Source organism: Papio anubis, chromosome 2 (assembly GCF_008728515.1).
Source record: "Papio anubis isolate 15944 chromosome 2, Panubis1.0, whole genome shotgun sequence".
In the NCBI taxonomy this organism is placed as follows: Eukaryota; Metazoa; Chordata; class Mammalia; order Primates; family Cercopithecidae; genus Papio; species Papio anubis.
The window spans coordinates 187,532,547-187,676,725 of NC_044977.1; the positions used below are offsets into that span (position 1 = coordinate 187,532,547).

A 144,179-nucleotide genomic window follows, 5' to 3' on the forward strand; every position below is an offset into this window, starting at 1 on the left:
TAATTTATGTAAAAATGCCTGACATGGTGTGTGACACTTATTATGAACCATTTTAGTTTTCTTCCTCTTTAGTAATGTCAAGCAATTGTGGAACTTCCCCCTCCATCACCCCCGCAGGTTCCAGCAATTCTGCCTCAGTCTCCGGAGTAGCTGGGACTACAGGGACACGCCACCACACCTGGCTAATTTTTGCTTTTTTCTTTTCAGTAGAGACGAGGTTTCACCATATTGGCCAGGCTGATCTCATACTCTTGACCTTGTGATCCACCTGCCTCGGCCTCCCAAAGTGCTGGGATTACAGGCATGAGCCACTGCGCCCGGCTGCGATTGTGGAACTTTTATTATGTCCCAGGTAACACTTGCCCTTCACAGGAATATGTTTGTGTGATATTTATAAAAACTGCATGAAGAGGGTACTGTCATTCCCATTTATCTCATGAGGAAATTAGAGTATAGAAAGTTTAAGTACTTGCCTATAGCCACTTAACTAACAGATGCTCAGACTCAAGTCCAGGCAGTTCATCTTCAGAGTCCAGTGTGATCTTCAGGGTCCACTGCTGTTCAGTAAAAAAACTGTTCTTACTGTCTGATTCAAAGCTCTTTTATAATTTGATATTCAGTTAAAAATAAGAAATAATAGTTGTGCCTGGAATTGACTGAACAAAGAGAAATATGATATACCATTAATTAGACAGCCTGTTTACCATGACCCATATGTCACCGTCTCTTTAATGAACTTCTTTGATAAGCATCTACTGTCTCAAAAACACACTTGTAGGCCATAGAGTCACCGCCTCTTAGAATTATCACTCATATGTATTTCCCTGTGTATTCAGACATCCCACTCTTTGTCCCCTGGCCCCCAGATTTCACTAATGGTGAAAATGAGGTCCACAGAAAGAAATGTGCTAAACCATGACTTAAACTGACCTATGGGTGCTTCTATCAGCTACAAGAATTATAGTTTTTTCCAGGGTCAAGAGTCATTTGCTGCAGGATCAAGTCCATATTCTGTGCTCTAATGAATTGTATCTGAAATCTCATACTCTTAGCTGTTTGGCCTGCTGAGAACATCAAATCTTGGGTAGCTCAAAAGGTTCTTAGAGTCGTCCTTTTGATAGCATCTTTTCAATTCCTTACGCATTTGGGTTTTTCTAAATTTCTTGTATCTAAGAAACGATGCATCCTTGGCTTCTTTCTTGACTAGCATTTGGCATCACTTGTTGGCTTCTGACTTTACTATCTCTATTCTACAAATTTCGTCAAATATTTACTGAGCTACTACTTGGGCGGTTTTAGTGCTAGTTTACTGGGGATGAGTGAACAAGGATGTCATAGCCCATAATCTCATAGAACTTGTGGTATAAAAGGTTACATAGACATGTAAATAGGAGGTTACAGCCTATAGAGGTAAGCCTATGTCGGTAGACGTAGATCAAGGTGAGGTGAACTCAGGGAGGTCTTCACAAGGGAGTAGACCTCTGAGCTGAAACATAAAGAAGGAGTAGCAATTATCCAAGCTCCAAAAGTACAGGGACAGACCTGTATAACTGATCTCAGGATACTGAACACAGTGCTTGTCATATAATTAGAACTCAATAAATATTTTTAAGACATGAATGCAAAGTAAAGAGGGTAACAAAGGCTCCCTCCAAACTTTAGTCAAGCTTCTCTGAGCCATCTCTTTTTGACTATGCCTCATATTTGGGACCTGCTGTTGACCTGCTGTATCCAGTTTTAGCTAAGAGTCTTGTTATTAAGAATCCTCCCACTCTAGATATTTGATTACATTGTCCTGCCTTAACAAGAATACCCCCTGCCCTTGGTATTTGATCAAGTTTTTCTTAGTAACTTTTTATCCTTAACTTTTCATTATGCTTGTCTTGCCATCCTGGGATTTAGGTAAGGTAAATGGGGCCCACATACTTTCTGAAAATATGTACAAAATTATGTAAATGTCAGTATAAACATTTATTTTACTTTGGGAGAAGATTTATAATTTTTGTTGTATTCTCCAAATGTCTGCAACTTTAAAAGTATTACAAACCACCATTATATTTATTTTCAGACAGAATATATCTACTTTCATGGTTCCACGTTGATAGTTTCCAAATACATTCATCATATCCAAATTTAGTTCTATACCCCATTTCTATATTTGCTGCATTAAGATTCAAACTTCCAGCTTATAATTCTTTAATTTCTTCTATCTCAACATCTATCCCAATTTGGTTCTTTTTCCTAAAGGCTTTATTTCTCTTTATAATGCTTCTTTTCCCTCAGTCATGAGGCACATGCCTTGGAACACAGGTATGTACCTTTGTATGTAAACTGCTCCTTTACTCCGTGTAGCAATTCTGCATTTAAATGCTATGTTTTGCCAATTTTCTCTAGACTCATTTTGGACCCTCTCCACTTTGTGCTGCAATTTTTTTAAGAGGCTCCTAACTGATCTCCTGGCCCCTACCTGTTTTTCGGGGTTAGTTCATCTTTCATGGCATTACTATATTTTATCTTTAACACTTTAGAAACAATTTTCCTGATGATTCCTCTCTTTCTAACTCCTTATGAGGGCTGGTCCCCAGATGGTCAAAGCATAGCCTCCTTGTATTTCCTGAGAATTTCCTTCCACTCTCTTTTCTGCCTTTCCAAATCCTAGCCATCTTTCATGTTCTAGTTCAAGTCCTACCAGTTTCAAAGGAGATTTCCTTGGCGACTATCTTTCAATATTTTCCTTTTCTAACTTCTTACTACATGGATAATTTCATACAGCTGAGCACTTTGTAGTTCTGTGTGTGTGTAAATGTGTACGTGTGTGACAGCTGAGCACTTTGTAGTTCTGTGTGTGTGTAAATGTGTATGTGTGTGACAGCTGAGCACTTTGTAGTTCTGTGTGTGTGTAAATGTGTATGTGTGTGAGTACACTTGCATGTGCAATGCTGTGTCTTCCCAGGCACGTGAAGGGGACGGGACTTGTCTTACATTTCATACTCCTCCTCCTATCAGACTCTTTTAAAAAGGTAAAATATATTCAATCAATCATTGTAGCTTATAAGCAATCTTAACCATCTCGTAGGAAGGATTTTAAACTTAATTTCTTAACTATTTTTGAAAGGTATAGAACAATGTGGCTATAAATTTTAGTTTTATAGAGTAATAATGTATTATGAAGTTGTTTGACAAGCTGTCTATTCTCCTCCATATGGAAATACATACATAAACAAATGACATGGTTTTTTGTTTGTTTGTTTTGTTTTGTTTTTTTGAGACAAGAGTTTCGCTCTTGTCGTCCAGGCTGGAGTGCAGTGGCACGATGTCGGCTCACTGTGACCTCTGCCTCCTGGGTTCAAGTGATTCTCCGGCCTCAGTCTCCCAAAGTAGCTGGGATTACAGGTGGCCGTCACCGTGCCTAGCCCAAAGTGCTGGGATTACAGGTATGAGCCACTGTGCCTGGCTGGGTGTTTGTTATTTTTAAATAATGCCTTCCTCTAAGACATTATTTATGAAGAAGTTCCACATTAAATAAAAAATCACATCACTTCAGTTGATTGTCATAAGCTATTACCTGACTCTGCAGTTTTTGGTATTGTTAAGCCAGTCCAAGTTTATCCATTTCTGTGTGGGCATTGCAAGGATCTTTGCCATGTACCTAACTCTGACACACACTTGATATCAACTTTTGTTCTTCAATTCCAAATGGAATTATTTAATAAACCACATAAATCGTAGGATGTTATAATTTGATAGAGACTTAGAGATCACCTAGTCTAACTTCCTAATTTTATAGATAAGGAAACTAAAGTGAGGAGTTAGATTGTCCAAGCTCACATGACAGTTTAAAGATAGTCTTAATGGAATTAAATATCCAGTTTTCTTGACATTCCCCAACTGGTAATTCCGTTTTAATCCTTGTTGTTGTGAAAGCATGAAATTTACAAATACAGAGGTCTGATCCTATATCAGTAATGGTTAGTTATACAGCTGTGGATAAAATTTTAAGTGTTATTATGGTGTCCCACCCAATGAATTGTGAGAGGTGGAGGGACAAGTTCCCATGATGCCCAAGGCTAATGGAGCTTTCTCTCTGTTGTGACTATATTCTGGAGATGGCCGACCATAGAGTTGACACCACTGAATAATGAGTATCATATAAATTCATGCTGAGTTTCTCCTTAAAGCTGTGCTTTTAGAAGGAGGTTATTCAACTAGGATAATTATGTAATATTGCATCACTGCAGGCTGTATTTTATGTTTAAGAATCCCACATAAAGGATAGCTGATTTGCAGGATGTTCTTTCGGAATCACGTAAGACAAAACTGTTCCAAGCTCCTATCAGTGAGTTCTTTTAGTTGCTTTCTTTCAGTAAGCAAATGATACTGATATATATTGCGAGTAAACACAGCCAGTTAACTTTCACATCGACAAGTTGGTAAGGTTAGGTTGTATAGCAATGTCCTGTCTGCTGTGGTTTGTTGCTATAAGGCTGATTAGTTTTGCCAGCTATTATAGGTCTTATATTTCCACTTTTTTCAAGAATAAATTATTTGAATAATAAAAAGTGACTTTTCTAAATGTTGAGGCTTATTTAGAACATTATGATATCTGATGAAACACTTTAATCAGTAGTATAACTGGATCCTTATTGCAGTAATGATTTAAAAAGTGAAATAACTTGGATTCCATGGTCGTTCAATGTGTAATTGTTACTCCATTACAGGCATTCTAACTTTTGATTTAATGCTCCTAATAACAGATACACTACACACACACATATATGTATACACACATGATTTAGTTCTATTATGAGCTTTAATGCTGGCTGTATTCACACATAAATAATGATATAATTTATTTCTGTGTTCATATGTATAAAACCACTATGAACATCTTTCCACATATAAAAAAAGTCCTTCAAAATAAGTGTTATGAATTGACTTAATCTGATGCACCCAATTAATTGGACACAATGTTATCTGCCAGTCAGTCCAAATGCTGGAAATTTTTCAAGAATTTTCCTGAGTTGTCTTTATGTTAACCTGCACAGCTCATGTTAGCTGTCAGTTCACAGTTATGCAGAGCTTTGCAATTCAGTTGTTTTCATATGACTTTAACTCAGAAGTCAAAAACATAGTCAGATATGACCATCAGGTCCATTTCAATTTGGCTACCTAATATTTTAAATTGATTTGAATTAAATGTCAACATTATAAAAATTGGGAGTTTTTAAATAAACCTTAGTTTTCTGACTTCTTTCGCCCTGTCTCTGAATGGAACCATCAGCTGAAGGTTTTGATGAGATATGTGTTCACCAGGCCACGCTCATGATACATGTGGCCTTCCTGCTCCTAGTAGTACCTTCAGTTTCTGATGCTTTTTCTAAAACTTTTTATCTACGTGTCCCCAAGGTTTTTCAGTCTTACTTTTTTCTTTTCCTTCATGTTTGCCTTTGTTCAGGGCTTTGGCATTTGTTTCTTGAACTAGTTAGAAACTGATTTCCCTCCTTCTTATAACATTTGATAGCTTTCAAGGCCCATAACTTGATCTCCTGCTTTCAGAAGTAACTTTTAGTGTAGGTACAGAGGTGATAGAGAAAAATTCTTCATTTTTCCATAAAATGAACACTTAAAATTATATTTCAATGTAATATGATGCCATGACGATTATTTTTTAATGAAAATAATTTATTTACCCACTTTATTGAGGTATGATTGACAGGTAAAAAGCTGTACATCTTGAATGTATACAACTCAATGAGCTTGGGGATGTGTATACATACATAAAACCATCATCACCCTCAAGGCCTTAGACATACCCATAATCTCCCAAAGTTCCTTCTCACCCTTTCTATTATTATTTGTGTGTGTGTGTGTGTGTGTGTTAAGAACACATAACATAAGATCTACCTTTTCAGAAACTTGTAAGTATATTATTAACATAACATTAGCTACAGGCATTATGCTGTAGAATAGATCTTCAGAACTTATCTTGCATTAAGTGAAACTTTGTACCCTTTAACTGTCACCTGCCCATATTTCTCTTTCTCCCAGCCCCTGGCAATCACTATTCCAGTCTCTGCTTCTATGAGTTTAACTATTTTAGATTCCTCATGTAAGTAAGATCATACAGTATTTTACTGTAGTTTTAAAAAGTTTAGCTTATTTTTCTTAGTGTAATGTCCTCAGGGTCTATCCATGTTGTTGCCCATGGCCGAATCTCCTTCTTTTGTGAGGCTAACATTACATCTTACTTATACCATATTTTCCATTATCCACTTATGTATTTGTCTGTTTTCATACTACTGATAAAGACATACCCAAGGTTGGGAAGAAAAAGAAGTTTAATGGACTTACAATTCCACATGACTGGGGAGGCCTCACAATCATGGCGGAAGGCAAGGAGGAGCAAGTCATATCTTACATGGATGGCAGCAGGCAAAGGGAGAGCTTGTGCAGGGAAAACTCTCATTTTTAAAAACCTCAGATCTCATGAGACTCATTCACTATCACAAGAATAGCATGGAAAAGAACTGCCCCCGTGATTCAATCACCTCCCACCAGGTTTCTCCCACAACATATGGGAATTGTGGGAGGTACAATTCAAGATGAAATATGGGCAGGGACACGGCCAAATCATATCATTCTGGCCCTGGTCCCTCCCAAATCTCATGTCCTCAAATTTCAAAACCATTCATGCCTTCCCAACAGTCCCCCAAAATCTTAACTCATGTCAACATTAACTCAAAAGTCTACAGTTCAGTGTCTCATCTGAGATAAGGCAAGTCCCTTCTGCCTATGAGCCCGTAAAATTAAAAGCAAGTTAGTTACTTCCTAGATACAATGGCAGTACAGGCATTGGGTAAATACAGCCATTCCAAATGGGAGATATTGGCCACAGAAAGGGACTACAGGCCCCATCCAAGTCTGAAATCCAGCAGGGCAGTCAAATCTTAAAGCTCTAAAATGATCTCCTTTGACTTCATGTCTCACATCCAGGTCACACTAATGCAAGAGGTGGGATCCCATGGTCCTGGGCAGCTCCACCCCTGTTGCTTTGCAGGGTACAGGCTCCCTCCCAGCTGCTTTGATGGGATGGCATTGAGTGTCCGCGGCTTTTCCAGGTGCACGGTGCAAGCTGTTGGTGGATCCACCATTCTGGAGTCTGGAGGACGGTGGCCCTCTTCTCACAGCTCCACTAGACGGTGCCCCAGTAGGGATTCTGTATGGAGGGGCTCCAATCCCACATTTTCATTGCACACTGCCTAGCAGAGATTCTCCATGAGAGCCCCACCCCTGCAGGAAACTCCTGCCTGGACATCCAAGTGTTTCTATAGATCCTCTGAAATCTAGGAGAAGGTTCCCAAACCTCAATTCTTCACTTCTGTGCGCCGGCAGGCTTGACACCACGTGGAAGCTGCCAAGGCTTGGGGCTTGCACTCTTTGAAGCCATAGCCTGAGCTGCACTTTGGTCTACTCTTCTCATAGCTGGAGTAGCTGAGATGCAGGCACCAAGTCCCTAGACTGCACACAGCACAGGGACACTGGGCCTGGCCCACAAAACCATTTTTTCTTCCTAAGGCTCCAGGCCTCTGATGGGAGGGGCTGCCATGCCCTGGAGACATTTTCCCCATTGTTTTGGGGTTTCACATTCAGCTCCTCGTTACTTCAGCGAATTTCTGCAGCCAGAAAAATGGCTTGAATTTCTTCTCAGAAAATAGGATTTTCTTTTCTACCACATTGTCAGGCTGCAAATTTTCCAGACTTTTATGCCGTTTCCCTTTTAAAACTAATGCTTTTAACAGCACCCAAGTCATGTCTTGAATGCTTTGCAGATTAGAAATTTCTCCCACCACATACCCTTAATCATCTCTCTCAAGTTCAAAGTTCCACAAATCTCTAGGGCAGGGGCAAAATGCCACCAGTCACTTTGCTAAAACATAACAAGAGTCACCTTTGCTCCAGTTCCCAACAAGTTCCTCATCTCCATCTGAGACCACCTCAGCCTGGACCTCATTGTTCATATCATTATCAGCATATTGGTCAAACCTCATTCAAGTCTCCGAGGAGTTCCAAACTGTCCCACATTTTCCTGTCTTCTTCTGAACCCTCCTAACTGTTCCACCCTCTGCCTGTTACCCAGTTCTAAAGTTGTTTCCACATTTTCGGATATCTTCTCAGCAGTGCCCCACTGTGCTGGCACCAATTTACTGTATTAGTCTGTTTTCATGCTGCTGATAAAGACATACCTGAGACTGGAAAAAAAAAAAGAGGTTTAATGGATTTACATTGTCACGTGGCTGGGGAGGCCTCACAATCATGGCGGAAGGCAAGGAGGAGCAAATCATGTCTTATGTGGATGGCAGTAGGCAAAGAGAGAGCTTATGCAGGGAAAACTCTCATTTTTAAAAACATCAGATCTCATGAGACTCATTCACTATCGCAAGAATAGCATGGGAAAGACCCACCCCCGTGATTCAATCACCTCCCACCAGGTTTCTCCCACAACATATGGGAATTGTGGGAGGTACAATTCAAGATGTGATTTGGGTGGGGACACAGCCAAACCATGTCAATTGATTTGACCGTGGCATTATTAAGTTGGTAAGACCTATACAGAAGGCTCACAGCGTTCAAAAGGACAGCAGCCCCTGCTGCCTGCCTCTTGCGCACTCTGGCCTCCTCACTCACTTCCTCTTCCCTTGAAGCTGAGCTGTGCCTGCCAGGACTCTCTTCTCACTGTCCTCTGTACTCACTGGGCATTCAGCAAGGTTTTCCCTCTGGCTCAAAATCTTTTTCCTTTCCTATCTCTCTTATTATTTATATCTGTATCTGGAGCCTAGGAAAGATCGATAAAAAGATGTTTCAAGCTTTTAAATGTTTTTCTTATCAATGCATTTGTCCTGGGTGTAATATTTCAATTTACAAATGGTCTAGAAGTCTTTCTCCATTGAAATGATCTCAGGCATTGGACTAAAAGAATAAAATAGATGCTAATATGAAATAAAGGACAAAAGAGACATTACAGGAGGAAATATTTTATGGCCAATATAATAGCGTATCAAACCACTTTTAGAATAACTAAGCATTTCTGTGAAAAACATAAAAGGTCAAACAGCATATCTTATAGTGCAGAAAGAAATCCATTCAATTTTAATATTGTTCTTGCACTATCCAATGTTACTTAGAGGACAAAATAACTGAGGTTAATAGATTTTATTATGTCACTGACCTAAGTGGTTGATAAAAATATGAATTTAAAGGAATAAGATGGATATTTCAAGCTTGTAACGACATGTCATCAATCTCTGAAATGATTTTGGTTCCAGTTTGTCCTAATATGGTGGCAGTTGTATTTTTTTTAAGTTGCAATTCTGCATATTTTTCCATTAAGCAAGCAACTTTGAATTTCTCCATTACTTTAACCTCACAGTCATCATCACAAACAATAAATCCTTTTTCAGCACTGACCCCTTTAGAATCAGCTGTTACAGATGAGGCTCGCCAGACTCTGGAGGCAGGCAGAGGGGCTTGATTCTGACGTAGAACTCATAGTCTGACTTCCACTCACTGGTTTCACTTCTCATTTAAACACTTGCTCATTCAAAACTTTCAGTAATCAGTGCTTGGGGCCAACACTAACTTTTTCGTCATATTGCATTTGATTCTTTCATACTTTTTATGTCATTCTATTTACACTTTTACTTTCGCCTGTTTTCTCATTGAAAATGATGCCAACTGACTAAGTAAACAAGATGTCGAAAAAGAAGCATTTACTCTCTTCAAATCTCATACAATATAAAATTACTGATCTCAACAACCATCTCATTGGGGACTTTTAATTTAACAGAAACAGTAACAGCTACAACAAACTAGTAAAAAGCAGGAATTTCTTTCAGGAGCATTGAGATTCTCACAAGCTGAGGAGGCTATCTGTATTGTCAACCACCTCTTGACGATTTTTGCCATTCAACTGAGTTGAGATAGATTGCAGAGAATCTTTGGTCCAGCATTGTAAAAGTGCCCTTTCCATTGCCAGGAAAGCCTGCCTCCCAGATGTTCCCCTTCTCCTGTGTTACCTCTTCAGGGAGATCTCTTTTTCTTGGCCAACAAATCTACAGCAGCACAACAGCTCACTCCATTCCCTTGCACTAATTTATTCTTTATCATATCATTGTTACATATCTATTACTTGTTCATTTGTAGATTACCAACTTCACTAGACTATTAAACAGTTACTTTATTTTAACTGTTATTACTAAAGTTATTTTATTTTAAAGCTATGTACAATGTGACTAAACCATTATGAATATCTAATCTACCACCTTTCTTAAAGTTCCCATGCACATTTGTACAGGTATATACTGTTTAGTCCATCAAATACATTTGCACAAGGAGCCAGTTATAAAAAACTAATAAAACCTAGTTAAGCCAAGTAGTCAGTTAAAAAAAATTATACTTTATCTAACTTCAGTGTTCTATGTATTTCAATGCAAAGAAATTTAGTTTTTTTCCCCTCTCTTTTAGTGAAGCCATGAGATTAGCAGGATGCAGGTAAGTGATTAAAGCAGGAGGCAGTCAGTTTAGATTAACACAAAATGACTCTGACAGTTTTTTTTTACCCGTTGTCTTTAGCATGTAGATCTATAATAGACTTGTTATATAGAATGCCTAAAGTTGGTCTGTAGATGCCACCGAGAAAGACACTTGAAAAAAAAATTCTTACTAATCCACATAACAAGAATAACCTTTTATTCACATTTTAAAGCATGCACATTTTCTTTCAGCAAAAGTATCAGTTATGATGGAAATGCTAATTCACTTGTTTAAAAGTATGAAGAAGTAGCTCTCAACAAGTTACCGTTTGCTTCTTTAACCAAACTCCAGTGAGCACTTGTTGAATGCCATTTATTCTGCCACCTTCAGAAACATCAAAGGTCACCCCAAAGGCAATGGATGCCTCAAGGATTGAACAGGCCAGTAAGCGAGGAGAGATTATTGTTTTGTTTATTCACACATTTATGCATTTATATATACCTCATCTTGCACCAAATATGACTTAGATAATCTATAAAACCCCGTATACTATACAATAATATAAGCTAGAAGTAGGTAAGAAAGTTATGGGGAAGGATAATCAAGAACAGGGCAATAAAATAAGGCTAGATATAGGTTATTGCATAAAATTCAGGCTACGGAACTGTATATACATGCTGAGGGATATACTATATATGAACTGATATAATTCAGTGTGTGATTAAATGTAACACTAGAGGCATGCACATGGTACAATTTTAACAGATAAGAGAGTGAATAACTAAATATTTCTCAAAACTTTTAGTGTTAGAGAGATAAAGTGATATTTTTTCTTGAATTTCTGAGTAAGAAAATATTCACCCTGTTCAGACAGGGTGAATGAAGGATTACAGTACTCGAGGCAAAGAGAAAAGCATGTGGCATGTGCAAAATTATGGAAGCATGCATAATTAATATAGCATGGATGTTTGCAAAATTAAAAAGATAAACATGTGATGGAAGAAGCAAGTGATGGGGGTAAAATGGGAGCTGGCCTTTGGCCAGCTGTGCTGCATTCACCTGATGCTAGAAAAGTTGATGATGCGCATCAGTGAGTACATCTTTGTATGTTGTGTTTTGGGGAAGGAATGTGAATTATTCCACTTTCAATTAAGCCACCAGGTTTACTGTTGACTGTAGAGGTGAGCTGACGGCCCAGCTCGCCCGTGGAGAATCTGAAGCCATTCCCTGAGCACAGCTGCATTCAATTATTACCTCTGTATCCCAAAGCGATCCTCCAAATCTTTTAGAGCTGAAATGATGGGGAGAAGGGTCATAGGGGAATTTGAAGAATCCTAATTCTCTCATGATTGTCTATAAGATTTTTTCCAGTAGTGTTATTTCAAAATATGTTGTTGTGTTAGATAATCCTGTCACCATAACTTTTTGTGTGTGAAGAAAGAATGTCTTACTTCACAGGAGAGAAGGTAATAATTTTAAGTGACAGAGATTTGATACAACACAATGTCTTTATTTTTTTTTTGTCTGCATTTCATATCCTTTCTTTTTTTCAACCAAATCTCTATCCTCATTGAATCTTTTCCCCATACAGGCACTAATACAAAAATAAGCCAAATATTTTCCAAGACTTCGACTCTGGGTCCAGATTTATGTTTTCATAGGTGGAAAAGCAGAGCAACCCTCTAAGCACTTCTCTGATTGTATCACGAGCCCATTCACACGGCTTACTTTTGCTCCTGGGGTAAGTTCTAACTGATTAGGTGGCCTTTGCTATCTGAGACATGGACAAATCATTTTCTTATGTTATTCAACTTTATACTCACCAGGCTCATGATAACTTTTTCTTACAGACGTAATCATTTCTCTCTAGTTTTCCCTCTGCCATACCTCCGAAAAGCACATACCCCTCTCTAAGTAAGGAAATCTGGAGTATTGTTTGAGGCCTGGTTCCAATGAATCTTCAAGATATTATTCTAATTGTCCTCAATTGAAACAAACTCCCATTCTTTTGACTCCAATAGAAATTTCTCTCTCTCATCTTATTTGTGGTCTTTCTTTTAGAGTAGGTGGAGATTTTTATAGGTAGAAAAATGATTTGTGGCCAGGTGCGGTGGCATGTGTAATCCCAGCACTTTGGGAGGCCGAGGCAGGTGGATCACCTGAGGTCAGGAGTTCAAGATCAGTGTGGCCAACATGGAGAAACCTCATCTCCACTAAAAAAAAAAAAAAAAAAAAAAAAAAAACAAAAAAACAAAAACGTGGTGAACGTGGTGACATACACCTGTAATCCCAGCTACTTGGGAGGCTGAGGCAGGAGAATTGCTTGAACCCGGGAGATGGAGGTTACAGTGAGCCGAGATCATGCCATTGCACTCCCGCCTGGTGACAGAGTGAGACTCCGTCTCAAGAAAAAAAAAAAAAAGAAAATCACCCCCTCCCCAAACTTCATCTCCAGTGCTTGGCCAAATATCCTGTATATAATAATGTGTTTGTCATTAAAGTAAAAAAGGATACTAATCCATAAAATAAAAGCAAATAGCATCTTTGAAAACAGCTGCTTTGATGACAAGTAACATGGAAGATTCGCACTGCATTGCACCAGGGAGATCATTAGGAAGATACTGAAGATCTAGCTAAATGACAATTCAAACAAATTAACCACCTACATGGGGCTGTAATGGATTTCATTTCCTGCTGCTGGCCACATGGAAGGAAAATGCCTCACATATAAAGCAGGCAGCTTGTTGAAATGTTGAAAAAACTGTCATAAGGACCTGGGCTGAGGCCACATAAGGAATCGAGATCAATTATATTCTCCGTAGTTGATGACATCATTTGTCTTTGTTGTTCACAAAAGCAGAAACAAATTCAATAATTCTGTTAGTAGTCTGTATATTACTTTTTGTAAGCTACAGAACATTTCAACATCCATTATTTCCTTTGTTTATATCAACGAATAGGTGAATAAGAAGAGGCTGGGTTATTTGTTCCAGTTATAGGTGGGGAGGCAAAGCCTTAGTTTAGAAAAGTAAATTCCTGAATGTCACAAACTTACTGAGTTACAAAACCAAGTCTGGAATGTAGAACATTAACTTCTAGGAGAGTGTTTCTCATTTTTAACATAAGAACTTAATCTCTGATTTTGAAAAAAGCAAAACAAAACAAACAAAAGTACCACTGGGGATGAGTTCTAGAAGATTAGAAACCTCTTGCGTTTTGATACAGAGTGTTTGTTTGTTTGCTTGCCTGACTTGGAATATATTGTGGTACCCTGTTGCACCAATTTAGGTAGGCTAAAAGTGTGTTTTTCAGAATGCCTTCCATGCATAATTCCTAGTTAATGTAGCTCATCTGAAACCTCATTTGACTTATCTGACTTCCAGGGAGGCACATTTTTAGCTCTTTGTTGAAAGGCATCAGCATGTCTTGCAGAACACTTGCAGCATCAAAGTTGGAGGCTTAGAGGTGGTAATGACTGATGGGGGTTCCTCTCTGTCCTCAGGGGTTCCACCGTGTGGTTGTGAGTTCCAGTCTGTCTTAGCTCTTACCAACTTCATACCCATCTTCCCTTTTATACTTACTGGTCTGTGGAATTCAGGCTGTGTATAACAGCTTCACAGAGACTAAACAAACAGCTCACACAATGGCATTAGGTCAAACGTCTATACTAAATACCCTGTTTGATATATATGTAAATATAAATACATATGTATGCATTTAATATCATACATATAGAAAAGACAATACAAAATCATGGGAAAAATGTTTCTGTAATAATCTAGGGAGATCCCGTGGAATGCCTCCCACTACTCACATATCCCAATATTAAAATCAATTAAAAAAATTACAATGGCCTGAAGTAAGCAGACCTGATAATGGTCCAGATCCTTCAAGAATGATGATGTGGGACATTCTATACAACAAGAAACCATAACCAGCTGAGGTATTTGCTGAGGGTAAAGGGGTTATAGAATGGGCGGTGGAAAAAGGTAGTAATAAATCCTAATTAAGTTGACACAACCAGTTGTAGAAATGAACACTGCATTGATCATGCAAAACCTTCCTTACTTTGATCTGAATAGATTTGTGTATATAGTAGCATTTTTTTTATCGTTACTTCTCCCAGTTCCTTACTGTCTACAATACAGTGTATTAATAGCAGTCAATTTCATATTTTAGTACTTACATTTCAGAATATCAAAAGGGGAATGTGACTCAACTAGAAGATAAATGAACATCAGTTTGAAATAGATGAAGAAAATTCATATAGTCTTTTGGGGAGAGGGCTAGCAAGTTTTTGGTTTTGTGAGGGATAATTGCCTTATGTTAGGTGAAAGTATGGGTTTGCTACTGTCTTTATTTAGAAATTCAGTATGGCTCAAAGAGGTGTAATTGGAAGCCAGCTAAAAAAGGGGTTGACTGTGATGGGTTTGTATTCTCTCAATAGCAAATCTGCAGCTACATTTCTAAGAAACCCCTTCACTGAAGAGTTCCAAGTTACTGGAAGAAACTTGGAACAAAAGGAGTTTGGCATGAATTTTGAAAGGTCTACTGAGTCAAAAGGCAGTCAGATATGTAAGTGGTGAGAGTGAGGACAAACCCATAATCAATGTCTGGATCCCTGATGAACTGAGACTCACAATGATCTTTCAATATGTTCAAGTCTCCAACTTGAATGATTTGGTTGTCCTGCAGGCAATGCTGGAGTCCTTCATCAGAGCTGTAAATGGCACTTGTGACAAAAATCAAAGTAACTAAAAAAGAATCTGGTTGGAACCTCAGTAACAACTGGCCTGTCTACTGCCTCACACTAACAAGGTAAGTCAGCTACCAGTGACAATGTGAGCAAGTTGCAACAGTGCATAGGACCCCTGGCTAACCCCCCGGCCCCCTGTATGTAACAAGCATATTATTGCTGCTTCATTTCCCTTTCTGAGCTCAGCCTCAGTACCAGACACAAGGACAGCAGCCTTACATGTATTTTTAATCAGCTCCCACACTTGTATACCGTCAAATACTTATAGTCAAAGAGTGAGTGTTGGTGTGTGACTCCTAGTGCTGCAGTTTCTTCTCTTAATACTCATTGATTCATAATTCAAAAACCATTAGACTCCTTATGAGCAGAATTTGATGTCCTAATGAGAAACAAACTTTGCTTTCAAGCTGTACTACTAATGATGATCATAACAATAGCTAAAATTTACTGTGCTCTTACCATGTGACAGAAACTGTTCTAAATGTTCTATATTAACTCTTAAAAAAAATACCCTTGGAGGTAGGTACTATTACTATCGTCATTTTTATTTTACAAGTCAGGCAACTAATGTGCATGGGATTTAAGTCACCTCTCCAAGGTCACATAGTTGATGTGGGGAGTCCGCATCAATTACCAGCTGTGATTTAAAGCCAGGGAGTCTGGCACCTTGAGAGCATATTCCAACCATCGTGTTTTTCCACTCCCAGACCAACTCTCTAAATGACGTTCATCATGAACAATCTGGTCTCAGATTTACTCCCATGTCAGCTAGTCCTCTGGAGGAAGTGGAAATGAGATAATGGGAATATCTGTGTAGTTATCTGTGGCTTAGGAATTGTAAACTGGTAAATTGATGTTAAAAGGAAAGGGAAAGAATTAAAAGAAGAGAAAATGGGAATAATTTTTGCCCCTTGAACATGCAGCCATCAGAGAACGAATAAGTCAGTTTGATAAATCTCAGTGAAAGTCAAAAACATTTTCTGCAAAATGTTGTGTGCAAAATATTGTTTCAAGCAACACCTTGGCTTACTGTGCTAGACATCTGGCAAAGAGGATGTGTTCTAACTTTTCTTTGTCCTTCATATTGTCAGGAATTTAGAATCATAACTTTTTATTCCATATTTAGTACATTACAATAACCACATTCTATATTTAAATATATCAAATTGTTCTCTGTTTAATGGTATAATTTAATTTAAGAGAACCATAATAACTTAATTTTAAGTTCTGTGATCAAATTAACAAGATTCCTTTTACCTAATGTCTTTGATTTTATTAAGGTAAAAGTTATATAACAAAAATTAATCGTTTTAAAGTTAACAGTTCAGTGGCATTTAGTACACTGACAATATTGTCCAACAACCACCTCTATCTAGTTCTAACATGTTTTTGTTACCCCAGAAGGAAATTAAACAGAGTAACTGCTTATCATCTTTGAATTTTAAAGAATATTGTATAATTTTGAGACAAGGTCTCACTCCGTTGCCCAGGCTGGAGTGCAGTGGCATGATCATGGCTTACTGCAGCCTCAATCTTCTGAGCTCAGGCGATTCTCTCACCTCAGCCTCCCAAGCAGCCGGGACTATGGGCGTGCACTACCATGCCTGGCTATTTTTTTTTTCTTGAAGAGATGTGGTTTCACCATGTTGCCCAGGCTGGTCTCAAACTCCTGTGCTCAAGTGATCCTCCTGCCTCAGCCTTCCAAAGTGGAAACAATGTTTCCATGCTAGGAATTTGTAGGCATGAGCCAATGTGCCTGACCTGAAATAATTTTCATGTGGAAAATTCTAGTTGTCTTTTAAAGTCTACCAAAAATCTCCCATTCTGCATTCATTTTTTTTGTCTTTAACTTACTGATACTAGTATATTTATATTCTGCTCATCACAGACATTGTTTCCACTTTGTTGTGTATATATCTATATAATTTATATATATGTTATGGATAACTATTAGTAAATTTATGTGTTAACATTTTATATATTTTAATTATACTTTAATGTTTATATATTGATATTTTAGTATTTCATAGATGTAATTTTAAGATAGTCAATTCTAATTCTATTTTTCTTTAAGTTTTATACCTTCCAATTCCTGTTTTTAAATTTATTTTTCTGTACTAAGGTAATACAAAATATTTTCCTCTAAAATTTTAAGACTTTATTTTTCAAGATTTTACTTTGAAATTTATGTTGTATACAGTGTAAAATAGCAAATATTATTTGTTTTTTCTTAGGGGTAGTCAGTTGATTCAGAATCAGTGTTTGATTAGAAAACTCTTTTCTTTCTGACTAGTTATTCTACCTCTTTCATTTATCAATTGCTATCTACATGTTGTTTTAGAAAGATCCATAAATTATCTACTTCATCCCCTTTATTTTACAGGAGAAGCTAATAAAACACAGGCCAGAGCACACTATGTGGAAATGAAAACCTTATTCTTGTCAATGGATGGAGGGTGGGTAAGTGCCTGGGTAACAGCCCGTTTCTTCCTATCTGCTCCTATTGTGGCAGGCAAGAGAGCTTGTGCAGGGGAACTCCCACTGATAAAACCATCAGATCTTGTGAGACTTATTCACTATCAGGAGAACATTATGGGGAAAACTGCCCCCATGATTCAATTATCTCCATCTGGCCCTGCCCTTGACCTGTGGGGATTATTACAATTCAAGTTGAGATTTGGGTGGGGACACAGCCAAACCATATCACTTGGATTTGCATTTTAGGTGGCTTGGCTCTAGTCTACTCTCTTTAATCACTATGCTATAGAGCTACTCTACCAATTTAAAAACAAATGTTATTACTAAAACTGATATGTTAATTGTGTTTCATTTAAAGGTAGGAATAGATAAAAATTTCTTAATATTCTTAATACCAGAGCTTCTATTAACATTATATCATGTTCTTAACGAGTCTGGAAGTAAAAGATAAAGAAATAAGAGGTACTAGGATTAGTGGAGTGGTTAAACAAATAACAGCGTAGAACGATACCCCTCAGTTTCAAACCTGACATTTTTCATTTCTGACTAGGTGAATTTGAGCCCGTTGATGGACTTTTCCAGGTCTAAGTCAATGAAATGTCATATTATTATTCTTAACTTTTAGGGTTTTATGAAAATTGAATGATGCTTCTGCTCACTAAACAGGATATAATTTCCTTTAGATTAAGTAAAAGATAAAAATTTAATAGTAATATATGTAATCAGGAATAAACCCAAACAGACACTCATACCAAATACCAAGAAGATGGGTTTTATATCCTGGAACATTCTTTAGAATGAACAGTTTTTGACATGTTACTTGACTATTTAATTATCTTTCTCTGTGATGTGATTATTCATATCCTTAACTAAAACATCTTTAAGATTTAAAAACAATCTCAAATAAAATGGGTAAGGTTCATATCAGAGGATAAATGGTGCTATGGTTTGAATGTGTCCCCCAAAGTTTATGTGCTAGAAGCTTGATCCCCAATGTAGCTCTGTTGGGAGATGGGACATTTAAGCAGTGATAAGGCTATGAAGGCTCTTGTGTATTAGTCTGTTTTCACACTGTTATAAAGAAATACCCAAAACTGGGTAATTTGTAAAGAAAAGAGGTTTAATTGACTCACAGCTCCGCATGGCTGGGTGGGGAGGCCTCAGGAAACTTACAGTCGTGGTGCAAGGGGAAGCAGGAACATTGTTAGGAAAGAGAGAAGAGTGTGTATAAGAGGAACTGTCAAACACTTATAAAACCATCAAATCTTATGAGAACTCACTCACTATCATGAGAACAGCATGGGGGAAACTGCTCCCATGATCCAATCACCTCCCACTGGGTCTCTCCCTTCACACAAGGGGATTATGGGGATTACGATTCAAGATGAGATTTGGGTGGGGACACAGCCAAACCTTATCAGCTCTGCCCTTATAAATGGATTGTCATTATCATGAGAATGGGCTAGTTATCTTGGTATTGGGTTTTTCATAAAAAGACAGATTCGGCACCCTTTTGTCTCTCTCTCTCTCTTGCCCTTTCTTTGCTCTTTTGCTATGGGATGATGCAGCAAGAAGACCCTCACCAAATTCCAGCCCCTTGATGTTTGACTTTTCAGCCTCAAAAAACCATAAGCCAGTAAATTTCTGTTTGTTTGTTATAAATTACCCAGTCTGTGGTGTTCTGTCATAGCAGCACAAAATGGAGATAAATGATCAGGTAACACTGAAAGATGCTCATGCCTCCTAGGAAATAGGATCATTTATATTTTATAAAATAATACATCACCAATATGATACAAAAATTAAACCCCTGGCAATAATATGTATAGTTATGAATGAAACCACTAATGATTGCTCTTTGATGGAGCAGATAATAGTAAATACAATTAGATCAATTTGATAATATCTAGTAAAATTAAAGATGTGAAAATAATTTTCAGAGAAACATGCATGTGATTAAAAAGACATAGGCTGGGCGCAGTGGCTCATGCTTGTAATCCCAGCACTTTGGGAGGCTGAGGTGTGTGGATCACGAGGTCAGGAGTTCCAGACCAGTCTGGCCAACATAGTGAAACCCCGTCTTTACTAAAAATACAAAAAAATTAGCCGGGCGTGGTGGTGTACACCTGTAATCCCAGCTACTTGGGGGGCTGAAGCAGGAGAATCACGTGAACCTGGGAGGCGGAGGTTGCAGTGAGCAGAGATCGTGCCACTGCACTCCAGGCTGGGCTACAGAATAAGACTCAGTCTCAAAAAAAAAAAAAAAAAAAAAAAAAAAAGACGTAAACAGAAGAGAACATTGCTATATTATGATAGAAGAAAATCTGAATGTTCATTAACAGGTGAATAGATGATTAAATTATAATATATCCATAATGTGATATACTACAGGGTACTTTAAATGAATCGGCTATATTTATGCATATCAACAAAGATAAATATTAAAGAATGTAAGATCATGGCAAAAAGCAAGTTGCAGAAAAATATATATAGGACATAGCACTTATATAAAGCCTAAAGCATACAAAATAATAATGTTCCTACTCCATAAAGACAAATATAGGAGGTAAATATATGCAACCATGAATGGTTTTGAAAAAATGCAAAATTAAGCATATTTAGTACCTTTTCAGATGGGTCATGGAATGCAAGATGAGCATGAGGGGCTTCAACCCCACCTATATATTTTGTAACACTTAAAAATTAGTTTTTGATAACATAATGATAAAGTGGCTGAATTTTAACAGAGACAGTGTCTACATAGGTGTTTGTTGTAATATTCCTTCTACAATTAAGATTAATTGGGATCAAACATCCCCAGGTTTCTAGCCAGTACCAATAATTACTAAGTTTTGAGTCATTTTTTAGTCTTTCTTCCGCAGGTAATTCTGATTTTCATTAAAAATAAGGAAGGCATGGTTTGTGCTTAAGCTGAGACAGGTTTAAGCGACATTATTTTTCAATCCAATTAGGTGCCCTGATTCCATTTATTCAGAAGGAGATTTACATCTATATATGCAACTTGGAAATATGACTGCCATTTTCTAATTAAGAAGACATTTTATCTTGACTTGCCTATTTCACCTATAGATGAATGCTTGATTTAACATTTACACAATTAATTGGGTGGGTCTGCTTGCTACTACATTCTCATGAACCTTTGCAGCTTCTCAACTATATCCAAACCTATTACCTTTTAAGAACCTAAATATTTTCCTAGTATAAATAGTTTTCCATTGTATGAACTTTAAATAATATTTTAACATAAAATATACAGTTTACACAGGGATATCTAAAGGGATGTCTATACAAATCCTAATGTGAATGTTTTTGTAATGTGAAGTATCCTTTTGTTGTGGGAATTAATCTTTGTAAATATAAATTATCTCTCTATTATCTTTCTAAAACTTTTCAATTCCTTAAATTCAGGTGACTGTTAACTCATTTTATCAGCAGAATATTTTTCAGAGTTATTTATTATCTATAAAAAATATTTGCTTAAGGTTTAGTATTTTGGGGAAATTACATAACAGCTATCAAACGAGGGTCTTCTGTAAGTGCTTATAAAATAAATAATCTAATGATATAAGTAGATCTATAAAGAGATTATAAAATTAAAGAACAATTACTAACATTCTAACTAGTCTAACATTTTATGCCAAACAATCAGAACATATACCTATTTAAGATATTCAGAGTAGGCTTTATGCTTTATTATTCAACAGTACAAATAGTATTTCAGAATATTTTAGAATACTGAGTATATTGTATATGAATATAGCATCAAATTTAGTTTCATGGGAAACAATCTTTAGCTATAATTATATAGTACTGGTGCAATCCATAATTTGTTTTAGTGTGACAGACTCCCCAGGTCTTCCGTAAGCTCCAAACTGCCAGGGAAAACAGATGAGTAAGAAACTAGACAGAGATGCTCAATTTTTAAAATGAAGAACTTGATCTAAATATTTAGAGTGTTTCCCATTAAAAAAACAGAAATTGATTTTATATATATATATATTTGGGTATAAATGAGCACGGAGTTTATGTCACTGAATTTATATATATAATAATCTTATATATAATATATTAATATATACATATATGTATATAGCTTATATATCTTATATAATATATCTTATATATATCTTATATATAATATATATCTTATCTATATAATATATATCTTATATAATATATAATTATATATAATTGTGTCAGTTCTCCCGATTGTTTCACATGGAATTTACATCTTTGCAACCCTGAAACCCTGTTTCAGTCCTTTCTTTTTCATCAAATGTTCCAAAATCTTTCCCATAGTTGCTACATAATTTCTTAAATAGCTTAGAAGCTTTGAAGGAGAAAGGAGCTAAGTGAATAGATTAATGAGGGGCTGTTTGTGAAATTCTTAGAGTTCCGTCAATGGCAGGTGTGATAAATGACAACACATTGTTAGTATGATGATCATGCAGCAAACCATTATTAGTGCTTAAGGTAGACTATCTCATTATACAAACACTACTTGAGTTTGAACATATTTTAGCAGAAAATGTAAACTGTTCACACAATTCCAACCAAATAGGCATTTCTCTAGTTGAAATTAGGCTTGGAAGTATTGGCCATGTTTACTATTAAATGATTCAGTTATATTTTACTAGTGTACAGAAAAACCAAAGTCTCATGTACACTGAAAATGAACTCTTATACATTTCTTTGCATAATTACCTATTTTTCTTGAAATTTTTGTATATGACAGCTTCCTTAAATAAAACCTCTGCTATAATAACATAATTCAACAAGTTTAAGAGCAGACAAATGACACAGTAAGATATTCAGAAGTTTTATAAAAAATAAATCATGTGAATAAACAATTGTGTTTGTTATAAATGGTATATTGTCAGTGTCCTTTTATGAATTAAAATGGCTTTATTCCAGCCTGGGCAACATGACAAAACCCTAACCCTACAAATAATATAAAAATTAGCTGGATGTGGTGGCACATGCATGTAGTCCCAGCTACTTGGGGCTGAGGTGGGAGAATCACCTGAGCCTGGGAAGTCAAGGCTACAGTGAGCCGTGATTGTGCCACTGCACTCTAGCCTGGGTGACAGAGTAAGACCCTGTATCAAAAAATTAAATTAAATTAAATTAAATTAAATTAAATGGCTTAATAGCCTGATTCTAAAAACCATGTGTACCAAATAGAGAAATTCCAATTTTTAGCTTTATTCATTTAATCATTGTTAAAAATATCATCGATTATTCTTTGTGATTTTAAAAATAAATTCTACACAACATACACTAATTGAATATAAATTCAGTGACATAAACTCCGTGCTCATTTATACCCAAATCTGTTATTCTTCTACTCTGTATCCCAACTATGAACACTTCCTATCATCTCCAATGCTCCAGCCCAAGACTTCAATTATTTCTTATCTGGATTTGTTAAAGTTGCTTAACTGGTGTCCTTGCTTCAGTCCCTGCACTCCCACTTTCATTATCTAGAGACATCAGTGTAAACTTTTAAAAATGTAAATTGGATCTGTTACTCTTTTAATTAAAACACTCCAATGAATTCCCATTGTAAATAGAAAGAATATTTTCTTCGTGGCCTCCAAAGCAAGGCTGATCTTGTTTCTGCCTTCTTTTCAAGCTCCTCTTTCACTGTTTCTTTCATCTCCTCTGGCTTCAGACATACTGGACTTTTTTCTATTCATTGAAAATTCCCGGCTTGTTTTGGTTTCAGAATCTTCTCCCTTATTGTTAACTTTGTCTGGAATAGTCTCTTCTCTATCTTAAGTACGGCTTGTCTCTTTTATTTATTTCTCAAGTCAAATGTATCATCTTCTTTGCCAGACAGTACCTTGCTAAGATTCATTGTTGTGCTAGATTATAATTAATTCAGACGTGCTTAAGGTCATTGCAGTTCCAAAATAAAAGATGTCAGGAGTTTTAGCTGTATTCTAAGATAATGGAATGTATTCTCTAGATATCCAAATCTTAGTAAATTAACACCATGAAATACCCAGAATAACCACATCTGTAAAACCATATGAAAATAAGCGATGCACTAATGACATTAACAAATAAGGGAGTGCCAGGAATCCAAAGTATAACGGGGGAGATTCCCATATTCATACCTAATCAATCATGTGCAGTTTAGTTTTAAAGATATATTCTAAAAATCAAAAACAAACAAACAAACAAAAACTAAATAAACTAACAAAGAAGTTTTTTCTCTTCACCATATGTTGTTACTAGTTGGCCTTTTGTTTTTTTCTGGTCTCTATTTTATAGGAAAACAGATGTTTCTGAACAGGTGTAAGTGGGTGGATTTGAAAACCTAAAAATATTGAAAGCTTTTATTTCTTGTTTGTTTTCAGAAAAGAAAGAAGAAATGATATTATAGTATCCATTCTTTTAAAAGGCCTTATTGGCGCTTGGTTTTATATTCTACTGCTATTTTAATTTTTCTTCCCTTAAGCTAGTTGATCATATAAATAAATAATAATAAAATGCAATTTAGTTTTTATTTTCTTCTTCAATATTAAACTAGCCCAGAGGGAAAATACCCAGTTGTCCAGTGGTCTGTGTAATAACTTCACACAACCTATCCCATCTGCCCTTTTATTTCCATCCCGTTTTCTAGTTCAGGCCCTTGTTGTTTCATGTTTTTTTCTTTCTTTTTTTGCAGAAAACTCCTATATGAACTCTACAACTGAATTTTTTGTTTCAATAGAGTATCTCATAAATAATGGTCCCAAAGAAATATTTTAAATAGCAGATTTAATCGGGTAAGTGAACTGGAATAAACCAGGAACCCAAAATTAGGATACTTGTTTTTAAACGATTTCTTGTACTTTCAAGCTGTTTTACCTTTTCATTTTATTTATCTTTTTTGAAAATCTGTTTCCTCAATTTTACAATCTTATTCTCTGACTTATTGCAAGGTTTAAGCAAGATTATGCGTATTACATTTTAGCATGATGCCTGATATTAAATAAAGATTTTAAGATCGCTGTTTAACGTTTCTCCCCCAAGCAAAACCATAGATAGCTTCCCATCACCAAGAGAATAAATTCCAAATGTTTACCAATGGCATTCAAATCATGCCACGAACTGGAACCAACATGTTCTTTCAGTGCACTTGCCCCTGCTGTATTCAGTCCTTTAGGAAGCTGGACATTGTTTCTGTACATGCCTTGCCTTCTCATTCCTTTACGTCATTTTTTGCATAGATTCTTTTATCTGGAATGCCTTTATACATCTTTGTTTACTGGTTGGAATGCTGCTCATTTCCCTTTTCCTGAAAGCTTTCCAGACTTTCAAGGTGCCATAAAGCAAAATATAATACTTTATATTTCTGTGTCCTCAAACATCGTAAACAGTCAATGTGTCAGATGAACTTTTCTCCAATTCATTATAAACAGACAATAGGTTCTTTGAAGGCTATGACCAAATCGTGAGCCCATTTTCCTTCCTTAACATACTGCACCCAAATTAGCAGAACCTAGTGGAGATCTTGCGGCTTAGAGCTTGCTGAATTTAGTAAAGACAAAAATTCTTGTGTATGTGTGGTGGTTGCATGTGCATGTGTGTTAATGTAGGTGCTGTGTGTGTGTGTGTGTGTGTGTGTGTGTGTGTTTGCATGGGGCAATATGGAGATAGTGATAGAGTACAAGGAGAAGCTTGACTTTGATGAGCTTCTGAGAAAACTCATCTATCCATCAATCCCCCATGCAATTACTGAGTGTTTAATCCATGCCAGGCACTGTTAGAAGGCACCAGGAAGACAAAGTTCCTGCCATCGACATTTACATACTAGAGGAGGAAACAGAAAATAAACAGGTAAGGAAATACATGTGAAGTATGATATTAGAATGTGATAGGCATTGTACAGTGAGAAAAATGGAGAAAAGGAATAGAAAGTGATGGGGTTGCAATTTTGCAATAGATGATTAGAAAAGTCCTCCCAGTGAAGTGACATTTGGTGAACAGGAACATAAAAGAGGTGAGGTATTGAGCTATGTACGTATCTAAAAAAATATGTTTCCAGGCAGAGGAAACAGCAATGGAAAAGGTTTTAGAGAAAAAAAGTGTAACCCAGGTTAACCTCTCTTGCAGAACTAGTTTAGCCTGTCCCTTTTGCTGGTGAAATCACTATTAATGTTTCTGTAGTAAAGATCGTGTTTTTAATGATTTATATAATACAATAAAATTTCTAATCTTTTTCAAGCTTCCTTCTTCATCTTTAAAATGAAGTTAAACTCGGGAAAAAACGATTGTTCTAGCTCTGAACTGCTGCCCTATATGACTTAAAGGCTTCTCTGCTCTCCTAGCAGCACTTCCTTTGCATAAAAAATAGAATATTTTGATCTCATGAATTTATATTGATATATTTGATTAGAACATTATAAAGTAAAGAAAATTATTGTTGTTGTTATTTGTATTATTAGTAGTATTTTCTCTGTATTTTTTGATTTCTGAAGTTATGACTACCTGGTTCTTTCTGTTTCAGTTATGACTCTAATTTTGAGGCAACACTGTAAAACTCTCATATACCAGTGGTCAGGAATGTGCTGCAGCAGATCCTCTCTCTCTTACTAAATCCAGAACACCAAATGTCTTAGTCCATTTTGCCTTACCATAAAGGAATACCTAAGGCTGGTAATTTATAAATAAAAGAGGTGTATTTGGCTTACGCTTCCACAGCCTGTACAAGAAACATGGTGCCAGCGTCTGCCTCTGCTGAGGACTGCAGGAAACTTCCAATCATGGCCCAAGAAATGAGGAGCCTGAATGTCACATATTGAGAGATGGAGCATGAGAAAGAGGCAGGAGGAGAAAGTTGCCAAACTGTTTTAACAATCAGGTCTCGGGGGAACCAATAAAACAAGAACTCATGATCTGGGCACCAAGCCATTCATAAGGGATGTGCCCCATGGCTCAAACACCTGTCACTAGGCCCCACCTCTAATACTGAGATCAAATTTCAACATGAGATTTTGACAGGACAAATACCCAAACTATATCACCTCGAAAGAGAATATTTCTGGGAATATTAAGAAGGGTTCACAAAGCAGACTCAGGCGTTGGGTTTTGTGTGTAACCATGGTATGGAATTCACAGGCAGTCCATGTTGCTAGCTCCGGTTTTGTAGGCTGAGAGGGGCCTAAGTCAGGTATTCAACCTAAAGCAATTAGCCTCCTTCACTTAAGCACTTGGCTGAAAGACTGAGTTCAGAAGACAGTACTCTAGCTGGGATGTTGCACATGGAACAGATTGATCTTGAAATCTGGTCCTGAAGTCAGTTTCACAGCAGGAATTTCACACATGCAAGCACAAATGAGCACTTGTGCAAATCTCCATGAAATAGCTGCGAATATTGTCTAAACTGGCTTTCAGCTGGGTAGCCAGTCTTCCAGATAAATGTCAAATTAACTGGATAATTATACCTCAATATGAACTCAATGTCCAACAGTAGATTTTGGGGAGATTTATTTTTCTTTAAACAGTGCTGGCTTCGTAATCTTATAGAAACATTGTTTATCTCAGATTCTGAGAAGTATTCAAATAAATAAAAGAGTAAACCAAATGGATTATCATTTTCCTCTTTCCTCTTCCCTCCCTCCCTTCCTCCTTCTTCTTTCCCTGTACCTAGTGTGTGCAAAGAACTATGCTGGGTGTTGTAGAATAAAACAAGTTAACATATAACCTTTCAGTAGTCAACGAGCAACCTCATGGGGAAGACAGACAAATGCTAAGTGTAAAATACCATACATGTGCTCTAATAGAAATATCAACTATGTATTTTGAAAACATACAGATTCTAAGTCCCAAATCAGCCAGGACCCACTGTCTTGGCTACTGCTTTTAACTATGTTGATTAGCAAGATGATGACACATAGTAGGTATTTAAAAGATAGAACAGGGAATGCACTTTGTAATTTTGTGGAAAAGATGAGTGGCAAAGAAATGAAAACAAAGATTATATTTGAGCTGGGATATAAAGGAATTTCTTTTTTCTTAACCTGTTTTAATTTTGTTTTTGGTTTTGTTTTGTGAAAAATAACCCTGGATGCTTCCAACACTTTCTCTTTCTACAGTGACCCCACCTTTACAATTGCCTGTAATTCTCACTAGCAGTGTATTAGAGGGCAAAAGATTTAACAGACACATCAGACAAGAAGATATACGAATGGCCACTAAGCACTTGAAAGGATTCTGAACATCTTTAGTCATCAGTGAAATGCAAATTAAAGCCATAATGAATGGCGCTATGCATTTTCAGAATGGCTAGGATTAAAGACTGAAAAAAATCAAGCGTTGGTGAATATGTAAACTTATTGGGTTTATGTTTTGCATATGCAAAGTTTTATCTCCCTAAGGGAGAGTTTTACTTCCTATTTCCTAACTTTGTATGTTTTATTGCTTTTACTTTCCATATTTCAATTGACAGAACCTCTTATACAGTGTTTCCATTTTTCATTTTTGAATTTTAAGGGTCCTCTAGATCATCTGGTATATGTGTTGTGAATATTATCTCCCAGTCTGTGGGTTGCCTTTTGATTTTGTTACCTGTGCTTCCAAGGAGCAAAAATTTGGATTAAACAATTGATTAATGTTTTTGTAATGGTTAATAATATTCGTGTTCTAAGAAAACGTTTCTTAACCTCTCTAGGAATTTTATAACTTTAGGATTTACATCTAAGTCTGTCATCAATTTCCATTTTATGGCATGAGATACGAATCTCTTATCTTACTTCCATTGAGAAATTTAATTGTTCTAGTCATATTTATTGAAAAGTATTTTCTTTGATTATTGAATTGTCTTAGCGCCTTTGTAAAAAAATCAATTAAATATGTGTGGGTCTATTTCTGAACTTGTGACTTTGTCTCATCCCTCTGTATCTTTAAACTTTTGCCACTCCTAACGTGTCTTGATTTCTGTAAGCTTTATTTTGTGTTGAAATCAAGTATGGTAATTATTCTAAATTTGTCTTCTGTTAAAGAAAGTGCTTAGCAAGGTAATGCTAAGTTCTTTGAACTTCCATGTAAATTGTAGAATCAGCTTATAGAGTTTGCCAAAAAAAACCTGTGGGATTTTGATTGGAACTGCATTGAAAGCATAGACAATTTTTGAGTAATTGACATTTAACAATATTGAGACTTTCAATTCTTGAATGTAATTTATCATCCCATTTATTTAGACCTTCAATTTCTCACAAGAATATTTATAATATTTAGTGTGAGATCTTTATTTTTTCTGTTGTATTTGTCTAAGTATTTTATGAATTTTAGTGCTATTGTGAATGGATTTTGAACAATTATTATTTTCTAGTTATTTACTGCCAACATATACAAGTACAAAGCATTTTTAATATTAACCCTTTATCCTGTAACCTTGTTAGACTCACTCATTAGTTCTAGCAGTTGTTTTGTAGACCTATTGAGGTTTTTTTGTACATACATATTATTATGTATCTATATGTCTCAATAAATGCAAAACAGAAATCCGTGATTCTCTTTTCTACCAGGTTGTTTTATCTTTATATATGGAACTACCATCACTATCACATATTTGCTACAGACTAAAAACTAGACATTATCTTGATCACTCCTTTGTCTCACCTTCCAAATAAATCCAGAAAATCACCTGGTTATCTGCCATTCTAAATCTTTCCAGTTCTATTTATAGTTATATTCATTTTTACAGCCACCACCTTACCCCCCAGCTACAATCCTCCCGTGTCTGATGGGTTAAAATCATTTGCTTCATGATCTTCTTGCTGCTTCTATTGACCCTCAACACAACAAAGAGAGCTATCTTTTTGAAATGTTAATAGGATTATGCCTATACACTGTCAGAAGCACCTCATTAAGCTTTAGTTGAAACCCAGGTTACTTACTGCTGTCTTCAAGACTTGAAACACTGTGGTCCCTACTTAAGCTCCATACTTGTACTTTTTCTTCTACCCGTTATGGTATGACTGCAGCCGTCTTTTCGGTTTCTTGAATATATTCAGTCCTTCTCCCCCTGGGTGCTTGAAGTTGTTCTTCCCTCTGCCTGGAGTTCTCCTCACCTTTCAGGTTTCAGCTCAAAGATAAAATTCTCAGAGATGCACTAGCTTCCTTTAGCACTAGCTACAACAGTTATCCTACAGTTAGTCTCATCTCTGATTAATCTGCTTATTTCTTTCATTACATTATTACAACCTGCAATAATCTTTTTATTTTATTTTTGACTGGCCTTGTTCCTATTACTATAATACAAGATATCTTATCTTTCAATTCGTTGCTGTATTCATAATACTTCAAATAATACCTAACACGTAATAGCAATTCAACATGTGTATTGAAGGAATAAGTCAATGAATAAATATTTCTAAAAGTCTAAGCTTTTGTTAAATTCCTAAAGGGGACTTTTACTCAATTTAAGAACCACTGCTTTTAAAGTACAAAAAAACACATAGATTTCTTCTGTTTTGTTCTAAAGCATAAGAATCACAATAGCATTAATCAAAGGAGGACATAAGGTAGGAAAGCAGGCATATAGGTATAATAAAATAGACCTCTCTATATCAGTTGATTTCTGTCAACCGACTAAATCTCAAATAGATTATGCATATTATGAGAGTTCCACTGGCAGCTTCTCAGAAATTTCCCTGAGATTTAGAATTTATTGGCATCTTCGATTGCTTTAGCATTGATACTTACGCGATTAAGACATTGTCAAGCACACCATTTGAGACAAATTTGGAGAGACAATGTTACCCTTGTTTAAAATACTAATTTGTAATCCTTCCCTTCTATTTTTATATCGTGTCTTGCACTTACTTTAGTTATCTAGCTTTTGTTGCTTTTTTGTATCTCTAAAAACCGTAACATCTTACCCTTGAATTTTTTGCATTGATATATTAGTTATGTGACTGAAATAATTTTCCTTCTTATTTTTTTCAAGAGATACTAAAAGAAATCTTACTTTATTCTATAAGATTAATTTATAAAGCAGCTCCTTCTTTGTCACATGATCAGATACCACAAAAACATTAAATGTTTTCAAATAGATTTTAATAATGTCTGAACAAAACAATGGTCTTCCCAAAAGCTATGTTGATGTTTACCTCATATGCTTAAATCAAAGAGGAAAAGGGTCCACACAAACCACCACACAATTAAAATAATAAGCACACTGATATTATATTGCCCCTAAAATGAAATCTATTCTTTTAAAATCCAACGTACTGTGTCTCTCTCCTCTATAATTTACTTGACAGCTGTCATTTATTGAGTGCTTTCTCTGCTATTACAATAGTTAATATACATCTTTTTTGGTTCCTCTTCCCACACTAGTAATATCGTAAGCCTCTTTGGTGTTGCATCAAGGATTCTTACTAGAAATGACCCATGGTACTTGGAACACAATAGCTCCTTGTTGAATTTAACTACTAAATTATAACAAATGTTCATGACAACAAATTTTAACCATATATTGGGAAAATGCCAACATAATCAAGCCAGAAATATCCATATGTATTAATCAGAGACTGTATTCTACAGAGTTGCAAGGATTTTGTCTTTTTTATCTTCAAGTTATTATAGAGCACTATTATTAACATAGAACTACATTTTTGCCCACTTTCAGTATGGCTGTGTTATAGGCTGAATTATCTTACTCTAAATATTTATATGTTGAAGTCCTAGCCCCCAGTATCTCAAAATATGACTATATTTGGAGACACGAGCTTTACACATGTAACTAAGTTAAAATGAGGTGATTCTGGTAGGTCCTAATTCACTATGACTGATGTCCTTATTAGAGGAGAGTGACAAATGGGGAGACAGCCGTGGTGCATGATGATCGCAAAAGAAATACCATGTGAGGATACAGCAAGAAGGTGGCCATCTACAAGCCAAGGAGACAGGCCTCAGAAGAAACCAACCCTGCTTACACCTTGGGCTCAGACTTCTAATCTCCAGAACTGTGAGGACATAAATTTCTGTTGCTTATGTTACCCTGTCTGTGTTTGTTATAGCAGCCCTAGCAAACTAATGCAGCCAGAGTACTGCTTCTTTAATGAAATTCCATTGATGTTTCATAGATGGGAACACTACTTCTTCATAGGGGGTGAGGAAGTTTAGGCCAATATTTAAAGACATGGCTTTGACATTCCATAAAAGTCACAGACAAAGGGTTTCAGCTCTATGTCTTCCCTGGCAGTTGTCATTTATCTGCTATTACAATCTTTTACACACATGTATGTCCATGGAAAGTTCCTTAACTGTATTTAATTTCATTATGCATAAAAGATTTTATTGGCTTGTAAAAATGGATACAATATACATAAGGTACTTAGCATTAGTCAGACATATATTAATCAATTAATATATTTCAGTTTAAAAATAGATGTTTAAATTTTACATAGAATTTTAAAGAAAATAATTGCCTCTAGGCCATCTAAAGTGTCTATCGAATTAAAATAAACATTTTGTTTATTGAAAACAATATATAATTATAGAACATTTTAAAGATGGAATAAATTTTAAAAAACAAACAACCTATACTTTACCACCCATAGATAGCTACTGTTAACTTGTAGTTTTATTACCTGTAACTTTTTTTCTTTCGGTAGTTAGCAGTTTTAAAATGTATTTATCATATGACATATTTAATTCTTAAAAAAATCTTCTTACTAAAAACTAATGCATACTCACAGTTTAAACATGAGGAAATACATAAAAGTATTGTAAATACACTTTGAGGTTCTAGTAATTGTTAATAATTTTCTATATTTTATTGAAATCATAAAATGTAAATAAATATTAAAATAAATGAACTGGAGATACTCATAATTTGTATTTACTCAATAAATATTAATACATATCAGAAACTGTTTTATATGCACAAGATATAATGCTGATTAAGACAGGCCAAGTACCAGACTTTCCTTTTACCTCATTCCATTTGGGGAAAGAAGTAATAAACAAGAAAAAAATCAATTCTTGTTTCAGATGGTATGATAGACTCGATAACTGAACAAACTCTTGTTGAAATCAATTGCAATTGCTAGATAAAATATTCTTACAAACTCATTCCTCTCAAAACACAGACAATCTTGCAAGAAAGATAGAAATTTTTAGATGCCAAAAAATAATTGAAAGTAGAAACTCAGAGTTATAAGCAGAGAACTGAAACAGGTGGTTACTTGAGGGTATTTGCCAAACCAAATACATCTGAGCTTAGATTTTAATGACCTCAAGAAGTACAGAGGACAACGGACAAATCTCATATTCAGAATAGGCATGAGGAATTTCTGTCTCAACTTGACATTGGATAGAAAGAGAAAACATTTTCAATAATTGATAGACATAAAATCAAATTTGTTAATGCAGTTTAAAAACAAAGTAATATATGACAATGAAAATGACAAAACATCTTTGAAAAAATACTAAATAAGGTTTCTGAAAGTGAAAAATAAAATCATTTAAATAATTCAATATGTGGCATTATCAGTAGTTTTAATTCAACTGAGGAAAGAATGCACTGGAAAATATATTCAGGAACTTAATCAGACTGTATAACAGAAAAACAAATAAATAGAAAGCATGAAACATTAGGAAACATAAAGAAGAGAATCAGAAAATCTAACATAATTGAATCACCTGAATTTTAAAAATTGAAGAAATGGAGAGAGCTATATTTGAACAAATGATGCCTAAAAAATTTGCCATAAATTTTTACAAAACACCAATCATTAGACTCAGGAAACCAAATGAATCATAGTAAGATACATAAAATATAATTCCTTTTGTCACACTGTAATAAAACTAAATAATTAAAAAGGCAATGTTCGTAAAAGACTTATGAGAGAAAAAAAAAGATTGCTATTAACAAATAATAGATTGCTAGCTGACTTCTTAATAGAAACAATGGAAACCCAAACATAGAATAACTATTTCAAAATGTTGTGAGAAAAAAATAATCCAAAATGGTGTACTAAGACCAATTTTTATAAAAATATTCAGACAGTCCAGTAGCAGTGTCTCAGATCCATAATTCCAGTACTCTGGGAGGCTGAGGCGGGTGGATCACTTGAGGTTAGGAGTTCGTGACCAGCCTGGCCAACATGGTGAAACTCCGTCTCTACCGAAATACAAAAATTAGCCAGATGTTGTGGCGGGTTCCTGTAATCCCAGCTACTTGGGAGGCTGGGGCAGGAGAATTGCTTGCACCCAGGAAGCAGAGGTTGCAGTGAGCAGAGATGGCACCAATGCACTCCAGCCTTCGAGACTGAGCAAGACTCCATCTCAAAAAAAAAAAAAAAAAAAGCTCAGACAATTAAAAAGTGTTGTGTTGTTGTTGTTGTCTATTTAGTTTTGTTTTTTGAGATGGAGTCTCACTCTGTTGCCCAGGCTGGAGTGCAGTGGTGCCATCTCGTCTCACTACAACCTCCACCTTCTGGGTTCAAGTGATTCTCCTGCCTCAGCCTCCCGAGGAGCTGGGATTACAGGTGCCTGCCACTATGCCCGGCTAATTTTTGTATTTTTCAGTAGAGATGGGGTTTCACCAGGTGGGCAACAAAGTATTTTTATCAAAATACTCTGACCACTCTAAATCATATTTCTGCTGAGTTGCAGTGATCCTACTACAAGGACAGGTAGGCAAGTATAAAACTAAAATGGGGTCATTAATATGCCCTCCTTTTATAGTAATTGATCTTACTGACAAAACTGAGTGAATGAGGATTTTACACCACCCAATGAACAAGCTTGATTTAATGGACATAGATATACACAATCATATTATTTGCACCTAACAATAATTTACTTCCTTTCTGTTACTCATATTTTTCATTTCTTTTTTCTGATCTTATTGTATTGGTTAAGATATTCAAATAAAAACAGTTAGTGAGAAGCAATGATAGTGGATACCTTTATCAGTCAGGAATAACTATAGTGAACAGAAAATTCTGCAAGTACTTTAAGAAGGAAGGCGTTTGATTAAAGGATATGGCAAGTCAGAAAATCACTAAAAGTACTGCCGGTCTAGGTTGTAGACTAGGCCTTCAGGGTTGTCACTCAGAACAAGGCAAAACTGTTCTGAGTTTTGAAAAGATAGTACATAGGAGTACTATTTCTAAAACCGCAGCTGATCAAGAAGATGCCACTGGCTGCAGTGTTACTTTAAAGACACACGGAAAAAAGAATGTACAGATTCCATTTTATATTCACATAACTAGTTGCAAGGAAATGTGGATTTGTAATTTTATGCCTCAGCATATCTAGCTAGCAAAAGGGTAAAGAACAGTTGTATGAGCTACAGTTTTGTGAGCAGTGTCTTTTTTTCTATTTTCATGAAATGTTTTTTAAAAATTATCATCATGTTGTTCACAGTATGCTTTTCCTGCATATCTTTTTTAGGTTAACTGTTTCTAAAAATGGAGAAAATTTATAGCTACAAAAGTATAATGAAAGACTTTTAATTTATTTTTAAGTCAGAGGCAGGTTTTTAGAGAGTCTTTAACTTCCTGTTTTCTGTTGGACTTTCTCTGTACCTGTGAACTTTTATGCTAGCGCATCTTTGGGTTTCTGTCTGGAAAATGATCTCCTTTCTCCCTTTACATTTTCCCTTATGTATAGTTTAGTCTGTTACTTCTGTGATTCTGTCTCTCCTTTCACATTCTGTCTTCCATAAATGTGTTAAATTAACTCATCCACTATAGGTAATGTCTCCCATTATTTTCGGGTGATAGGTTAATTCCACTTATTCCGTTAGAATCATTGTAACTGGATTTCTAGAGGGAGTGGGGGGGAAAAAGACACAGAAAATTCTACTGCATTTTTCAAATCCTCCACTTATTAATTTAATCTCTTATTTTTTCATTAATATCTGATAGAGATATGTTAAAACCTCTCATGATGATAAATTTTTCCTTTTCCTGGGATTCCATAATTTTTCTTTTTTATAAGTTTTGAAACTTTGTTGTTAATTGCATTCAATTTTATAATCTTTCTGGTGAATTGAATCTTTTCTCAATGTCTGATTACTCTGTTTATTTGTATTTTGATTTAAAGTACCTTTTATCTGATATTAATATAGACACATCCAATATATTTATTTTGCTTGAATTTGCCTCGTGTTTTTTCTCTTCTTTATAGAAATACTTTTAAAAATATATTCTTAAAATACAGTGTGACAATTTTTATTTTTATTTTAATACAATATTTACTTCAGCCCTACGTTGATTATGATTCGTTTATAAATTCTGTCCGTCCATTTGAGGGTATTTTTTCTTTCTCCTTTTTTTCAGTCATTGTAATTTTTCCACCTACTGGTTTAGAATTTATATCAAATCTATATTTTAGTAGTTTTTCTATAATTTTTAAAATTAATATATACATTTTAATAAATTCTAAAGCTAACAGGAAGAATTATATTGACTCTATCCCTATAAGAATTCCTCTCACTTGCCACTATTTTACTTTTTGGTCAGGATTTATATATATGTTAATTGATTAATTTTTAAACTATTACTGTTGTTTAATATAATTAATTTTTGCCTTTAGTTTTACTGATATAATATCATTTTCTTCATTCAGTATTTTTTCTTGAACCTCAGACCTTCCTTTGGAATTGATTTTCTTAAATAAAGAATTTCTCTAGAAGTTCTTTTAGAGTTTATTGGTAGAATATGTTTTTACTTTGTGTGTGCCTAAAAATACTTTTATTTTATCCTCATTACTGAAAGATAATTTCACTGGGCATAGATTTTCCAAGATTATTTTTTTTTTTTTTTTTTTTTTTTTTGAGATGGAGTCTTGCTCTGCCGCCCAGGCTGGAGTACAGTGGCCGGATCTCAGCTCACTGCAAGCTCCGCCTCCCGGGTTCACGCCATTCTCCTGCCTCAGCCTCCCGAGTAGCTGGGACTACAGGCGCCTGCCACCTCGCCCGGCTAGTTTTTTTTTGTATTTTTAGTAGAGACGGGGTCCAAGATTATTTTTAAATATTTTTAGCTAATCACTGTAATGATGTAATTACATTATATTCTAAATTTTATTGTTGCCAATATCTAATAGACCTTTCACAGTTAGTCTATATTTTGTCACTGACTGCTTTTAATTTTGTCTTTGGTATTTTACTATTTGGATTTTTAAAAAATATTTACTTTTTGAATTATCTATGTTACCAATTTGAGGAATAATTTTTTTCCATCAGTATTCAAACTCTCTGCTATGTTTTTTAATTATTGCTTATTCTCACCACTCCCCCAAACCTTTTTTTTCTTTTCCAAAGACAGGGCCTTGCTCTGTCACCCAGGCTGGAATGGTGCAGTGGTACAATCATAGCTCAACACAACCTCAAATTTCTGGGCTCAAGGGATCCTTCAGCCTCGGCTTCCTGAGTAGCTGGAAATGTAGGTGTGTGCCATGTCTTGCTAAATGTTTTATTTTTCTTTTTGCAGACACAGGGTCTCACTATATTTCTCAGGCTGGTTCCACACTCCTGGCCTCAAGGGATTCTCCCTCCGAAGCCTCCTAAAGCATAAGGTACTCTAAAAATAGATTATGTTAAATCTTCCTACCTTATTCAATGTATCTTCCAATCTCTCCTATTTTTCATGTAGTTTCTGTTCTGCAGTTGGTTTAATTACTTTACTACTATTCACCATTTTATTCATGGAGGATACATCTGATGTTTCTACTGTACTGTATGTTTTGTGCATTGAGTTTCTAAATCCTGTTATTACATTAATGTCTGCATTTTACATTTTATTATTTTTCAGATTTACTTGGCCTTTTCAAAGTATTTTTAAAAAATCATATTCAACATATCAACATTATATTCTTGTCTGATAACTCTAATACTTGCAGACTTTATGGGTTTAACATTTCATTATTTTCTGCTAATTCATATGGAGAGAAATGTTTAAATATTTTCCTCTTATTTATATATATATGTTAATTTTAGGCTTATCATATAACTTAGAATTTTATGTGAATTCTTTGAGACTTGTTTTGAAAATACACATTCTTCTGGATTTTTTTTTTAACCTTTTCTGGGAGTCTGAGGGTAAAACCAACCTGGAACCACTCTAAAAGAAATTTTCAGCTTGGAGATTTTTGTCCCAAAGGTGATGGTAAATCTGTCCCCAGACTCATATAAATGCAAACTTGCTGTTAAGAATTCTCAAAGAAATTTGCAGCAACATGAATGAAACTGGAGGACATTATGTTAAACGAAATAACCCAGGCCTGGATAGACAAAAACACTGCATAAAATTACTCATATATGGAACCTAAAAAAGTTACTGTCATAGAAGTGTAGACAGTAGAGGCTGGGCACGGTGGCTTACTCCTGCAATTCCAGCACTTTGGGAGGCTGAGGGGGGTGGATCACCTGAGGTCTGCAGTTGGAGAGCAGCCTGGCTAACATGGTGACACCCCGTCTCTAATAAGAATACAAAAATTAGGTGGGCCTGGTGGCGCATGCCTGAAATCCCAGCTACTCGGGAGGCTGAGGCAGGAGAATCGCTTGAATCCGGGACAGGGAGGTTGAAGTGAGCTGAGATGGCACCATTGCACTCCAGCCTGGGTGACTGAGTAAGACTCTGTCTCAAAAAACAAAACAAAACAAAACAAAGTATAGACAGTAGAATAGAGGCTATCAGAGATAGAGGGTTGGCGGGAAGGGGGAACAGTTGCTCAGTGTGTAGAGTTGCAGTTAGACAGGAAGAATAAGTTATGGTGTTCTATTACACAGTAGAGTGACTATAGCTAATAGTGTATTGTATATCTCAAGGTAACTAGAAGAGAGGATTTTGAATACTATCACCATAAAGAAATGATAAATTAAAATGACACATATGCTAATTATCTTTATTTGTTTATTATACAATGTATACATGCAATGAAACATCAAACTGCACCACATAAATATGTGCAATTATCGTGTGTCAATTATAAACAAAATAATACTTAAAGAATTTTCGTAGTAAACATTTTCTTTTTTGTTCAGCTTCACTGGGAATCAGAGACTGGTAAACATATCTCTGCTAACTCTCTCCAGTCAGGTTTTAACTGACTTTAACTTATGATTGTTCAGAAGCCTTGGTTTTCTCCGAATTTCTCTTAACTGAGCTGCCATTCTGCCAGCACCCTAGTCACTGTCCTCCTCTCTCCAGTGCAGTTGACTGATTATAATAGAGGCTTTAGGCTATCAGTGATGGACACTTGACTCCAGGTTAATGTCAGCTCCAGCACTCACAGAATTCTCTCCTATTCTGTACACAGGATTTTTGTTGTTTTCACATTTTATTCATCAAAATTAGTTGTATGGTTATGGGAAGTGATTCCATTAATGTTTAGTTTGCCATATTGCAAAATAATGGAAGTCTTTGTATTTTTCTATGTTTAGTTTTCAAATTGTTGAGCATACTCTATATGTGGTATTTAAGGATAACCAACACAAGTAGTAACAGTTAGATAAAAACATTTATACAATGGCACGTAACGTCTGACTTTGGATAGGTTGTTTTAACCAACCAAAGTCAGATATTATGTGCTATCATATAAATGTAAATTATATAATTTTATATAATTATTAAAGAAATTAGTACAACAAAATGCAGGTTAGTGCGTTTTACAGATGGAGAAAACCATTACTAAGTTTCTTCACAATGACAATGGCCATTTTTTCCTTTATTTAACTTTATTTTCAAAGTAAACTAAAAAAATTCAGAAATGTTCCTGGCATATTATCTTGATAATTATCACTAATAATTATTCTGATTATTAACACAACCAATGCTACAAATGCTAGGGCACAAAAACTTCCTATATAACTTTATTTATTCATTAAATATAGTATAAGATTAATAATATCTTCATAGCAGAACTAAGGATGCTATTTATTTCTTATCAAAATTTCTTGGGATATATTTAGACCTGGCTTATTTATTTTTCTGGAACATGATGATTCCTGAGGCAGAAACAATAACCATGTATGCTAAATGAAAACTATATTTTTTGTTAGTTTGTTTTGATGCAGAATCTCGCTCTGGTTACCTGGGCCAGAGTGCAGTGGCACGATCTCAGCTCACTGCAACCTCTGCCTCCTGGGTTCAAGCAATTCTCCTGCCTTAGCCTCTTTAGTAGCTGGGATTACAGGTGCCTGTCACCTCCCCCAACTAATTTTTATATTTTTTTAGTAGAGACGGGTTTTCGCCATGTTGGCCAGGCTTGTTTCGAACTCCTGACCTCAGGTGATCTGCCCGCCTCAGCCTCCCAAAGTGCTGGGATTACAGGTGTGAGTGACTGCACCCGGCCAGTGAAAACTTTCGTGAGCTAACATTGGAGGTGCTCACCTTGATGCAGTCACATCAACTAAGAAAAGCCTGAAAATGTTTTGTGTTAAAGCTGATAATCAGTCACATTACGCTTAGCTAAAGCCTGTACAATTACTGCAGTCAAATTGTTTAGCACCTCTGTTGAAGACCATTTAGATTCTACTTGTTATTTCTAATGTTTCTATTGCATTTTCGTTTTTAATAATCACAGTATTGTAGTACGTAAAAGCTCACAAAGCTGTTTCTCTCATGTTGTCCCAGTCATATGTTCTATGAAAGAACAGAAAACATAAGTGTAATTAACATTCACTACATAAACAAAACAAAAAAAAATAGATGAGAACAAGAAAAGTGAAGAAGTTTACCTTACGTCATACAAGAAATCACTTGCAGCACACAATTTCTAGTTCTGACAGCTTGATCTTCCATATTTATCTGTGAGAGATTTATGAAGACATCTTTCTCTCAATAACAAGAGCTGGGAAACTTACAGAATCTCAAGGCCCTATATCTATCTAAAAGATTAAGAACAAAGTTAAGAGAAAACTTGTGGCCTGAACAGAAGAGTTGTAGGAGATTCCCCCCAAGACCTCAACTGAGCTATCTGGATCTTTTAAAGTCATATTTTAGGGTAATGCATCTCGTAGGTCAATGTGGTGTGACTGAAATGCTACTTTGGCTTTCTTGGCTTTAGACCACCTTGCTTTATTACAAGATGAATAACAACTTCTAGCATAGTAAAAGACAGGCAAGTTGATTGCAAGAAATAAGAGAGTACCTATTTTTAAAGATAGAAAATCATTATCAATGGAAAAATATATAAAAATCAATATTAGAATGTACTCGAAATGGTTAAGCTACAGAGGGATTGGCTGTTGAATTAAAAGGTGTCATCTTGTTGGCTTTCTGGGAGAAAGCCAAAGGCAGTATCCAAAGTGTTTTTCTTAGTTATGAATAAAAGCATCAGAATACATGGCAATTGTGATCAAAGGAATACAAACGAATTGAAGAGAGACGAGATGTGGATTACATCAGTAGCTCAGTAGGACAAGTGTCAGATTTATTGAACCCAGCAAGGACAATGTGTGAGACATCACCGTCTGGGCTGAGTTAATAATAAGAAGGGTGTTTTGTTTTTGTTTTTGTTTTTGTTTTATCCAAAATCTGCCAGAAATCTTGTGCTGGGACATTGAACCACACGGAATTGAAGTGGAAGAGTCTGAGTATTATCAAGAAACAGTTTTAGTTGACAGACTAAATAACGTCTGATATCAAATAAAGAATATTAGCCTGTGATTAAGGGTATGAGGTTTCCAACGGCTGATGCTGAATATGTAAAATAGAGAAGTCATGTTTCTTGTGTGGTCCTGAATTTCCCAACCATAGAAAGATTAGGAGTGATTCTGGAAATTTTGTATTTGGTAGAAACATCTAAGGAGCTACTCCAAATAAATAAATGCACAAAGGTTTTCACCCCACTCACATGATGTATGGACTACTTCGGGTCCATGGATCCCAGATGATAACTTAGTTGTCCTAAGTTAACGTAGAGATCATCTAATTCTAAAAGTTTATACAGCAGTAATAAGATCAAAACAATATTAGAGGATAAAGGGTAAATCTAATATTCTAATTTTTCAGTTGTGCCAACTGAACCTTAGAGAATTAAGGTGTCTCCTTCATATTCAACAAGCCTATCCTTTTCCCATTTGGGGCTATTGCAAGTCACTAATATACCTCTCATCTTCTCATTTGTTCTTTGTATTTGAGCAACCATTGCTAACCCAAGCTTAGCCCAAGTCACTAGAAAAGTGTTTCCTGTCTTTGAAAACAAACTACTGGGACAATGTCATCAATATTTTGATTTTTGAAACTTTTATTTTATCTTGAGGAGAGTGTGTGTTAACTACTAATGTGTTTTCATGCCCATGAGGAATAGCATATTTGAAAGGAATACAGTATTAATTTTGACCTCCCAGCAATGCATTCTTTAAAATTCAACATAAGCGTCTTTCCTAATCTCTTTCCCTTTGCTTCTCCTTTCTGGTTAGTACTTCTAAAGCAAGTTAATTGAGATTGATAAAGCAAAACTGTTAGATATTTATAAATCAGAAGCGGTAATTTGTAACTGTGTCTGATCCACAAGAGAGTTTAGTGAGTAGGTAAAGGAGAGACAGAGAAAGGTGTTTAATATCGTACATTTTCGTGGAAATTATGTTAAGGACAAGCTTCCATGCTGGCGAGAACCTCACTTAAACTGAATTCAGAATCACAAGACCATTCAAAATTCACCTTCACTGTACATATTGGGGTTTATTGTTGGTTAAATAATTAGGTAGGCAGATATCTGGGTACAGGGAAAGTATGGAAGGAATGCTACTGACAGAAGCATAAGCAGTCATATATCATCTATAAGAGCTGTTTCAGAATACTGTTATTCTGAGCTCCAGTAAATTACCTGTGCTGAGAGAAAACAGGCTGAGTTAATAATAAGAGGGTTTTTTGTTTGTTTGTTTTTTGGTTTTTTTCCCCAAAATCTTCCAGAAGTCCTGTGCTGGGACACTGAACCACATTGAATTGAAGAGTCTGAGTATTATCAACAATTTTAGTTGAAAGACTAAATATCATCTGATGTCAAATAAAAAATATTAGCCTATGATTGAGGTTGTGAGGTTTTCTCAATTACTGATGCTGAGCATGTGAAGTAGAGAAGTCAGGTTTCTTATGAGGTCCTGAATTTCCCAACCATTGAAAGATTAGGAGTGATTCAGGACATTTCTTTGATTTGCCAGAAACTTCTAAGGAGCCACTCCATATAAATAAATGCACGAAGGTTTTCATCCAACTCAAATGATGTATGGACTACTTTGGGTGATCGCTAAAGTTAACTTAGAGATCATCTAATTCTAAAAGTTTATACAGTAGTAATAAGATCAAAACCATATTAGAGGATAAAGGGTAAATCTAATATTCTACTTTTACAGTTGTGCCAAATGAACGTTAGAGAATTAAGGTGTCTCCTTCATATTCAACAAGTCTATCCTTTTCCCATTTGGTGCTATTGCACTTCACTAATATACCTCTCATCTTCTCATTTGTTTTTTATATTTGAGCAACCAGTGCCAATCGAAGCCTAGCCCAACTTGCTAGAAAATATTTTTGGCTTTGAGTGCTGCTATGATTGTGCTCACAACAAAAATGAATCTGACAGAGAACAGAGAAAGAAATGGAAAATCAAATCAATGGAATTAAAGGAAAGATCTAGGACAATCTTTAAAAATCCATTAGCCGGCATAATTGGAAGTTATATGCATTCTTAGGAACTAGTCATGTTGTTCTTGTTCTCACTTTTCTCTGTTTCACTCAGAAATAGCCGTTCTCATTAAATTGAATTGTGATGTTGTTGTCACTATTGGGCTTAGGCATTCTATCCAAAAATAACTGATTGTTAAGTGATGAATGAGATGATTCACACACAAACTGCAGTTTGTAAGGTAACTAATACATTGAGTTTTTAAAAAGTATGTATATGCAGTGTGTCCATTTTGAATTTTATTTTAGTAGGATTTTACAGATCTATTTTGCATTTAATAAGATAAAAATTAGGCAGCTGAGTACAAGTTTCATATGCAAATAGCATTAATAGCATTAAGAGAGAGATTTTTTTAAAAAAACAGAGTTTAACCTTTTTTGAGAATACACCTGCTGTACTTTCATGTAAACATTTTTATATTTAAAAGTTAATTAAAAACCATTGGTTTTTTTGTTTTTTGTTTTGAGATGGAGTTTCACTCCTGTTGCCCAGGCTGGAGTACAATGGCACGATCTAGGCTGACTGAAACTTTCGCCTCCCGAGTTCAAGCAATTCTCCTGCTTCAGACTACCGAGTAGCTGGAACTACAGGCATGTACCACCATGCCTATAATTTTTTGTATTTTTAGTAGAGATGGGGTTTCGTCATGTTGGGCAGGCTGGTCTCGAACTTCTGACCTCAGGTGATTCGCCCGCCTCAGCCTCCCAAAGTGCTGGGATTACAGGTATGAGCCACTGCTCCTGGCCTGTAATCATCCTTAATCTAGTAAAGATAAATACAAAGGTCTTAAAGTTTCTTCTCTAATTCCTGAACAATACTTAGGGATTTGGTATAAAATATTCAGAAGCTGCATCAACAAATTTTTACATTGTGGTTTTAGATAAAAAGAAGGCTCAATTTCAAAAATGCTGAGTGAGTGATAGGACAGTGTGATATTTCAGATAGATTGAAATTTTTCTGTCAAGAAATCTTACAAATTCAGCCGGGCATGGTGGCTCACGCCTGTAATCCCAGCACTTTGGGAGGCCAAGGCGGGTGGATCATGAGGTCAGGAGATCGAGACCATCCTGGCTAACACAGTGAAACTCCGTCTCTACTAAAAATACAAAAAAGTAGCCGGGCGCGGTGGCGGGTGCCCGTATTCCCAGCTACTCGGGAGGCTGAGGCAGGAGAATGGCGTGAACCCGGGAGGCAGAGCTTGCAGTGAGCCAAGACGGAGCCACTGCACTCCAGTCTGGGCGACAGAGCGAGACTCTCAAAAAAAAAAAAAAAAAAAAAAGATATCTTACAAATTCCACCCTTTCCTTTGACCTCTTTAGAAATCATACCTGCATGCAAGTGAAGGATTGTGACATTAAAGAAAAAAAACTTGGATCATCTCTAGTTGTAAAATATTACAGGCATCCAAAGATATGATATTTAAAATTTTCATTTAAGCAAATTATATCTGATATACTTCATATCTTACTCTGTTTTAGTTGCCTGAGTTTTCTCAGATATTTTAAAAGTTACTTTATTGAGATATGATTGACCATACAAAAAAGCTATCCCTATTTAATCTATATGACTTGAAGATTTTGGAGATAAGTGTACACCCAGGAAATCATCATCACAATATATGCCATAAACATATCCATTACCTCCAAAAGTTTCCTCTTGCCCTCTTTATTTATTGTTACTTTTCTGTCATAAGAAGGGATAACAGAAGATACACCCTTTAGCAAATTGGAAAGTATACAATGTAAAATAAACTATAGGCACTATACTGTATAGTAAATCTCCAGGACTTATTTATCTTGCATCACTGAAACTTTGTACCCTTTGACTAATTATGTGTCCTTTGACCAACAACCTTCACACCATAAAAATATTTGTTAAATAGCTTGATTTAATTATCCCACACACACATTGTACACACATACTATGTTTTACATTATATATACAATTTTACTGTTATATGTTTATACAAGTAATTATGCTCATAATGAAAAATAAGGAAACAATAAAAAGTATTGGATTGGGAATCAATGCAGAATTAGGTTCAAATCTTGATTATCTCTTCAATTATTTTTGTGACAATGGGCAAGATTTACTTCTCTGGATCTCTTCTTCATCTGTAAGTTTAGAGTTTTGGGTTAGGTGAGCTTTAAAGTTTCTTTTAGCTCTTAATTATACAAATTATTTCTCAAATAATTGTAATTATTCCTTGGAAAATTCTTAGAGAAGGATTTTTGTAAATGAATATTTAAAAAATCACACAGGACAGGAGAATAAAATATGTAATTTCAAGTTTTAATAATTAAAATCAGATTTATTTCCTAAAGTATTAATCTAAGACTGTAACTGTGTGTTAGAAATTCCTAGTTTATGCTTTTCCTTGTATCTTGGGTTCTCTTCCTTGACCTTGACATGTCCATTTAATGAAACCCGCTCAAATTTGAGGTAGGTTTAATTTGTTTCTCACAAATCTCCTATATCTGCTTTTACTTATGTTCTTACACCTCTGAATTCTCTTGGCCTCTTGTCCTAGGGCACCTCAGCATAAGCCTCCTTTGTTAGTAATATGTTATATTAATGCCTTAAGGCCTTGAACTATTCACTCATCCTGAAATACTTTCTTCAGATCTTTCTGACTGGCTTTTTCTTGTTATCCAGGTCTTAGTTTATATTCTACTGCTGCAGTAAGCTCTCTGATCATCTAACGTAAAGTAACTTCCCAGTTACTGTCTATTTTATTGTGATGTTTTACTTTCTTCATAGCAGTATTTAAAGTTATTTTATGTATGTCTCTCTCATTAAAATGTAAGTTTCCTGGAGACAAAAGATGCCCAATAAATATGTAAGTAACGACGATAATTTTTTGCATGTGTGCATTTTATTCATTTTGCTGGAGAAGGCATTCACCTTCGAATAGAGTTACTTCTGTTTCATTTCTTTTATCTTCTGCAATATCTGATGTATGGTCTTGCACACCAGAAATTCTCTGTAGATATTCTTAATGGAATTATGTTAATGTGGAAGAAAAAAAAAAGTAGAAAATTGGAGCTGTTACTCTCATTCTATTTGCCAAATGTAGTTTCTACTGTAACATCATTTCATTTTGTGGGTTCTTGATTTGATAAAAAAAATAAAGAAAAGAAAGAGAATCCCACAGTTTTAAGATGCTTACTTAAAAATCCATATCAAGGCCAAGCAATTGCATGCCCAAAGGAAACCTTGATTTAATAGTTTTCTAAAAAGATGTCCATATCTATTTAACTGCCATTCAGAAAAATCATGAGTTTATTTAAATAAAAGGTATTTAGAACTACAGTTCTTATGATAAACCTACAAATATAATTGTTTATTAATATAACTAGGAACAAATTTTATAGACCTTATATAATCACAGAATAATCAATCCACCAGAAATGTAACTTTTTTTAACTAATGATTTTGAAATGTCAAATGATATATAATGCTTTAATTGATCTAGGCTATTCAGAAACACCTAAGTCACTGTGACTGTATAAAAGAAATAAAAGCAGAAGATTTGTAAAGTGTCTAGTTCATTTTTACGTCAACAGGAGAATAAATGAAAGCAATGTTTTATTTATTCAACATACTCTGGACTGGATTAAGGTCAGACTTCCTACTTTGAAGTTAAATTTACTATAAAATTGATTCGTTTTTACTATAAAATTCATTAGAATGTGAGAACAAGGAGGGATTCTAGCAGTCATTCAAATGAGGTTATTATAGGTGAGGAAACTGAACTAAAACAATCTATTCAATTTTGTAAGACTAGCTACTCTAGATTAGTTCAGCTTTAAAGGTTGGCTAGATGTCCAGATGTAAGCACCTGCCTCTTACTCCAAAATATAGCCTTTGACTCCTATTTCAAGGGACACGAAAGAGTAAAATTCTGTAACAGGTACTCAGCAGGGTTGGAAGCTAATAGGTTTTGGACTCATCTATTACATATCAAGAAAAGGATCTCCAGTTTATAATAATATATTGTAATCAAATCAATACAGTAATATTAAAATTATATCAAGTTCTGAAAAATATCTTTGAATATTTGGGAGACACTTGTGGATCTAATACTGCTTTCTTTATGAAATTTAATAAGATTTACATTGTCTATGATGACTAACATTCTGGTTATCAGAATGCAAAGTAGCAGAGAAGTATGTAAAGGTACTGCTTTAATGTGTGTATTAGTAGGAATTATTTCAGTTGCAAAAGGTAAGAATTCAGCTCAAATTAGTTTATACAAAAGAAACTCACTGACTGGGAAGAAAAGAATAGCTTCAAGTGGAAAGCAAGAGCTATAGAAAAACACAGCACCTAGGGCAGGAATTATGCACTCAGAATCGCTAAAATCTTCTCTCTCTCTTTTGTTAGCTGTGCTTAGCTTCATTCTTCATATTTTAAATAAGATACGGCCCCTGGCCATTCCAGTAGTATTTCCTCTCAGTTTAGCAACACTGCCCTTTCCCTTAAAGGGCAACAGCTTATTTATTCCAGGTTCTGTAGATTAATATTAAGGAAGGTCTTGAATTGGCACAGCTTAGGATATTTGTTGGAACAGGGGAATAGAGAATTCCTGTAACAAGATAACATGACTGAAATGTTCACAAAAACCACGTGCCACTGGGGAATAGTGATTCTACCTCTCAAAAGATGCTACATTGTAAAAAAAATGCAACGCTAAGAAAACGTACCCCTTAGAATATTCTTGATAATGGAATTTGCCATGCTAATGTCCCATAAGTTAGTTGTTACAGAGGTGGCATTGTCAATTTCCGGTATTGCCCTTATGCAGCTTACTAGTTTACAAAGATTAAAAAATGATAAAACCTAATATTGGTGGAGGTGAAGTGAGAGGGGCCTTCACATAACTCTGGAGGAAGTGTAAATTGGTAAAACCTTTTTGTAAAGCAATTGGATAAAATATCAAGAAAATTAAAATAGTTCACACTTGTAGATATGGTAATTCCACTTCTAAAAGGAAAATTAATAACATAATTAAAATGTGGGTACATATTTGTGTGTAATGTTTTATGTAATTTGAGTATTAGAAAGAAAATCAATATTCAGTAACGTTTACACTGTTAAATATAAATATAATCATGTACCACATAAGGATGTTTCAGTCAAGACAGGTGACATATACAGGCCAATAAGAGTATAACACTGTATTTTTACTGTTCATTTTCTACGATCAGATACACAGATGCTTACATTGTGCAACAGCTGCCTACACTATTCAGCACAATAATGTGCTATACAGTTTTGTAGCCTCTAGGCTATGCCATCTAGCCTAATTGCATAGTAGACTATACCATCTACATTTGTGTAAGTATACTCTGTGATGTTCACATAATGAGGAAATCACCTAATGACACACTTTGCAGAAGGCACCCCATTGTTCAATAACGCATGACTGAATGTGATAGGCTACTATGCAGATTACACCTAATACCCTCACATGATTTTAATAATATACTGTCATTGCAAACTTGAAACAACTTCCTTTTTAAGTTGTTGCCAATGATGTAAATTCATGCAAACTCATTGGATAAAATTACATATATGTATCATAAAACTATATATCAAAATTAAAAATGCAAATATGACCTAGAAATTTTATTTTTAGGAATCTATCTCATAGATATTCTAGTATATACTCAAATAATGTTCACAGCAATACTGTTTGCAATAGAAAATGTCTGGAAATAAGTCAAATTTCCGACAATGAGTGACATATTGAATAAATTCTGCCATTAGAAAGGAATAATTTATATATTAATCCTCAAAATATGTTAAATGAAAAAGCAAAAGTTCAAACACTGTCTAGATAGTAGACCCTCATTTCTCTAGAAATAGATAACAGTTGTGTAGTAGACATGACTGTGTTCACTAACAGCTAGTTCTCTCCCTGGACATACAGAAGATTATAGTTCCCATACTTCTTGCAGTTAACTGAAGCCAGGAAACTAGGTCTGGCAAATACAATGAGTGCGACTGACTTTTGAGCTGACAAAAACGAAAAGCCCTTTTTAAATTCTGCCAGTATGCATGCACAGAGTCTTGTGTTGAAAATGTAGAGCCACAGGGTAAAAGCAGCTTGAATGGCTGACTCATATACAAGGACAACTGGCTGACAGTCACCAGGACTATCAAGAAGTTTGCAGAAACAAGAAATAAACTTTTACTGTTTTAAACTGTTGTAAATTTTGGGTTTTGTTTGCCACCAAATAAACCTACTCTATTCTGATTGTTGTAAGTGGTCAATTTGGGAAGTCAGATATATTTAAAATTGGCTTACTGCTGTAACATATACAGTCCAAATTACATAATGGCTCAAATGCAATAGAAGTCTCTTTTTGCTCACATATCGCTTCATTGAGATTCTACATTAATTGTAATGATGAGGGTGGGGGTGTCTTATGTTGTACAGTTGTCACCCAGGATGACCGACTTTGTAACATTTTTTCCCACTGACTTCCAAAGTTCTCAAAGATAGCAAAATTCATTTGGAAGAAGGAGAAGGAGCATGGAGAATTGCAGATGGAGATTTTTATGGGAAGGCTTGGAGGTTGCACATTACTACTTTTACTTGTTGGCTAGGAATCTATCACGTGGTGACACCTAAGTGCCAGTGAGTCTGACAATGCGGCAATTTGGTTGCGTGCCATGGTAAGAGGCAAAAAATTTTGCTCGATAGTTACCAGTTTTTGCCACAGATGAAGGGATTTTTCATTGTATAATTAGTTATTACTGCTTGAATTTAAAAGAGGAAAATATAGTTTTCAAATAAAAATGCAAAAGTGGCACAAAAAATTATTTTTTTTTTGCTTTAATTTTGTGCATTTATTTGGCTATTATTAAAGTAAATAATGCTCTTTACAGAAAATGTAGAAAGTAACACAAAAGAAAAATAAGCAGAAAAAGTCATCCAATAACCCCCATGATCCCAGTATAATAATCTTTTTTAAGGTAACTGAAATGACCATCCTTCTTTTACAATTGCAAATGCTAACCCCCAGGGATTTTAAGAAATTTGTCAGCTCTAGTAAGCGGTAGAGCACAGAGAAAAGAGAAGCCAGGGAAGCTTTTAGAGAGCAGGAGGCAAGAAAGAAAATGACTTATGAATGTGGAAACGCAATTGACAAATGATTTTAAAATTTTGCAGGTTTAATTGCATGGAGAGAGGGAGCATAGAACAGGAGAAATATACCACAGCAACAGAGGTAAGGACCTCAGCTTTAGAGATTTCCCATTTTATTACAGTTATATTTCCATTTAGATATGTTATTTAGATATTAAGGTGTAACTGTCCAAAAGGCAGTATGAACCTGGGTTCTGGATGAAGACCGGTCAGGATATTGTGTCAATGACAGTAGTTGAAGGCACTGGTGTTAAAGGTTGTAGAGAGAGTTGTGATGAGGCAGAATCTTGAGCAAGTTAAGAGTTAGATATTGTACAGATTGTTGAAGGCTAGAATTGTTTGTTGTTGTTGTTGTTGTTTGTTTGTTTCTTTTCTTAAAGCCCTGGCCCATTTCCCTGAAGAGCTCTCACTGGAAAAGCCATAGTTGGATATGGCGTGAGAAGCTAGCCAGGATTCTAAATGGTGAATGTGGCCACCAGTTGGCTGCCTGGTATAAAATACATCCAGGTGTTCGATTCTCCTGAGTTCCAAGGCTAACTATTATTCTTAACTATTGTGTACATCCATTCCTATAAATATTAGAAGACCGGGAACTCAGATAGCTTATTTTGCTCCTGAATCTGTTACTAAGTAGCTAAATGAACTAAAAAACTAATTTTTCCAACCAGGGCTTAGATTTCCTCATATCTAAAATGAGAAGAATAGACTAAATAATCTCTAACTACCCAGCTCTGAAACCCAGACTCTATGATAAGAATAAGCTTTTTCCCAAACTCCCAAACTTAGTATTTTTTTATAGAAATGATTACTTTCTTCTTCATCCCCTGGTCATCTGCATAAATATCTCATCCATCCTCTAGACAATAACCATGATAGGGCAGAAAATCAATAATTTTCTCTGTGTCTTCTGTGGAATTTAACACAGAACATTGAAAATAGTAGCAATTAATAAAAATTTAAACAATAAACCATAACATAGATTTTTAAACTGAAAGCTTTGTGCTCTATGCTGATTTCTCTGATGATAACACGTTAAAGTTTGAAGCAGTGGTCATGAAAATGATCTTCTAGAACCATCATAATTAAAGTGTGGTGCTCCCTCTGTAATTATAAAATAAGGTTTGAGTGGCCACACAATGCCTTTCATACCTAGAATTCTAACAGATTAAAAACTTTCTTAAACATACAGTTCCAGGATCTATGACCTGGAGACATCTCCTTCTTGGATACTGTACATAGGGTGGTGATCTTCATTTATATTCATTCACTGAAGCCTTGGCTTTATGCTGCTTTGACAGCTTGTCAGGAATAAATCTTGTCAAGAAGGGCATTCTCTTTGGAGATTTTTATATAGCTTGTGTTGCTAGAAAGAAAAACATAGCAAGCTTGTTTAATCCAATTAATGAAGATCTGCAGGCTGTCTTGTGCAGCCGGTCAACTGGCAATGAAGGAAGTTAATTTTAAGGTCTATGAAAGCCTCCCATTTGTGGTGACAAACTCAGGAACTCAACTACTGTTAACTCTCTCCAACCATTTTGTAATTTCTTTTTGCTTTTATAACTGTAGCAATAGAAAAAGTATCTTTCCTTGCATAAGCAGAAATGGTTTAGTATTTGTATAACACGTTAATAGATAATTTATCAAAGAGAAATGGTTCATTATTTGTTTAAATGCATTAATAGATAATTTATCAAAATTACTAGATAATTAATAGATAATTCTTCAACATGGATCTAATTAGATTGACTATTTGGGTTTATATATTTTTCTCTAGCATTTACCCCTTCTGTTATACAGTGCTATGAAAAAATACTAAATTTGTAGTGATAAAAGTTGGTATAAGGTGCAAAATCTAACACTTGTAGGCTGTGAATGCAAGCCATTTCACTATTTTGGGCCTCAGTTTCTCATATATAAATTATGATAATACAGGTAGTACTATTTTTTATTGTCACAGGATGACTTTGAAGAAAACTATACAAATATTTGTGAGCTGTAAAATCCAAACATCATACAAATATAGGCGCTGCATATATGGTTTTCCCATATCAGCACTGTCAGAAAAAATACTGCCCCCAATTATTTACAATCACCAATAAAATGGAATTTTTTATCTTTACTGTGTTATGCAGTTAAGGAGCCATTATCCTGCAGATATTCCCTCAGATTTTTGCCGCACTCTGTGAAGATACATTATTTTCTCCCACTTTTCTAGCTGATGAGAAAAAGTATCAGGCAAAAATCTTCAGTGATTTTTCCCCAAAATACCAAGTTTCAACATTTTCTAGCACTTTAAACAATACAGACTACTTTCTACTTGTCTCATGCCACTTTAAATAGGATCATTAAGGGACACTCTCTCTGTTGAGATATTTAGACAGATCCCTTAACGAAGAAAGGCAGCAATTCAGACCAAGGTGTGGGCAAAGGATACTCCAGGATAAGGAAACACCAAGCACAAAAGGACCTTAGCCAGGACAGAATTGTTATTTCCAAGAAATACCAACATGTCTAGTACTAATGAAGTCAAATGAATGAGAGAAGAGTGGAAGGAGAGAAAGGCAATGTCTTGAGTAGTTGTCTGACTATATAGTCTCTCGTAGACCATGATAATTGTTTGCACCTTATTCTAAGTTCAGTGAAATGTCATTGAAGTCTATGCGGGAAAGCAACATGACATGATTTATGTTTTAAATGGATCATTTTAGCTCCTATGTGTGGTATGCAATTTAGCACAATACAAGCAGAGACAGGAATGGTAGGCATGACAGGGATCAAAGTAGATATACTAGTGACTTAGACTAGAGTGATAGAAATTGGGATAATGAACAATAGTCAGATTGGATAGATTTTAAGGATAATGTCAACAGTTATGTTACATTAAACATACTGCCCAAGGTAATTTATAGATTCAATGCCATCCCCATCAAGCTACCAATGACTTTCTTCACAGAATTGGAAAAAACTGTTTTAAAGTTCATATGGAACCAAAAAAGAGCCTGCATTGCCAAGACAATCCTAAGTCAAAAGAACAAAGCTGGAGGAATCATGCTACCTGACTTCAAACTATACTACAAGGCTACAGTAACCAAAACAGCATGGTACTGGTACCAAAACAGAGATATAGACCAATGGAACATACCAGAGTCCTCAGAAATAATACCACACATCTACAGCCATCTGATCTTTGACAAACATGACAAAAACAAGAAATGGGGAAAGGATTCCCTATTTAATAAATGGTGCTGGGAAAGTTGGCTAGCCATAAGTAGAAAGCTGAAACTGGATCCTTTCCTTACTCCTTATACGAAAATTAATTCAAGATGGATTAGAGACTTAAATGTTAGATCTAATACCATAAAAACCCTAGAAGAAAACCTAGGTAATACCATTCAGGACATAGGCATGGGCAAGGACTTCATGTCTAAAACACCAAAGCAATGGCAAGGAAAGCCAAAATTGACAAAGGGATCTAATTAAACTAAAGAGCTTCTGCACAGCAAAAGAAACTACCATCAGAGTGAACAGGCAACCTACAGAACAGGAGAAAATTTTTGCAATCTACTCATCTGACAAAGGGCTAACATCCAGAACCTACAAAGAACTCAAACAAATTTACAAGAAAAAAGCAAACAACCCCATCAAAAAGTGGGCAAAGGATATGAACAGACATTTCTCAAAAGAAGACATGCATACAGCCAACAGACACATGAAAAAATGCTCATCATCACTGGCCATCAGAGAAATGCAAATCAAAACCACAATGAGATACCATCTCACACCAGTTAGAATGGCAATCATTCAAAAGTCAGGAAACAACAGGTGCTGGAGAGGATGTGGAGAAATAGGAACACTTTTACACTGTTGGTGGGATTGTAAACTAGTTCAACCATTATGGAAAACAGTATGGCTATTCCTCAAGGATCTAGAACTAGAAATATCATATGACCCAGCCATCCCTTTACTGGGTGTATACCCAAAGGATTATAAATCATGCTGCTATAAAGACACATGCACACGTATGTTTATTGCGGCACTATTCACAATAGCAAAGACTTGGAATCAACCCTAATGTCCGTCAGTGACAGACTGGATTAAGAAAATGTGGCACATATACACCATGGAATACTATGCAGCCATAAAAAAGGATGAGTTTGTGTCCTTTGTAGGGACATGGATGCAGCTGGAAACCATCATTCTCAGCAAACTATCGCAAGAACAGAAAACCAAACACCGCATGTTCTCACTCATAGGTGGGAATTGAACACTGAGATCACTTGGACTCAGGAAGGGGAACATCACACACCGGGGCCTATCATGGGGAGGGGGGGAGAGATTGCATTGGGAGTTATACCTGATGTAAATGACGAGCTGATGGGTGCTGACGAGTTGATGGGTGCAGCACACCAACATGGCACAAGTATACATATGTAACAAACCTGCACATTGTGCACATGTACCCTAGAACTTAAAGTATAATAATAATAATAATAATAATAATAAATAAGTAGACAGCTGTTAGCACGTAAAAAAAAAAAAGAATTGAGAAAAGAGAGTACTAAAACTAGCTCAGGATTTTGGTATGAGCAAATTTGAATTACAACCTGAACAGAGTTGAAAACATTAAAAAATAACCATCATAAATTTTCACCACACCTTACAAGATGCGTTTGTGATTTGTGGATTATTGTGTATGGATATGTGTGTTCACATGTGTTTGTGATTATCACTTAGAAATTACTTGTAAAAAATTTCACAAAATTCTGGAAATATGCAATTAAAAATAAACCATAAACTATGGCTCAAAACTTATATCATACAATTGATCTTTGCCAAGGAATTCAGCTTTTCTGTTACAGGAGAGTATTAAAAAAAATTTACCTATAACAAGTAACTTTGAAGGGACTGGAATTAGTTTTGTAAGGGGTATGGCATACTGGAAAAAACCAGGACACAATTTTTTCTACAGATAATCATTATCAGTTTTAATTTGTTTTAATTGCATGCTTTATCTCCCTTCCAATTTAGTCATTTAAAAATTAAAAATTGATTCTGTAAAACTCATTACTATACCATCAGTGTGGCCCTTTTGTGTCAGCTACTTTTAAATCCAAGGAAGAAAATGGCTAATTTAATGAGGAAGTTTAAGAAAGAAAGAAAAGTTCAAAGAAAAATAATGAGGCACAGTTCCCTCTGGATCTGTTTCTAATGTTTAATACAAGAAAATGTCAGCAGTATTTTAAGATTCACAGAAATTATTGTGATACAGGCAACATTATATAGGCTTACACACCAACAAGAGGCTTAGCATGAGACTATCCATGGAGTAGGCAGAATATATGTTACTGACTTTTATTAGAGGCAGTGTGGTATATAGTAAATAGATTACCATTTTTCATGTTTCTTCTGCTATTGTAAGCATGTCATTCAATGGCATGATATCCTAGTCTGATGGCATTGTCAGAATCAAAAGTTCAGAGGTGAAGTAACTGGTCACAGTCTTGCATAAGCAGAAAAAAGATAAAAACATGATTTTTTTTTTTTTTTTTTTTTACCCCAAGAGCAGCATAGAGGTTGGTTAAAGCCAGCTAATGACATTTTTCCTGCACAATATTGGTCACAAAATTAGTTTATTTTGAAGAATGATATTGGAGACAGAGGTCTAAAAGAGGGGTTCTCATCCTCCTGGTATTTAAATTTTTTCCTGGCGGCTATTAAATAGTGAGAAAGACAGTCTTTGGGACTTACTCTGCTTTTGGAAGAATATAGATTAACTATGGGAAAGAAACTGAGGAAGCAAAAGCATTAATTATGTATTCTGAGAAAAGCATAGAACCTTTTCTCTACCTCCCTGAATTTCCCTTGTCTTTTCCCCCTGCTCTGTACTGAGAAAAGAAAGCTCTCTCAGAAACCTTTCGAAGGACTGGATCTTAAAAGATTTCTGCTTAAAAATGCCCGTTCCGCTCTTTCAGTGAAAAAAATACAACTTATTTTCAAAGCCCAGCATCATTATTATACATCATATATATTTTCCATCCAAGAAGAATTATTGTTTCTTTCTCAATACTGTCATATTTGCTGTGTGTGTACATAGCAATTGTTCTGGACCACAGGCAAACCAAGGGCATTTACCAGAGACCCACCTACTTGGTGGTTCATGAGTTCGTTTTTTTCAGTGGCTTCCATTAGAATGCCAGAAATTTTGCTTGCCTTCTTAGCCTCTTAGATGTAGCTTGTAAATCTTTAAATTCACCAAGAAAAAGCATCAGTGTACTGAATATTGCATTTACCTTTCTAGACTTTTCTCTGACATGCTGGCCTGCCAAGTCTGATGACGGCCTTAGAAGATATTGAATACCTTCACATAAATCCTTTTCAATATTATTTTCATGTTTTATAGCTGTCTCAGAAGAATGGCTGATCTGAAATATGCTAGACTATCATTGACAAGAATAAAAAATATTACTGTTAGATTTTATGGTAGCAAAACAAAGCAAAAATCAGTGGTATGTAAAAATATATCAAATTTCTTGAGAAAAAAGCCTATGCAAGAAACTTCATTTATGTAAGGTGTAAAATCAATGAGGTTGACAGCTGTATACACCAGTAAAACCACCATCCCAATAAAAAAGTAACATTTTTCATCATTTCTCAAAGATCCTTACTATACCTTCACAGTTAGTCCTTCCCTTGATCCTCAACTGCAAGCAACAATCTACTGGATTTTTGTTACGTAGATTAGTTTGCATGTTTTATAATAAGAATAATATCATATGATAATCTTCTGTGTCTTTTGTGTCTTTAGCTCAGCAAAATATTTTGAAATTCATGTATATTGTTGTATGTATCAGTAGTTTATTCCTTTGAATTGCTGATTAGCATTCCATTGAATGTGTACATTTACTTTGCACTTTATTGATTAATAATACTTTGTAAGTCTTTCTAATTTTTTTTTCCATTTTATGGATGGTTAGGAGTAGTTCATTGTGTTTTAGTTGCATTTTCCTGATGACTAATGATGTTGGGTGTTTTTTAATGTATTTATTGGCTATTCATATTTTTTCTCTTGTAAATGCCTGTTCAAATATTTTGAGCATTAAAAAGTTTGGTTGTCTTCTTACTATTAAGATATAATAGTTGGTGATATACTCTAGGCACAGTTCTTTATAAAAATATGTGTTTTAAATATTTTCTCTCTCTTTGTATTTATTTTCTTAATTGTGTCTTGAAGAGCAAAAGTGTTAAAATTTTATAAAGCCCAATTGTGAAAGTTTCTCCTGTGATTTTCCTTAGGTGTTTGATTTAAGAAATGCTTGCCTATCCCTAAGTCTCCAAGATTATGTCTAGTTTAGCTTTGTTTTTAAGTAGTAGTTATATGGTTTCAGTTTTTATATTTAGGTGAATAACCCATTTAGATTAATTTTATGTGAATTAAGATTCAGATATTTTTATTTTTTTACTGACATCAAGTTGTTCCAGTGCCTTTTTTGTTTCTTTTTAGAGACAGACTCTTGCTCTGTCACCCAAGTTGGAATGCAGTGGTGCGATCATAACTCCACAACCTCAAATTACTCAGCTCAGAAGATCCTCCTGCCTCAGCCTCCTGAATACCTAGTACTCCAGGTGTGTGCCACCATGCCCAGCTAATTTCTTTTATTTTTTGTAGAGATGGGGTCTTCTTATGTTGTGCAGGCTGGCAATGCCCCTGCCTTGGCCTCTCAAAGCACTAGAATTACAGATGTGAGTCCTTACACCTCTCCCAGTGGCATGTTTTGGAAAGTACTTTTTCCCCTATTGAATTGCCTTGGCATTTTTGTCAAAAATCATTTTTTTATATATGTTTGGGTCTATTTCTGGATACTCTATTCTGCTCTAGCAATATACATATCTATGCTTATGCCAATATAACATTGTTGTGATTACTACAGTGTTATTGTACTTTTTGAAGTCTGGTAGTGTATTTTTTCTGTGTTTTCTTTTTTGTAACATTCATTTTACTATTCTACAACATTTTCATTTCCACGTACATTTTAAAATCAACTTGTCACTTTGTATGAAAGAACTTTCTAGACATTTTGTTGAGATTGCATGGAATTTATAGATCACTTTGAAGAGAATTTACATTTTAATAATATTGATTGTTCCAATGCATGAATAATATTCCTCCATTTATTTAGGTTTTTGTTAATTTCTTTTATTCTCTATTTCATAGTGTAAAAGTCCTGTGTATATTTTGTTAAGTTTTTATGTAAGCATTTCATAATTTTTTGGGGGGTGGGTAAATGTATGTTAAATTCTTAAAATTTTATTTTCTATGTCTTTGCTGAAAGTATATAATATGCAATTAATTTTGTTTTAATGTTCTGTGTTTAAACATCATAAGAAAATTTTTATGTTTATACTTAACCATACAGTCACTATCTTTCATCTTTATTCGTTTAAACTTTATTCATTCCTAACATATGAATTTTTCTATATCAATTCCCTCTTCAAACCTGAATAATTTTATTTGCATTTCCCATAGTTTTACTTTGTCTGAAAATGTCTTTAACTCTGTTCTATTTTCACTAAATCTAGAATTCTAGGTTAACTATTATTTTCTTTTTCTTTCAGCATTTTAAATCTGTTGCTCCACTGTCATCTGGCCTTAATGGTTTCTGATGTCACATCCACCATCATTTGATCATTGTTCCACCATATGTAAAGTATTAATTTCTGGGTGTTTTTAAGATTTTCTTGTTCCTTTTGTCTTTCAGCAGTTTTACTGTGAGGTACCTATACCTGTGTAGACACTTCTTTCAAATGTGTCCTATTTGGAGTTTGCTGCCCTTTAGTAATCTATAAATGTAGGCCTTTTACCAGATTTGGAAAGTTTTGGTCATCATTTCTTCAAATATTTTTTGTCTCAAACTTTTTCCTTTCTTTCTAGGACTCCAATTACCTAATTAAGGTGTTAGACCTTTTGAAATGTTCCACTGTTCTCTGGGGCTCAGTTTATATTTTTTCTTTTTTTTAGACAGAGTCTCACTCTGTCACCAGGCTGGAGAGTGCAGTGCCGTGGTCTCTGCCTCCTGGGTTCAAGCAATTTTCCTGCCTCAGCCTCCCAAGTAGCTGGGATTACAGGCACGCACCACCATGCCCAGCTAATTTTTGTATTTTTAGTAGAGATGCGGTTTCACCATGTTGGCCAGGCTTGTCTTGAACTCCTGACCTCATGATCTACCTGCCTCTGCCTACCAAAGTGCTAGGATTACAGGCGTGAGCCACCGCACCTGTCCCAGTCTGTATTTGTTCATAAACTTGTCTCTTTTTCAAATTGCATGATTTCTATTGATTTATATTCGGTTTTACTTAGATTCTTTTGACATCTTTATTTTAATAATTTTGCCTACCCAGAAAATTTATATTTTTGTGTTTTTATCAATTTTAAAATTTCTTTTATGCCTTTTTATGTTTTCTACTTTTATGCCGGTATTTTCTATTTTTTTGTTGTTCCTTCCACATGTATCTTTCTTTACCTGATCGAGCATAGTTTTAACTCTGTTTAAAGTTCATGTCTGATAATTTGGTCATTTTTCCCCTAAAAAATGAGTCATTGTTTCCTGGCTCTTTGTATATGAAGTGATTTTTGGATTGAATTGTGGACATTATGACTGTAATTATGAATAAAAATCTAGGCTCTGACTTTTTTCATATCACTTTAAAAAGTGTTGATGCTATTGTTTAGCAGAAAAATGACTTAAGCTCAGATTAAAGACTGTCTATCTGTGATGGCAGAGGCTCAGAGTGCAGTTTAGTTCTTTAAATCTTAACTCCTGATTGCTTTCAGCTTGCTTATTCATGCATTCATCAGATGTCAAGATTTTAGGTGTTAGGTTTCTTCTTCTCTGGATTCTTCCTTTTCAGAAGCTGTTTTTGTATTTCAACTCTCTTCCTTGATTCCTCTGCCTAAAAGAGGGGGAGTTATTTTCTATCAGAGCTAGAGCCACCTCATGCCCAGTACGACTGCTGTGATTGCCTTCTGTGTCGAGCAGTTAAAAAATAACATACACACTCCAAATTTCAATGCCCACGCTGGTTACAGGCTCCAAGTTCCAATTCCCTTTCAAAAAGTTCTTGCGCAGCTTCCATCTCCAGTGTCCGGTGCCTTCAGGTTGCTCTTTTTTGAGAGTCAATAGCTCTTATTTGTGGGAAGGTTAATTTATTAGGAGCTCACTCCTCTATGCTTCAAGCAGAAATCCTCATATACATATCATGATAAAGCCAATAAAAACTCCATTTTCTATATATTTTCAGTCATTTTTTGATCAAACATTCTTTAAAATCTATTGTTCCGATGAAATAATGAAGATGGACACATCATTTTCTCTGAGATATTGTATGTGCATGCACATTGTATTACAGTGAAAATATTTGCTGCCCTCCCTTGTTCTGCTCTGAATCCTTACCTATAAAAGGACTACTGAATCCATTACAGTGACATCAGGCTTAGCCAATTGATGTGGTTTGGCTGTGTGTCCCCACCCAAATCTCATGGCCAGCTGTAATCCCCACGTGTCAGAGAAGGGACCTGGTGAAAGGTGATTGGATGGGGGCAGTTTCCCCCATGCTGTTCTTGTGATAGTGAGTGAGTTCTCATGAGATCTGATGATTTAAAGGTAGGGGGAAGGAAGTTCCCTCATAGCTTGCTCTCTCCTGCCACCATGTAAGATGTGCCTTGCTCCCCCTTCACCTTCAATCATGATTGTAAGTATCCTGAGGCCTCCCCAGCCATGTGGAACTGTGAGTCAATTAAACTTCTTTTCTTTATAAATTGTCCCATCTCAGGTAGTTCTGCATAGTAGTGTGAAAATGGACTAATACACCAATAATACATGGACAGAAGTTATTTGGGTGACCTCCCAGCAAAATAAATTATATCTATTGCATGGCCCTACCATCTTACTTTCTTATTGCCATGAAATGATTATGTCTCAGATAGAATCTTCTTTTTATCCTTCATTCCGGAAGAAAAATGAACATGGAGCGAAGTCACACCCTCCAATGCATGTGAATATGACTAAGAAATAAGTCTTTGTTGTCTTAAGTCTAAGATTGTGAGATAATTTGTTACCATAACATAGCCTAAATTACCTGGCACAGACATGCTGTGTAACTTAGCCTAAGCTGACAGATAGTTATGTGTAAGTCTGAGATTGAAGAAGAGGAGATGAAATCACTCCCTCTATGTATTAACAACACAAACAGCAATAACAATAAAAAGCAATAGTTTCACTAAATAGGTTTATATTTCTTCTGAGGAAGCATAAAGTGGAATAGTAGACAAAACTCTATACTAATTTATGAGATGAGCCAAATTCTATCCCTTGTTTAGATACTAATTCATGGCATTACTCTTTGAAATGCCATGCTCTTTGAAATACACCTCTTTACCCTTGGATGTACTCATCTGTAATAATAATGTTGCCTACTTAATCTCTGGAGATCTACTAACTCCAACAAACCTAAGATTTGATGGATGTCAGCAAAGCAAAGCACATAGGCGCTATTGTAGAGCTTCCCTCAGAATAATGCCACAAGGGCTTCTGTTACAGCAAAACAAGATTGTCAACAAAGCAAACCTGGCGCCCTATCCTGGAAACTGTCTTACTCTATTTTCTGCTGTTATAACAGAATACCACAGATTGGGTAATTTATAAAGAAAATAAATTATTTCTCACAGTTCTTGAGGCTGGAAAGTCCAGGGGCATGACATGGAAGGTCATTTAATGGAGGAAGGCATCACATGAAGAGTAAGTGTGCAAGACAGAAAGAAATGGGGCCAAACGTATCCTTTTATTAGAAGCCCACACTTGCAATAACAAACTCACTCCAGCAATAACAGCATTAATCCCTTTATGAGGGAAGAGCCTAATCAACTTTTAAAGACTCCACCTTTTAACACTGTTACAAAGGGTATTACGTTTCCAACATATGCATACATTTCCAACATTCTGGGAGACATATCCAAATCATAGAACTGAAAAATTCATTTCTGCTTAAAAATGCTATCATACCTCTTCCTCTCTGACATGAGAATGAGTATGTTCTATATAGATGCTGCTCCTAAAGACTATTTTCCAGCATGAAAACTCATATGGAGCAGCAATAAATAAAGCCATAGCAACAAGAGTCAGCCTACATGTAACATGAATAAGAAAGTTAATTACTGTGAACTATTGAAGTTTTAGTGCTATTTTTTATACAGCAAAACTAATTGCTATGCAAAAGGTAGTATCAGAAATAGATGCAGCCCTAACAAAATACCTAAGCTATATCATTAGAAATGTGTAACATGCCAGTGATGACATTTTATTGGAGAATGGAAAAATGGCACTAGATATCATGCACTGGTGAACATTTGGTTAAATGTAAACCTTAAAATACTGAAGGTTTTAAGAACCTGAAAGACAAGCAATGTATCTAATAAGCTTGTGAGATCTAGGGGATAGATTTTGAGAAGCAAAATTTTCTCAGAGTTTTGTTTATTAGTCACATGAAGTAAGTACTACAAGCAAGCAATGTACTTAGTAAGCTTTTGAGATCTAGTGGCTAGATTTTGGGAAGCAAAATTTTCTCAGAGTTTTTGTGTATTAGTCACATTAAGCAAGTACTACAAGACAAGTACCACCGTACGTGCTCAGAAAAGAATTGACTCACCTGCAAGCAGGGCAATAAGGAAAAGCAAAGAATCCAGAAATTCTCAAACTTTCAGGGCTGAGAGTTGCAACTTCTCCTGTCCAATATGTAAAAGAAAAAAAAACTGAGAAATTATACAAAGAATCATACTCAGTCTCAAGGCATAAACCAGAATCAAGGATGTGGCTCCTTGATGTGTGCATGAATTAACATTGACCCCAGCGAATCTTTTTAGTTGGACCCAAAGGCTCAAGAAGAAGAGATTAAAAGTGCTCTCTTCAGTATAGAGAAATGCAGAATTTAAAAAGTATTGTAGGGGTAGATAATAACAAATGTAGTTGACTGCATTAAATATATATATTGTTATACACTTACATATTTTATTTCAATGTATACCTACATAAAATATTTTATATTTTATATAAAATATATAATATACACATGCAGGTGTATCCTAAATTAAAAGAGACTGTGACTGTTTGAATGTGAAACAATTATTGGTTTCCCAAATATCTATAGGAGTAAAGGAGGCTGAGAACATTTCTCAGTTCCCAAGGAAGCCATGTTCTCCATTGCTCTCTTCAAATTCAGAAAAGGATAATGGAAAGGAAAGGTACTCTCAGAGGATTAAATATTCATAGAGAATAATGAATTCATAGAGAATAATGATATGGGAAGTGGAACTTGGGCTCCATCAATGCACATTACCAATCTTTAGGGTAAGAAATTGCCTAATATTTGCCCAAAAGAAATTAAGAACTTTCAGAGTCAAGTTATTCTTGATGCTTCCCATTTTCCACATGTCAAAATGGTTTGTATATGAGTGTGTATGGGGATGCAAAATTTGTCTTTTTAGCACATAGGTATCTGATTAAGAGGAGCTGTAATGGGATTTGGGGTATTGGTAAAATTTTAGAGAATATTCATTGGGGAAAGAAGTAGAATATTTTACGCACAGAAGAGAGATGTAAGTATTTGTGAAGTCTCTGGTAGGTCACATTATTTTTCACAGCTATTAACTTCTTCTCTGTGAGAGGTTTATACTTGCTCATCAATTACTGTGTTACTTGTCAATGGCACCTATGGGAGGCCTTTTTTTTTTTTTCTCTGAAATGGATTTTTTTTTCTCTGGCTCTGTCGCCCAGGCTAGAGTGCAGTGGCACGATCTTGGCTCACTGCAACCCCCGCCTCCCAGGTTCAAGAGATTCTCCTGCCTCAGCCTCCTGAATAGCTAGGATTATAGGTGCCCGCCACTGCACCAGGCTAAGTTTTGAATATACAGTAGAGATGGGGTTTTACCATGTTGGCCAGGCTGGCCTCAAACTCCTGACCTCAGGTGATCCACCCGCCTTGGCCTCCCAAAGTGCTGAGATTACAGGCGTAAGTCACCGCGCTTGGCCTATGGGAGGAATTTACATCTGCAATACACTGACATGGAATGTAGCCTTGTAGCATGCTTTGGTCAAGATTACTAGTAAACATGGTGTACTCCACAGATAATCAAAGCTCTTAAAGGCATTTCAAGTCCCTATCTGCTCTCTTGCCCCTCAGTCTTTGGTCATAAGAATGTACAGGGCCCACATGGGAGATGCACTTTTTGCATAGATCTCAGAATACAAAAACTTGAAGGTCAGAGATAAAACACATCCACAGACTAAAGTAAGACACAGATAAAGCATGTCCGTGGAATGAGAAATAAACATTTGGCTTTTTAAAAAGGTAAAGGAAGAGAAGTGTTCTAACCACAAAACCAACATTTCCCCAATTATATTTCAATAGAGAGCAAAATTCAATTGAAAGCAAGATTTTTAAAGCCCCACATTCTTATTTATTTATTTATTTTGATACAGAGTCTTGCTCTGTCGCCCAGGCTGGAGTGCAGTGTTGTGATCTTGGCTCACTGCAACCTCCACCTCCCAGGTTCAAGCAATTCTCCTGCCTCAGCCTCCCAAGTAGCTGGGATTACAGGTGTGTGCCACCATGCCTGGCTAATTGTTGTATTTTTAGTAGAGATGGGGTTTCTCCATGTTGCTCAGGCTGGTCTTGAACTCCCAACCTCAGGTGATCCACCTGCCTCAGCCTCCCAAAGTGCTAGGATTACAGGCATGAGCCACGGCGCCCTGCCTTTTTTGTTTGTTTGTTTGAGACAGAGGCTCATCCTGTTGCCCAGGCTGGAGTGCAATGGTACGATATCGGCTCACTGCAACCTCTGGCTCCTGGGTTCAAACAATTCTTCTGCCTCAGCCTCCTGAGTAGCTGGGATTACAGGCTCCCGCCAGCATGCCTGGCTAGTTTTTGTATTTTTAGTAGAGATAGGGTTTCACCATGTTGCCCAGGCTGGTCTCAAACTCCTGACCTCAGGTGATCCACCTGTCTCAGCCTCCCAAAATGTTGGGATTACAGGCATGAGCCTGTGTGCCCGGCCAAGACCGCATACTCTTTAAAAGTGAGTGTTTGTTCTATTTGAAATATGGCACACTCAGACCCACACTTTTTAGGGAAGGGAGTCTGTGCTATTTGAAATATATATGCACATACTTATAATTTGCAATACAGTTCAAGATATATATCATGCTAGACTCTATGCAGGAGCAGAAAATAAGGCTATAGCTCAACCTTATATTCAATACTGTAAGAACAACCTTTCGCAAATCAGGTCTCTCTGGGCTTCAGATTCTTCATCAGTCAAACAGAAATATATACCCTGTCTAACAATCCTTGAGGATTTTTTGAAGATCCAAAAAGATATGAAATGTCAGAATATTTTATAAGATTTATATCAACATGCAAATTTTGTTGTATGAAATTAAAAAGATATACTCTTCAACAACACTGAAACTAGGGAGAGCCATTCTCTCCTTGAAAATGAAATAGTTGTTTGCATTTTTCATGGAGAATATGTTTGTTGCACATTCAAATATGCAAAACTTCCATTAAAATATTGCAAAAGAAAACATGAACTTGTATAAAAGAAACCTAAGGCTCTGTGCATATACTTAACACATCCTTGAGCAGAGAACAATTACATGTAGGCAATAAAAAGTCCACAGATTTGATCACCCTTAAAGGACAGCAGAAATTAATATCCATACAAAGATTATTTGCTAAAATTGTATTCAGTTGTTCTGGAGACCAAAATTCTAATTTTCATCACTTTCTGAACATGATTTTTGCTTTTTCAAAGAAAAAAGTACTGAATGTTTTTTATTATTCTTTCTTAAATCCCTTACCAACAACACTTTATATGCAATTACAATGAAAAGAAGGACTGTTTTATTTAAATCTTCATCATTTTACATTGTATGAGAGAAGATAATTCAAGATAAGTGATGAGAACTGAATTCCAATGATGTGCTAAATACTGAGCCAATCAAGGTGCTGAAATGTATTGCTCATTTAATCTGTCACTGAGTTTCTGTTTAAAATAAGTGTGCAAATTTTGAGGCATATTGACCTACTGTACATTTTTGTGATAAGAAAATCATAATCACTTAATCATTAAGTGATTACTTCCTTAACTGCAAGTTATTAATACAACTTATTGAAAAACTACCAATGACATTCTTCACAGAATTAGAAAAAAATATTCAAACATTCATATAGAACCAAAAAAGAGACCTATTAGCCAAAGCAATCCTAAGGAAAAAGAACAAAGCTGGAGGCATCACATTACCCAACTTGAAACTATATTAGAAGGCTACAGTAATTAAAACAGCATGGTACTGTTATGAAAACAGACACATAGTCCAATGGAACAGTATAGAAAGCCCAGAAATAAAGCTGCTTGCCTACAACCACCTATCTTTGACAAAATTAACAAAAATAATAAAAGGCAAAAGGATTCCCTATTCAATAAATGGTGCTGGGATAACTGGCTAGCCATATGCAGAATACTGAAACTGGGCCCCTATTTATACCACATACAAATATCAACTCAAGGTGGATTAAATACCTAAATATGAATCCCCAAACTATAAAAACCCTCAAAGAAAACCCAGGCAATACCATTCTGAACATAGGCCCTGGTAAAGATTTCATGACAAGCCAAAAACAATGGCAATGCAAGCAAAAATTGTCAAATCTAATTCTGTGCAGCAAAAGAAACTATCAACAGAGTAAATATACAACCCAAAGAATGGGAGAAAATATTTGCAAACTATGCATCCAATCAAAGGGCTAATAACCAGAACCTATAAGGAATTTAAGTAAATTTACAAGCAAAAAACTAACAACCCCACTAAAAAGTGGACAAAGGACATGAACAGTCACATTTCAAAAGAAGACATACATGTAATCAACAAGTATATAAAAAATGCTCGACATCACTAATCATCAGAGAAATGTAAATTAAAACCACTATGAGATATCATGTCATGCCAGTGAGAATGGCTATTATTAAAAAGTCAAAAAATAACAGATGGTGGCGAGGTTGCAAAGAAAAGGGAACACTTACACACTGCTGGTGGGAATGTAAATTAGTCCAGCCACTTTGGAAAGCAGTTTGGTGGTTTCTCAAAGAACTTAAAACAGAACTACTATTTGACCCAGCAATCCCATTATTGGGTATATAAAGGAATAGAAATCATTTTACCATAAAGACACATACATGTGCATGTTTATTGCTGTGCTGTTCACAGTAACAAAGACATGGAATCAACCTAGATGCCCATCCACAGCAGACTGGATAAAGAAAATGTGGTACATATACACCATAGAATACGATGCAGTCATAAAAGATAACAAAATCATGTCCTATGCAGCAATACGGATGGAGCTGGAGGCCATTATCGTAAGTGAATTAACACAGGAACAGACAAGCAAATATCACATACTCTCACTCATAAGTGGAAGCTAAACATTGGGTACTCATGGACATAAAGATGACAACAATAGACACTGGGAACTACTAGAGGAGGATTGGGGAGCAAGGGTTGAAAAACTATCTATTGGATACTATGCTCACTACTTGGGTGATGGAATCATTTATATACCAAACCTCAGCATCACACAATATGTTCATGGAAAACACCTGCACATGTACCCCCTGAATATTAAATAAAAGTTGTAATTATTTACAAAATAAATAAAATGAGGTAGGAGATGGAGATATTTGATTATAAGGTCACAATGTGATAATCACATCCACTTTTTTAGATAATTTCTCTCACTCATCTCATTCAAATTTTCATTTAGATAATATGAACTTGATCTCTTTCCCAGTTATTTTCTGTTTTAGTATTTGGTAATGTACTCTGTACAATAATTTCTTTTTTGAATAAAAAACATTAAAATGTAATTTGTTCTACCAAATATTAAAATATATTTAAAAGATCAAATAATTTAGAAGGTGTGATGTTAATTTGAGAAAGTTCTGATGGCTCAATGCAGCAAAATTTCAATGCAGAAATTGAATTCAGTTACTTTAGAATTCAAAAACCTAGGAAAGATACAAGGGACTTAGGGGCTCCCATGGAAAGGATGGGAGGGGTACAGATTTTCTATTTGGTTTTCTGTTCCTGCATTAGTTTGCTTAGGATAATGGCCTCCATTTACATCAGTGTTGTTGCAAAGAACAACAGTGTTTCCTGGATTTTCTTCCTGGATTCCTATAGTTTGTGATCTTACGGTCTTGTTATGTATTTCTAAGAATTTATCCATTACTTCTATGTTGTCCAATTTGTTGGCTTAAAATTTTTGATAGTAATCTCTTACAAATCTTTGTATTTCTATGATATCAATTGTAGTGTCTATTCTTTCTATTACAATTTTCTTTGAGTTTTCTCTTTTTTTCTTAGTCTAGCTAATGGTTTGTCAAATTTGTTTATCTTTCCAAAAACCCAACCTCTGGTTTTATTTCAAATATAATATTGTAATAAACCGTTATGTACCTATTAAAAGGCAACCCTTCAGTGTTTCTATATTTCGTGTAACAATGCTCAACAAATATTGTGTCTTTTAAAAATGTACCTAGATTCTTGCATATCTTACTAACTTGTTCAGCCCCCTTACCTCAGATCTCTTCCTTCTGTAGTGTGCAGTGCACACTGTGTCATGTAACATCTGAAATGCATGAGATATGATGACATTAACATGACAGATCATGCTGGAATTCCCTAGTCTTTCCATTACCTATGAGTTAAAACCCTGACTCTTCAACATGGACCAAAAGCCCTACATGATCGGGCTCTCTCTTACCACCCAGCTTCATCTTTTCCCATTTAACTCCTGTCCCTCCAATTTTGTGCCCTGTGCAGTTTCACATCCAGGTCATGCTGTGTGATGACCCGGGACCTTTGTACAGGCCAATCGCCTGAAACATTTCCCACCTTTTCTACCTATTCCTAATTACAGTCGGCATAGAATGGAATATAATCCAAATTCGTCATCTTGCCTAAAGGCCTTGCAAGATCTAGCCTCCGCCCCTAGTTCCAGCCACATAAGCCCTCTTCTCACTCCTGTAAATACCAAGTCCTTTACCATCTCCAGTTTTCCGTGTATGCCATCCTTCCCACTTAGAAGTTTGGTTTTTTAGCTCTGCTCTTCATCTACTTTACTCTTATATGCTTCAGGTCTCATTTCACATACACTTTCCTCAGGGAAAATTTTCTCAAATTTATCTTTACATTAGAGTATAAACTCTATTATACCTTGTCTAAGCTCCTTGTAGTTTTTCTTTACAGTTTTTTTCTAAATCACATTTTCTAATCATATGTCTTTATCTAATTTTAAAAATTAATGTCTGCTATCTACAAAAGACTTTATAATCAGTGGAAGCATAGCACTTTTTCTTGATGAGAAATCAAATATTTCATCTAGACCTCCTGGCAGATAGCAAAACAGGTAACCTAGCAGTCATTTGATAAACACTTTTAACATTTTTAGATTTTTACTGATTTTTATTTATGCAATTAAATTGGCTTTTTGTAAGAGCTCAGCAGGAGAAGCAATATGTTTTTATGCTCACTAGTCATACAGTCAAACTTTATTATATCATCATCATTCCTCAGTAGTCAGGAATGAGAATGCTGATTCCTTTTGCAATGACGATGCTAAAGAAAATATGTATTTACAATAGGACATGAAATGTGTGAAATACAGAATATCCAACATTAGTGATAGAGTCGGTGAGTTTATCTGGCTTTCTTTACTTTTTTTGTAAACTTTTATTTCAGTTTCAGTATTATATGTGAAGATTTGTAATATAGTTAAAATACATGTCATGGGGGTTTGGCGTAGTGATTATTTCATTACCCAGGTAATAAACATAGTGCCTGATACAAAGTTTTGTGATCCTCACCTTCCTCCCGCCCTCCACTCTCAAGTAGGCCCCAGTGTCTAGTGTTCCCTTCTTTTTGTCCATGTGCACTCAAAAGTTAGCTCCCACTTATAAGAGGGAGCATGCAGAATTTGGTTTCTGTTCTTGTGTTAGTTTGCTTAGGATAATGACGCCCAGGTCCACCCATGTTGCTGCAAAGGACAATGGTGTTTCGTAGTTTTCTTTTAGGATTCTTATAGTTTGTGGTCTTACATGTAAATTTTTAATCCATCTTGATTTGGTTTCTCTATATGGTGAAAGGTAATAGTCCAGTTTAATTCTTCTGCATACAGCTAGCCAGCTATCCCAGCACCATTTATTAAATAGGGAACGCTTTCTGCACTGCTTATTTTTGCCAGCTTTGTTGAAGATCAGATGGCTGTAGGTGTGTTGCTTTATTTCTTGGCTCTCAAACCTGTTCCATTGGTCTATGTGTCTGTGTTTGTACCTGTGCTATGCTGTTTTAGTTACTGTAGCATTGTAGTATATTTTGAAGTTGGTTAATGTGATGCTTCCAGCTTTGTTCTTTTTGCTTAGGATTGCTTTGGTTAATTGGGCTCTTTTTGGTTCCATATGAATTTTAGAACAGTTTTTTTCTTCTAATTCTGTGAAAAATAACAGTAGTTTGATAGGAATAGCATTGAACTTGTAGACTGAGCAGTATGATCATTTTAACAATATTCATTCTTCCAATCAATGAGCTTGGAATGTTTTCCCATTTGTTTGTGTCATCTATGACTTCTTTCAGCAATGTTCTGTAGTTTTCCTTGAAGAGAACTTTCACCTCCTTGATTCGATGTATTTATAGGCATTTTATTTTTTTGTGCGTGGCTATTTTAAATGGAATTGTGTTCTTCATTTGGCTCTCAGATGGAATCTTGTTGTTCTATCTCATTTTAAAGAGGGAACTGAATTTTGAGAGTACTGGTTTCTCCTTAGTTAGATAAGTCATTAATAATAAATATAAAATACTAAGATAGTTGATTTATTTTTTTTTGACTTAATTTTTATGTGCCTGTGGTAATTACTTTCTGGATTTCAGAATTTATATTCCCAACTCAGAATGAATGATTTTGAGATAGTTATAGTCATGCAATAATCTCATGAGGCCAATGAACTCAGTGTCTGGCTTGAGGAGACAGCAGTTAAGTGCTGTCACATCAGTGTCTCTTCGAAAGTCCTAGATTGGAAAGCGGTGAAGTTCTCTTTTACCTTTTTAGAATAGAAGTGAATTATTTTTAAGGAAGTGTTACACTTTAGAAGCTGTAAACAACTGTTCACACCTTAAGCAAATAAAGGAGGAAGCTTAATTGAGGAATGAAGGAAAATGCAACAGAACATTAGGAACATGGGTAAGGAGGTAGGAGAAGCACCCTCAGATGTAGAGATTAGCTGAAAAATGTGAGTCTGAGAGTTCACACTTCCTGATTTGCCTGTGTTTCATTCAACATTGCAACAAGCCATTTTCTTTTTCAAATGTACTTTGTAGCTGGTCTATATGCACATCTTTTTGCTCTAATATTACATTTTCCGTTACCAAGAAGCAGACTGTCACCCTAGTAACACAAGTGTCATATCTCACATGCAAACACCTGCACTCTTTGAAGAAAACATCACACATTCATTGCACATAATAATGTGATCAAAAAAGGTGACGTTTTCAAGTGTTTTTTAAAGGAGGGTATGAATTTGAAAAAAAATGATATCTCTAGTATAAAGGGTAAGGAAAATTTCACCTTTATAAGTTATAATTGGAGGCTAATTATTACATGTTTACCTTCTAAGTACTTATTACATATATTGTTACTAAAAGCGTATGCCTGTGTATATTCATATTTCTGACTTCTTACATAAACATTAGCATATTATACAAATTTTTCTCCACCTTCATTTATTCACTTTCAATATATCCTGGAGATCACAGCATAGAAGTATGTAAAGTTATTCCTTATTTCTTTTTAAGACTGGAGGCCTGGTGTGGTGGCTAATGCCTGTAATCTCAGCACTTTGGGAGGCCGAGGCGGGTGAATCACAAGGTCAAGAGATTGAGACCCATCCTGGCCAACATGGTGAAACCCCGTGTCTACTAAAACTACAAAAATTAGCTGGGCATGGTGGTGGGTGCCTGTAATTCCAGCTACTTGGGAGGCTGAGGCAGGAGAATCGCTTGAACCCAGGAGGCAGGGGTTGCAGTGAGCCGAGATTGCGCCACTGCACTCCAGCCTGGGCGACAGAGCGAAACTCTATCTTAAAACAAACAAACAATATATAAACAAACAAACAAACAAACAAAAAACCGGATGCTGTGGCTCATGCCTGTAATCCCAGCACTTTGGGAGGTCGAGGTGAGCAGATCACGAGGTCAGGAGATTGAGACCCATCCTGGCCTAACACGGTGAAACCCCGTCTCTACTAAAAATACAAAAATTAGCCAGGCGTGGTGGTGGGCACCTGTAATCTCAGCTACTTGGGAGGCTGAGGCAGGAGAAGGGCGTGAACTCGGAAGGCGGAGCTTGCAGTGAGCCGAGATCGTGCCACTGCACTCCAGTCTGGGAGACAGAGGGAGACTCTGTCTCAAAACAAAACAAAGACAAAAAACTGGAATGCATGACTTTTAAGGGCTCTTCAAACTCTGACATTTATGTTTTCTGTAGAGTCATGGAAACTAAATTATATCTATTATTTGTGCTGTATTTGTCTTTTTCCTTTAAGCTTGTTTTCAAAGTATACTGCTTTGTTTAGCAGTTTCTTACAGATAATTTATTTTTTTAAAAAGTACAAAATGGCAGGTCTGATCTCTTTCTTTTGTCATAAGGAAATTGCCTTCTTCTCCAATCAACAATTGCAACAATTACAGTGAATGTTATGTTTTGTCACTTGGTTAAGTACTAGGTATTCAGTAGTGACCATTATTTTTGTTGCACTCAAGGTGGTTAAAATGTAGCTTACAACAACAGATAAGCTCATAGAGATGATCAATAATATGTTAGAATTTCTATTAAAGAAGTCTCTAGCATTTGAGAATGATAGTAACATAAAATAAATAGAAATGAACCAACTTGTTTGTTCATAACATAAAGATTCAAATGAATAGATTTTTCGGTAACAAAACCTGAATCAGATATAAAAATGGAGTTTTTAACTATCAAGCTATACTAAATGACTGATATATCCAAACACATCACAGTCAGACAACTGTTTCTTCCACTGAAGTCAGGGAAGACCTCTCCCCGTAAGTGAACCCCATCAGAGTAGGGTTACATGCATGAAGGGTGATCTGAGACGTAGATAGAATAAAGTTGTGCCATGCATAAACTGTGACTCTTCATTCAACTCATTAATCAGATAAGTCACAGATTTCCCTTGGAGAGAAGCACATGAGAGAAGAAGTGAGATAAGACGCTCTATATTATGAGGAACTGCAGAATGGTATTGAACAAGGAACGAAGGAATGAAAGAACATGATGTATTTATGAAAATAAAAGTGATTCCACAGGGCTGTAGCTGCAGTTACTGGAGCTCCAGTGTTATATTAAATCACACAATGCTGCACATTATTGCCACTACCGATTTATGATCTCTACTCTACCAAGTTCCCAAAGCTGACAGAAATTATTCTCTGAATCCTTAGGTCTCTCCCTCCATCTTCCACGTGTGTTCTCTTAACGTGTATCCATTTTGCCAAGAACATATTCTATCCTTTTTAACCTTTTTCTGAGGAAAAAAAAGTCTGCCTTTTATTCACATGGAAAATATGACATAAGACAACAATTTGCTTAACTGGTTCTCCTACCAACATTTGACTTTCCGGTATTCTACCATTGTATTCTTATTTCTCTCTATTTTAGAAGAGTTGGCTTTTTACGTGATTAAGAATTATGCTATCACCTTTACTATGGATCCCATCTCTTCCCATTACTTTGTAAACATTACATTTTTGTTCTTGATCTTTAAAGCATCTCACTTTACCAAATTCTTGCCATCACTTAAAAAAGTGTTTTCACAATTTTATTTAACATCGTGGATAGATGTTATGTAAAAATGTATCCCGATCTATCTCAAATACAGAGATGTACACATTAGAAAATATTTTTCACCTTGACACAAACAAAAGAAAATCTCCTGCTAGCTTTTGAATTTGTTTGCTTTTGCTTTTCTAGTTCTTTCAATTGTGATGTTAGGATGTGGATTTTAGATCTTTCCTGCTTTCTCCTGTGGGCATTTAGTACTATAAATTTCCATCTAAACACTGCTTTAGCTGTGTCTCAGAGATTCTGGTATGTTGTGTCTTTGTTCTCATTGGTTTCAAAGAACTTATTTACTTCTGCCTTCATTTTGTTATTTAACTACCCAGTAATCATTTAGGAGCAGGTTGTTCAGTTTCCATGTAGTTGTGCTGTTTTGAGTGAGTTTCCTAATCCTGAGTTCTAATTTGATTGCACTGTGGTCTGAGAGACTGTTCATAATGATTTCCATTCTTTCGCATTTCCTGAGGAGTGTTTTACTTCCAATTATGTGGTCAGTTTTAGAATAAGTGCAATGTGATGCTGAGAAGAATGTATATTCTGTTGATTTATGGTGAAGAGTTCTGTAGATGTCTATTAGGTCCGCTAAGTCCAGAGCTGAGTTCAAGTCATGAATATCCTTGTTAATTTTCTGTCTCATTAATCTGTGTGATATTGACAGTGGAGTGCTAAAGTCTCTGACTGTTATTGTGTGGGAGTCTAAGTCTCCTTGTAGGTCTCTAAGGACTTGCTTTATGAATCTGGGTGCTCCTGTATTATCCAATACAGGAGCTATCCTAAATATATATTTAGGATAGTTAGCTCTTCTTGCTCTGTTGATCCCTTCATTCTGAGCAAAAAGAACAAAGCTGGAGGCAGCACACCACCTGACTTCAAACTATGATACAAGGCTAGAGTAACCAAAAGAGCATGATACTGATACCAAAACAGATATGTAGACCAATGGAACAGAATAAAGGCCTCAGAAATAACGCCACACATCAACAACCATTTGATCTTTGACAAACCTGACAAAAACAAGCAATGGAGAGAGAATTCCCTATTTAATAAATGGTGTTGGGAAAACTGGCTAGCTGTATGCAAAAAATTGAAACTGGACCCCATCCTTACACCTTATACAAAAATTAACTCAAGATGGGTTAAAGACTTAAACGTAATATCTAAAACCATAAGAACCCTAGAAGAAAACCTAGGCAATACATTCAGGACATAGGCATGGGCAAGGACTTCATGACTAAAAACCAAAAAGCAATGACAACAAAAGCCAAAACTGACAAATGGGATCTAATTACACTAAAGAGCTTCTGCACAGCAAAAGAAACTATCATCAGAGTGAACACGCAACCTACAGAATGGGAGAAAATGTTTGCAGTCTATCCATCTGACAAAGGACCAATATCCAGAATCTACAAGGAACTTAAACAAATTTACAAGAAAAAAAACAACCCCATCAAAAAGTGGGCAAAGGATATGAACAGACATGTCTGAAGAGAAGACGTGTGTCCAACATGTGTCCGACAAACATATGAATATGTTTGTTGTTTATGTGTCCAACAAACATATGAATAAAAGCTCAACATCACTGGTTATTAGAGAAATGCAAATCAAAACTACAATGAGATACCATCTCATGCCAGTTAGAATGGTGATCATTAAAAAGTCAGGAAACAACAGATGCTGGAGAGGATGTGGAGAAATAAGAATGCTTTTACACTGTTTGTTAGAGTGTAAATTAGTTCAACCATTGTGGAAGACAGTGTGGCAATTCCTCAAGGATCTAGAACCTGAAATACCATTTGACCCAGCAATCCCATTACTGGGTATACACCCAAAGGATTGTAAATCATTCTACTGTAAAGACACATGCACACATATGTTTATTGCAGCACTATCCACAATAGCAAAGACTTGGAACCAACCCAAATGCCCATCAATGATAGACTGAATAAAGAAAATGTGACACATATACACCATGGAATACTATGCAGCCATTAAAAAAAAGATGAATTCATGTCCTTTTCAGGGACATGGATGAAGCTGGAAACCATAATTCTCAGCAAACTAACACAGGAACAGAACACCAAACACTGTATGTTCTCACTCAAAAGTGGGAGTTGAACAGTGAGAACACATGGACATAGGGAGGGGAACATCACACAGTGGGGCCTATTGGGTCTTGGAGGGCTAGGGGAGGGATAGCATTAGGAGAAATACTAATGTAGATGATGGGTAGATGAGTGTAGTAAACCACCGTAGCATTTGTATACCATGTAACAAACCTGCATGTTCTGCACATGTATCCCAGAACTTAAAATATAATAATAATAAAAGGAAAAGATCCAAATGAACAGGTATAAGATTAGCAAGCAGAAATGCTAATTTCTATGGGAAAGAACCTATAAGGAATCAAAATTAAATATAGACCCAGCTACCTGGGTATGAGGATTTTAAATTCTATTACCAGGGATAGAAGCATTTCTGAAATGATGGAATGAAGACCTTAGAAAAATCTGCTTCTCCATAAAAGCAATGAGAGCACTATCAAAATCAACTTTTTCAGAACTCTGAAAATTAACCAAAGACTTGAAACAATCCAGAGTGTTATTTAGAAAAACAGCTGGATCTCGGTAGTAACATTGAGTTTTGTGACATTTTAACTTGCCCTAATTCCATATTCTCTCCCCAGCTCCATAGCAGCCTTGAAAATAAACAGCATTACAGCTACAGTGGCTTTGGATCCAGCAGTCAACCAGTCACTGGAGGGGGAAGAACAGATTTGAAGATTCCCAAAAGCCTTGCCCACAGAGAAGAAAATGTCACTATTTGACCTCTCAGGCAGCTCACTGAAGAGTTTCATTTTAGAGCTTTTCCTTATTTGACCTGGTTCAGAACTCACTCTGAGTTAGTAGCCCTATTTCCAGCCAAGTTTTCAAAAACAATCAGTAGCAAGATTTTAACATTGCAGCTGCCTGAGGTGGTGCTGCTAGTTGGGGCTAAAAAGAGGCTGACTGAAAACACTGAAAGAAAGAACTGAGGAAAGAGAGGTCCTTAGGGTCCTTTCAAAATCTCTGCCATATTCTTTGGACTCTAAAAGGCCACATTAATGAGCAGAATTGGTCATCTGTTCCGGAAAGGCCTGAAAAGGCACTAACCTCTCATCTCATGTGGAAATGCAATGGAACCAGAATAGTCAAAACCATCTTGAATCTTGAAAAATAAAAGTAGATACTCATGCTTTCTGGTTTCAAGACTTACTACAAAGCTACAGTAGTTGACACTATGTGGTACTGACATAAAGACAAACATATGGATCAATGGAATAGAATTTAAAGTTCAGAAACAAAGTTCAGAAATATAGAGCCATACGGCCATGCAGAATCACTTGTTTTTCAAGGGTGCCAAGACAATTCAATAGGGAGAAAAGACAGTCTTGTCAACAAATGGTGTGCTGGGATGACAGGACGTCTATTTGTGAAAGAATGAAGTTAAACCCTTATCTCACACAATATACAAAAATGAACTTAAAATGGATCATATACCTAGATCTAAAAGGTAAAATTCTTGGAAGAACACACAGGAGCAAATCTTTGTGACCCTTTATTAGGTAATGACTTCTTAGAAATGACTCCAAAGCACAAATGAGTTTTTTCTTAAGATCAATTGAGTCACACCAAATTTTAAACATTTATGCTTCAAATGATACCATCAAAAAAAGGAAAAGACAGTCCATAGAAAAGGCAAAGGTATTTGTAAATCCTATATCAGATAAGGAACTTGTATCCAGAATATATAAAGAATGATTATGACTCAATCCCAGCACAAACCATGTATTTCCCACTGGGAGAGACAGCACATGCATTAAAGAAGTAGGTACTAAATTATCACATAAAATAAATAAAGCCTGGAATCAGGGAAAGAGAGAATGGAGGAAAGCGAAATGTTTGACAAGGGGGAGAGAGGAAAGGAGAGACAGAGTAGGGGGGAGAACCTTGGATGGAAAAAGAATCATCCTCACCAGTGGCACACAACCTCTAACATATGTGAGGGTGAAGTCTAAATGTGTGGTATGCACATAGTTACAGAAATCTCAAGCTGAGAATTGAGCATAACTATTGCATGAATAAAATGAATAAGAGCCCAGCAGAAGTACACAGGAAACTTCAAAATAGTATGTTACTAAAATTTCAAGCTTCCACATCTCAAAGTATGTGAAATTCCTCTTTAAAACAACACAATTCCAGGTCTACATATGTAACAAACCTGCACGTTATGCACATGTACCCTAGAACTTAAAGTATAATAATAATTTAAAAAAAAGAAAAAAAAAAAAAAGAAAACAAAAAGTCAAAAAAAAAAAAAACAACCACAATTACAAATTAAATTGTAGTAAAAAAACATCTTCCCTCTGGCATTCTCCTCCCAGTCTCTGGCTCAGGACATTTCCTCTGGCCAGGAAGTTGTCAGGTTTCTGTCTGAGTTTTAGCCTCCAGTGCCCCTACACAGCTCCGGGAGTGGGCCTCAAATTCAGGGCCAAACCATGAGGGAAAAACATCGTGAGGCCGGGCACAGTGGCTCATGCCTGTAATTCCAGCACTTTGGGAGGCTGAGGTGGGTGATCACCAGCCTGGCCAACATGGTGAAACCCCATCTCTATTAAAAATACAAAAATTAGCTGGGCGTGGTAGAGGGCACCTATAATCCCAGCTACTCAGGAGGCTGAGGCAGGAGAATCGCTTAAATCCGGGAGGCGGAGGTTGCAGTGAGCCGAGATCGCATCATTGCACCCCAGCCTGGGTGCCAGAGTGAGACTCCACTTAAAAACAAGCAAACAAATAAACAAACATCATGAAACAAAGCAGGAAATTCTCCTCATCAAGTTATTTCTTCAAATTTTGTTATTCGACAGTACACCTGTTTTTGTTTATTTTCGCATATCCTCAATTGGTCAATTTTGTACTTTTTTCCAGATGTGTTAGTTGTGCTTTTCAGGAGTCATGGGCTACTGGGAGCTTACTCTGCCACAGTGGATCTAGAACTTCTAAGAATGGTCATTTGCATTCCATGATTTAGATTATTTTGTGTGTAGAAGTGACTAGAAAAAAATTTTAGAAAATTCAAAAATTTTTTTCAGTGTAGCCAGAATTATCATAGAATAATGAAAGTAGTCATAGAATGATCACAGGAAACCAAAGGATGAGGAAATATTACAACCCATAGAGTAGATGTGATTAGTAGAAGGGGGAGAGATTAAAGTTATTTTCTGATTGTTCCAAATTTGTTCCAATTATTGGATAAAAATTCAAATATGAAGAGAAAGTTAACAGACATGTAGAATATATTGTGATATATATGTGTATATATATGTATAACCTCTAATAAATTACAAGCAAGAACATTTCCAATAACGTATCCACAAGAATATCACCAAATTTTGACAAGAGTATAAATGAGAGTTCATAATAAAAGGCATAATTTAGAGATTTGCTCAGTAATGATGAAAAGCGTGATGCTTTGTATTGACTCACACTTCCATAAAGGTCTTGCATGTCACTTTTTAAAAACATTTATAGCTACATTTTTATTTTTATTTGTCATTTTTATTTCTTTTCAATTTATTTTTTTTTATTATTTTTATTTTTATTTTTTTTTGAGACAGAGTCTTGCTCTGTCACCCGGCTGGAGTGCAATGGCATAATCTCGGCTCACTGCCATCTCTGCCTCCTGGGTTCAAGCGATTCTCCTGCCTCAGCCTCCCAAGTAGCTGGTATTACAGGCACCTGCCACCACGCCTGGCTAATTTTTGTATTTTTAGTAGAGACGGGGTTTCACCATGTTGGTCAGGCTGGTCTCGATCTCCTGGCCACAAGTGATCCCCCTGCCTCGTCCTCCCAAAGTACTGGGATTACAGGCATGAGCCACCACACCTAGCCAGCTACATTTTTAAAATGTCCACTAAGTGAAAATAATAGGTTGTGGTAGTAATATAATAAAAGCAAAATTTCAAATAAATACACTGCCTTTATACCTATTAAATGGGAACATTCTATAAACAAAAAAAAATGTATTTCATGAAAATCTTTACTTAAATTTTACAAATTAATAAACCAATATTGCGTGTTGTTTTGGAGAACATATATTCAACCTTAGTATTAGAAAAACATGAAGAGAATATATACGCCCTTCAATATTGATTGTTCAGATGTATCTAAGTCCTGAGTGTATGCCAGTCAAAAGACAGATGTGAAGGTTAACATCACATTAAATACAAAGGGGAGAAAGAATAAAACACCAACTCAGTTCAAACATAACCCCCAAATTGAAAGTCAGAAGAGCTGGGGCTTTGAACTGTTGGCAATGATTTGCAATTAAGCACCTGCTCACGTCGGCAGATCTATGTAATTCTCTGAAGGGTAAGTAGCAGCAGCATTTTATTTAATGCTGTTTAATCACTCTCCTGAGTAATTCTGACTAGTCCAGCTAATGCCAACAGAAAATAAAAGTGTTATTAAGCATGAAGATGGGGAGAAAAGTTTGTTATTCACGTATATATAGTAAAACAATATTTAAAAAATACAGAAGACTGAAAAGCTAAAAACAAAAGCCAAAGGACACAATTTAGTATTGTGGTTACATTGCTGGGTGAGGAAGGAGAATGGGATCAGGAAGGATATACAGGACACATGGCAAATTCAAAGATAATTTTTTTAAAGTATAGGAGTGCTCATGGTATTGCCATTCTTCATGTCTTAGGCATATTGTTTAATTACTATTTTGTACCTTTCTTTAATAATAAAAAATTATAAATAAAATGGGCAGAAGACATTGAGGCATTTCACAGAAGAGAAAATAAATGACTAATTAAGAAAGGAAATATACTTAACCTTATTGGTAAATAAGGAAATGCAAAGTAAAACCTCAATAAGAAACCATTTCAAATCCATCAAAGTAACAATTGAGAAGTTGGGTGATATCTTCAATTTTGATGATGTAGTATAATAACACTCACTCGTTACTAATGGGAATATATATAGGTACAAACACTTCAGGAAAGAGTTGGGAATTTCTTAGTATATTTTAAATATGGCAACTTTTGACACAATTGTTTAAGTTTTAGGTGTAAAATCCAGATAAACTCTTGTACATGTACACTCAGACACAAGGAGATATGGACAGCAAGTGTAAATGTAGCATCGTTCAAAACAATTTCATCTTAAGAACACACTAAACTCCTTATATAGACAATGCTGTTCTATATAGCTCATTAACTATATAACAGGGGTTGAAAAGTAAAAAGGAAATGCTAGTAACAATTTTTGCACATAGTAATATAACTCATATGAATACTACAGTGTGTTTCAGTTTACAAACCACATTTACAACCATTAAACCTATTTTCCTTTGCTCATCTTTATCAATTTAGAAAGAGATAGAACAGAGATCTTTATCACCATTTTACAGCTCAGAAGACAGATGATTAAGAGAGTTTGTCATTTTCGTAAGTTTATATATATAATGGTTACATTAACCTAATAGAATGACATAGTATGTGTAATCAATTTTCTATTGTTGTGATTAATCTAGATTGATCTTAATGAATTAACTTTTCAGTACATTGTTGGGTTCAGTCTGCTCATTTTTATAAAGGATTCTGCTTCCATGCTTATTCATAAGACTGGCTAACTGCATGCAGATTTTCTCTAGTTATGTTTATGCTGCTGATTTCTGTCTTAATTGCATCATGGTAAAAAAAAGATTATTTGAAATCCACCAACTTCTTAGAATCTGCTGGCTAACACCAAATTTGACTAATATTTATTATATTTAATATAGGCATGAAAAGAATGCATAATTTTTAATTTTAGTGTAATATTCTAGATATGTGAATTATGCAAAATTTAATTTTTTTAATTGTACTTTTCCAATCTGTTGCTTTACTGAATTACTCTCTGTTTAATGTATAGATTATTGAAATAACTAATGTTAAAATACTCTAATGCTGGGTTTTAAAATTTTCAATATAACCTATAAATTACTGTTATATTTACAGACTGTTACTAGGTGATTATAAATTTAGAATTATTATATTTTGCTGATTTATTGAAACTTTTATCATTTCAAATGATTTACTTTGTCTCTAGTAATTGTTTTTGTCGTCTATTTTGGTAGACATTATTTAGGTTACTCCAGCATGCTTTTTAGTAGCATTGGCATAATATGTATTTTTCTATGTTTAAATTTTCATTGTTTTAAAAAAGGTAGTCAGGTGTGTGGTTAAGAGTGTAAATATCTTCTTTTGAGAAGTGTCTCTTCATACCCTTTGCCCACTTTTTGATGGGGTTGTTTGTTTATTGCTTGTAAATTTAAGTTCCTTGTAGATTCTGTATATTAGCCCTTTGTCAGATGGATAGATTGCAAAAATTTTCTCCCATTCTGTAGGTTGCCTGTTCACTCTGATGATAGTTTCTTTTGCTGTGCAGAAGCTCTTTGGTTTCAGTAGAGCTCATTTGTCAATTTTGGTTTTTGTTGCCATTGCTTTTGTTGTTTTAGTCATGAAGTCTTTGCTCATGCCTATGCCCTGAATGGTATTGCCTAGGTTTTCTTCTAGGGTTTTTATGGTTTTAGGTCTTATGTTTAAGTCTTTAATCTATCTTGAGTTAATTTTTAAATAAGATGTAAGGAAGGAGTTCGGTTTCAGTTTTCTGCATGCGGCCAACAAACATATGTAAAAAAAAAGCTCATTATCACTGGTCATCAGAGAAATGTAAATCAAAACCACAATGAGATACCATCTCACGCCAGTTAGAATGGCGATCATTACAAAGTCAGGAAACAACAGATGCTGGAGAGGATATGGAGAAATAGGAATGCTTTTACACTGTTTGTAGGAGTGTAAATTAGTTCAACCATTGTGGAAGACAGTGTGGTGATTCCTCAAGGATCTAGAACCAGAAATACCTTTTGACCCAGCAGTCCTATTACTGGTATATACCCAAAGAATTATAAATCATTATACTATAAAGACACATGCACACATATGTTTATTGTAGTACTATTCACAGTAGCAAAGACTTGGAACCAACCCAAATGCCCATCAATGATAGACTAGATAAAGAAAATGTGGCACATATACACCACATGGAATACTATGCAGCCATAAAAAAAGATGAATTCATGTCCTATTCAGGGACATGGATGAAGCTGGAAACCATAATTCTCAGCAAACTAACACAGGAACAGAACAGCAAACACCACATTTTCTCACTCATAAGTGGGAGTTGAACAGTAAGAACACATGGACATAGGGAGGGGAACATCACACACCGGGGCCTATAGTGGGGTTGGGGGATGGAGGAGGGATAGCATTAGGAGAAGTACCTAATATAGATAACGGGTTGATGGGTGCAGCAAAGCACCATGGCACGTGTATACCTATGTAACAAACCTGCACATTCTGCACATGTATCCCAGAACTTAAAGTATAATAAAAATAAATAAATGAACATAATATGCATCTGAAAAAAGACTGTAAATAATTTAGAACACAGACTGACACATATTAAGTGCCCAATAAGTGATAAGATGTAGCATACATAGAGATTAAGCTCAGGATCTAGAATTACAGGCCCTGGGTTTGAAATCTTGCTCTGAAACTATGACCCAGGTGATCTTGGTCAAGTTAAACCACTTTTCAGTTCTTGTTTTTCTCATCGGTAAAACAGGATAATAATACCTTTACATCCTAGAGGTGCTGTGTGGAATGAATGATACAAATAAGTGTTAAGAAGAGTGTATAGTTTTAAACTTGTTTTTAAAATGTAGTCTATTTTTGGAGTTGTTTTTTTTTAATTCAGTGTTATAATCTTGGTATAATAACTGGAGATTTTGATCCTATTTCAATTATCTGTGATGTGAAACAAATCATGCTGAAATCTATTGAGTTAACAACATTTTATCATCTTGTATGATTCCCCAGGTTTACCGGGCTCAGCTAGGCAGCTCTTCTGCTCCACATGGCATTGACTGTACACAATCACTTGGGGACACCACTGGGCTGTAATATCCAAAACAGCTCTCTAACATGATTGTCAGGCAGGAGTTTTTTGGGACTCTCAACCACTGTGCCTACATGAGGCCTCTCCATGCAGTTGCTGGGCTATGCCCAGGAACATTCTAATTGTGAATATTCCAAGGAGGAGAAAGTGAAAGCTGACGGTCCTCTTAAAGGCTAAGCTTGGAAATTGCCCAGTGTCATTTCCACTGCATTCTATTTATTAAGCAGCCTCAGAGCCAGCCCAGATTTAATAAGAAAGGAAATAAATGCTACCTTTCGAAAGGAGAGTAATAAAGAATTTGCAGCAACCTTTAATCCACCACAAACCAGTTTAAATGTATAATCCTCATATATTTGGATTAATATATACCAAATTTCCAAATACTATTCTTACATGTCTTACTTTTAATTTTTTCTACTTTCTTTCTTGCCTGAAATGCTTGAATCCTTGTCTATTTTTAGAAATTTCACTTCCTGCTTATTATCTTAGAGATTACTTCAGTCCTTTCCATATATCTATTAGATTTAGCAAATATAAAGCCAGTCCTTGCAAACACATTAAATGCCCAAGGAAACTGCAAGTCCAATTATCCTTTTCTGATTTACATTCTGCCATTATTAAGAATTTTAGTTTTAGCCTGCTTTTCCTCAAAATTAGACAATATAACTATAATTTGATACAACCAATTATATAACCAATTATTGCCATTATGTGTATGTATATATTGTTATGTATGTATAATTTTACTTTGCTGTGTTTAGGTGAGGATTTCATTTTATGTATCTTTCTTGGGGCTCTTGGATCTGTCGGTGTTTTTCAGCAGTGGAAAAGTATCAGCCATTAATTCTTTCAATTTTGCCTCTTTCCCATTCTTTCATTTATCTTTTTTTCTGAAATTCTGATTATATTCATTAGATTCCCTTACTCTAACCTCCATAGCTCTTAATTCATCATACTTTCTTTGCAATTTTTTACTCTCTGGCTGCATTCTGGATCCTGTCTCTTTGGACATAACTTTTAGTTAGCTAATTCTGTCATCCATGTTATTTGAAAAAAAAAAGTCAGTATTTCAAGATCTTTTGGGTTTATTTCAACTGTGTATTATTTGCTTGTTTGTTTGTTTTTCTGTATTCGCCTATAGTGGCTTGTTTTTTTGTATTAGGTTTTGTAATTCTTGACTCTTGACCTGTTTATTTATCTAGGAATTTTTTCTGTGGAAATGATTTGAGTCTTAGATTGAAGTTAAGAATTACACTTGCATTTGGTGGTTGCTTGTGAGGAGAGAGTAATTAAAAACCTAAAACACTTTAAATCATCTTTTAGAGGCTTATTTATCTATATTAGTACCTGAATTCAGACTGGAATATTGATTGAGGATTGTTTGATTCTGGCTTTTCAAGGAAGACTTTTTTGTTCTCGTAACTGATGAGTATGTCTTGCTTTGCTTTACTGAGCTCCATTGCTTAGTTCTCAGTCACCATTATATTTTGCTTATAACTTTTTGGGGTCTCATCTAATTGTGGGCATTTCCTATTATATGATACCCTTTTCTGGTACTTAGGTTTATTTCCTGATATCCACACACTGAAAATTTGCATAAATAAAATCTCAATTCTCCAGAGTTACACGGATGTATTTAAAGTGGAGGCAAACTTTGGCACTGGCTACTTTTCCAGGAATATATATCACATAAAGAAATATATACATATGTTTAACATGTGATTCAGCAATTTAATCATTTTAGTTGAGAGAGTTTTTTACATATCTTTACTGAAATGTAAAGGGACTGAATGGTGCATCATATGGTCAATTTAAGGTGTCATGAATCTTATTTTAGGAAATAGAATCAAATAGAACAAAATGGAATAGAATAGAAAATATCAGCATGCGTTACACATAATAATAGTAGTATTGTTTAGTGACAAAAATTGTATTTTCTTCTCTCCTTTCCCCTCCCTCTGCCTATTTCTCTCTCCCTCTCTTTTTTTCTCTCTCTCTGGGGCCTTTACTCTTTCTCTCTCTTTCGTTTAGATTTAAATGTTTTTAAAACTGTTGTACATAACAAATGTAAAAACAAATGTAAGATATTTAACATGCCTTTGGACAGCTATTAATAGTATATTACAGGATTATTTTGTAATCTTCTTCTTTATTCACATGTCTTAGAATATATATTTATTTAAGCCCAATCAATCATATTTGAGAAAATTGGAATTCTCTTAGTTCCTATAAAATAATTACCTTTTTTCCCATGAAATCATAAATATTGTTATTTGGACCCAAGTGCATTATTTTAGAGATATAATTTCTTTTTTAAAATAACAAGATCACAATAATCGCAGAATGTATTTTCTATTGTTATGGTTGAGAAACTGTCATGAACATTGGCTCTGTTACTGAAGCTGTTTTGCAAGAGCCGTATCAGATTTAGAGGCAAAGCAAATGATGAGAATCATAGGCATAAATCCTGTGTGAAACACTAATTCCATAATTTCCCCAGCTTTCTGCAAAGGAAATTTCTTTGCAGATTCCATCAGACCATCTCTCCCAGACTTTGCTACTATTCCTGAGTAGAAGCTACAAAGATTGTTCTAAGAGGACCCAGGGTTTTCCCCTTCGGGGAGTGTTATTTCTCTGTGACTGCATAGTGCATCTTGTGACAAGAAGATGTGGGATGGCTTTCCCTGGAGTGCGACCTATTCTGGGTAGCCACCCACATCCTCATGAATATTTACGTTCTGGCTCTGGCACTGCTGGCTGATCCGTGTCCCACTCTGGGAAACAATGCATAATGGATCACCACTTCTGCCTCTCTCTCTCTCCCCCCACTCCGCAAACACAGGATGCCTCTCTGATTTATTTATTTCTATAATGCATGCCAGGAAAGGAAAGCACTGCAGACTGCGTCGTTCAGCAATTCTCTGGGATTTTACAATCACACTCTATTAGTTTTCCTCACTGAATTCCATGACATTGACCTGGCTGACTTTCTTAATAGGAAAAGCAAGTTTTTAGATATTATAACGGAATGCAGTGAAAAAAAGAAAATTTAAACTATTAAGTTAAAACTTCTGATTTCTAGCTATACCAGTAACTAAACCCGGGGGAGGAGGGAGTAATATTGTTCTCCAGTCTATGAATTTATCTTCTCAGTTGTGAAATGGGAATAAACCCAAGGTGAGAGATGGGACTTGACTCCAGAGGTGAGGCTCAGACTCTGGACCACATCGAAGACTAGCTGAAACAGGAAAGAGGTGAAAGCACCTCTCCATAAGACACACGCATCAGTGCCACAGCAGTTTACCATTGCCATGGCAACATCTGGAAGTTACTGCCCCCTACCATGGCAACAACTCAGAAGTTACTACCCTTTTTCTAAAAATTTTTCATAATCCACCCCTTAATTTGCATGTAATTAAAAGTGGGTATAAATATGAGTGCAGAACCGCCCCTGAGCTGCTACTTTGGGCACACTGCTTACGGGGTAGTCCGACTCCACAAGGAGCCATACCTCTGCTGCTGCTGGGCACTGTACTTCAATATAAGTTGCTGACTAACACCACTGCTTGCCCTTGAATTCTTTCCTGGGTGAATCCAAGAACTCTCCCAGACTAAGCCCCAGTCCTGGGTCTTGCCTGCCCTGCATCAAACCCACTTTGGTTCCCTCATAGGACTACTGTAAGGATTATGGGAACATATTGTCATATACTTGTGTAAAAATGAGCTAGAAACTCTGACAAGTTTTAAAGAGTTAAGAGGAAAGCCCTAGAGAGCTGTGTAAAGAATAGGTCATTCACCTTTTGAACATAAGTGTTCTCATCCACAATGTGGGGAAAATAATATTCCTACATATGAGAGTTTTTTTTAAAGAATTAAATAGGTTAATATGTTTGTATTACTTAAAAGAGTATCCATCTATAGTTGCCTTTCAGAAACTGCTAGTTCATATGAGAAATATACAAGCATTCGGGATTATAGTTGTTTCTGGACCTCTAATGGTTATAAAGATATGAGCTTCTGGATGACAACGATGTTTCTATACAAAGCATAGAACATTTTGACAGTGAGTGGGAACATGAAAGCTCTCAAGCTTAAAATGGAACCTTAAGCCTAAAGGATAAGATGTGACCCATATTTCTTTTCACTCCTCAGTAAACTGTTATTTTGTTCTTTTCTCAGGAAAACCCTCTATGATTAGTGTTTGATGATCTGTCTGTGGATCTGCCAGCAGCCTTGTGACTTGCATTCTCTTTAAGATTTCTTTAACAAGGTAGCTTACTAAATCCTGTCATATTTCAGAATTCCTTCCAGGAAACTCTTCCCTGAGATGTTGCCAGGCAGTGTTACCCCTTTTTCTAAACGTCTGAATGTGTTCACTTAATGATATAATCCTTTGATGAACAGGATAGTCACAAACATCAACTTTCATTATGTAGTTTGCATATGGAGAGTGATGATCCAGACTAAACTTTGGCTGTGAACCTATTCACCTAAATCATTTTATTTATTTTTCCTTTATGGCACATAACATTCTGAGATGCACTAGATTCATGGCTTAGGATTTATATGTTTTCTTCAGGACATTATGTTTTGAGATGTGACTTGGAAAGAGATAGAATGCATCCTGAAGCTCTATTCCAGTCAAATAGTCAATTTCACTTCTACCTTTTAGTTTCCCTGGACTGTTTTGGATTCAGTTTTACCTTGTGAAAGCTAGCAGCCATACTTAGTTTCCTCTGGTCTTCCAAGGCATATCAATTGTAGGTTTAATAGAATTATATCAACTCTCTTAAGTCCTTTCACCAGTGGCTGCTATATTATTGTGGTCTGGAATTCTACTTTCTTTTCTGATGTCCTTCCCTTCTTCAGAAGGGAAGTGATTCCCATCCTCATTTTATCTTTTTATGGTCTTTCTTCCTCTTGGTATTCCTGCAATTTCTACTACAGTATTTGTTGGATTCATTATTAAGACAGCAATCAAATGGAATAAGCATGATGACAGTAAAAAAGACAACCAAGGAACAATTACAAGTTTTCACAATTATAGAATTGGAGACCTGAATGACACCTCAAGGAGTGGAGGTGTGTAGAAAAAGCATTGCCATTTACACGATTTCCCCTTTTTACATAAATATCAAGCATTTACAAAATATCAAGCAGATAAAACCTTACAGGTTACTCAGCTCATCTTCCTTAGTCAATCAAAAATATTTATTGATTTTCTACTATGTGTTGGGTGGTGTTCTTTGATATTGAGATATGATAGCGAACAAGATAGGGAGAGTTCTGGTTCCTATGGGGTTTATACTTTTTGAGTGCAGAGAGACACTAGATAGATTTTTTAAATAAATAATTGCATGTAACTTTTAGTCCTGAAGAAGTAGTTAATTTAGGCTAAAAAAGCTTCTTTAATAAGAGATATTTGAATTAAACCAATATAAAAAGAAGATGGCAGTGATGTTTTCTACTAGGGAAGAGTGTTCTAAGCAAAAAGAACAAGTGATAAAGCTTTGAGATTAGAGTCAGATTGGGATGATCAAGAAATGGAAATGATGCTGCAGAGGTTGGAATAACAAATGCAGGGCACAGGCAGGTGGATAGCAAGGAGGCGACAGAGGGTCACAGGACATAGGACCTTGTCATGACTGGTAATTGTACATGGTTGTGTGGTTTTCTGAGAAGCTAAATGCTTGCTGGAGAGTAGATTCTGGTGGTAAGGCTATGGGATAAGATGTAGGAAGTCCATAGTTTTCTTACCAGTTGAGGAAACAACTTTAATAAAGGAGGTGATGTTGGGGTCCGTGCCGGGGGTGGTGGAGAATGAAAGAACACACAAAAGACAAAGACACACAGAGAACATGGCGGCCGCGTTCAGAGCCTCCGCCTCACTTTATTTATACTCCATAAACCCCACCTCAGCAGAAAGAATGCAATGCAAAACAAACTTTCTTTTCCCAGATGTAACCTTCTACTCAGTTCTTTGTTTCTATGCTTTTCCTTATCTGTCCGCCTTCTTGGCGCCTACGGGAGTTTATTAAAAGTTCAATTGGAGATACTGTCCTTGAGCCTTATTTATTCTTAGCATACTGTTTTTAAAGGCCCCTGCAAGGTGATTTTCCATACAACTCTTTGTATAAATGAAAAAAGGATGGAAATGAGGCAACCTAATCTTCAGTTCTATTCTATTCTATTCTCAACACAATCCTCGTTATGGTTAACTAAAGCTTTCCCAGGTCTCTCCATTATGCTTTCTGGCCCTTATTGATGCTGTGGCTCATTCAGAGAGGGTACTTATGTTTAGAAATGTATCAGATAAATGACATTTTTGCCAATCTTCTCTGATCATCTTGAATTTTCAGTAGATTTTAGTGCCTTTCTTTCCACATTACAGGCTATTCACCAAAAATAAGGTAGCAATATTTTGACCTACCTACTTAGAAAAGTCTTACGCAGTCCTGGTATGAAACTGTCCTTTTGAGAAGAACACAAGTCTTATCAACTGCATTCTGAATGTTACCCACAGTTGAGTCAAAGTTGTTAGGTTGGTGCAAACGTAGTTGCAGTTTTGGGCACTGAGTTTGCACCAACCTAATACATGGTGATATAATTATGTGGTGAAATAATTACACATTTGCTTGATTTAAATAGTTCAGTATTTTAAGTGATCTCTTTTTTTCTGACTGACACTGCACTGTGTTAAATCAGAGGTCTTATGGTGAAAAAATGTACTACAATGTAGAAAACAGAGCTCTTCTAAAATGTTCCATTAAAAACAATTAGGAAGCTCTTAGCTTTTGCACATAAAAATAATACAGCTATTAATCTTCATACTTAAATGCTGACAGTTGAAAAGAAGCTACTGAAACCACAGGATAGTTCTCTAAAAGAGGAAGAAAAAAGCGTTTCTTCTGCACTTCACGTAATATATGCAGAATGATTTTGTTTTTTGCATACTCTTCTTCAAATACTTCAGAATCATAAAAGACGTGAAGTAAAACTTAGATCTGTAACTTGCTTTAGAACTCACTTAACTTAGAATCATGCATTTTAAGCTGCCCATTTTTACAAATGAGGCAACTAATATCCAGAAGTAAGGGACTTCTCAAGGTTCGGCAGCAAGCTGGTGGTCAGTCAGGGTAAGAATCTCATTTTCCCTGATTCCCCTTTTTCCTTAGAAAGTCTTCACTTTCGGCCGGGCGCGGTGGCTCTACCTGTAATCCCAGCACTTTGGGAGGCCAAGGCGGGCGGATCACGAGGTCAGGAGATCAAGACCCTCCTGGCCAACCCAATGAAACCCCGTCGCTAGTAAAAAAATACAAAAAAATTAGCTGGGCGTTGTGGCACGCACCTGTAGTCCCAGCTACTTGGGGGCTGAGGCAGGAGAATTACTTGAACCAGGGAGGTGGAGGTTACAGTGAGCTGAGATTGCGCCATTACACTCCAGCCTGGGGACAGAACGAGACTCCATCTCAAAAATAAAAATTAAAAAAGTCTTCATTTCAGTAAAGGATGAGATACTTAAAAATTGTTCATGTAAACAAATGATACTAAAATACAGATATTAGTTATTTTATAGATAATAAATTTTATCTCATGAGATAACAGAAACATCAGGATTTTTTCATGAAAAATAGAAATTTATTTTAATTACAGATGTAAATTATAGGCACCTCGGGGCCTTTCTTTGTGCTGTTACTTCTAATGGTCCAGATCTTCATACGGTTGTTGCTTTATAATGGCTGTACTGAATCATTAGACATTTCCTCATGATTAAGCTTGAAAAAGGATCTTTTCTTTTTAATAATATTTTCAAAAAGATAAGCTTTGGGCCAAAAATTAATTGATACATCAACTATATTAACGGGCACTGGAGGACAGCAGAATGAAAAGAACGCTAATGCAGAGAAACAGAGTATTATCATTTTACAATTACCTTTGAGCATCACGCATTAGAAAGGAGGGTGGTGAATCAAGTTTATTTACAAGAAGCACTTTTTTCCTTTTTTAAAACAATGAAGATGATTTATTTTTATGCAGAGAGAAAAATCTGCTAATAAAACAGCCACTAATAGTTTGTAGTGTTTCCTACAAGGCAACAGTTCATCGTACTTAGACAGTGTTTCATAGATGTGCAAAATGTCTTTATTTGATTACTTTATTTAATCCTTTCAACAATCCTGGAGGATTGTAAAACACAGATTTTTATTTCTATTATATAAGTGAGGAAACAAATTTAGAGACTGATAAAATGATCTGCCATAAATAAGTGGAGAAGCTGAGACTTTTGGTTGGACCTTATTTCCCTGATCATTTCACCCTATCATAGCACTCCTGTCTCTTAGAGTCTCCCAGGATTTAAGAGTTTAAATCTGTGGTTATCAGAATCACAATGTGCTAGATCTCTATTCCCATCTCAAAAGTGTTTTCTGGACAATGCTGCAAAGTATAAATGTATTAGTTGGGGAGATCTTGGTTCCGGTTCAAATTTAATGGGAGAAAAGCACCAAACTTTTAGGGTTACGGATCCATTAAATGAGAGATACTCATCAAAAGATTTCTGGTACCTCTGCTGCTAAGAAAACTGTGTCGATTTTCACAGACTTTTTGTTTTTAACGAAGACTAACAGAGTCCTAACAAGATACAGCACAACAAGGCGGCGTGGATAAATCCCCAGTCAGGCTGGTGGACACTACTCCTTTTTATGAAGCTAGTATTCTAGGTCTTATGATAGAGAAAGTAATATCTACCCAGAAGAACTGGAGCTTTCAGAGCTGAGCAGACCTTTATAGCCAGAAGTATTTTCTATTTGAAGTGATTATGAAACCGCAAATACAATACTTCTTTGTTCCATTAAAGGTTCACCATTTGGTGTACCTTGTGTATTAATAGCCCATACAAAGATTTTCCCTGCTTTCCTTACACACTGCTAATAAAAATAATAATAAGTTAGTACAGTCCTGTTTTTCTTCCTCTGGTTATTTTGCCATAATTGAAAAATTTCATATCATGATGTTCTTTGTGAAAATGTTTAAGCTCCACCTCTTCCTCTGCCTACAAAAGTAATGAACTGAAACACTGGATCATGCAAGATGTAACGTTAGGCAGATTTAAGTGTTAGGGAGTATAGAAATACTGACATGTACACACACAGACACACTGAGCATACATTCTTAACTACCAGTAATGGAGGCTGTACATTTGTTTAACGTAAGGGCAATATGTATCAGTAATGTACAATTTTAGCATTTCAGTATGCAGTTTATTGTTTTGCTTGTTCATTTGCTTAACTAGCCATTCTGTCCTGACTGTATGCATCTACATGCTCTAATAAAGTGTCCCTCTTTGTTTTTTCTATTGGATTAAGGCTAATTGTTTTGGTTTTCCCAAGCTGATTATGATAAGCAAGCCCAATCAAGATAATAGTACCAAGTGAAATGAGTATACTATTAAAATGAGAAGAGATCAGTATTAATATTGTGTAGTCCTTAGTGGCAAATAAGCAAGGATGAAAGTGTTGGCCATATTGATGACTTATTAAGTTTTAGGAAACTGAGCAGTAATCCAGTAGTTATTGCCTATGGAATCTAATATGAAAGCTACTTTTTACATCTTACTGATGATGTACCAAAGACTGAAATCTCTTATGTATCTCTGCAAGTAATTAGAAATTTAGACTTTATGTTTTCCCCACCACAACCCAGCCCAACTTTAAGGGTCAAGCAGAAATGTGATTCAGAGAGAAAAAAAACATAATTCCTATTTGGTTTTCTGGGCAGCCATCCAAGCAAACCTTCCTCACTGCAGCTTTGAAGTATGACAAAGAAGTGGCAGCCCCAGGTAGTGTAGCAGCAAGACGCCTTCACACTGCAGGAGAATCTCGTCAAGGCCAAACAGCTTGGTGAGAAATATTACTGAAGTGATTTGGAGCGATGGTGTTTCAGAAGGGAATTACTAAACAGAATTCAAAAGATCCACCTAGGCCGACAGCTGTGATGAAGAGAGATTCTTTCCTCTGATGAAATCCCCTCATCTTTCTTTTAGTCTCTTACTCCCAGTTTTGTGGCTTAGAATATCAGCACAATTCATTGAACATATGTGTTCATTAAACGAAAAAGGATGCTGGTTTTTATATTTTCCCTTTTTAATGCAAACTTTGTGAAACAGAACAAGGTGCCACATTATTTTGTTCTTGATATCTCAATTATGAAAATGAAAAGTATATAGTTTTAAACTTAGACTTCCATTAATTAAAAGATTTGTAAAGCCAAGTTTATATTTTTGTAAACGTTTAAAGAATACAATGAGTATAAACCTGAAGTCTTTTATTTGTGCATAAGAATATTTTTATAAACACCCACACCAAATTAATCATTCTTACAGCAACAGAATATTCATATTTTTAAAGACCTAAAACAGGAAAATTTCAATGAAATCTAATTTATAGTATATTTAGTCATAAAATAGATAAATGTGATTACTTAATGTTTTCATAGCAATTTTATTACATTGTAGAGTGGAATGTCATTGACATAAAAGATACATAGAATGGAATATGACAGTGAAAAATTTATAGGCATCTGTAAATAGTATACTTTTAACTTTGATGGAAACATAATTCAATTATAAGAAATCAGATCCCTTCCTAATATTACTTCTTCTATGACTGAAAACAGGGCTTGTTTATCACCTATAAAGTAATATTCAATATCTAAAGGTAGGAACCACCAGATTATAATTTATTAAAATAAGTTTTTACTATCTTGATATGATTATTTAGAAATTCATAGATTTTATCTACTTGAACAAAAGCTGCTTATGTGTGGGAATTATCGATTCTGTTCCTTCTGCCTGAATATCTTTGGCCTGGAACCAAAATACTGCTTCTCCCAAAATTCATTCAACAAATATTTTTAGACATATATTAAAATATTACTACACCATTCCCAAAATTCTATGCTGAGTGACGATTATTTTGAGTTCAGCATCATATTACTCATTGGAATTACTGAGTGCACGTGTTCCCATTATTATCTGAGATTGATTTAAAGTAGTAACATAGTTCCCAAGTCTATTCTTTTTTTTAAATGGAGGTTTCTTGGGAGAAAAATCAATTAGTTTTGAAAAGTGGCATTTTGAGCACAAGGATGATTTAAAGAGAAAGATATTTGGCAGTTAAAGGGTTGTCAATGTGTGAGAGCTACAGATTGTAGCACTGCTGCAGAGTTTAGCAATGCTTAAGCTGGCTCTGGTTAGAGGTATTATAGCTAAAAGGATGATAAAGAGAACAAATCTGGTTTTCCTCTCAGGAGCAATTCTTCTCTGAGGTCATAATGGCCCAGAGTTTTATTTTTATTGTTACAAGTGCAGATAGTTTATCTATGGGCTCCATCAAAAGCTATCAATTTTTGGAAATTGATTCACATTACTCATAATTATTTGAAATTGAGAGAAGCCAAACGTATGGGGGAAATTAACTTTTCAGTGACTAGAAGGTGATATTTTGGTACTCAAGATTTGGTATTTGAAGTACCTGGGAAATAAGATTACTCATCTTAATATCTACTTTTTGAGAGTTGATCAGAGTATTCGGATGACTTGAAAATTATCTTTCTAGGTTCAGTAGATTGACAAGAATGAAGCTTGTTCCCATATAGATACATTATGCACACATACTTTGTTATCTGCGTTTATACATATTATTTGTTGTTTTGTTTTTGTTAAAAATGGTTTGACGTGACTTAATACATGCAACATCAAATGAAGTGAAATTTTAAGTACCTCTTTCTAGTGCCTAGAGTTGTTGTAACCACTTGACGGATATACATAAAATCTTTTTTGTGTGTGTTTGTGTGTGTGCATGTGTGTATGTGTGTGTATCAATCAATTTCAACAGAGGGGTAAGTGGATCCTCTTGATTGCTTGTTTTACTTTAGCTCATGGTATGGGATCCAGGGCTAGACTAAAACTCAGATTCCAAGAGAATCAGATTCTCCAGTCCTCAATAATTCAATTCCAGGTTGAATTATTTGTTTTTCTAAATGGTTAGAGATTGATTGAACAGGTACAACTGATAGGCTATTTATGAAAAACTTCTGCAATCTAAAAGAATGAGATGCATGTAATACTAAAGGATGACAGAAGAAGAACATTTATTTGTAGATTTCCATTAGGAAACAAAGCAATTTAACACAGCTTCTGGATTTTGCTGCCGATATAATTCAGTAAACATAGAATCTATGAAACAAGTTCAAAGATGAGATAAAGCAACAATTTGAGAAAACAGACTGAGATGAAAAGGCAGCTGGCTGAGAGGCAGAAATAAAGAGAGAACCACATGAGATAAGAAACAGTGTGAAGAAACTAAAATTATTATTACAAAGGGGCTAGTATCTGTCATTTAAAATGTCATCTGGCTAGAAGAACCTTAATAGATTTTGCTCAATTTTTTACTGAAAAATTTATAAATAACCATTTTTATAATACTGAAAACAAAGATTGATAGGAAACTAATTATTGAATCTGAGAGGAAATAATTAATAGATATTTCAACTCAGAATTAAAAAAAAATATTGCTACATAGCTTTCTGCTCCAACCTTCCTCAGGACCTTTGCATTTGTTGTTTTCCTGCCTGGAATATTCTTCCTTTTACCCTACTCACTTTTAACAGATTGATGGTTTGACTGATTTGATTCTTCGTATCTAGGTACAAAAGTCATATCCTAAGAGAAGCTTTTACGAAGGACTAAAGCAGATCAGATAACTTTTTATATTTTATCTTAACAATGAGCTAGTCCAGAAAGAACACACTTATAATGGGAGCAGGAAACTTGCGTTTCTTTAGTAATCTAGCCACGAAACCTGGAATAGTGGTTATTTTTAAGAATGCATTTAGTGAATATTCATTGACTAACTGAATTAGTGATTAAATGGCATTCATCAGAGCCTTATGAGTTGTGTTTATGTTTCTCTGTGTAGTTATTTGATTGCATCCCCCTGTGATCAATATTCTTGATGAGGTTATGGACATGATGTACTCTGTTTATTTTGATCAGCACTGTACGTTGGCACCGAGCAGAATACTGGGCACACAGCAGACAATTAAACTACATATTTGTGGAATATTTATCTGGTACTGAACAAGCATTATAGGGAAAGGCAGAAACAGAAAGGGCCCTGGCAGGAATAACCACTAGGAATTAAGGCTGTTCCAGAGTACTAGAAAGTCATGCCGTGAAGACAAGAGGAGGATAGCACTACCAAAGAGCAGACATAACCTGGATAGAAGGCTGATGGAAACTTGGAGGTGTACATTTTAATCTGTTCTCCATTGGAGACCTGTAAATTGCATTTAGCAGCCATATCAATAGGCCGAGAGTGAGACAAAAGCAATCCACTACTGCATTTGTTTAAAAATAGAACATCTGTATAGATTCCATATTCTCTGAGGATACATAAAGATTTTTTTAAAGGGGCCAATTAAAAACTACAGAACAAGAAAAATGAAGATTCACAATTACAGAATTCCTCTGAAAATAATTTATAAGCTGAACAAAATTTATTTTACTTTAGTTCTGGGGTACACGTGCAGAATATGCAGGTTTGTTGCATAGATAAACGTATGCCATAGTGGTTTGCTGCACCTATCAACCCATCACCTAGGTAACAAGCCCAGCGTGAATTAGTTATTTTTCACTGATGCTCTCCCTTCCCCTGCCCCCCGCAACAGGCCCCAGTGTATATTGTTCCCCTCCTTGTGTCCATGTGTTCTCATTGTGCAGCTCCCATCTAAGAGTGAAAATATGCAGTGTTTGTTTTTCTGCTCCTGCAATAGTTTGCTGAGGATAATGGCTTCCAACTCCGTCTATGCCCCTGCAAAAGACATGGTCTAATTCCTTTTTATGACTGCATAGTATTCCATGGTGTATAAGTACCATATTTTCTTTATCCGGTCTACCAGTCTATCAATGATGGACATTTGGGTTGATTCCATGTCTTTGCTATTGTGAATAGTGCTACAGTGAATATGTGTGCATGTATCTTTATAATAGAATGATTTATATTCCTTCGGGTATATACCCAGTAATGGGTACATTGCTGGGTCAAATGATATTTCTGGTTCTAGGTCCTTGAGGAATTGCCCCACTGTCTTCCACAATGGCTGAGTTAATTTACATTTCCACCAACAGTGTAAAAGCGTTCCTGGCCAGGCACGGAGACTCATGCTTGTAATCCCAGCATTTTGGGAGGCTGAGGTGGGCGGATCACGAGGTCAGGAGATCGAGACCATCCTGGCTCACACAGTGAAACCCCGTCTCTACTAAAAATACAAAAAATTAGCCGGGCATAGTGGTGGCGCCTGTAGTCCCAGCTACTTGGGAGGCTGAGGCAGGAGAACGGCAGGAACCCAGGAAGTGGAGCTTGCAATGAGTCGAGGTTACACACTGCACTCCAGCCTGGGTGAGAGAGCGAGACTCCGCCTCAAAACGAACAAACAAAAAGCATTGCTATCTCTCCACAGCTTCACCAGCATCTGTTGTTTCTTGACCGTTTAATAATCACCCTTCAAACTGGCGTAAGATGGTATCTCATTGTGGTTTTCAGAATATACACTAGGATATACAACTCCATGAATTACAAACACATAAGAAATGGTCTGAACTTAAAGGGCAACTCAATGTTATACAAAAGATAAATGGATGACATAGGAAAGGGATTGCAAAGAAAGTAAAATGTAGTAAAAGAAATAAGTTACCATTGGAAATGGTAAAAAAAAAAAAAAAGTCAAAATTTATTCTGAGGACATATGTATCAATAGCATGAAGTGCCAGTTTGGGGATTTCAGAATATACTGAAAAAGTAATATTAAAATTATGTAAAAGAAGATCACAATTGTAGAAATTTTATTTTGGAAAACTAATGCAAGATTTTGAATGAAAGTCTGAAATAAACGAATTGAAAACAGTAGCAGAAAAATAGTTTCTTTGACCTAAGATCTGACAATGCAGATCAAAAAATAATAGTATCTTGAAGGTTAAACAATGGGAAAGATATTTATGCCAATACATAAAAAATTTTATATACATTGATAATTTAAAAGAATGAAATTAGAAATGTATAAGTGTATCCTCTGATTTTCAGCAATATTAATAACATCTAGGAGAAATAATCAGTTTTGAGGAAAACTATTGTCATCCTAGATTTTTCATATGCTGCCAAGTAGTTCTTTCTGAATTAAGGAAACAAAAAGACTCTGAAAAATGTATTCGCCAGAAAAAAAAAAAATGACAACTGCATGTCCTTCTTAAACAAACCAGAAAATGCACTCTAAATAACTGACAAGGCAAATTTAAGAGCCCAAGATAGGGACGGTGTAATCTCTAATAACAATGGTGTGTACAAGTGCAACTTACAGACTAAAAATTTACAAAAGAATTTAAAATCCCACAATATTATTTATATATTTGTTTGTTTATTTATTTATTTATTTATTTGAGATGAAGCCTCCCTCTGTCGCCCAGGCTGGAGTGCAGTGGCGCGATCTCAGCTCACTGCAAGCTCCGCATCCCCGGTTCACGCCATTCTCCTGCCTCAGCCTCCCGAGTAGCTGGAAATGCAGGTGCCTGCCACCATGCCCAGCTAATTTTTTCGTATTTTGGTAGAGACGGGGTTTCACTATGTTAGCCAGGATGGTCTCGATCTCCTGACCTCGTGATCCGCCCGCCTCAGCCTCTCAAAGTGTTGGGATTACAGGTGTGAGCCAGGGCGTCCGGCTGAATTTAAAATCCCACATTATTTTAAAAAATAGTTAAAACTGAATGAGGGAAGAGGAGAAATGAACGCTGTAGTCAACTAATGGCTGAAATAAAAGAGTGCTAAAAATACAATATTTTACATTTGATTTCAATAATATTTACAGTGTCTCCTCCAAATGCAGTGGTGTTTACAACTGCATTTGTTGTATATAAATATACATTGCATATAAAATATATGATGAACATTATATATCTGTGATGACCTGTATATATTATGAACATTATATATATGTGATGAACTGTATATATGATGAACATTATATATGTGTGTGCGCGCATATATATATATATGGTCAAGTGAAGCACTGAGAGTGGAGAATGAACAAAGAAATCTGTAACTCATTGCGACTAATCAGTTAGAATCACCACTACACTTGGACTAGACGCAGTAAATATTATTATATATATTATATAAATATACAGGACAGGGAGGTGCCAAGATGACTGACGAGAAGCAGCTAATGTGTGCTACTCTCATGAAGAGGAGATCCAGTGGGCAGTAAACACTAGCTCTTCAAATGGATTATCCAGGAAGAAACGCTGGTTGGTATTCATCAAGGAAGCACCATGACCCATGGAGAGCAGAGAGGAGTGAGACAGAACAGCTGCCCACTCAGGACTGGCATGAAAGCAAGGGAGGCCCCCCATCACAAGGAAATGGTGAGTGGGCAGGAGCGCCTGGGGTCCTACACTTTTGCCACAGAGCTTTGCAATTCTGAGCACTGGTGATCTCCCCTGATCCATCCCTCTGGGGCCTCCAAACTGACACAGAGCTGCCTGGGGCCTGACCAGAGCCACCACTCAGGTTCACACGAAGCCCAAGGGCTTTGGACTCCTGAGCACACTGGCACTAGCTGTGGTAGCTTCACCAAGAGAGGCCAAGCTCTCTTGCATGCCCCCAGAATAGAAGCCCCATCCATGGTGCTGAGGAGCGGTCAGACTACTGGCCTCACCTCCACTACAATTTATCAGGCAAAGCCCACAAGCCGGGAACCCAGTGAAGCCACCCCTTCTCTGACTGGGCGCTTGGGCCAGATGCAGCTCTGCATTTCTCTAGGATGGAGCACCCAGAGGTAACTGACAGACCCACAGCTTTTGCTGCTTCTGCAGCCCGTGCCCCTACTGTCCTCAGGCTAGGGAGGGAGCAAAGAGCCCAAGAACTACTGTGGGCCTGCAGCACACTACAGCTGCCTTGTAGAAAAGCAGTCAAGTTGTTGTGCACATGGGTCCCTGACTCTGCTCTCACTGGGCGAGGCCTCCTGACCTGGGTCCCCGGCACAGTTGCCCTGCCCCCGCCTGATCATGTCAGTCAGTGATGGCTCCGTGTTTCTTTGGGAAGGAAATTCCAGGGACGATCCAGACTCTGCCATTGCCTCTGCGGTGGTACCACCCTTTCTGACCATTGGGTTGGGAAAAGAATAAGGATTCTCATCACTTTGCTGGCACCTCCAGCATGCTACAGCCACCGTACAAAAGGAACAGTCTCTCTAGCCTGTGAGCCCCCACCTTCTGCCCTTCAACAGACAGGCCCTTGCCCCCATGCCCATTGGTCCCAGAGCATAGCAACTCTCCCCCTAGTTGAACATTCCCATTGGCAACGGCTCTCTGTCACTCTGGGATGGAGTCCTTAGAGGCAAATGATGGCCCCTCTGCCACTGACACTGCAGCAGTACTGGGCAGTACTACTCTTGCCGCCACCAGCCTAAAGAAGGAACAAAGAGCCTGAGTGATTTACTTGCACCTCCCGCATGCCATAGCCACCCTAGAGAAAAGGTCAGACTTTCTTCCCTACTGACCCTCCACCCACACCAACCCTTTTTTTCTTGGGCAGGGCCTCATGGCTTGGGCTCACAGTGCAGCTGCCCCATCCCCAGCTGGTTGTTCCAATTGGCAGAAGCTCTGCCTTTCTCTGGGGAGGAGCCCCAAGAGACAAATGAAAGGCCCTCTGCCATTGCCACTACCAAGGTCCCCAGCCTTGCTGTCCTTCGAGTTAGAGAGGGAACAAAAAGCCTGAGATCACCCCAAGGCTACAGTACCTAGTTCAGGAGTTCCAAGCTGAGATCTGTAGCCAGCACTCAAGTGTGAGAAGAGCCCACACAGAGCATTGAAAGGGAGCATGGCTGCAAATTCTAGGAAATACAGAGAAGCCACATGGCTGAGTATGAGCCTGTCTACCGGCCATTACACTTAAGCACCATCTACTGGATCACAGCCCAAATGTCAACCCCCAAATACTTTACTAATATACCCACCTGTGAAACCAAGGACAAGAATTTCAGTCATGAATAAAGACCCTGCACAAAGCCTCAGCCCTCTGAAGGCATTCAGAAATGAAGCCAACTGAGGATACTCAAATTACAGCACATTTAAAGGAACATCAGCCCACACACATAAGAAATAGCCAGCACAAGAACTCCAACAACTCTAAAAGCCAGAGCATTTCCTTACCTCCAAATAACTACACTGCTGCCCAATAATGGTTCTTAGCCAGAATAAAATGGCTGAAATGACAGATTCTCAGTGAATATGGATGGCAATGAAGATCATCAAGATTCAGGAGAAAGTCAAACCCATTCCAAAGTGTCTAAGGAATCCAGTAAAATGGTTCAAGTGATGAAAGACACAGCAGCCATTTTAAGAAAAAACTGAACTGATCTGATAGAGCTAAAAATGTACTACAGGAATTCCATAACATAATTGGAACTATTAATATCAGAAGAGAGTTGAAGAAAGCATCTCAGAGTTCAAAGACCAGTTATTTGAATTAAGTCAGTCACACAATTGTCCATGAAAATTTTCTCAACCTCTTTAGAGATACTGATGTTGACATTCAAATTGAGGAAACTCAGAGAACTCCTGCAAGATACTATACAAGATGACCATCCATAGTCATCAGATTCTTCAAGGTCAATGCAAAAGAAAAAAATATTAAATGCAGCTAGGGAGAAGTAGGTCACCCACAAAGGGAACCCCATCAAGCTAACTGAAGATCTTTCAGAAAAACCCCATAAGCCAGAAGAGATGATGGACCTATATTCGTCATCCTTAAAGAAAAAAAATCTCCAATCAGTAATTTTATATACAGCCAAACTAAGCTTCTGAGGCAAAGGAGAAATAAGATTCTTTTTAGACAAAGATAAGCAAAAGTAATTCATTACCCAGACGTTCCTTACAAGAAGCCTTTAAGGGAGCACTAAACATGAAAATGAATGACCATAACCTGCCACCACAAAAACATACTTAAGACCCCACATTGCCAAGACAATCCTAAGCCAAAAGAACAAAGCTGGAGGCATCACACTACGTGACTTCCAACTATACTACAAGGCTACAGTAGCCAAAACAGCATGGTACTGGTACCAAAACAGAGAGATAGGCCAATGGAACAGAACAGAGCCCTCAGAAATAATACCACACATCTACAACCAGCTGATCTTTGACAAACCTGACAAAAACAAGAAATGGAGAAAGGATTCCCTATTTAATAAATGATGCTGGGAAAACTGGCTAGCCATACGTAGAAAGCTGAAACTGGATCCCTTCCTTACACCTTATACAAAAATTAATTCAAGATGGATTAAAGACTTAAATGTTAGAACTAAAACCATAAAAACCCTAGAAGAAAACCTAGGCAATACCATTCAGGACATAGGCATGGCCAAGGACTTCATGTCTAAAACACCAAAAGCAACGGCAACAAAAGCCAAAATTGACAAATGGGATCTAATTAAACTAAAGAGCTTCTGCACAGCAAAAGAAACTACCATCAGAGTGAACAGGCAACCTACAGAATGGGAGAAAATTTTTGCAATCTACTCATCTGACAAAGGGCTGACATCCAGAACCTATAAAGGACTCAATCAAATTTACAAGAAGAAAACAAACAACCCCATCAAAAAAGGGGCAAAGGATATGAACAGACACTTCTCAAAAGAAGACATTCATACAGCCAACAGACACATGAAAAAATGCTCATCATCATTCGCCATCAGAGAAACACAAATCAAAACCACAATGAGATACCATCTCACACTAGTTAGAATGGCAATCATTAAAAAATCAGGAATAACAGGTGCTGGAGAGGTTGTGGAGAAATAGGAACACTTTTACACTGTTGGTGGGATTGTAAACTAGTTCAACCGTTGTGGAAAACAGTGTGGCGATTCCTCAAGGATCTAGAACTATAAATACCATATGACCCAGCCATCCCATTACTGGGGATATACCCAAAGGATTATAAGTCATGCTGCTATAAAGACACATGCACACGTATGTTTATTGCAGCATTATTCACAATAGCAAAGACTTGGAATCAACCCAAATGTCCATCAGTGATAGACTGGATTAAGAAAATGTGGCACGTATACACCATGGAATACTATGCAGCCATAAAAAAGGATGAGTTCATGTCCTTTGTAGGGACATGGATGCAGCTGGAAACCATCATTCTCAGCAAACTACTGCAAGAACAGAAAACCAAATACCGCATATTCTCACTCATAGGTGGGAATTGAACAATGAGATCACTTGGACACAGGAAGGGGAACATCACACACTGGGTCCTATTGTGGGGAGGGGATAGCATTAGGAGATATACCTAATGTAAATGACGAGTTAATGGGTGCAGCACACCAACATAGCACATGTATACATATGTAACAAAACTGCACATTGTGCACATGTACCCTAGAACTTAAAGTATAAAAAAAAAAAATCAGAAAAAAAAAACATACTTAAGTACACAGAACGTTTACTCTAAAAAGCAATTACATAATCAGGTCTACATAACAACAAGCTAACAATACAATGACAAGATCAAGTCCACATATATCATTGTTAACCTTGAATATAAATGGGCTAAATGCCATACCTAAAAGACCCAGAGTGGTAAGTTGGTAAAAGAAACAAGATTCAATTGTATGCTGCCTTCAAAAGACCCATCTCACATGCAATGACACCCACAGGCTCAAGGTAGAGGGATGGAGAAAAATATATTAAGCAAAGGGAAAACAAAAAAGAGCAGTAGTTGTCATTCTTATTTCAGACCAAACAAGCATTAAACCAACAATGACCAAAAAGAACAAAGAAGGGCATTACATAATAATAAAAGATTTAATTTAACAAGACTTAACTATCCTAAATATACATATGTCCAACACTGAAGCACCCACACTCATAAAACAAGTTCTTAGAGACTTACAAAGACACTTACATAATCACACAATAATAGTGGGAAACATTATTGGACACAGTATTAAGGCAGCATACTAACAAAGATATCCAGTAACTGAACTTGACACTGTGGTCCAATGTCATGGACCTAACAGACATCTACAGAAAACTTCACTCAGTAACATCAGAATACATATTCTCATCTGCACATGGCACATGCTCTAAAATTAACTACATGCTAAGCTGTAAAGCAATTCTCAACAAATTAAGAAAATTTGAAATCATGCCAACTATTTTCTCGATTCTCAAAATACAGTACCATAAAAATAGAAATTAATACCAACATGATCTCAAAACCATACAATTACTTGTAAATTAATATCATCATCCTGCATGACTTTTGGGTAAACAATGAAATCAAAGCACGAATCCAGAAATATTTTTAAATAACAAAAACAAAGATACAATATACCAGAATCTCTGGGACATGGCTAAAGCAGTGTTAACAGGAATGTTTATATTGTTAAACGTCCATATCAAAAAGTTAGAAAAATCTCAAACTTAACACATGCCTAGAGGAACTAGAAAACCAAGAGGAAACCAACCCTAAACTATACTATAAGGCTACAATAACCAAAAGAGCAAGGTACTAGTACAAAAACAGACACATAGAACAATGGACCAGATTAGAGAACCCAGAAGTCAGTCACACACCTGCAACTATCCGACCTTCAGCAAAGCCAACAATAGCAAGCAATAGAAAAAGTACGGCCTATTCAACAGATGGTGCGAGATAACTGGCTAGCCATATGCAGGATTTACACTGGACCCCTTCCTTTCACCATATACAAAAATCAACTCAAGATGGATTAAAGACTTAAAATGTAAAACCTAAACTATGAAAACCATAGAATAAAACCTACAAAATACCATTCTGGTCATAGGCCCTGACAAATACTTTATGATGAAGACTCCAAAAGCAATTGCAACAAAAATAAAAATTGACAAATTGGACCTAATTAAACTAAAGGGTTTCTGCACAGCAAAAGAAGCTATCTACAGAGTAAATAGACAACAGAATGGGAGAAAATATTTGCAAATGATGCATTCAACAAAGATCCAAAATCCAAGTAATATGCAAAATCTACAGGGAATTTAATTAAATAAATCAGTAAACAACAAACAAGCCCATTAAAAAATGGGCAAAGGACATAAACACATACTTCTCAAAAGAAGACATGCAGGCAGCAAACAAACATATAAAAATAATGTTCAATATCACTAATCATTAAGAAAATGCAAATCAAAACCACAATGAGATACCGTCTCACACCAGTCAGAATGGCTATTAACAAAAAGTTTAAAAAAAAAAAACAAAAAAAAGAAGATGCCAGTGTGGTTGTAGAGAAAAGGTAATGCTTGCACACTGCTAATGGGAATGTAAGTTAGTTCAGCCACTGTGAAAAGCTGTTTGAAGATATCTCAAAGAACTTAAAACAGAAATACCATTTGACCCAACAATCCCATTACTGAGTGTATACCCAAAGGAATATAAATCATTCCACCATAAAAATATTTGCACTTGTAAGTTCATCACGGCACTATTCACAATAGCAAAGACATAGAATCAACCTAGATGCCCATCAAGGGTGGACTGGATAAATAAAATGTGGTACATATACATCATGGAATGCTACACAGCTATAAAAGAGAACAAAATCATGATTTTGCAGAAATAAAGATGGAGCTAGAGATCATTATGCTAAATGAATTAATGCAGGAACAGAAAACTAAATACCCCATGTTCTCACTTATAAGTGGGAACTAAACATCGAGTACATATGGACACAAAGAAGGGAAAAAGACACTGAAGCCTACTTGAGGGAGGAGGGGCAGGGTGAGGACTGAAAAACTACCTATTAGGTGGTATGCCAATTACCTGAGTGACAGAATTATCTGTACAACGAACTCTTGTAATATGCAGTTTACCCATGTAACAACCGTGCACATGTACCCCTTGTACCTAAAATAAATGTTAGCAAGAAAAAAAAAGAAAGTCAAAATTCAAGAAAATAAAAACACATAATTTTTTTGTGAAAAATGAAAAATATTTATTTAGTGTGATGCTATTTGATAGTCATTGTTCTATGTTCTTTTCATATATTAACTCATTTTATAAGAAGTATTATTTAGATTTTACTTTCAGATATATTTAAATCAAATTTTGGTAGTTATAAAACAGGCTGTATATCTTCCAAAGCATCAGAGGAGACAACAAGGAGAAAGTAACTAATAAAATAGTAAGAACGTGTAAACAGATACGCACGAGAGAACAAGATGGCATAAATGAAAACAAAGTATTTTATTTCAAAAGGTAAATGAAAATGATATTAATCTTAAAAGACTCTAATTGGATTAAAGTTACTTGTTATTTATATGAGATATGCCAAAATTAATCTTTTATGAACATGAAATATAAAAATTTGGCATTATTATTTCAAATCTAGCAATGATGAGAAGGATAATGATGTTAATAATAGGATTCAAAGTAAAAGTTCTCAAGACAAAGTGAGCCATCTTATATTAATAAAAGATATAATAAGAAATGAAGATTTATTTAAGAAGCCTAAATTCTCACCTTTCAACTAAGGCAAATGTTATCGTAACATGCAGTAAGAGCCCCGGCACTACATATACCTTGCGGTGTCTCCATTCTTATTCTAGAACTTCTTGCAACTACCAGTAATCCAGACCATGACTTACTCCTCCTGGGGGTCCTCAGTCATCACCACTCACCAGTGATTTGCTGGCGTTGCTTATTTTGCAACCGTCTATTGAACTCACAATATTGTAACTGATTTTCTTGTGTGATATATTCTTATCAGCATAATATTCAAGCTGCTTCTCCTTTGGCTCAAACTCTCACTATTCTGTTATTTTCCAAACTTTCCATTGTATCCTCTGGACCCCACGTTAACTACCTCTGCTACTTCTTGTCCTTTCCTGAAAATTTGCTGTCTTGTAAGGACACTATTTCTATTGGATCTAACTTAAACAGATGCTGCTCATTTCTTTGACACCCCATGCAAACCAGGGTAAGGAAATGGAGCTGCCTTTTCCTACCAGCACAGTGCTATTTCCAGGTCATTGTTATTTTACTCTTTTGAAAATAATGTTCCTTTGAGGACTGTGATCTCTAAGTCTTCTTCCTTCCACCCATCCTCATTATCACCACCTAGTAACTGCCACATTTAGATTCCTGTGTCAACCACTTCAGTCATTCATTTGCTCAAATCCTCAACTCCATGTACATCCCTTGCCTGTACATGCAACACATTTACTCTAGATATCACCATCTTACCTCTATAATAGGAAAATAAGTCTTAGGGACCAAATCACTAAGATAAAGGAAAAAGTCCAGCTGGGAACTGCTTAAGCAAACTTGCCTCCCATTCTATTCAACATCATCCCTCTGCCCACTGAGATAAATGCATATTTGATTGCCTCCTTGGGAAAGGCGAATCAAAAACTCAAAAGAATGCAACCTTTTGTCTCTTATCTACCTATGACCTGGGAGCCCCCTCCCCACCTTGAGTTGTCCTGCCTTTGCTTCGAGATGTTCCACCTTTCAGGATGGAAACAATGTTCATGTTACATATGTTGATTGATGTCTCACGTCTCTGTAAAAGGAATAAAACCAAGCTGTGCTCTGACCACCTTAGGCACATGTCATCAGGACCTCCTGAGGCTGTCATGGGCATGCAAACTTAACTTTGGAAAATAAACTTCCTAAACTGACTGAGACCTGTCTCAGATTTATGGGGTTCATACCTCCTATGCTCTCAACTGGATTAAGGTCTTTAGAGGTACTAAAGTTGAAATATTAATGCTTCCTCTCATACTCTACCATATAAAACTTAAAAAGTACAATTTTAAATAATAAATGCAAAACATCTAAAAATTATTATTTTCCCCACAAATGCTTCCTTGCTTTTTCTGAAGGTAAGTCTCCATGTTGGGCAATTCAGTACTGACTAGATAAAGCATCCTGAATAGTGTGAAGAAAATCAAACTATCTTCAAATTGATGCCTATTCAGGGTACTATTGCTGCATATCTGATTATGCCAGTTCAGGAGTTTAATGTCACTATTTTATTATGTTCATAAATTCCTGGGTCACACACTTATACAGAGCCCAACAGGGATGGTTTGTCTCTGTTTCTTAATAGATAGAGTCATAGCAGGAAAGACTTGACAGCTAAGGGGTGATTTGGCTGCTGGGCACTGGAATCATCTGCAGATCTTCACTCAGATGTTTGGTGACTAATGCTGGCTAATGACTGGGACCTTGGCTGGCACTGGCATCCAGTGCACCTATGCATGGTTTCTTCATGTAATTTGGGCTTTTGTGTTAGTCCATATTCGTGCTGCTGATAAAGACATACCTGAGACGGATAACTTACAAAGAAAAAGAGTTTTAATGGACTCACAATTCCACATGGCTCCGGTGGCCTCACAATCATGGCAGAAGAGCAAGGGAGAACAAAGGGACATCTAATATGGTGGCTGGCAAAGAGAGAATGAGAGCCATGTAAAAGGGGAAACTCCTTATAAAACCATCAGATCTCATGAGACTTATGCACTACCATGACAACAATATGAGGGAAACGGAGAGGAGGTGCCAACTGGGCTTCCTGGGTCAAGCAGGGGCTCAGAAAGCTGTGAAACTCACTTATTTCCTGCATCAGGACTTCCTTCAGTCCTGGATGAATAATATTGAAGATATATGCTTAAAATATTCCTAGCACCAGGATTTATGCATGTGTTTTCTTCCCCAAGAAAGCTACAAACAGCAAAAATTTTGCTGTAAGTTTCTCTGTGTCTTTCTCTCCCTCTCTCCCTTCCCCCTCCCCCAAAACCAAAGTTAAAAGGAACATTAACTGCCCATTTTTCTGTGACCAGCAGACCTTATCTATCCTCCCAATTCCAATTCTTTGTGAACATACTTTGTAAAGTCCTATAAAATCCTATCTCTTTCGCCATGCCACTGCAAAGTCATAAAGTAGACAAAACCTAAGTTGCAATTCCAGTTTTTCTCAAGATCTAAGACATGTCACAAATGGTTGATTGCCTTTGTTTCTTGCTCTGGTAACATCTCGCTGCATGTATTTCCTGCCTTAAAGAGTTTAAAAGGCAATCTCATAATCTAACTCTGTCTACCCATTCGGGACCCCTTCCATGCTGTGGAAGCTTTGTACTTTCACTCTGCTCAATAAAGTCTACAGGTTTTTCTCTCTCCTGGTCCGTGTCTCTATCACTTGCCACAGTCAGCCACCACACCAATTCTTTGGCGTGCCTAGGCAAGAACCTTAGGCATTACAAAACCACCCCCATGATTAAATTATCTCCCATCGGGTCTATACCACAACACATGGGAATCATGGGAGCTACAATTCGAGATGAGATTTCATTCTGCCCCTGGCCCCTCCCAAACTTCATGTCCTCACATTTCAAAACCAATTATGCCTTCCCAACAGTTCCTCAAAGTCTTAACTCATTTCGGTATTAACTCAAAGGTCTGCAGTCCAAAGTCTCATCTGAGACAAGGCAAGTCCCTTCCGCCTATGAGACTGAAAATTAAAAGGAAGTTAGTTACTTCCTAGATACAATGGGGGTACAGGTATCGGGTAAATATTTCCATTCCAAAAGAAAGAAACTGGCTAAAACAAAGGGGCTAAAGTCCCCATGCAAGTCCAAAATCCAGTGGGGCAGTCAAATCTTAAAGCTCCAAAATGATCTCCTTTGATTCCATGTCTCACATTCAGGTCACGCTGATGTAAAAGGTAGGTTCCACTGGTCTTGGGCAGCTTCATCCCTGTGGTTTTGCAGAGTACAGTCTCCTTCCTGGCTGCTTTCATGAGCTGGCATTGAGTTTCTGTGGCTTTTCCAGGCACACCATGCAAGTTGTCAGTGGGTCTACCATTGTGGGATCTGGAGGATGGTGGCCCTCTTCTCATAGCTCCACTCAGCAGTGCCACAGTGTGGACTCTGTGTGGGCCTTCAATCCCACATTTTCCTTCTCATGGTCCTAGCAGAGGTTATCCATGAGGGCTCCACCCCTGCTGCAAATTTCTGCCTCCATATCTAGGCATTTTCATACATCCTCTGACATGTAGGTGGATGTTTCCAAACCTCAATTCTTGACTTCTGTGCACCCGTGAATACCACGTTGAAGCTGCCAAGGCTTGGAGTTTGCATCTCTTGAAGCCATAGCCCAAGCTATACCTTGACCACTTTAAGCCATGGCTAGAGGGCACCAAGTCCCTAGGCTTCACACAGCAGGAGTGCCTAGGCCCAGACCTCGAAACCATTTCTTCCTCCTAAGCCTCCAAGCCTGTAATGGAGGGGCTGCCCCACAGGTCTCTGACATGCCCTTGAGACATTTTCCCCATTGTCTTGATGAGTAACATTTGGCTCCTCCCTACTTACGCAAATTTCTGCAGCTGGATTGAATTTCTCCTCAGAAAATGGGTTTTTCTTTTCTATCACATCATCAAGCTGCAAATTTTCCAAACTTTTATGCTCGGTTTCTCTTGTAAAACCGAATGCCTTTAACACCACCTAAGTCACCTTTTGAATGCTTTGCTGCTTAGAAATTTCTTCTGCCAGATACCCTAAATCATCTCCCCCAAATTCAAAGTTCCACATATCTCTAGGGCAGAAACAAAATGGCAACAGTGTCTTTGCTAAAGCATACCAAGAGTCACCTTTACTCCAGTTCCCAGTAAGTTCCTCATCTCTCTCTGAGACCACCTCAGTCTGGATTTTATTGTCCATATGATTATCGGTGTTTTCAAAGCCATTCAACAAGTTTCTTGGAAGCTCCAAACTTTCCTACATTTTCCTGTCTTCTTCTGAGCCCTCCAAACTGTTCCAACTTCTGCCTGTTACCCAGTTTCAAAGTCACTTCCACATTTTCGGGGGTTTTTACATCAGTTCTTCCACTCTACTGGTACCAATTTACTGTATTATGCTGTTTTCATGCTACTGATAAAGACATACCTGAGATTCAGTGATTTATAAAGAAAAAGAGGTTTAATGGACTCACTGTGAGTGGAACTGTGGCTGGGCAGACCTCACAATCATGGTGGAAAGTGAAAGACACGTCTTATATGGTGGCAGATGAGAGAGAGCGAGAGCCAAGTGAAACGAGAAACCCTGTATGAAACCATTAGATCTAGTGAGACTGAATCAGTACCACAAGAACAGTATGGGGGAAACTGTCCCATGATTCAATTGTCTCCCACTGGGTCCCTCCCACAACATGTGGGAATTCTGGGAGCTACAATTCAAGATGAGATTTGGGTGGGGACACAGCTAAACCGTATCAGCTTCCTCATAGCATAGAACATTCTGAGAAATTAGATTTTTTTTTTTACATAGTGGATCAGGACTCCAAAAATGAATGTTCTAGACAATAAAGCAGAATCTACATAGTCTAATCTGACCTAGTCTTGGAAGCTAAACAATATTTTCTGCCAAATTCTATTGGTTACAAGTAAGTCAAAAGCTTATTTAAATTCAGGTGAAGGGACAAGGTTCCTTCCCATCTCTTCATGTGTGAATTTGCACCATTTCCAGTAAACCCATTTCAATGACCATTATAAGCGGGTGTTTTTTTTTTTAAATGAAGCTATAACGAATGCCTTCAAATTATACTAAATAGTTAATTTTCTCTGACATTCTTCAGTGTGACTGATTCAAAAACTCTCCCTTTTCAAAACTCCTGCATGTAGTAATCAGAATACTACTAAGATGACCTCATGACCTACATACTTGTATAATTGCATCCCTTTGAGTGTGAGTAGGACCTGTAATGTTTTTCTAATCAGTAGGATATGCTCAGGATGAGGGTTGTTTTTTTTTTCAAATGTAATTCAAGTCCCTAATCAGCTGACTGTAAGTTAATGAAAGAGGGCAATTATCCCGAGTGAGTCTGACTTAATCAAGTGAGCCCATTACATGAGAGTGTAGAGGTCAGAGAAATGTTCCTGCTTGCCTTGAAGAAGATGCAACTATTGATGAGCTCTACAAATGTAATGAAATTAATTTACTAGCTACTTGAATGAAATTAGAAGAAGAGCGATCCCAGGCAAGTCTCCATATGAGAACACAGTCTGACTGACACCTTGCTTTCAGCCGAGTGAGTTCTTAAGTAGAGGGCCCAGCTAAGCCATGCCCAGACTCCTGCCCAGAGAAACTTTGACATAACATATGTGTGATGTTATAAATGGCTTGTGATAATTGGTTGCAGAGCAGTAGAATAATACACTGCCATAACTTGTAGAGAATAGTATTGCTTCACATTTTCTGCAGAAAATAAAAGCCATGCAGTGAGAACTCAAGTATCTCTCACTACACCTGAAATTTACATTTTCCACCAATACCAAACTGTTTCCTTTCCTTTTCGGAAGATGGAAAGGCTTCATTTTTCATGACTTGATAATTCCCTGATGTAAGATTTGTAACGGTCACATTCTCTGAAAACAATACAATAATATTAGAAATTATAATATAATTTAGTCAAAATAGCAAAAAGCTTACTCTCTTGTGATTTACAAAAATATCCACTTACTTGAAATTCCCAACATATTAATCAATACAAATTGAAAAATATATTTTTTGAACATCTGCTTCCAGCTATGAGAGAGTAGTTTGTAACGAACCAGCACTCACATTAAGAATAACTGAAAAACAACAGCAACAATTTTGTGAACAGCCTAGAGAGTTTCAAAGGCACTCAGAAATTAAAAGGCCATGAATTCAGTAAGAAAGTAATTTCACTGCTGTGTGCCCAGTGTCTCCTTGTCACTAGTTATGTCTTAAATCATAAATCATGACAGTCTAAAAAGTTGGGGAGAGGAAGCTCGATACAAGACAGAGGAAATAGCAGAGACTTCTGTGATTTTACTGATTAGGGACAAAGGAGATAGAAATTAGTGTTGGCCACTAGAACAAAGACTTTGGAGAGAAAGGAAGCATGTAAAAGTGAGCCTAACTTTCTGAGTTGTACTTTTCTTCAATATTTCTGTGAATTATTAAACTGTACAAGCCAATAGCATGTAAAGCTATAAAGAAATAGTCAGAAAACTCAGAAGAACTCTTGGAAGACTGACAGTGCCAAGAAGAAAAAGCTAGAGTTCTGGTCCTACCAAAGTTGAAGACCCTGGTAAATATCCCAGCCATGCTCTCTTCCAATTCCCAGAAGACTACACATTAAAAGTAGCAGATAAACCCAACATCTTCAGAATCTTTAAAACTGAAAATGAACTGCAACCCCAAACCTGATTACACTGAGAGGAGATCCTCCAGTTCTAGCCACCTTACAGAGGATAAGGGAAAGGTACTTCAGAGAAATTTTCTATACTTCTTATATACATTGTCTGGAAATTAGTAAAAAGTCACCAGGCATACAAAGAAAATGAACCAAGGGAAACAAAATATATAATAGAAACAGATAAGCAGGTGATCTTTGTAAGTTATCAGAAAAGCATTTTTAAGCAGCTGTAATTATTATATTTAAGAAAATAGACGGTGAGATGGATTTTTTTAGGAATTTGAAAGACTTTAAAAATAATCAAATAGAAATTACATAGTTGACAATATAATAATTGAAGGAAAGAATTAAATAGCAGAGCATATTTAATGAGATTACTGTGTAAACGGTAGACTACTGAGCATTTGGAAAATGGCTATTCTGAAACCAGATGTGCTGTCAGTGTAAAATACAGATAGGAGTTCAAAAACTTAGTTAAAGAAGTAATCTATCTCATTAACATCTTAATATTGATTACATATTAAAATTATACCACTTTGAGTTAAATAAAATATATGGTTAAAATTAATTTTTCTTTTTTACTTTTTAGAATGTAACTAATAGAGAACTCATACGTTGCTTGCATTGTATTTCTATTGGACAGTGCTTATTTAGAATGTAGATTTATAGAAAATAACTAGATCGATGCATGCAGGGAGAAATAAACAGAAAAGAATATAAGACACAATGGGACAGGAAATACACGTCAAAATGCATATAATTGGATATCTGCAAGGAAGGGAGAGAAGAGTGATGTAGAAGTATTACTTGAATAGATGATGGCTAAGAATTTTCTCAAATTTACAGAATCAATAGTTATAGAATAAGATAAACCTTCAGCAAGAAAAGAATATCTAGGCACATTATAGTAAAACTGTTAATGAGTAAAGAGAAAATATTAGAAGCAGATAAAATAAAAAGACTTTAGGCCACAATAGACTTATGGTTCACTTCTCAACATAAATAATGGAAACTACAATGCAATGGAATGGCATCTTTAAATTGCTGAAAATGTAACTGTCAACTCAAAATTTTATACTAAGCAAACATAATGTTTTGTAAAAGAGGGCAAATTAATGACATTTCTAGGAAAATAACTAAGATAATTTGTCACTAGGAAAGCTGCATTACAATAAAATACTAAGGGGAGCATTTCAGACAATAGAAAGTGACCTCACGTAGCACCACAGAAATATGGAAAGTACGTAAAGAACAACAGAAATACAAAAATTTGGGCAAAAGTAAATATTAAAATTTTTTAAAACCCAAGCATGATAATGTCATATGTGCTTTAGGGTATATATAAAATTAAAATGTCTGACTATAGTAACTCAAAATGTTAGAATTCATAAATAAAATTGAAGCATTAAGGTCTTAGTGTTATTTGCAAAGTATGTTATAAACTAGTACTAATTTATTATTAGACTGTGATAAGTCAAGGATGATATTGGTATTCTTTGTATATTCACTAAATGTATAGTAAAAAATAACAAATTAGACTAAAATGTAATATTGATTGTTTCTATAGATGGCAAGAAAGAAAATATATGGAGTAAAAAAAGCAAGATGGTGGATATAAATTAAAATAGATCAGTAATTGTATTAAATGTAAATAGAACATATAATTAAAAGAAAACTATTGTCATACTAATTTTAAAACTATCCACTATATGTTTCTTAAAAGCAAAATCAAAAAAAATTGAAAGTGAAAAGATATATGATAGAAAAACTGACCTTTAAAAATCTGGTGTAACTATGCTATACTATGTAGCCTATAACAAAGAAGCATTACCAGGGATAAACGGGGATGCTACATAATGATAGAAGATTATATCCCCCAGGAAAATACAATAATTTAAAATTTCATGTACTTAAAAAGATAACTACATAACATGAACAGAAATAAAATTGAAATAGACTTATCAACAATCAACAGGAAATTTCAGCATCTCTTATCAATTGCGGGAAAAAGGCATAAGGATATGGATAAACTGGATAACAAATAAAATTGTTAGTGTGCAAAATCAAATCAATTACCTCCAGTTCAAAATGATTTCTGCCTGGTAAACTCCAATTCAGCTTTTCCAGAGTTTTCTCAAATATCTCCATATGAATACAAGAAAGTAAGAAATAAACAATTTCCCCACACTTAGATGCATGATGCCAGCTTAGGCAGTAAGAGCCTAAAAAGTTACATCAGAGCTTCACTATGTTGTCTAAATCAACAATTTCTTAAAATTGAAACCCAACAATTGGTACAAAGATACTGTGCCTTCTCTGTAAGGTAGGATAATTAATACATAGAGAACTAGTAGTCTATTCCTACTTTTACCATTAATAAACTACTCTCAGGGCGTACGGCCAACCTCTATATCCGACAATGACGGAAAATAATTTACATCTCAATAAAACAGAAAAAAATATTCGAAGGCAATTTGTAATACTCCTTCTCTCCTTCTCCCTCTTGTGTATGTAGTTTACAAAAGTTCAGCTGAAGTAGCAATGTTTGTCCTAGGGGAATATATCTTTAAGGCTGAAACTCAGGACTTTGGGTGTCCGACAAGGACAGGCCTTTCCAGGAGTTTGTCAAATAGCACTACACAGATATGCCTATTTCACTTACATTTAAGCATGCCTGCCCTGCAAATGGTAAGGTTACTCCCACCAAACTGGTAAACTGTACAATTGATCATTTTTGTTACATATTTGATTAATGATAAACTTTTGAAATATGTTTACATTCTAAAAATAAATGGCAGTATAGATTTTTGTGCTTTTTTCTTTCTCCCAATAGTATATGGTTACCTCTATTATTGTAATTGTTCTGAATGCTTAGGGTGTATTGGCTGAATTAAAATTAATATTCTTCAAAATTCTTTCTTCTAAATCTATTGCTCTGCAAAACTGAATTTCTTTGAGCAAGGATCTCATTCTAATTATTTATCTTCCTTTACTGTTCAGTACAGTGCCTGGCAACAGTAGATAGGAGTTGTTTGAGGAACAACTAAATTACATGTTGTGACTATTGACTGTAACATAATCTATTGCTCTGATATTACAGACGATTTCTTAGTAAACTACTTTTCAATATACAGCAATTAAGAAGACAGATAATTACATAGTTATGTTAATGCCACACAACTCTTTGAAAGAATCTGGTCTACAGGCATTAGCACCACAAAATCATTTTGATCAGTGTGTGGATGGTTGATATTAAAGTTAGATTTTAAATAATTTTTTATTGATAGTCTGTAGATTTCATTTAGAGGTCATAAGAATAAATATTGATGTCAAGACAAAGAATACGAATGCTAAAGCATTGATAAATGCCAAACCAATTTGCTGGCAGATATTAACATTAACATTTTTTAAACAATGTTATCTTAGTAGTCTATTTTCATATTCTAGACCATTTTCAAGGAAAACATTTAATTTATTGTGGAATCCAAGAGAATCTATGCATATGCCAACAGATGTTTATGTGTTAAAGGAAAAATCCTTGGAATATTTTTAGATGTAATTAACACAGTACATGTTATATCTAATTTCTACCTTTAAAAATTACTTGCAACAATTCTCTTCTTTATAAATAATTTAACCTTGAATAGCACAATTTTGGGGGAGTGGCCCAGAAACTTCTGAACTAGGAGCACTTTTAATCTTGTATTTCTACACAATTAGTTTCTGTTTGTTTTCTTTGCTTTACCAAAAATAAACAAAAAATTAAACCATTTTCTGAAATCAACACAATGCATTCCAATAGAAATTGATTGAAAGTCAAGGAAAAGTTTCAGATCTTTTAGGTAATCAAGCAGGTAGTTAATTTTAGGTCAATTAACAATTTTATCCAAAGTAAGCATTGAAATTCTGGCTGATGATCTAGTATATCAGAAAAAAATTAAATTTAATTTACAAATGTAGATTATTGCTGTCATTCTAGGCTATTACATGTACTTAAATATAATTGCTGCTTTATGTTATAGTAGGAGGCTGTTCTATAAATTAGAAATCAGTACATTCTATTGTGTTGTTCCAGATATCTAAATGTCACTCTTTTTAATGTGTTCTAGTTAAGAGGAATTCACAAAGATGTGAAGAAATTGATTTCCCAAGTGGTTAACTAGCACTTTAAACACTCGTATATTCATTTCTTCATTCTCTAAGCATTTATTGAGTACCTGTCCCCTGCCAAACTTTTTTCTAGGCACTGTGAATATAAGGGAAGTAAAATGAAGTGTATAACCTTGCGGTTCCATCAATCTAAACAGAATGAGGGAAACAATAATAGAAAGATGATTGTACTACACTCTGGAAAATGTAATGATAAAGATAGGCACAGAATATTATAGCAGTATAATGGTCAAATAGCTAATCCAAACTTGGAGGTTATGGCTAGCAGGAGAAATTTGTAGAAGATAATTCTTGAAATTTTTAAATACGTTCCAGCTCTTTTATAGATTACGTTTCGCAGGTGAAAGGTGTTCCAGGAAGAAGAATAGTATAAACAGTGGTAAAGAGGCAAGAAACAGTAAAGTTTGTACAAAGAATTGTACATATAATCACCTGTTGGTGTGTATCACTCGAGGCAGAGAGCAGGTAGGAATAAGGCTAGCAATAGGCAAGGCCAGATTAGGTAGAGCCTACAATGTGTATTACAACCTTTTCCTGAACTTGTAGCCAATTTGGAGTCACTGATGAGCAATCAGTGGTAGAGTCAAACAGTTAAATGTTGGACTATGGGCAGATAATTCTGGAAGGGATATGGAGAATGGCTTGAAATGGACAAGACTGAAAGCCTTCAGAACATTTGCAGTAAGCATGTGAATGATAATGAGAATGGTGATAGGAACTGAAAGGATGAAATAGATTTGGAAAATATGATATTTAGTTAATAAAATCAGAGCTACATGGTTATTTGGAAATGGGAGGAACAAGGATAAGTCCCCTACTGACATCTTGGGAGATAAGGTGAATGACTGTGCTAAATTATCTGCTTTACTTCAAATTTAATACATGAACTAGAAATTGGTATCATCAGTCAGGAGAAACGAAGCTTGGTACTTCCAGAAATCAAGACAATTACCACAGAGCAATTTAAAGTCAGGGCAAAGTTTCAGATCTTTTAAGTAATTAAGCAGATAGTTAATGTTCAGAAATATTACCTTCATCAAAATTAAGCATTACCGTCCTGTCTGAAGCTCTTGTATATTAAAAGCTCCTTTTTAGTTTTACCTACAAATGCAGCTGATTGCTTTCATTTGCCTTTAAATACAAGGGCTACTGTAAGCTTAAGATAGGTGAATGTGACGTTAGTAGGTGATTAATAGTTAAACAGTCCAGACTTATTATTTAAGAATGTCAATATGAATGTATACTGTATATAGTATACATACAGTATATACAGCCTTAGACACTGTGCTATGTGCTGAGGAGGCAGAGAAGAAATAAATACCCCTGATGACAGAGTTGTTTTAGCTGAAAGATGGATTTTTAAAGATGGGTGATTATTTATTTTATTTTAAGTTCAGGGGTACATGTGCCAGATGTGCAGTTTTGTTACATATGTAAACGTGTGCCATGGTGGTTTGCTGCACAGATTAAATAGGGATGATATATTACATTAAAAAATACTTTCTATGAGATGCTATGATTTTGCTCCTCGCAGAAAATGCTATGTTTCAACATCTAATCATAAAATACAAATTTATCCTCAGAAATGTGCTATTACTTAGATATCAGTCTGCATCCCCTTGAAAGTTTTATTTCTTTTAGTATTTTCAATTATCAATTTTTGAATCATTCATGTGACATGAAATATGATTTTATGTGTTAATAGAATTCATTGCTGCTAGTAACCAGAATAAGACCAACGTTAGTATTTTCTTTATCTATAAATTTTCATTCTCTTACTATATTTTTGTGGAACATCCCCAAACTAGAAAGATAAGGACATAGTCAAGTTCTGAGCACTTTCTCTTCATGATAAAGACGGGATTCAATCTCTTTGACAATAGTCTTTAGAGAAAAGCCAGTTTGTTTTTGGATCTAGACTTTAAGATAAGAGTTTTTCTTATTCTCAGTAATTGAGAAATTGGGGATGTACCCTCAAGATATTTCCTTTGCATATGGTCTGTGAAATACAAGGGCTATGGAAATTTTGGATAAAAACATTCAATCAATAAGTTAAAAAGCAGTGAAGTGTGCTTAATTAATCTGGCTGATTCATCGAGTAAGAGTTGATGTAATTGCCATTATCAGATGGAACATTTAGGCATACTTAGTTTAAAACCATTATTTTACTTGTGAAGAATTCAAGATTCAGAGACTTTTTTTAAAAAATGTAATAGATTTCCCAGGGTCAGTAGCTACATAAAAGAAAACAACTGAAATTCACAATTCATTTATAGGTCATATGTATTGATGTAGAACTGAAATACATTAGCATTCACTCTTTTTTAGTTAAATGCTCAGTGCAGAGTTTTGACAAGCATATACAGTCATGTAACCACCACCACAATCAAGATGTGGAATATTTACATCACTGGAGAGTTCCACTATGCTCTGTTCTCCACCTTGTCCTAGGCAATCTCTGATCTTGTTTTTATGCCTATAGTTTTACCTTCTTCAGAATGCCATAGGATTCACACATTATGTATCCATTTGTATTGAGTTTCTTTCATTTAGGGTGATTCTTTTTTATATTAATGAATTTATATTAATTTTATATTGCATGTGTCAGTAATTCAATTCTTTTGTATGAGGAACAGTATTCCACTGTAAGAACATACCTCGATTTATCCATTCATCAGTTGATAAGCTTTGAGTTTTCACTATTTGTTTGTTTTGTTTTGTTTTTGTAGGTTTCAGCTATTATGAATAAAACTGCTATAAATGTTTTGTATAGCCCTTTGTATTTTTTCATATCTCCTAGGTACATATTAAGAAGCAGGATTGTTGCATCCTAGGATTCAACTTTATAAAAAACCTCCAAACTGTTTTCTAAAGATGTTGCATTCCCACAAGTCACATATGAAAAGTCAAAGTGAAAAAAAAAAACAAAACAAAACAAGAAAAGTCAAAGTGCTGTGTATCTTTCTCAGAACTGTGTACTATCTTTTCTTTTTCAGTTTACTCTATCAGGTATCTCATTTTAGTTTCAATTTAATTTATATTTCCCTGATGACTAATTATATGGAGCATCTCTAAATGTGCTTGTCATTCATATCCATCTTTATTAAAATATTTGTTCAAATCATAATCCTTTACCTATGTATTAGTTTACAATGTTATCCTTGTGTTGTAAGGATTCCTTTTGAACTATGTCTTTATTTCTTTACTATATACTTGTCTTGCAAATATTTTCTTCCAATATGTAGCTTCTCTTTACATTTCTACATATATCTGTAGGGCATAAGATTATATTTTTGATGAAGCCCGAATCATTTATTTCTTCTTTTATGATTCATGATTTTTGTGTCCTAAAAATTTTTGCTTAACCCTGTCACAAGTATTTTCTCCTCTGTTTTCTTCTAGGGCTTTTATAACTTTTAACTCTCTATATTTATGTCAATGACTTATTTCAAAAATTTTTTAATATGATAAGAGAGTTGATTCAACAAGATTTTTATCATACTGAATATGCTGTCAAATACCAGGAATTTTTTTGTTGGAGGGTTATCTTTTTTCCATTGAATTGATTTGTACCTCTTCAAACACCAATTAAGCACATAGATATGAGTCTATTTTTATACCCTCTATTATATTCCATTGATGCATATTAATATTTTCACAGTAAGATCATATTCCTTTGATGACTATAGCTTTCAGTACAGTTAATTTCGGCATCAGGCAGTGTGAGTTCTCCAATTTTGTTCATCTCTTTCAATATGACTCTTTCTGTTCAAGATCATTACATTTTCCACACACATTTTAGAGTAAGCTTGTCAATTTCTCCCAAAAATAAAACAGATGAGATTATGATAGGGATTGTTTTGAATCTATATATCAATTTGAGAAGAATTGACATTTTAACAAAAACGGGCCTTTGGACCTTTATTCATGGCATATCTCTGCACTAATTTGTATCTTTTAAAGTTCCTCAAATTTCTTTAATCGATGCTTTGTAGTTTTGAGCACACAAATATTTCACATATTTTCTTATATTTATTATTGAGTATTTATAGATGTGATGCTATTTTAAATTATATATACGGTAATTATATATAGATATACATACTATATTTCTATATAATAGAGATAATTCATGTAATTTACAGTATATATGTTTATATAATTCTATATACAGTATATAATTATATATAGCATACTGCAATTATATATGTTTTCTTTCTATAGATTATATATAATTATGTATATAATTGTCCTCTATATGTAGTATGTATAATTCAGTATATATATCTACATATAATTGCAGTACATATATCATATGTATGGTATATATACATAATTTATATATAGTATAATATATACTATATGTTGTATTATATATACTATACATATATGTATATACTATACTATATATGTGTATTATATATACTATACATAATTTATATATAGTAATATATGTACTGAAAGTATATATCTGTATCTATCTATTATCTATCTATCTGTGTGTGTGTATATTTGGGAGGACAGGATTTCACTCTGTCACCCAAACTAGAGTACAGTGGCACAATCATAGCTCAGTGCAGCCTTGAACTCCTGGGCTCAAGTGATCCCACTGCCTCAGCCACCTGAGTAGCTAGAACTACATGCATATGCCACCATGCCTTGTTAATTTTTAAATTATTTGTAAAGATGATGTCTCACTGTATTGTCCAGGCTAGTTTCAAAAGACCACCTCAAGTGGTCTTCTTGCATCAGCCTCCTGAAGCACCAGGATTACAGGTATGAGCCACTGTGTCTGGAATAAATTATATTTTTTAAATTTAATCTTCAAATATTTTATTTATAGTAATCAGCAAAACAACTAGATTTAGTATATTGGCTTTGTATTCTGTTAACTACTAAGATCAGACATTGGATTCAGTAGCTTCTTCTGTAGATTCCTTAGAGTTTTCTACATAGACAGATCATGTGTGAATAGAGATAGTTTTGTTTGTCTTACCACTTTTTGTTGTTGTTTAGGTCTGTATGTTTTATTTTCTTTTCTTTTGCCTTATTGCACTGGATAGGACTTTAGTGTGATGCCAGATAATAGGAGTGATAAGATGATACTTTATATATTTATTTATTTCCTTTTTTGAGACAAAGTCTCACTCTGTCACCCATCCAGACTAGAGTGCAGTGGTGGGAACACAGCCCATGGCAGCATCAACTTTCTGGGCTCAAGCAATCGTCCTGCCTAAGCCTCCCAAACAGCTGAGACTACAGAAGTGTGCCACCACACCTGGCTAATTTTTAAAATATTTGTATAGACAGGTTGTCTATGTTGCCCAGGCTAGTCTTGAGCTCCTGAGCTCAAGCTGTCCCCCTCCCTTGGCCTCCCAAAATTGGGATTACAAGTGTGAGCCACTGTGTCTGGCCAATTTTTAAAAATTTACTTTTTAACAAAGATAAAGATGGGGTATTTCTATGTAGCCCAGGCTGGTGTCAAGCTCCTAGGCTCAAGAGATCCTCCCACCTCAGCCTCCCAAAGTGTTAGGATACAGGCGTGAGCCTTGTGCCCAGCCAGATAATGCATTCTTGCATTGTTCCCCTCTCTTGGGGAGAAAGTATTCAGTCTTTCACCACTAAATATGATACTAGTTGCAAGTTTTTCATAGATACTCTTTGTCGTGGAAGATGTTCCCTTCTATTGCCAGCTTACCGAGAGTTTTACTCAGGAATGAATGGTGGATATTAAATGCTTTTTTTTCTGCATTTCTTGAGATGATCATATGGCTGTCCTTTTTTGGTGTGTTCACATGGTGAATTCCACTGATTTTTTAATGCTATATTAAACTTTGACTTTTTGGATAACACTAATTGTTCATGATGGATTGTTCTGTCTGTATATGCCAGCCTTTGACTTACTAATGTCTTAGTATGGTTTATATTTCCATATTTATGAAGGATATTGGTCCACAGATTCCTTTTCTTAAATGTCTCCGGCTGATCTGGAAATCAAGCTAATTCTTGCCTCATAAAATTCACTAGAAAACTTCCCCAATTATTTAATTTTCAGAAAACTTTTTTGAAGACTTGGCACTTTTTTTTATCAGTGTTTCCAAATATTTGGATATTTTCCACATATCTTTCTATAATTGAAGTCTAGTTTAATTATGTTATGGTAAGAAACAAAAGCATTTTGTATTGTTTCCATTATTTTAACTTTGTTGTGGTTTATTTTTCTGACACAGAATATCATCTATCTTTGTGAGTATTCCATGTGCAATTGTAGATAGGTAGAATGTCCTATAGATGTCTATTAAGTCAAATATCTTCATAATGTTTTTCAGGTCATTAATAGTCTTAAAGACTTCCTGTCTACTTTTCCCATCAAGTACTGAGAGAGGAGCATTAAAGATTCCAGTTGTAAGTGTGGATTTGTCTATTTCTCATTTCTACCATTTTTAAAAAATGTTCTTTGAAGCTAAGCAGTTGGATAGGTACAAAAGGATTATAACTTCTTCGTGATAAATTGACACCCTTGTCAGCCAAACTCTGCCTTATATTTGTGGCAGGACTTGGATTGGAGAGCTTTCTTTTCTTCCATCACTAGTGCCAGATTTCTTCGTTGTGCTACTGCATTATTCTTGTAACAGGTGATTTTCTGTTCCTCTCTAGAGCAGAGCACTTTTGCTTCAACAAATCCCTTCAGAAGTAGTGGGTCTTTGCCTATTTCCTGGATGTGGATGGGAAGAATCCCTATTCTTCAACAGATTTTGTTTTTACCCTTCCACCAGAAGCAGTAGACCCTTGCCTTGGAGAAAGAATATTGAATGCCCCTTCTGCCATATTTTAAGTTTTTTGTTTGTTTGTTTACTTAATATGCAGGTGTTGTTCTGTGCCTATTCTCCAGCAGCAGCATACGACATGGACCGGCCTCTCTCCAGACTCTTGCACTGCCTTAGATATTTTTTTCTGAAGACCCAATGGAGGCTTATAGAAGAAAAGAGCTTTGATTCTGGGACTACTACCGCCTAACCTTTATGAGCTCTCTAATATTTAGTGAACTGTTTCTAACGTGCTTCTATGCAGGCTACGTTTTCCTACCATTACTGCCAAAAGTCAGTGTTCTCACTGTCCCTTTTCTTCTCAAGGGTCTTTTAACTCTTTGGAATTTACTTCACTTGGTTGATTTGTAACCTAAGATCTCTGGAGGGTTAAATAAATTATACTTTTTTAGATTATTAGGCTTTCTTGTTATTGTTAGGATGGAAGGGACATTCTCTTGCAGTTTCCAATATCCTAAGCAGAAGCACAACTTGAACCCGTGAGTCTTATAGGTAGTTTTTGATTTGAAATTTAGTCATCTACTGGGAAATATTCTCTACGCCTTTCTGTAGCTACTCTGATGAAGTTTAGTAAAATAGAAAGCAAGGAAGATATATGTTATAGTACAACATTGTCCTGCATCCTATAAAAAGCAAGCAAACAAACACACAGACAAAAAAAAACAACAAAAAAAAACCCACACACATTACTACCTGGTTAAATTAGCTTGAGCAATACTCACTTCACCAAACTTCACTGAGAATAGAGGTTTTTGACTATTCCAGTGTGTTATATGTTTAGGCTTTTAAAACTATATTGTCAATCCAGAAGATAGGAATATTGTATCATTATAAGTTTTGTTATATTAATTCATCGATTATAAAGAATCCCAACATATTCTGGATTTTTGTTTTTGAATTTGTGCTTGTGTATGTGTGTGAGTCAAAGATGTTGCAAGAAACATACTGTAATGGAATATTATTCCAAGGCTCACTAAGACTTGTTTTTATGTTTTGCTGCTTGTAAGATTTAAGTCTTCACGCCTGTTTTCCAGCACACTTCTCATCCACTCACCATAATATAACAAAATTCAAGTACTTTGCAAACAGTCATAACCTTATTAGTAACAGGAAGACAGCCTATTTGGAGTAATTCACCCCACTCACCATCTATGTACAGTTAACCCAGAGACAGTCAAATAGAAAAGGCTTATGGTTCAGAAAATATCCTCACGTAGTGTTCTTGCTTCAATTTCAGAAAATTGCATACAGTTAAATAAACAAACGCTCTTTAAATGCCCAGAGTGTTGGAATAGGTCACAGAATCTGAAAAGGTGGGAATTTTGTCTAAGTAGAAAGGATATGGCATATCTGGGGCCAGCCAAAATGAGTTCGTGGCAGTTTCTCTCCTAACTAGCTCTGCAATCACGGATGAACCCTTTCCCCTTTACTCATTTCATTTACTCATGCTCTCATCTGTATAAACTAAAGATCGTAATATTCTTTCTTTCAGGCTTATTGTGAGCATTAGTGGAAATGCATATGGAAAGCCTGAATAATGCCCATTACATGATGGCTGTTGTTGAATCTAAATCCCTCTCCCCTCATATATAAAATGGGGGCGGCTGGGCATGGTGGCTCACAACTGCAATCCCAGCACTTTGGGAGGCCGAGGCAGGCAGATCATCTGAGGTTAGGAGTTCAAGTGCAGCCTGGCCAACGTGGTGAAACCCCATCTCTACTAAAACTACAAAGGAAAAAAAAAAATAGCCGGGTGTGGTGGTGGCACGCACCTGTAATCCCAGCTACCTGGGAGGCTGAGGCAGGAGAATCACTTGAACCTAAGAGGTGGAGGTTGCAGTGAGACAAGATCACGACACTGTACTCCAGCATGGACAACAGAGCAAGACTCCATCTCAAATAAATAAACAAATAAATAAAATAGGGGTAAACACCCTATTCATGAAAGCGCTGTTCCAATTTTGGCTTTACAATCGCCACTCATGTGCATGTCTTACTTCCCAGTGGGACTGAGTATCTCCAAAGCTGACTAGGAAGTCTTCTCTGCATCCACTGTAGTTTTAGCACAGTGCTTCCTATGTTACCATATCAAACAAACATTTGCTTTAACATAATTTGAACCACTGTTTGGACTACCTCATATGTGTTTGCGAATGGCAGATCAGAGAGTGAGACTGTCTTTTTGTAAGAAACTCTAGACCATGAGGTAGAAAAGGTCTAGTGATGATGATTAAGACCCAGTCACTGCTCTGTAACTGGAGTGGGTGGGAGAAAGTGTGAATAAATGAGTCAGAGAACAGGTCAAATGAGACACACAGCAGTTATGTTTGAGGATGCTTCATGTTCTTTACGGAAGAGCTGAAGCAATCTTTTCTTGAGGCCAGGGAATAAATCCAGGACTTTGCAGGAGCAGCTTTAATCACACCACGAGGAAAATGTATTTCTTTCTGGTCATTCCCCCTGTTCCCTTTAACAAGTTTCCTATGCCCTTCCCTTAAACATTTGTCTCCTCATAATTCTATCTTCCTCTTATCATTTTAAACTTTCAGGCTGAGTCATACTCATCTATTGCTATGGTTTCAATTATTTAAAATTCCAAGTCTGTGTGTTCAAGATAAATCTCTCTTGAAGACCTGTCTTCTATATCCAAAACCAGATATGACAATTTCACACCCCAGTGTTGCAGATACTTTAGACAACTCAAATTTAATAAATCACAAAATAACCTAATTACCTCTGTCTCCACCCAAATTCATATCTGTGTAATCATCTTTGTTTCAGTAAATGACATCACCATCTACCCAGCTTTGCAAGCTGGGAATATAGGCATCACCCTGCATTTCCCTATCCCTTATCTCCTACTATTAAGGCCACTAAATCTGAATCCTGAACTATGTCTCTCTCTCTTTCTCCTTCCTTGCCCTCCATCTGCCCTCCATTGCCATTCACTCCAGTTCCTGTTTCCATCTCTCACAGAGACTGCAACAGCCTCTCAGTAAGTTTCTCTATTTCTAGTTCTTCTGTCTTCAATGCCTGGCTCACTCTCTAGATAACTTTTCAAAAGTACAAAACTGATTGTGATTGTAATTAGTTTAAAATTTAAAATTCATATATATATTCCCCATCCTTTAGCAACCTTAAAAATAAAGAGAATTCAAGCTTAAACACTCAGAATGTTTTCCTCCTCCATCTTCTATATGCAGAGAAAATTTATTAATTTTTAATGTCTCAATCACTTTTTTAATTCATGAAGACATTCCAACAATAAAAACCAGTAATGTGAAGATGCCCCAAATTTTAATATCATATGAAACTCCTAGGGAAAACAAAATCCTGAAGATTAAAATTATTTGGAAGTCAAAGACAAAGAAACCAAAATCTAAAATAATTAAAGTTTCAATATAAAATTATTTACCATATTAAATGTCTAAAGAAATTTTAGTGCTTGTTTTTTTTTTTTTTGATGGAGTCTTGCTCTGTAGCCCAGGCTGGATTGCAATTCTCCTGCCTTAGCCTCCCGAGTAGCTGGGACTACAGGCACGGGCCACCATGCCCAGCTAATTTTTGTATTTTTAGTAGAGACGGGTTTTCACTGTGTTGACCAGGCTGGTCTTAAACTCCTGACCTCATGATCCACCTGCTTTGGCCTCCCAAAGTGCTGGGATTACAGGTGTGACCCACCGTGCCTGGTCGCTTTTGAATTCTTTATCTTGCTCAGTCTCATCTAGAAGGTGCCTGATGCCTGGGGTGACTGATTTTCCTCAGGGCAGCAACACGTAGGCTGCCTCTCAGCCTAAACCAGCTTCAGGGTCTCAGAGTCTGTGTTAGCTCAATGCTTATTCCCTGATGTGACTCACTTTTCAGAAGTCCTGAGGGTTAATGGGATGCAAAAGATCAGGGCATGAACCCCACAACTATTCCAGAGAATAAATTTTGCTGCCCCATAACAGATTTATTGGGCAAAATTATGTTCCCAGAACCTATTACCTGAGGAAAGAAAGTAGATAAAGAAATCTTATTTTTAGCTCCATCAGGAGACCAATTGACCTCAGTAGTCCAGCAAATGCAACCTGAGAACATAAACTCCCTTCGAGAAATTCACCTCATAACCCAGTGTTGGATTGGGCTAGGCCATCCTATATCCATTTGGCTTTGCTCCTGAGAAGAGCTGATTTGGAGCTTTCTCCAGATTAAAAAAGAGCAGTATTCACATATAGCAATGTAACAGAAAAGCATGATTCTTGACAAAATAAAACAATTTTACTTTTGTATGCTTTTTCCACTTAAAACTTCATCGAGTAGGGATAATGTACTTCTATCTCTAGATTAAAAACTGCAGCAAAGTTACGATTTGTACCTAATTTTAGATACTAAATAATTTTACAGTCTCCTGAAACAGCAAACATCCACACTCATTTACAGTCTTCCTCCCTTTTCAGCTTAAGCCATTGCAGATTGTGGGGAAAATCAGGCAAAGTTGGCATCTTCTTTCTTTGTGCTCACCTCCTCCCCTACTCACTGGCTGCTGTTAGCTTTTCTCACCAAGGCTGATATAAGGAGAATGCAGAGGGGTGAGTTCCTACTTGAACTTGTGCTATAACATGCCAGCTTTGAGTTCTTTGGGCATGCCAGATGTTCAGAGACGACCTTTCTCTACTGGGGCATTTTAACAGCTCCTCACAGGTTTCTTGCTGAGCTCTTTTGCTTCTAGTTCCTTGATGCTTTTTTATTCCCACTGGTAGATTGCAGTGGTTCCTTCTGCAACTAGGAACACCTGGGGGGATGATTCCAGATCTTTCTGCTTACGTCTTCTAGACACCCCAGAAAACTCCTATGGACAGAACTCTGAATAGTCTGTGATTCTGCATTCTTTGTCCAGCAACCTCTAGGTGTGCAAATCAATCTTTACCCTATCACACTCTCCTGGCCTGCTACCCAAGTATATAGTTAGTCTTGCCCTCAAGATTACCTGGAAAGAAGTCATAGCCTGGTGCATACACTGTTTTAGATTTGTCTGACTTAACTCAGGTACAATCATCTGTCTCTACCAACAATTTAGGAACCCAAACACCCTCCCTCTGACAAGTGTCTAGGACTGTCAAATGGCAGGTTGTTCAAAGGTACAAGGTCTTTGTGGAGAAAGCCCATACCCAGGAGGGGCTTTGAGTTCCTTCCACCCTTGGTCTTCTTCACCCAACCATCCTCTAATTTCCATTTATCCATAAAAACCACACTCTACTTCTCTCTTCTTTCTCCTCCTAGGTCCCAGCTTATCTGGTTCTTGTTAGGAGAAATAAATATACACATGCTATAAGCAAGATTTTTCCCTGTTATGTAAGCATTTGTAAATAGGGTAGGAATTTGGTTCCTTGAAGCTTTGTTTTTGCTTTGGAGTAACTTGAAGAAGAGAAAGTGCTCATAACAGTGTAAAGGAGAAAGAAAAGAGGGGAATGCACAGAGGAAAAGCCAGATTTATGTTTTGAATTACCTTATTACACTTCCTCTCCCACTAAATTATTACATCCTTCCAGAGAAAGTTACTTCCTATCTTGGGGCTTTTTCTCCCCCAAAATGTAAAAGCTAGGGCACTCTGGATTTCATGCTTTACTAGCATAGTAATTCCTAAGTGTCTCCCAAGCACTGTAGTGAGTCATGAGCCATGGTGCACTTTCTCTTGTTTCCCCAGACGAATACACAAAACATAATACTGAGTGGTTTAACCTACCTTCTCCATCAGGAATGAGCACAGTTACCCCTTTTACCAGGTGGAGTTCTTTTAAAAAGATTTGGGGTTACTCACTTTTCTGACCTTTATTCTACCCCTAACTCACATACATTTGTTAACTTCCAAAAACGCATTTCTTTTTTCCTCTTTTTAAATGAAAAATTACAAACATACCAAATTTTATTAATTCTAAGCACAGGTAGGTATCTTTTCAGCTCTTAATATTTCTGAAGTTGAAATGCATCTACAATTCGTGTTGTGCCATATTTTATTTTTTGGTTCTTTTTCTTCTTGAGTGGTACAAATATACATCAGTATATTAGAATACGAAGTCCATTTTCAATTTTTCCAAATTGTACTCAAGATAACTTTTTATATTTGGACAGAACAAATTTCAGATAAAGTCTCTTTTAATCTTGTTCATTATTCCTCTTTTGTTTTTGTCTTTCATTAACTTGTTTTTAAAAGTCGCATCATTTGTCTTCTATGGTCTACATTTAGGATTTGTCTTATTGCATCTTTATTGTGTATCTTAATTTTTTTTTTTTTTTTTTGCCTGCCATGTTTCCTGTGAATTCAAAGTTAGAGATAAAGGCTTGCTTATGTTCAGGTTTCATATTCTTGGCAAGTTTACTTCAGAGCGGTGCTGTGTACTTCATATTGTGACTCATAAAAACACAATGCATGGTTGTAGCACTTTTAGAGATGATCAGTTTTAGAATTGATTCTTGTCTTTTTATAGCAATCTATTTTCTTTTTCAACTAATAAAATTGTCTCTCAAATCTTCCCTAAGATATGAATGAGAAGTGTGTTCATGTTTATGTGTTTCTTTGAGTTCTTTTTCAAACTGTTTGTTTTCCATATGTCATGGTCATTGATCCATATTACATATGAGTAGCTTCTTCTGAAGAATGGTACCTCTATATCAAACAATTCCCTTCTTGAATAAAAATACTAATTAGGATTTCTATGTTAAGTTTGCAGATCATAGTGATACACACGCTTCCATTTTAGGTCTGTGCAGGTGGGCTGCAGATATGCAAAATAAGACTGGAAGTAAAGCACTAGAATATTCCCTCTAAGGTAGATGTGTTTTTAAATATCTCCCCATACTTTTTGGTTATGTATGTTGAGTTTTTTTGTCTATTATTTTTTATGCCAGGAATTCTGGCATAAAGAATATAGACTGAAACACCTCAATGCATGTAACCAAAAATTTAATGGAATGGAATTTATTTAATCTCCTCTGAAATTAAATAGATAGGAAGTTATTTGGTCTCTCTGAAATTTGTTGAGTTAATAATAATTTTTATTTCCTCCTTTCTTAATAAGAACTATTCAAAACACATTTCTTGTCTTTGAAAACTTTGAAAAGTTTCAAATTTTTCCTTTTATAGAAATGTCTGATTATGGTTATTTGTCCTTGTGTATACTTTAGTAGTTTGAGTTAGAGAAGCGCCCAGAATAATTAATCATCATAATTCTATATACATGGTCTCAAAAGTTTTATACATAATGGCAAAAAGAAAAGTTTTTGAAGAACATTATGTTCTCTAAGGTCTAGAGTAGGAGAAAATAATAATGAGATTAAGCATAAAAATGCAAAATAGAGCAATCAGGAGCTCTCTTGAGGAACATATGTTGAAAACTTAAATACCATTTTGTTTTAAATATGATTATACAAATGTTTTAACATGGTAGTGTATGATTTTTAACATCTTGGAAGGTTTAAATAAATTTCAGTCATATAAATATAATAAGAATTTTGGGTGAGAAGTAAACAACTAAAATATAAAATGTGTAGAAAATCATAGTACTTATTGAAATAATCCAGTATAGGTGTGCCTATAACAGGAGACTCTAAAGAGAAGGTGCTTCCTTTATATATGATGATTCTGGGAGATTGTAGGTTGCTACCTTGATGTATTTTCAAATGTTTTTGGAAAGGCACTACAAGCTTATACCTCTTATTAGAATCAGATTATCAAACTAGAATGACTATTATATATTACAGTGGGTGAGAGTTTTGCTTTCAGGCTGTTCATGTTTTAAGAGTTTTATGTTTTCATGAACAAATTTTCCATCATCAGTTTGGGAAATAGTGGTTAAACAGATATCTTTGCCGTAGACCTCACAAAACTTGAAGTATGTTTTATATATTATGATTCTTAAAAAACAAAGTATAATATGCGATGACTTGGGACGTTATTTGACCATGTTCCTCCAGATTTTTCTTCTTCACCTGGTTCATAATTTTCTGTTGTCTACTGTATGCTGTGAGTTAAACAACGTAATGACTCTGAATTCTGTCTACAAAAGGCATTGAGTTTTGTAAGTTTTATTCCAACAGGCATTTACATTACTGATGGATCATGATGCTCACGTGAAGACATGACTTTTGACATTATTAGAGTGGATCTCTTTTGGTTTTGTCTTTTGTCCAAGATCAAATGGTTTTAGTCTGGAATTACTACACTATTTACATAGAACCACATTGTTGCTCACATCTCTCCTTGGCTATATTAGGCTTCCAAGTGCGGTTTTCCTTGGGACCTTGACTCACATGTGTGCACTTCAGGAATTGGCCTAGGATTTGAAGGACGTTTTATGCCTAGTTCAATGTTCTCACTTGGTACAGATTTATATTCCTAGATTGCTCTCCTCAATTTCACAGCCATTCTGAGCTGTTCAGAGCCCTGAACTCTGATCTCTGATCCATCCACCCAATCAGCCAGATGCTTCCACCCTCTATGTGCCACACCAACTAGTTACAATTCCCTTTATAAAGATCTTTGTGTTCTACAAATCACACTTGAGTAATAGCTACTAAGCAATGCAATCAATCAATTTAGCATAATCCAAAAAAATCTATACTTATATAAGTGATACATCCTCATTAAAATAAATTGAAAATTAAGAAAAGCAAAAAATGAAAGCATATATTTACCTGAGCAAGATATCACCCATGTCCATATATACATACATTTAATTTCAAGTTTTTTTTATACCCATAGCACTTTTAAATACATGATTATAATTACATTATTTATAAATTTTTTTCATCTGCCTCTGTAACTTAACTGTGAGTAATTTTTCACATGAAGCAGTCAGGTTTTTTCTTTTTTTTTTTTTTTTAACAGTTTTAACAACTTCATAATATTCTATCCCTGTTGTTTAAATTAATTTTTCTAAGTTTTATGTTTTATAAATTCTGCTGGCACACTTCTACTCATAAATCAATTTTTAACTAAGTTTACTAGTTCCATATGATATGCTGCGAGATGTAAAATCGGTAGGTCAAAGAGCATAAACATATTTAGGACTAATATACACTAAAATAACAATGTATGGAAATACTCTTTCACTGTATTTTATTAAATTTGTACATTGCTCTTTCAAAAAACTGTGTTAATGAAGTACATAATTGGAATTGTTATATTTTTGTTTGCTTTACTGTGATCACTTGTGAGTATGCACATCTTCAGGTTTGTTTAATTAAAATAATCTCTCTGTGCTAACATTTAATAATTTAACTATTGAGGTTTTAGTATTAATTTCACCAAATTGTATGAAGTTTTATAAGACTGATTTGATAACCTTAGTCACTTATAAATTCAACAGGTAACTTTTCTAGTTTTTAATTGCTGAATCATATGTTTTTGTTGTAAGAATGATACACAGTCAATGAAAAACCATCCAAACCACCATCATTTTCTTCTTTCCTCACCAAACCAACTTGCCGCAGATCTCTATTTAGCAGCCAAAGTAATCATTTTAAAACAGCAGGGCGTAGTGGCTCACGCCTGTAATCCCACCACTTTGGGGGGCCGAGGTGGGTGGATTGCCTGAACTCAGGAGTTTGAGACCAACCTGGGCAACAGGGTGAAACCCCACCTCTACTAAAATACAAAAAATTAGCCAGGTGTGGCTGCATGCGCCTGTAGTCCCAGCTACTCAGGAGGCTGAGGCAGGAGAATTGCTTGAACCCGGGAGGTGGAGGTTGCAGTGAGCTGAGATCACACCACTGCACCCCAGCCTGGGCAACAGAGCGAGACTCCATCTACAAAAAAAAGATATATTCCAATTAAAACAGAAATTACATCTCATCACAGCATTCTCTACTCAAAGCTATCCAGTTCTTCCCACTGCAGGCAGAATAAAATCAAAAGTCTCTTACATAATTTCTAAGGTCCTGTATCATCTCACACTCATCTCCTATAACTCTTTTTCTTACTCTAACCACTCAACCCTCAATGGCCTTCTTACTTTTCTTAGAACCCTCAAGCACACTCAGGGTCCTTGCATTTGATATTCTCTCAGGCTAATAAACATACACAAATATTCATATAACTCAACCTTTTTCTTTATTCAAATTCTCTGCTTAAATTTCAAAACGTCAGAGAAAATGTGTTGCATGGGTCACCCACAGACCCTGACCCAATGACGGATGAATAACATACACCAACACAGATACTCTGCTTATCCGTCCAGCTGTGGGTCCGGGCCACTTACACACACTAAGGAAGGTGCTGTAAAGAGTTGCAGCGGCAGCCTTGACCCCCTGGCCCTGCTGGTATTTATTCAGCACACATTAAATGACAGAAGTCTCACGGAAACGCTACTAGAAGGTAATTACTGTTGCTGACCCTGGAGGAGAGAGCGATCATGCACCCGCGAATGGTCAAAGGTCAGTCTTAGAACCACATGAGTAAACAAGCTATTTAGATAGACTCCTCTACATTCCTGTGTTAATTCCCTTGCTGTAGCTCAAAGAAGATTAGGCTGCCTTCAGCCATAACTCTATCCTAAGGTTTTTGCAAAAAGCTTCCAGCATTCCAAGAAGGTTTGTATTTATTTTACAATGACTCCCACCACCCTGACCAAATCCCTGCAATGTGTCTATTGTGGCACCTTCCCATCGCTTTGTATCCCAACTTTGTTTTTCATCATAGCGTTTCTCAGTGCCTCAAGACAGACATGCATACACACGTGTTTATCTCCCTTATTAGAAGAAAAGCTGGAAGAATATGGCGTTTTGTTTTGTTTTTGCTTTTAATACTGTAGGCATAGGACTTAGAATAATACCTATAACAAATGTAACCAAAAAATATTGAGAAAATACTTTAAAAGATTTTCTTACAAACCTGCTGATAATTCTATCATGCAAGTATAGTTGCTGGTAACATTTGGTCATTATTTTTCATCTTTAAGGTTTATGATAAACTTCTGAATTTTCCAGGTTAGCATAAGAAATCCCAGCACTTTGGGAGGCCGAGGCGGGCGGATCACAAGGTCAGGAGATCGAGACCACAGTGAAACCCCGTCTCTACTAAAAATACAAAAAATTAGCCGGGCGCGGTGGTGGGCGCCTGTAGTCCCAGCTACTCAGGAGGCTGAGGCAGGAGAATGGCGTGAACCTGGGAAGCGGAGCTTGCAGTGAGCCGAGATCGCGCCACTGCACTCCAGCCCGGGCGACAGCGCGAGACTCCGTCTCAAAAAAAAAAAAAAAAAAAAAAAAAAAAAAAAAAAAAAAAAATTGAAAAAAAAAGAATATGAGTTTTGAAATCTTTTATTCAACTTTTTTTACTTGACTCTATAAACATTTTAATGTCATTATATAGTCTTGGTAAACGTTTTAAAGTACTGAACATTATTTCTCAATTGTAATCGAATAATTACAGGGTCACACTACTTTCATTAACTGTTAGCTGAAATATTTTATTACCTAAGATAAATCATCTTCTCCACATTCATTGGTAAAGTTTTCATTGCCATTTTAAATTATTTTAAAGTAAATTCTTCTTTTCTTTTTCTTTAATAATTTACATTTTTGAAAGCCATTACTTTTTAAAAAAATTGTCATTAACATTAATTTCTTGTATAGTATATATTGACACAAGTCCACCATATTCCTAGAGTTCCATTCTTTTCCTTGAAAAAGTTCATTTCTACTTTTCTTGACTGAGTCTTCTAGATATTTTCTAATATTGTTTACTTTTTAAAAATATAATCTACATTTTTTGAATACTGCATTTTTCAGCTTAGTTTAATTATTTTATTTGATTTATTAAGCTTATCTAACATTTCTTCTCTATTTTTAAAGAAGAAAAATATTCAGGCTTATGAATTTATCTTTCAAATTCAATTAACTTTATTCTGTTTGTCTTTAATATTAAATATTGACTTACAGTATGTTGAAATTCCACCGGGATCCAATATTTATGTAAGAACACTTTTGAATATTCAAGCAGTTGAAAGTATTTTTTAAATTATTATGTAATTTTATTTAATTTAAATTAGCCAAGTACTATTCAATTTAAATTAGAAAATATACTCTGAATAAATTCCCATTTTATTATTTAAAAAAATTTTCATGGTGCCAAATGCAGTTATTTTAAAAGCGATTCTTTTAGTATATCTCTCTTTGTTCTGATACCATCTTATTGGTTATATCAAAGCTTATTATGGTTTTTTTTTTAATGATTGTCTGTTTCTTTACAATAAAATAAAATTTTATGTCATTTTGTTTGCTTTCTCCTTTGAATTTTATATGTTTGCATTAATAATCACTGTTACTTGTTTGTTTTCTTTGATATATTTGTTTCTGCTTTCATTTTTAACCTTACAATGTCATGCTGTTTTAAGCCACGTAAACAAATTACGTTTTTTGTAGTACAAAATTTAAAAATGACTTTTCATAGAATATGATTCGGCTCCATATAGTTTCTTATTTGCTATGTTTATTTCTTCTTATGCCAGTTTGTATATACATATTATATATACTTATACATAGGTAAAGATTTGTTCAGCATACACTTCAACTAAGGATTACCTAATTGTTTAATCAGAAAAATAAGTATGATACCTTTTTATAATATCAGGGAGACGATGTGTTTCACAAATCAATTGACTTAAATTAGTCAAAAATCTAAGGTTCTAATTTCTAGAATTAAAAAGAAAAAAAAGTCTATATGTATAATCTAATTGCTTCACCTATTGTGATGACATTTTCAGCATTTATTTAGATATATCTCTATTCTTTCACCTAGCTCATTAAACACAAAAGCCTTTCCTTTCTCTTCATGTTTCACACCTTTTTGCTTATTTATTTGAAACCACATCTTACTTATCTGGGTCATATTTGAATATTCTTTCAGGAATAATATACCTAAGCAGTATGTTTGTCTAGACCTTGCATATACAAAAAATTATTTCTTTTAACTCTTTCAGAGCAAAAACTTAGTTGAGTAGATAAAATCTGAGTTATGTCCTCTTTCCTTCAATACATTTTACATATTACATTAATAGTCTCTAATATTTAGGTTGTGAATAAGAAGTCTAAGTGCTTTTTTAAATTTTTTATTTTTTAAGTTAATAAGGGCTGGGTGCAGTGATGCAAGCCTGTAATATCAGATCTTTGGAAGGTCTTATCCTACAAAAATTTTAAAAATTAGCCAGGTGTGGTGGTACACACCTGTTGTCCTAGCTACTGGGAGCCTGGGTTGGAAGGATTGCTTGAGCCCAGGAATTCCAGGTTACCGTGAGCTGATTGTGCCACTGCATTCCAGCCTGGACAACAGGGCAAAACCCTGTCTGTGGGGGAGAAAAAAAAAAAAACTAATAAAGCAAATACTTATGTCATATATTATTTATATTTTTCTTATTTTAAAAATTTTATTCTTTTCCTTTGAATTTTGGATTTTTTGAGACTACCATCTAACTACCTGTTTTTCCTGTTTGACAAAATTCTTTCTTACCTGCAGTTTTAATGGATACCAAACTATTCCATTTTATTTTCCACACAGTCACTTCTCCCATGAATTTGCTCATGACCATAATCATGATCAATATTACTTTTAAGTATAATAGCCAATATTTAATCTATAATAATGAGCTGTGTCTTTTTACGCATTATCAAATTGAATCTTCATAACTATTGCTTAACATGGATTCTCTTATCCCAATTACTGACTAGGAAAGAAGGAGTAAGAGAAATTAATTAAGTAATTCAAAGTCACACAATTGGTAATTGTTGAATCAGGTGTTCAAATTCTAATTCATCATACATTAGAAGCAAAGTTATTCACAACTGGGCTTAACTGTCTTCTAAACTTTTCTTATGTAGTTTTAAGTGAATTCAGTTCAGAGGAAGAGTTTTCCTTTGACTTCTGTCCTCTTCTGCTGTAGAAACATCTAGAGGTCTGAAATAGATTTTCCTTTAGTTTGCTCATTGAGCTATAAAGAAAACTCCTACCAGGCACAGAAATAGTGAAAAGTAAAGTTGTCTGAATATCACTCAGACGCTTCATAGTCCTCTCTAGATCTGGAAGAATAGCATCCTACCTTTAAATTTGAAGAGAAGGATGATGTGTAGTTCTTAATACCACGATGTAATAAGGTCTGGCTAGTTCTACTTTCTGAGACAAACAATAGTCTCATCATTTAGGCTGATGGTTCCCAAACCCAGTGTAGCAAAATGCTCTCAGACGGTTCACAATCATCCAAGTCCTTATGGAATTCCCTCCCCTTGATTGCGGATGGGATCCATAACCTGCTTCTAACTTGTTTTGTATAATATGTGGCAAAAGTGATGGGATATCACTCCTGTGACTGTGTTTTGTCCTATAAGGTGCCATCTTAGCAGACTAGAAAAATGGATTCTCTTATGGCCTTGATAAAGTAGACACAATGTTGTGACCTGTGGAGAGAGGTACATGTTAGGGAACTGGGGGCAGCTACTAAGGACCTGAACGTGGTCTCCAGCAGGCATTCAGCAAAACGTTGGGTATCTCAGTAGACTACTGTGTGGAAATAAATTCTGCCAACAATCTGAACGATTTTGGAACCAGAGTCTCCTCATTTCGAGCTTTCAGACACGAGTGCAGCCCAGCTAATGCCCTGAGTGCATCCTTGTGAGACCCTGAGCAGAAAAACCAGTTAAGTTGTGCATGGATTCCTGACCCAGAAAAACTGTAGGATAATGTGTTTTTATAAGCCATTAAGTATGTGATAATTTGTCACGCAGCAATAGGAACCTCATACACATGGTTATTTATCAAATTAACCTAGAAAAACAAGTTAAAATATACATTCTTGTGGATTTTTAATTTTTATACTTTGTAAATAATTCATGAGCTTGGGTTGAGCCATGTATTTTTTTGAAAGATACATCATGCTTGAGAATAATCCTCAAAACGGTATTTGAAAATCAGTGTTCTAGACACCATACAGAAGAAAGCCCCTTTCAGGGGATCACAAGTTAGAACATGGGGTCTGGGAAAACTCCCAAGTATAACCACATGAACGGCTTAAATCTGAGTCTCTATTTGTGGGGCAAATAAATATAAAAGGATGTCTTTTTCATTCAATTCAGGTCTGTTAAGAAGCAGGAGCCAAAACAAGAAATTAGAAATTCGACGGCTTGATTGTAGGAAATGCCTGCAAATCATAAAGGGGAATGAAGCAGGACTAGGCAGTTAGAGGCTTCAGAAAATGACACAGATCTGACACTAGTGAAACAAAAGGGAAAGGAAGGCTTGAGCTCCTCCTAGCCTCTCAGACCTCGGCACAGAACTGTCTCAGCTGGGCTAAATGGAATCTTCAAGCAAAAGTTGACTACTCAGGCAAAAATGGCCCAGCTACTACCACCACTGTGCCCAGTCATTGGTTAGAGGAAACCTGAGGGGCATGGCTTTCATGTTGGTATCTAGGTGGATGCGGGGGTGTGGCAGTGGGACTGTCAATCAACTATGCTCCGTAGAGCACTTTCTCTGAAAGGGTAGCTGTGAGACACACCTCTCTGGCCACTGAGAACTTTTCAATAAGTTCTATCGTCCTCTTCTTAGATGTGTGCAGCTCAATCTATCTAAATCACTATCTTTTCCTTTGCCTACTCTCTGACTGAGAAACATGCTTGGTCTTTCTAGTGAGAGAAAAAAATAAGTGTCATACTGTTCCAGGAAATTCCCCCACATATTCCCCCCCAAAAAGAAGTGGCTTTATTAGTTCAGATCTTGCGTGAATGTATAATTCAGTAAGAGCAGAGCATTTATATAAAAGAAGTTATGCACATTCACATTGCCAAGTTTATAATGTAATTGTCAATCATCTGAGACACTTTACATGGATTAAAACATGCTCTGTCACCCGCTGGCTACCCGTGTTTTGTGTTTTAGTTTTTACCTTCTCTTTTCCTCACTGTTTTCTTCCTTCATCTTTTTTTTTTTTTCCAAACCTGTTTTTGTGTGTTCCTGAAGTCACGATATAAGGACAGAAGTTTTTAGGAGTTCCAAGAGATATTTTTATCCTTTTAGTAGGAACAAATTCTGCTTTCAAATGAAACTATATGAATTCAACTTTTAAATCGAACCCAGTTCTCATTAATAGACTTTTTGTAGTTGCTATATTACTTTAATTATTTCTTCATTTATTCTTCATTAGGCACAATATCAGATGCTTGAAGATACCAATTTACCAACGTGTATAAGACATACACTTGAGTCAAAGAACTTGAAATACAATAGAATGAGGTGACACACATTCTAACTATGAAGTGTGGAATGTAGTGATTTAATTAAAAATGGAGGAATACAAAGTGCTAGGGAGATTCAAAGGAAGATTTCTCCTTTTCCTGGAGTAATCAAAGATGACATGCAGAAGTTGATGATTAAACTGAACCTTAAAAAAATGAGCTAAATTTGGCTTGTGAGAAAACGGAGGTGTTACACTGTGTAGAATCTGCAACCCAGGAAGGCAGGAAACTTGTCAGATAAGGAATTATTTCCATTATTGAAAGAGCTCTATATTCCCCTTTTAATGTCCTCATTTAGAGATCAGATTAGCCAGTTTATAGAGTAGTTAGCAGCTCTTAGACTTTGCAATCTTAGTAAACACTGTATTGAAACTCAGTCTTACAATAGCAGCACGGTATATTTCATAAAAGATATGGTAATTTTAGGTTATTTTGCTGCAGACTTTAAGAGGCCTTTAAGGCAAAACCCTTTCAGACTAGTTGCTTTATATCATTAAAAAGAGAGAAGGGTTTTATGAAACATATTGCCCCTTAGGCACAGCTAAATTACTCTTTCGTAGCTCAGATGAGGCTGGTTATTTGAGCATTCAGGACTGTTTCAGTGCTAATTTTAAACTGAATGCTTTAGATAATTCCATATGCTATTTGAGCTTCAACTGGAAGGATACATTTGCCAATGCTAACATGGAGAATGCTCTTTATTTTATGGTTTTAAAAAAGCTTAGATTGATGGTGTGTTTTTAACATGTTAATGTGTCTGCCAAGTGTGCCTTTTCAGGATGGCGTTAAAATTTTGTCGGCATCAGAAATGTACTGCTTCCTGAGATATTTCTTTATTACCATGTCTTTGCAAGAAAGCACTTGCCTTAGAATTACTTTTGTGCATGTCTGATTCCTCCTTTATATTTACAGTTTCTTGTGGTACAGCTTTTGTTTGATTCATCTTTGTAGCTCAGCAGTGTCTAGAATATAATACGTACTTTAAAATGCTTGCTGTATCCCATCATCTATCAGTATATCTCAATGAAACATAAACTACACTGGATGACCCTTGAATACTTTTTTTATGAGAGATTATGCACTCTCAAAGTGTTTCTCAGCTTTTTGTTAGGAGTATCACATAGTACTAACTCGTATAAGTACAGGATTTTTTTAAAGTTTTTTTTTATTTCAGCATCCTTATGTGCAGGCACGTGGGATAATCAAAGATGACATCAGAAGTTGGTGATTAAACTGAACCTTAAAAAATGAGGTTCTCTATCATTCTCTACCATTATGAGAATTTTATTTTAATGCTATCAGGTATCTACCACTGGCAAATATGGATATCACTACTCAGGCCATGGAGGGAGGATTCAATAGGCATAAGTCTTTCCCTAATTACCCACAAATCAGAGAAGGGTACTGTGATTTTCAGTCAACTTTATTGCGGTATAATTTGCATGCAATAATACATGTCCCCATTGTAAGCGCATAGTTACAAAAGTTTTGGTAAATATATTACTCATGTATCTACCACCCCAATCAACATTTACATAAGCCTGGAATGTCCCCTTAGATCTTTTGTAAGTAATCCCTCCCATCCTTGCTTCAGGCAAAAGCCGGTCTTCTTTCTGTTACTATGCAATGGTTTTGCCTGGTCTAAGGTTTTATAGAAATGAAATCAAACAGCATGAATTTTTTTTTTTTTTTGATTTGGCTGCTTTCTCCCCATACAAAGTTTTTGTAATTCATTCTGTTATGGCACACTTATGCACAGTTTATTCCTCTCAATCTCTGAGAATTATCCTGTTGTATGACTGTCCCACGGTGTATTCATGTGTTGATGAACATTTGGATTGTTTCCAATTTTAAACAGTTATGAATAAAGCTACTATGAAATTCTTTTATTTAATAGTTAAGATTTTGTGTGGTTATAGGTTTTTATTTCTTTGAGGGTAACTATCCAGT

General features: G+C 35.8%; 2 long non-coding RNA genes across 7 annotated transcripts; both read left to right on the forward strand.

Moving 5' to 3' along the window:
* Positions 1 to 222: 222 nt before the first annotated feature.
* Positions 223 to 59,647, forward strand: LOC103882482. Of its 6 annotated transcripts, none has more exons than XR_002520631.2 (10): positions 8,492 to 12,271; positions 15,226 to 15,348; positions 17,670 to 17,746; positions 24,462 to 24,561; positions 25,536 to 25,615; positions 27,874 to 31,751; positions 37,231 to 37,315; positions 50,607 to 50,664; positions 58,084 to 58,205; positions 59,196 to 59,647. It is a non-coding gene; the product is annotated as an uncharacterized LOC103882482 (long non-coding RNA). The 6 variants fall into 6 exon arrangements; XR_002520632.2 differs by having other exon boundaries at positions 31,588 to 31,751; XR_002520630.2 differs by adding an exon at positions 223 to 352 and having other exon boundaries at positions 12,122 to 12,271; positions 24,462 to 31,751.
* Positions 59,648 to 124,493: 64,846 nt separating this feature from the next.
* LOC110742481 lies at positions 124,494 to 126,681 on the forward strand. The gene is made up of 2 exons (XR_002520202.2): positions 124,494 to 125,550; positions 126,013 to 126,681. It is a non-coding gene; the product is annotated as an uncharacterized LOC110742481 (long non-coding RNA).
* Positions 126,682 to 144,179: the final 17,498 nt, after the last annotated feature.